The 144,179-nt window shown below is 44.4% G+C and overlaps 1 protein-coding gene across 1 annotated transcript; it reads right to left on the reverse strand.

Annotated features, from left to right (window-relative positions):
* Positions 1-15,182: 15,182 nt before the first annotated feature.
* Positions 15,183-73,669, reverse strand: LOC128946106 (protein fem-1 homolog C-like). Its single transcript, XM_054290010.1, is given in 2 exon segments — positions 15,183-16,492; positions 73,126-73,669. Coding segments are annotated over 2 exon segments (1,854 nt in total).
* Between the last annotated feature and the right edge of the window lie 70,510 nt (positions 73,670-144,179).

The following is a 144,179-nucleotide window of genomic DNA, read 5'->3' on the forward strand; positions in this document are numbered from 1 at the left end:
AATTCCCTGGTTGAATTCTCCGGTTGAATTCACAGCAATTGTCGTCGGCCTAAGAACAGGATGTTGGTCCGTTCCAGGCGGGTCTGAACGAACGAGACTAGCTTGTTCAGCAGGCATGGTCCGAAGGTGACTGTTAGAAACAGCATCGCCAATGGACCTATCAGGACAAAAATCAGAGTGGTTAGCCAAGGTGATTGATTGAACCAGGACTCGTACCAGCCCTGTTGGGCCTCCCTGTCTTTCTGTCTCTGAGCCAGTCGGTTCCGGAGTTCTGCCATGGAGTCTCTCACGACTCCCGTGTGGTCTGCGTAGAAACAGCACTCCTCCTTCAAGGCGGCACACAGGCCCCCTTGCTGCATGAACAGGAGGTCCAGGCCTCGCCTGTTTTGCAAGACCACTTCTGAGAGTGAGGAGATCGACTTCTCTAGAAAGGAGATGGATTTCTCGATCCTTTGCAGGTCCTCGTCAATCGTTGCCTGCAGCTGTGACAGTCCTTTGTGCTGGGTCGCTAGGGCTGAGACTCCTGTGGCCGTTCCGGCTGCTCCCAGGCCGAGCAGCATTGCTATAGTTATACCTGTCAATATTTCTCTTTTGTGGATCCGGCTGTGTCCCTCAAGAAGATGGTACATTTCTTCGTCTGAGTGGTACAGGACCCTAGGAACAATCAGAACTTGGACACAGAAGTCGTTAGAGTCATTGAATTTGGGAAGGAACACACAAGGACTCACTCCGGATCGCTGGCAAACCCACATCCCTGATGCGGATGGGACTGCCCACTTATTGTTTTTCCTGTTAGGCTTGACAATTTTGATGCAGACGTTGCCTTTCCGCCTAGCTAGGGTTGCATTGCCAAAGCATCTGCCTCGGCCTGTGACTTGACTCAGGGTGATTCCTTTGCGAGGGGTGTCCCATCTGCACTGGTGAGGGGCGTCGGCTGAGGAATAACTGAAGGGAGTGTTTAAGGCGACTCCTTCGAAAAAGGGGGGTTTGACATCATAACAAAGCCAGCAGGATTCGGTTAGGTTAGGGTTGGATTCGTTCAGGGATACAAAGGTAGCTTCTAACATGCGAAGGATTGGGTCTGAGTCTGACTCGGTTAAGCGGCTCATCTGAAAGGTTTCCGCTTGACCGGTCGGGACTTTGCTGACCCCTGTGGGTAAGGTTTTGGGGTAGGTTACATTTCTCCCTTTCGGCACGCTTTTAATCGCTTTGTTGGGTCCGACTGCTTGGGGTGCTGACGGTTGAAGCCTGATAATTTGCACGTTTGCCCTCTCTTTTGACCCTTGAAGGACCACTGTCCACGTTCTGCCTGTGGCCCAGCTAGGGTGATCTGGCTGCAAGACCGTCATGTTGTAATCTGTGCATGCCCGAAATCTAGGGATTTTATGTTGGTTTCGATGGAAGTTCCCGTGAGAGAAGAAGGGTATTCTGCAACCGATGGGTGCCCAGGTGAACTGTGAGAATTTGCCTGGCTCTTGTGGATCCCACCCAGGCCCCGATGGCCTGGCATCTGTAACTATGGTTTCGCAGCCCCAGTGCCCACAGTATCCCCACCCTGGGTGATTGCAGTAGCTTTTCCCAGGGTTTGAAGCTGGGCACCAGTAGGATAGGTACGAGTGTGTGACGTGTGGGGAATAGGGGTGTACCTTTGGCCGTCCTGGAAACAGGTCGGTGATGCGGAGCACGAAGGATGGGGTGTTTGGTGTGGTGATTTCTCTGAGTGCTTTGCCACTACTAAGGTGTCGCATGACCCACCTGAAGGGCCGATGGGGGTAGTGGTCTGGGCTGGCTTGCCCCCTGGCAACAAGCCCCCTGGCTTGCCCCCTGGCAACAAGTCCCAACAGCAAAATCACACAGAAACACCCTTGGTGCTTGGGTCTCACCCGTGCGGGTCTCTCGGGTGCTGCCTGGCGGCTTGGTGGTCTGTCGCTTTCGTCCGGAACCGGGAAGTACGCGTCACGAGGACGTCCCACGAGCAGGTCCTGTAAACAAATACTCGCAATTCTCGTCAGTCTCATTCTGCTCGTCCTGAAGGTCCGGTTTAATCGACTTAAGTGGACACCACCTGATTTTGCCGTCCTTTTTGACCGCTGCGTACCCTCGCCCCGTGAGCATCAGCCTCCAATCCCGTTCCCACTCGCCTAGCTCGTTTCTGATTACCACCTGTGGGCCCTCTTCTAGCGTTCGAGTGGCCCAGTGTTTTTGGACGGGACTGTTTGTTTCATCTCCCCTAGGGAATTGGTTCAGTGCTAGCAAGGCGGTTGCCAGTATACGTGCCTGATCTCCTGGGGGAATGGCATTGGCAAAGCCCTCTGCTTTTGCCAACACTTCTATCTTGGTTTTCAGGGTCTGGTTTGCTCTCTCTACTATGGCCTGTCCGGTACTGTTATGTGGGATTCCATGCACTAGCGTGATACCCCATTTCGAGGCGAATTCCTGTACTTGTTTGGATTTGAAGTTGGAGCCGTTGTCCGTTTTGATCTGCTTGGGGATACCAAGCCAAGCCATGGCTGTCAGCCAGTGCTGAATTGTGGTTTTGGAGTTGGTTTTGGGGTGCTGTGTAGCTACGATCGTTCCGCTATACGTGTCTACTGTCACTGCAAGCCATGCTCGGGGCTTCAGTATTTCGCACCAGGTGAAGTCCAACTGCCAGATTTCTGAGGGCTTGAGACCTCTCGGGTTGACTCCGTAGGACCAAAGGGGTGACTTCTGGCAATGAGGGCAGGTGGCTACCACATGTTTGGCGTCCGCCGTCGAGATTCCGCATCTCTTCGCCAGTGCTTTGACTCCAATGTGGAGCGACTCATGCAGTTGACGAGCTCTTTGCAAAGTCCAAACGCCTTTCGCTGCGGCATCCGCTTTGTCGTTGCCGATCTGGAAGTAACCTTTGACTGGGTCATGGCTGTTGATGTGGATGACTGACACAGTGCCCTGTCGCGAGGAGAGTGCTTCTTCCAGCATTAGGGCTGCTGCTGATGTTGACACACCTGGTCCAGCCATGGCTAGGCAGAGCCTTGCCACGAATATAGAGTCCGTTACGATGTTGAGGTGTTCGTCTTGGAAGAGTCTGCACGCCAAAACCACTGCTGCTGCCTCCAGTTGTTGCACTGACAGTGTGGGGTCACACGCTTTGACGCAGTGCCATTGCTCTCCTGCCTGCCACACTGCTGCTGCGGTTGAAGTCGTGGAGGAAGCGTCTGTGAAGACCGTTGGTCCCGGCTGCGGTCTGTCCTTGACCTTCGGTGGCATGTCCATGTCGACTATGGTCAGCAGCTTAGTCCAGGGTGGCTTGGAGGAGTAGGAGATTTCTCCTCTGAAGCCGGAGAGAGCAAGGGCCAGGTACTCCGATATTGCGGCTGACGCTATGGTCGGTTGCTTGCGAAACGGAAGGTGGATGCTTGTCGGCTCTGTCCCTAGGTGTTTCAAGGCGAGTCTCCTGCCTTTCATGATGAGGTTGGCGATGCACTCGATTCCTGGGGAAAATGCACGAGCGGGTCTTCCGAGGACCACCCATTGGATCGGTTGGGCCTTTTCTGCAAGTCCTTGGGCCAGTGCTCCCACTCCCCCCTTCGGTGTAAAGTGGACGTACAGGTCCAGTGGCATGGCTGGGTTCCACCTGGCAAGCGTGCCAGTGGCCATTTGGTTTTCGATGAAGTCGAGGGAGCTCGTTGCTTGCGGTGTCAGCTCCTTGGGATCCCAGGGGTGCTTTCCTTTCAGGAGGTCGTACAGATTGTCCATGACCTCGGGAGGAATCAGGACGATGTTGCGAAGCCACTGCAGCGATCCCACCAGGCGTTGCACGTCGTGGAGCGTCTCGATGTCTCGGTTGATCTTCATCTCGGGGGGTGTCACGTGGGAGCTTGTGATGCCTACTCCCAGGAAGGTCACGCAGGGTCCTCTCTTGATCTTTGCACTCACGATCTCGAAGCCGTTGGCTTGAAGGGTTTCTGTGACTGTGGACACCAGGTGATCCACTTGGCTTGTCGATGGTGCTGCGACCAGAATGTCGTCCATGTACTGGATGATGGTTGCGGTGGGGTAGGAGTGTCGGACTGGCATCAGTGCTTTGTCCACGGTGATTTGGCATATGGTCGGGCTGTCAACCAGGCTTTGCGGAAGTACTCTCCATTGGAAGCGAAGGTTGGGCCGCTCGCCGTTCCGAAATGCCACGGAAAAGGCGAATCGCTCTCTGTCCTCAGGGTGCAGAGGTATTGAAAAGAAGCAGTCCTTGATGTCCAGTACTGCACATGGCTGTCCTGTGGGGATGGCTGAGTTCGTGGGAAGCAGTGTCTGGACTGGACCCATGGGTCTGATCGTCTTGTGCACTTCTCTCAGGTCGTGGACGAGACGATAGCCTTGTCCAGACCTTTTGGGGACCACGAATACCGGGGTGTTCCATGGGCTGGTGGAGGGTTCTATGTGACCCTTTTGCAGTTCTCGATCGACCAGTTCCAGCAAGGCTGCCATTCGAGGCTCTGTCAGGGGCCACTGCTCAACCCATACATGGTCTGATGATTTCCAAGTCAATTTGATTGGCAGAGAAGGGTGTACGGCAGTGGCCCTCATGATAAATTTGTGATCCGAAATCCTAGCAAGGAGAGAACATCCCTTCCTAACAGGGGTGGAGAATTCTGCAAAATGTAGGGGTAGATTGCTGTCTGTTCTGCTCCCTTTTTCGTGTGAAGTGTTATAGCCACCAGCTGGGTGCTTTTCCATGCCCGGGACAGCCCCCCCACTCCGTTCACTGGGGGGACTTCTTTGAATTGCCAATTTCTGGGCCAATGCGTTTGGGGAATAATCGTGCAGTCTGATCCCGTGTCCGCCCAGAACTGAAACCCTATGACGTGGGGATCCTGGCTGCCGTAAAGGCGGCATGTCCCCCACACCATCAAGGGCTCCTTCCCTATTTTCATGACCAAGGCCATCCAGGGATCCCGCTCTGGGGCGTCCCCTGCTGTTCCTGTGACTCCGGCGCGGGTTGTGGCGGTGGGGGTGCGAAGGTATTGAGGGTGCTGCACAACTCTGCCATTGTATTGCTGGGGGGGATGCAAAGGTGACTGCTCCCTGTGGGGGCATAGGGTATGAGAGTCCCCTGCCCCACTGGGGGTTGCTGTAGCTGGGCCGCTGCATATTCCAGGTGGGAGGGGGCTGAACACGGCCCGGCCACCCCCTCCCTCTCCCGTTTCCCTGGGGCCTGGATCTGCATTCCTTAGCTAAGTGCCCCTTCCTTCCACACCCCCAGCACGGTCCCCTGCCTCCCGCTTGGCGTGGTGGAGCAGCTGCTGATAGGCGCCTTGGCTGGGGGCAGTTTACTGCCAAGTGGCCTGCCTGGCCACACTTAAGGCACGCCATCACGCTGGTTATTGCAGTTTGAACTGCTGCTTGGATGGGAGCTAGGTGTTCCTCCTTTGCAACGTGTCTGATCATGGCAGCTATATTAGACCCCTGTGGCAGTGATCTTAAAATGTCCTTAGTGGCTGAGTTGCATTGCTGGCGTAAGCACTCTGCTAGCACGGGACCCTTCGCCTCTGAGGGTAACGTAGAGGAATCTAATGCGGCCTGGAGCTTGTCCACAAATTGAGTGAAACTCTCACTCTCACCCTGTTTTATGGAAGACCATGGAGAGGGTTTGGCTACCACTTTAGAAGCGTCACGGATGGCTTCTCGGGCAGCTCGGGTCGTTGTCATGACCTCATGGGCCCGCAAGCCCTCAGCCTGTTGCTGGGGGGTGATCATGGTGGGGTCTGTGCCCATTAGCCTCTGTATGCTGGAGCCGTGCAGTGGATGGTCTGCCCCTGTTACCAAGGCTAGCTGTTTCATGCAATTATCCTCCCATTCTTGTTTGAAAACGATCATCCCTGCACCATCAAATATCATTCTACACGTCTGCTTAATATCGAAGGGAAGCATATCGTCCCCACCAAAAAGGCCATCAATAAGTGTGCAAACCATGGCAGAATTAATTCCCTTATCCGCAATCGCTTTAACAATTGCCTGCACATCTTTCGGATTGACTGGTGAATAAGTCCTTTGGTTTCTGCCTGCCCCCCCCACACGGACCGGGAACACTAGAGTGGCAGACAGAGCCCATTCCGCGCAAGCCATTTTTATTTTCCGCCAGTTTGTAAGTGGGGTTTGGTTTTTCTCTGGTAACCCCTTCACCCACGCGGGAGCGCTGTGGCTAGTGACCTTACGTGCCGCTTCTCTCTCTCTGTTAAAGCCGGAATCCAAATCGGAATCCTCCGATCCTATCTCGGGCTCGGAGCTCGAGCCCGAGTCCGAGCCGGAAGTTGAATAAAGAGACGCTTCCGGGCTGCTCTGCCTTCTCCTCGGGCTCCGACCCCGCCCCTTCTTGCGGGGGTCGGGCCGTTCCCTCCCCCTGGGGTCCCCCCGCCTCCTTCTGGGGGAGGTCCTTGCCCTATAAGGACCTAATTTGAACTGAGCGCTCTGATTGGTCTTAAGCGTCTCCGCGGGGGCCGCCCCGTCTCCCCGCTCGCCCGTGCATGCGTTGTTAAGCGGGCTGACCGCGCTTCCGCCCCCCGCCTCCTCCTTTCCGCCCTGACCATGCGGTTCGGCGCCATTTTCAAACGCATATGGCGGGGGGGCGTTTTTATCAATCCCTACGGGGTCCGCCGATTCGGCCGCGTTCCGCGCCTCCTCCGCGAGCCCCCGCCAGAACGCCCGCGGGCGTTCTCCCCCCTCCGATGGTGAATCCGCTCGCTGAGGGGGATCTGGCGTTCGCGCCTCCGCGCTCCCTCCCGGGTCAGGCCCCTCCGCGGTTTGTGTCACCGCGCCCACCCCCAACTGCGGCACGGCTAATAAACAAGTTCGCGCGGCTATCCAGGTTTCTTGCTCTTGTCGAGCCTTTTGCAGAGCCTGGACAACCCTGCCCCACGATTTTAGGGCTTTCCCTGAGCCAGAGGACATGGTGTCCTCCGCCAGGGCTTTTATACAATTATCCCACACATCCGAATGTAGGACGTCCACGGGGCTTTCAATAGCCCCAAGCTTAATCAGTCTCAGCAATGCGAGAGATAAATCCCTAAGTTTACATTCTATACCCCATTGTGCATGCATCTCTGTTACGACCTTCGCAATGGCTTCCATGGTCCACGCTGGTCCGGAGGCGTCCCTCCCGCTGTGGTCAGACCTGCTGCCAGCAGCCGCTGATCTCTGTCCAGGAGAATTCCCGAACCCCGGGCGCTGCAGCAGTCCCGGGTTTCGGCACCAGTATGTTGCCTTCTGGAGCAAGGCAGGCGACCTGGTTCAGACGAACAGCACAGCGGCCCACTCACCAGGGCCACTCGGGCCAATGACACATGCAGACATCAATGTGATGGACGGTCAAAAGGTGTTTATTATCTCGTCTCTTGGGTTTTTATAGTCTAAGGGGTCTCTACGTCAGCGTGGGTCTGTCTTTACCATCTATGGTTAGTAAGGGATGGACAGTTACTGGGTAGGGGATGGAAAGTTACTGGAATTCGGTTAGGGAGGTTACATTCCTATGTTAATTCCTTGTCTATGGGGAAGGGTCTTATCTAAGGGGATCAGAGGGTTCTGGCTTTCCGTGACATCGCGAGATCTTCCGCAGCGCCTTTCCCTATCTACCACAAACATCGAATGGGTTTAAAGGTTTCTAAGTTAAATGGGCTAAGTTAATGCTAAGTGTTTTATGTTGAATTGGATATTGTACTAAATCCTTTGCCAAAGTTCTTTGATTTTCTATATTTTGCCAGTAAACTTTTGATCTCTTGAGAATATCTGGTCAGTATGTCTCCTGTGCATCAACCCAGAGTAAAGGAACCTCATACAACCTCCTTGCATTTAAATGTTTTGGGGTGTTACACCGAGGGGTGGACTTAACCACAGAAACCATAGCTCAGGTAATCCATTATTGTGAGATGTGCACTGTGATCAAGTAGGCTAAGCAGGTAAAGCCCTTGTGGTATGGGGAGGCCTGGCATATCGATTACATCACACTGTCACAAACCCTCTAAGGCAAGCATTACGTGCTCACAGTGGTAGAAGCAACCACTGGATGGCTAGAGATGAGCCCTGTGCCTCACGCCACTGCCTGGATCACCATCCTGGGTCTTGAAAAACAAGTCTTGTGGCAGCATGGCACCCATGAGAGAATTGAGTCAGACAACAGGACTCATTTCAAGAATAGCCTTATAAACACCTGGGCTAGAGAACATGGTATTGAGTGGATGTATAATATTCTTTATCATGCACCAGCTGCCAGGAAAGTTGAGCAGTGCAGTGGACTGTTAAAAACAACACTGAAGGCAATGAATGGTGGGACCTTCAAGCAGTAGGATCTGCATTTAGCCAAGGTTACATGGTTAGTCAACATCAGAGGTTCCACTAATCGAGCTGGCCCTGCCTAATCTGAACCCCTGCATACAGCAGACAAAGTCCCTGTGGTGCATATGAGAGGTATGTTAGCAAAGACTGTTTGGATTTATTCTGCCTTGAGCAAAGGAAAACTCATCCATGGGATTGTTTTTGCTCAAGGACCCGGTTACCCTTAGTGGGTAATGCAGAGGGACGGGGTACACGTTATGTGCCTCAGGGGGATTTGATTTTGGGCGAGAAAAGGCTGTAATATTGGAATGCCTATGTACCACTGTTTGCTGAATGTTACTGCCACTACATGTTGTAATTATCATGGACAATGAGAATGGACTGCTCCTTGTTTTACCAGTCACGGAGCAAATGAACTCAATTCATATCCTAGGGGGTAGTCAGAGGCTACTGAAATAATTGTATTTGTATATAGTTGTATGTATAGATATATGCGTTTACAGTTGAAATATATTATTTTGGGCACGATTCGATGATATGGAATAAGGGGTAGAAATGTCCTGGGGTGATTCATGTTATTGTGTTCCATATCCATCTGCACCCAAAAACTGTTACTGTATCTTTATACCCTACAAACAGAACTTTGTGGGGAGGGGACGTTATCATGGGCACTTTTAAAATCATCTGTCACAGGCAGTTTCCGGGTCTTTGAAACATGGTATTTTGCTTTACTGGCTATTTGGTCGTTGCTTGGCATAGGCTTTATCTTTTTGGGTTCTCTTTTTAATCTTTCTTTCTTCTTTTTTCTCATCTCAGAGAGGGTGCCTTGGGGTGAATTCCACAGGCTCCTTCCTGTTGCCACCAAGTGGGGCAGGCCTCGCTCCAGCCCAAACTGCTCCTGTGGTATTCACATTCTCGGAACAGAGAGAGATTCTCTCTCACAGGATTTTTCCTGGAGAAGCACAGAGATAAGCAGAGAAAACAATTCTTATCTCTACTTGCTGCTCCTGTAGTTTTTGCACATGTGGAATGTGTTAGGAAGATTGTTTATCTGAAGTGATTTGGTTAATTGGACACCAGTGAAGGTTGTTTTGATTCCTTGGCCAATCAGGTTAAAGCTGTGTCCTGGCTGTCTCAGACAGTCATAGGTTTTCTTTAATATGTATCTTTTGTATAGTATAGTTTCTCTTAATTATAGTATAGTATAATGTAATATAATATAGTCTTAATAAAGCAATTGTTCAGCCTTCTGAATCATGAAGTCAGATGCCAATCATTCCCAGATGTTGGGGTTGCCCTAAATTCGATATGCTCCAACTCTCCAATGGCACTTGGCCAAGGAGAGAAGACCATGAGTTGCCCCAGCCCAGCCGCCTTGCCTTGCCTGTCCTGTTGTTTCCTGCCACAAGGAAGGTAAAGTCCCTCCACGAGTTCTAGCCCTTGATCTGAAGAATATCAGTTGGAGTGCCAGCTATCAGGGAGATAACCAGAGCAGTGGGGAGGCAGGGGGAAGACTGACTCCACCTTTCACTTTGTCCTTCACACCACATGCTCAGCTGTGGAGTGCCATTTTGAGGTGGGGGGCTGTCACTGGCATTTTTGGGTCTCTGTTCTGGGGAGTCCACAAGATTTAGCAATTTTGTATCTAGCAGTTATTTGCTGTTATTTTTTGCCTGTTGCTGCTCCACATAATAGTAAACTGTTATTTTTTTCTCTTATATCTACTCATATTCATTCCTTATTGGTGGAAAGGGATTGTTTGAACCTATAAAGGGAGGCAACTCATTCCAGTGTTTTACTTTAAATTATCTCAAACCAAGACAAAGTGCAATGCAAGGGCAGATTGGATAGGCAGAGTGGACAGCTGAGTTCAGTGGGGGTGAAGGCAAATGAAGTAAATTTCTTCCTTGGCAGGGAGAAAAATCTAATTTTTTTGAAGGCTCTGCAAAGGGATCTGGACAGGTTGGATCAATGGGCCGAGGCCAAGAGTATGAGGTTCAATAAGGCAAAGCGCCGTGTCCTGCACTTGGGTCACAACAACCCCATGCAACGCTACAGGCTGGGGGCAGAGTGGCTGGAAAGCTGCCCATTGGAAAAGGAACTGGAGGTGTTGGTTGACAGCCATCTGAACATGAGCTAGCAGTGTGCCCAGATGGCCAAGAAGGCCAATGGCATCCTGGCTTGTATCAGAAATAGTGTGACCAGCAGGACCAGGGCAGTGATTCTTTCCCTGTACTCGGCACTGCTGATGCCACACCTCAAATCTCATGTTCAGTTTTGGGCACAAGTCTTATGAGGAGCAGCTGAGAGAGCTGGAGGTTTTCAGTCTGGAGAAAAGGAAGGGCTGAGGGGAGACCTTACCACTCTCTACAACTACTTTAAACAAGGTTGTAGTGAAATGAGTGTTGGTCTCTTCTCCCTAGTAACAAACAGTAGGACAAGAGGAAATGGTCTTAACTTGTGCCAGGGGAGGTTTAGATTGGATATTAGGAAAAATGGTTTTACTGCAAGAGTTGTCAAGCATTTAACAGGCTGCCCAGGGACATGGTTGAGTCACCAGCCCTAGAGGTATTCAAAAGATGCGTTGATGTGGCACTTAGGAACATGGTTTAGTGATAGACTTCACAGTGCTAGATTAACAGTTGGACTGAGTGATCTTAAAGGTGGATCTGGATGATCTTTTCCAACCTACACAATTCTATGATTATAAGTCATCACAGCTGGAGCAGCACTTCTGCACAAAGAGAATCAGAGAGAGTTGGAAAATTCAGAAAAACAGATTTTGCATAGGCATAGTTTAGATAGTCGCTCAGACACTTCCAGACTAAACATCCATCATCATCTGCAACTACAGAGAGATGAATAATGATGTAATTCCAATTCTTTACTTCTGAATTAAGATAATCTATACTTGATTCTGTAAGTTATCTATGTAACAATTATTTTGCCGTGAAAGTTCTGGACCAGTTTTCCTCATCCAGTGCCTCAGCTCGATGCTGTTTGTTACCAATTAAGAATCAATCTAAATAAACTCTGAAATGAAGTGTACACTGCCTTTTAAGTATGACTACTGTGCATAACTATAACAATCTCAAAATTCTGATGCTGATGTTCTACAGAACAGAAGACATTTTAAGACCTCTTTAATAAGAATCTTAACATAATTCTCTCATCCTGGAAGTATTTTTTTCTCTTTTTACATAATGGAAGCAATAGGTAAGAGACTTGAAAAGCTATTAAATAAAGCTATTAAATAAAAGCTATTAAATTAAATTGTGCCACTTTCTTGGAAAAGTGTTTATTGCTTATTTATTACAAGATCTTGCTAGTTTTATTTATGCTATAAACAAACACAATTATGTTTTGACAGAGCTAATAGCATGTCCAAATACATTTTCTAGAAAAACTGAAAGTCTCTTGTATCTTCTAGTTTAAGACTTTTCCTTACTGCTGCCCATCACCAGAATTCAAAGGTTTAGTTGGAGCATAGTACGAGAATGAAACACGATAGTATGTTTAAGGTATAATAATGAACAAGAAGATCAAAGCCTAAATCTGCAACATTCACATTTAACTATTCACACTCAACTGAAAAAGAGGTTCAGCAACCAGTAACCCTGAGGAAAACAGGTATATGGACTCAGACAGATGTCATCCAGAGCATATTTTTAATGTAATCTGCATTTAGAGCCAAAAAAGAGTAAGAGTAGAGAAATATATTTGTTTTTGGTTTTTTTTTACATTATCATTGAAGCTAATTTTAAAAAGAAATTGCAATATTTCAATACATGAAATTGATATATTTGAGTTTATAATTCAAATATTTCAATCACGTGGAATTTGTCTGCACAGCAAGTCTGTGGTACAATGGAACACAAAGAGTTAGTTAAAACCAAATGAACAATAACTTTTCATTCTGCTTACTGAGTGTTCAACAGTAACTTTCATCCTCATAACAAAAAAATTTAAACAATGTAAAAGAAACTATATTTAAGTCTAGCACGTCTCCATCATATTCTTCAGTTACTTTGAAACATGAAATACCACTTCATTGTAGTCATAGAACACAGAAATTAGTGTTAAGTCTTTGTACTCACATTTGTCAATATTTGAGAGTATAAAAGGCATTCCACTCCATAATTCAAAGCACAAGGAAGCTATTTCCAGAGTAGTCATATCCTGCCACTACTAACTTGCAGTTGATGTAAAACTGAGAACAGGCATATGTCTTTTCTATTAAGGTTTTTATTCTTTTTTTAATATCTCAGTAAGAATTTTGCTATAGCATTCCATTCCTTCTATAAGATAGTGTTTTATAAAAGTGAAAAGACACTAATTTCAACCAGTTTCAAAAGAATTGGTAAAAGAGATTTGTTTATATTTAGGTAATATATAAAAATACCTCCTATCCAAGGACTGTTGCAGAGTATGCATGGGAAAAGTAACCACACTCTTGCCTTGCATTTTAAAATGTGCTTTCTACCATGTGCTTAACAATCAGAACCTCAGAGATACTACAAACAGCTGGAATCTTGTTACTGACATAAGCAATATAAAAATAGGAATATAATTTTAGAATTTGACAATAACAGCTTTTTCATTTTTTATTTTTAACCACAATAATTTTCTTCTTCCTGGCTGAAGTATTTCAGTGGAACCCCAGGAAGAATGCTTTGAGTATTTATTTAAAAAAAAATAAATCTAATTTCAGATGTTTCAACAAGCAATGGGCTATCAATATCCTTGTCTTTAAAAATACATACCTGCAAATTATTTAATAAATTCTTATATCTATATTTCACCCCTATAGAGCATACCATTTTTTCCTCAACCTTCTGAATATCTTTATGGGTTAACAACTTGAGTGCAATGTAGTTTAATCATCACAAATCAGAAAAAAAAAATCAGCCAATTTAATACAAGATTACTGCTGCAGATTTGCAAGAGAAGCAAATAGGATTTTCTTATACACAGAATTTCATACAGTATAGGTATACCATGGAACAAACACATTAAAGTGGTTTCAAAATAAGAGTTTAAAAGTGGCAATATACAAATAGCATTACTTTCAACATATCTTTATTTAAAAGTATTACAATATTCTCCCCAAGAATGGCTAAACTTGTTGGCTCCACACTGAATATTAAGAGAAAACACAAAACAGCCAAGAAGTGAGGATGAATTTTTATGTATACTCTTTTATGCTCTCAAGACATTCTTCGTCAACTTAAATCACAAAAGAAAAATATTCCACCATCAAATTTTAGAAAACTCTCCTAAATAATTTTTCTTTTCATCTACTTATTTTGGCTTTTAAATACCTCTATCACCAATGAAAGCCTAAATCAACTTGTTGAGTTTCTGGAGCAAGAAACCCATTTACTGCCCATCACTGAAATGAAACACCAAGTCAACAATATTCAATATGCTGGAATACTAAATTTGGAAGTAAACTATATTCTACTCAACACAAATTAATTTCACTTAGACATTTGCACGGCTAATGTGCCATAATAAATTCTACTACTGATCAACAGTAAAGTGCTGAATTATATTAAATACCTGAATCTCACTCTCCTTTATGAAATTATTTTATAGATTCTCATTGAGTCAAAAGACCCCTTCCTGTTGTAAAACTTAAGCTATTATGCAAATATTATAAAAATAGGTAAGTTTAATTAGGAATTATATATTCACACAAAAAACTGCTTTTTCTGAAATACAGCTGACATAATAAGAGATAGAAAAAACATGCATTTATAAAGATATTTAAAATTAAGAAGAGGAGAAATTGCTATAGAATTTCTATTACTCTGCCATACAGCCATTTACTATGTTATAATGATACTGGTGATGCCAATATTTCTGGACTGATAAGCATCACACCACCAATGTGCTTTAGTTTCTTTTGTAGCTAAAGAAGTTATTTTGTAAATTTAAACTATGGCATACACTCTAATGAGAAATAGATGAAATGTATAATTAAGTTTCTGGTTCAACTTTGAACAAGCTTTTTATCTACTCACATAACCAACACAAGCAAGACATTAGTGCAAAAGGGAAGCTGTCATTTCTACATGATCACTACTCTTTCCCTAACTGCATGATGTGAGAAAACAATTATCAGATTAAAAGTTCAAGTGGATTAACACGAGAACAAGAGATATTTTTTTTCTCCCAAATTTAGCACTGACTTCCAGAGGATCAGCAGGAAAGCAACATCAGTTACAGCTAGAATAAAAAAGTTAAACCCCAGTTCAGAAAGGTGTTATGTAGGTCCAAAATTTGTAATGCTATGAAGGCAGCATGCTCAGAAACAGCTCCAAACAAAACTGCAAATCAAAATGGGCATTTAAGTTGAAATTGTCCAACTGCTGCATAGAATTGTTCATCACAAACAGTCACATTCAAGTCAGTGCATAGAGAAGATAAAAAGCACTTATGGTAGTTGCAAATGTTAACAAGTCCATAGAAAAAGAACAGAGTCAAAGTAGAAATGCTCAAGCTAAACCAACAAAAGACGACCCTCCAACTGTATAAAATCCACACAACAGTTGTAGTAAAAAGAAATCAGTGGAAAATATACAACTCAGTCCTAAACACCTGACAGGAAAAAAGGACCAGAATAGAAAAACCTATGGCAAACAATTATAAGTCTAAATATAGCACTATATTTCTAAATAATCCACAAACTATAACATATGGCATATTCAAATACTGGTTAACCAACTCTGCAGATGCAATTCTAACATCACTTCAGAAAATGAGAGCAAGATGGAGCAAACTAAAGGAATACTGATATGTTGCAACAGTGCACCAGAAAAACATTGTCACCAAATCATGCTTCAACAACAGCACTCTAAGCCTGCACACTACTATCTATGAAGCAAAACAAATTTCTCTAGCTTTTGAGGGATGTGCCCTGCATAGCATATGTTATGATTCACTATAACACGAGCAGCAAGACACTGCAATGTAGTATGATTTATAGGATGGATTAAGTTTTTTGCTATTTTTTTCTCATCCAGTAGATCACTAGCAGTTTGTTTATGCAAGTTTGTGGCATCAAAGTGTGAACCTGACTGGATAAGAAAATTCATGATGCCTGGATGGTTGTTCAGTGCAGCAATATGTAAAGGACTGTTGTTATCAGAGTCTCTGACATTTATATTAGCACCACATTCCACCAAGATAACAGTAACTTGTAGAGAGGGGAATTTACAAACTGGGTAGCAACCCACACATGTAGTATTCTTGTCAACAGCAAGGTGAAGTGGACTGAAGTTATTCTTCCCTCTAGGTCGAAGCTTAAGAAACTAATATATAGTCTGTTTCTTAAAATGCTCCTGTTCTGAGGTGCAAGGTACTTTTTCCAACAAGCAAATTAAATGCAAAATGATCGGAAGTGCTTTGTTTAGCTGTATTGGATCAGGAGGACACTGGATTTGTTTCACAGCCCGCTCTATTTCGAGAACACTTTTGCATAGTATACCCATTAGATCATCAAATGTGACAGTAGCGCCTAGCAGGCCTTTTGCCTTGTCCTGCAGCATGAAGGAGAAGAGTTCAGCAAATGATAGTAAACTGCTGGCTGTCATAGGGCTCAGTGGATCTAGATTGCTCTGCTGCATGTCCAAAGCATATTTCCATAAGTTGATGCATCGTTTAAAGTTTCCAGAGTCTGCATAGACAGCACCTCTGTACCTAATATAGTAGGATGTATCTGGGTGAGAAGGACCAAGAATACGTTCTCTAATTAATAGTGCTTGCATTCTCATCTCATCAGGATCTGCAATAAGATTTTCTAGCTCTTCTAAGCTGTTTACTTCTTTAGCATAATCATAGGTCATAATTAGTGTTTGTGGTACAGGTCTGTTCAGGATACTAATCCTATCATTGTATCTCATTTCCATAGCTCGCTTCCAGTATTTCAAAGCACCAAGCAGGTCTCTCTTTTTGTCCACAAATGTTGCTCCTAGAAGTTCCAGAGCATTTATACATTCTATCTTACTAGTCTGTTCATGTTGGGTCAGGAAGTCCACAATATTTGTGTGGCCTGTCACACTGGCTGACAGAAGAGGAGTCATTCCATAGCCATCCTTTTCCATCTTCGCACAATACTTGAGAAGCATCTTCATGATCTCTAAACTTCCAGATTCTGCACAGTCATGTAATGCAGTGTTTCCTAGCAAAAGAGGAAAAACAATTACATAAATTATAATTAAATTATAGTCTAGATATCACTCCATTAATAGGTAAAAAAAAAAATAAAATTTGACATCTACAAACTATGAAAGGCTTACATGACAAGTTAAAAAAATTCAAGATCTGATTAAAACATCACGGCTACCCCACAGTTAAATAAACCAAAATGCTTGACATTGTTACCCAAAAGAATTAAACAGATTTTAAGGACATGTCTCATTTTTCAAAACTTAAACTAGAATTCTCTACCACATGAGAAATTTTATATCTGCTTTCAAGTATAAAACAGAAACCTAAGCTTGCCACCTTACGTGGTTATATTTTCTCTTCTTCCCTTGTCAAATTTCCTTCATCCCTATCTCTATTCATAATTAAAAAAAATAATAAGATCTGTATAAAAATTAAAGCTGTGCTAACTCAACACTGGCCTTGCTCGCTGCTGTACTGTACCTCTTCCTCTCTCTTTCATCCAAAGCCTTTAATTAAAGTGTTCCAAGGTAATAATTGTACATAAAGGCAAATACAGCTCATCACAACAGGCCCTTCATATCAGCTGGGGCCTCAGAGACTGTCAGAATATTCTGAGGGACCAACTTATTTTGTCAAGCCTATGTATACACACAGACAAACTATTTCTAGTACTTTATTAGGTCTTTATTCTGAAGTCCCACATAAACCCCCCCTCTGCTCAGGATTCCCAAAAGTTAAAAAAAACCCCAAGCCCCCAAACTCAAACAGTGCCTTCAACACACAGCATCCAGCCATTTGTCTTATAAGTCTTATAATTTACAATAAGATTATTTCTTATGAAGAGAACATGCAATATCATGCTAAAGGCATTCAGGTGGCACTCATACTATGTGGTGAAATTTCTAGCAAGCAGTAATGGCAACTGACTGCAAAACATTAGTAGCGAACTAAAAAGAAATCATTGAACACCACAATTAAATATCAAATTACTATGCTTTAAGTAGGAGAAAGTTTTGCTTAAGACCATACATGAGTAGTTCACTGGGGGAGACAGGAAGATGGACAAACAATAACTGTCTCCGTCCTCACCACCATAATAAAGTTTCTTGGGGGTTTTATTGCTTTTAAAATTACACAATTTAAACCTAGCTTCTTTTTCATATATGCTACAGATTCAGGCATACCAACTCCCACTACATTAACATGAAAATAATTAACAGCACACCCATGTAAGAATCCCACCCTCCCACTCCCCAATTAGAATATCTTGTACCACCAGCCTTGCAAATTCTGGTTAACTGGCTTCCAGATCATCATTATCTGTTATATCATCAGCAAGTTTCCACATCCTCAAATCAGAGAACCCTTTTCCAAGGATTCTGTACATTCACAGTCATCTGATTTGGCTTTTAAAAAAATCTCAGAGACAGATTTTCATAAACTTTCTCATTTGCATTTTTGGCAGGCTTTTTTCTATGACGCTGACGTGGCTTGAGAGGAAGTAAGTTTTCTGGGATATGCTGTGGTCACACCAATGGGGTTCAGATTTGAATATTGGCACCTGGTGTGGCCACTGAGGACCTTGGATACGCCTCTGAGAACACAGGGGTTAAAAAGCAGAGCACTCCCCTGGGCAGTTCTCTTGGGTTTCCGGCAGGAAAGAGTTCGGATCTCTCTCCCCCGTCCAGTTGCTGCTGCTGGGCGGGGGAGGGGCAGTCATGCGGCTGGGTGAGGTAGGCCCGGGGCTTGGACAGAGATGGGAGGTGAAGAGGCCCTTGAGGGTGGAAGGGTGGAAGGGTGGAGGAACACCAAGAGGCATCGGGCAGTCCTGTCCCCCCTCCCAGGAGAGAGAGAGGATGTCTGAATTTGGTAGCAGCCGGCTGAGAAGGAGAAGGGGGGGTGCAGCGAGAAGGTGCCCCCAGGGCAGTGTGGGAGCTCTGAACAGGCAGAGACTGAGATTTTTAACCCTTTTCTTGCATGATGGAAACCTTAGAAATGCTAATCCTCCTGGAGCTGAATGAGAAGAGAGATAAGAGATGAGATAAGAGGAAATGGGCCTCGAGGGAAGTGGAGAAGACTCTTAGGTGGGTGGAGATGATGGAGTGGCCTTTTGGCTGGACTTTTCTTGTATAGCCATGGACAGAACCGTTTTTTTTTTTTCCTTGTGACACAGAGACTGCATTTAGGGGGAGGCAATGGCTCGGAGCCAAGGGAGTGCAGTGATGTTATGTGTAAGAGTGCATGAACAGAGACAACAGGTGAGGAGGGTGGTTGGTGCCCTCGCTCTTCAGTGGAAGAGAAGATCTCTGTTTTTGAGACCCCTCGGCCTCAGGGGGTGAAATTTGGGGGGGACAGGTGTCCCGAAAGTGATAGACTGTGCTCTTTTTTGGAACTGGACAAAGCATCCTTAAAAGGAAAACCCTAGAAGCAGCCCTGGTCCATGCACAGTGGTGAGAGCACTGGGCATGGAAGGAAGATGTCACGATGGCAGATGTTCTCCGGGCAGTGCCACGTGTGACAGGAAACACAAGAGGTCTCAGCTGTGTTTCCAGGGGAAGCCTATGGCACAAGAGGGACTCCTCACTCCTTGATGAACTGAGAATTGATTATCTAAAGGTGATGATGGACTGAGAGTTGGTGATCTGAGGGATGGATGCATTGGAAATTTGGTGTGAGGAGGAGGAAATGTTTTTGGAAGGTTTTCATTTCCCCCGTGTGTTTCTTTTTACTTATAGTTGCAGTTTAGTTAATAAAGTTTTCTTTTCTTTATTTCTAAGTGAGAGCCTGCTTTGCTTATTCCTGGTCACATCTCACAGCAGACACCAGGGAGAGTGTATTTTCATGGGGACACTGGCATTGTGCCAGCATCAAACCATGACAGACACCAAGACACTGAATTGCAGTAGCCTTTTCTTTGGCTTTTTAGATGTATAAACAAAACTGAAGTAGGTAGGGAAAGAAATCAATAGGGCTGAAATCTTCAGCTGATGTTTGGGAAAAGTGCATTTTGTGGGTATACAGTCTCCTAATTTCAGCAACTTAGCTTAGACTTACCTTAGTACATTTACCTTAATGTACTCCCCTCCTCCCCCAGGCTGTTATCTGTAGAATGTGCAATTTACCTTTTACATTAGAGTGTTTAGCCAGTAAAACTTAATTTGGTCCCTAAAGTGTGCCTGTGATTTGACTTAAAAGCTAAACAGGGCATCAAAATAAACTGAAAAACTGAGGAAGACACTCCACACAAAGCAGCATCCAAAATTATCTGTTAGATCAATACTCATGAAACTAAAATCAGGTCTTAATAGGAAGTGATTTTCAGTCTCAAATACCCTAGGCAAACTTTGTCACTAATGGAGAATTAAATCAGTGACAGGAGCTTGATCAACACATGGGTCTGGTCACACTACAGTTTCTACAGAGACCAACAAATTCTCCAATCACAGGAACGGATATTTTTTCCCAAATTTAGGTGTATTAAAAGTTTGGTTTGTCAACTGCAGTTTATTAACTAAAATTCCTTTTTTTTTTTTTTTTGATTACGCAAAACTGTTCATACCTCCAGACTGACAAGCATGAGATCATTAAATTCCTAAGATGAAAAGAGAGCAAAAGCAGACAAATAGACATAACTACCTTACCAATATACAGACACATTACAAAAGTAATCTTGCTGTGCTGGAAAAAGCCTAGTAAAAACTTTTCTATAGCTGTCAACCCAGAAGCAAATACTGACTGGCTCCTCAGGCCATCTACACTTCTAAAACACTTACTGATAAAGCCAAAACCATATCCATCTGGGTGTGGCCAAGCCACGAGTTACTGTAGCCAGTTTAGGGTATATTCAAGTCCATGCTACCTCACTCACAGCAGAGCTATGAAACACTAGAAAGGTCTTTTGGGGGCTGCCAATTCCAATGCCACTCTAGACATGGCCTGGGGTGAAAAAGATTCAGAACTACAAATGTTTTTACCAATACATGTCAGAATGCTGTGTTAGCTGGGCAAATTAAACATTTAAATTTCAAAATATTCATATACATGTTTTAAGTTGTATTTGAGGTGCCAGTTGATTTTTAAAAAAATACAACCTCACAAAAATGTTTTATTGCAGACCATATTGTACCATATTGTACTTGTTGAAATATTATAGTCATCCTTAAGTCACAACTATTTCATCTTTGCATATTATCATTCACAATCCTTTATTTCTACCTTCAAGTCAATATTTTTACAATATTAAAAGTCATAACAAATGCATATTACAGACAAACATATCAAAATGCACTAGTACCACCAAAGTTCTTACAATTATTTTACAACTATTGATATACATATTGCTATATTTGACAATAGGATCAATGGCAACTATTCATATTACACATTGTAGATCCATCACCACATACCTATGACCTTTATGCTCTTTTATCAGTTACCATAAATATATGCCATGACACACTAATAGTGCAAAAAAGTCATACAAATTAGGCTTAGCCAGTGCCTCCATTATCCAAGAACACACCAACAATTTATACGGCATTAATTTACAATGAAGCTATGCATAACACATGGAAATATTCCCACATCACCAAGGATTTTCAGTATTCTCCCCATCTGGATTTCCTTTATTAAAAGACTTGCTTTTTTCTTACTATCATAGTTATTTACTCAAAGAGTGGTTACTGAAAACATATCAGGAATAGGGTAATTTCTAGTTACTTATAATGTAGTAGGCCTTGGAGACCACAATTACTTCAAGCAATGCACAAATTAATAAATGTCCTAGGGTGACATTATGATGCTTGTATCCCCATTCGTGTGTTCTGTTTATGCTGGATATTATGTTCTGTGCCTTCAAGACTGGCTCTGAAGAGCAAAGTTTTGTTTTGTTTTGTTATCAGCCTGCTCCCCCACAACTGGCAGGACACAGAGACAGGGCAGTACATAATGCAACTTTTGCTTTATTTTGCGCTTGCTTTCGCTTTGCTCTTGCTTCTGCTTTGCTCCTGCTTTGCTCTTGCTTTTGCTTCTGCTTGTTAATTAGTTTAGCTAGGCATTCCAAATTTTCCCTGGACTGTTTTTCTTTCCCTTTTTTGGAACCACTCGAGCCTGCTCCGGACTGGGACCTGGGAAACACCTAGACTTTGCACTTTGTGGCCTGCAGCAGCTACCCTCAGTGCCGGAGGGACCGATAACAGAGCGACCACTCCCAGGAGAGACTTTCTGAATTTGTCATCTTATTCAGAGCAGTGAAAGAGTGCTGTCATCTGGTATTGTTCATTTTGTGTGCTGAGGGGGGTGCTTTGCCTGTTAAATAACAGGTTCTTTCCACTTCTCTCCGAGGAATCCTTCCCAAACTGGTTGGGGGGAGGGGCCGTGTGGGATTGCTTTCTGGAGGGGCCCCCTTTGGAGGATTTCTCCCAAATTTGCCCTAAACCAGAACAATTAATGAAAGTGATCACCACTAATTTTTAGCCGCTGCACTTCAGTTTGACTGGATGCAACGGCAGCAGGAAGGAAATATAAGAATACAAGCTTCAATAAACCAAAAGCAGACATGGGCAGATAGATGGGTATAGAATTGCCAAGTTAAACAAACACACACAGACACACGCCCCTCAACCTTAAGAATTAACAATAATTCCAGACATCTACATAGTAATTATGAAGTGTTACATTTGTGAGGACATTGCAGTTAGCCTTGATATCTAAGTCAAGGTCTATGTTCCGCAATTTACCCATTTCAAAAATATTGCATCATCTATAGTGACAGGAATAAACAGTGCCTGAACATATCTATGCAATTCTGCAGTTAAGGCAATCCAATTTTCGTACCAATTTCTTTAGTAAAAATTTTAAATCAACATTATATCTATTGCTGTATGAAAGAGCAAATAGTTTCACGTTTCTTTCTAGCCCTACTTAAACAGGGATAATATGAACTTTACACAAATGCTTGGTGTATCACAGAACTAATTCCCCAACTATCCAGTATTGCAACAAAAAGACAAGCAAACAACCCAAACCAAAACAGTCCAAAAAAAAAAAAAAAACACCAAAAAACCCCCCAACAGGAAGCTCATCAAGGGAGGTGTGTCTAATGAGATTGTGTCAGAAGCTAATTAGTCTCAAAATAGGCTGATAGCTTGTGACATGGGAAGGAAACTGATTTGGCTTGATTTGCAACCAATATTAACTATATCTACTAAAGTTTGCAAAATTCTTAATCAAAATTCTGGTAAACAAAATAAACAAAACTTTTTAAATAAAAATACTTTTTTTTTTAAAGTATGACAGCAATGTGGTACCAAACTAAAGATCTCTTACTGAAAATACACACTCAGCTGCTGAACTTTACACACTGGTCGATCTTTCAAATGAAATAATTTTTTCTTCATATGTTTAAAAGGAACTGAATGTATATTTTTGCAACCTCATAGATGAAATTAATCACCTTCAGAAAATAAAATTGTTCATAAAACAATTTTTTCATTTTTTTAAGCAGACCACTTGAAGGAAATAAGTCCTCTAGTAACTTTGACTTCTGAAGAGAAAATTATTGATACTTACATGCATACAAACATAGGCAATGCAAAAGAAAACTGGTTTACATGTCTATACTCAGTATACTTGACAAAGGAAAATTAAAGGTCTGTCTTTCTTTTTAAAAAGTAAAAATTGCAAAGAGCTATTAACCTCAACAAGTTGTTCTATGTTCTGTAATAGAATAACCGTTCTCTCGTTCACAAAAGTACTTAATGATAACTCATATTACCAAGGTTAATAATACAAAGTGGAAGTAAGGTATAAAATGTTGCAAATCATTGACTTTCAACAGAAACGATTTTTTTGCATCTGAAATATGCTTCCTCGAGCTTCAGGAATAGAAAGTGAATTGCTAAACTTACAGCTGCAATTTTTAAATTCAAAAATAGAATGCTCATCTGAAAGCCTAAATGGGAAGTGAAAACAGCTCATTTCCAAACATGATTCTGGCACACTGATGTTGTGTGCCTCTTTTTTTTTTTAAGCTTCTTATGTCCATACAAGTTCAAATCTAAGGAAACAAATTTTATTTCATGAAAAAACCCCATCTTTCAGTTTATGCACATCATCTCACTTTCAGTGAGGTTGGTTTTACTCTTTTATTGCAGGCTACTTGTACTTCCTTATCTCATGCAATAGCTTACTAGTGCTAATCAACTCTTCCCTACATTCTTGAATTGCAAACAGCAAGTCAGAATGAGAAACAGATTCAAACATTAAGTGAACTCCAGAAACATACAGTAATTAAAAGGATACTAATGTCCCTTGTAAAACACTGATTAAGTGAAAATTTCAGCACCCGCATAGTCAATTCAAACATCACATATAAGTGTGGTTATGAAACGGTACCACCTAGCATTCCCCTTCAGAGTTTAGCATATTCAACCCCTTTGTGAAAGAGCTTAATATACAGTAAAAAGTAATAAACATCCTATCAATCACTGCAGGACTGTTGAAAGCAGAACAAAAAAAACCACAAAAAAAATCTGGGAAAGCCTGTCTCAACTGACAACAGAACTAAATAAACATGGCCCTTTTCCAAAGTCAAGAGACTCCATGTTTACATCAAGGGTTGAAGCTTTATCATGAAGAAAGTAATTTAAGTGTAGATCAGAAAGTCCTCATGATGTGTCAGAGAGCTCCAACTGATGATCACAGTAGGTTTGTCCTAGGATCTCTTATATTTGAGAAAAGACATTTCTGTTTATGCGACTTTTATGATTAACCTTTGATGGGAAGAGTCGTAGCTTCTACCACTACCAATACTCCTTCCCTTTCAGGGTTCATATGCATTCTTCTGGGTCCTAAGCATGGGTTCCGATTATACTGAATCACTGAAGCAGCTATATAAAAAGCCTGTCACAAAGACTGTTTATCCTGATTCTAAACTTGATGGTTTGAGTTTTGATTTACGTACCTGTGCTGGTTTAAAAGCACAGCTGAAAAATTAACCCCCACTTAAACTGCTCTCTTCGTGTCCCTCCCGTTGTCCCCCCTCTGGTGAAAGGGAGACTAAAAGCAGAGATTCCATGTTAAAAACCGTTTACTTAAAAAAAAAAAAACAAAACAAAACGGCAATGAAATAAGAAAAATGAACAGTAACTGTAACAATGTATTTGCACAGTTTAGGCCACAGTGTATTCTTATCAGAGCCCTCTGGGATTCGACGAGACATAAATTGTGCTAAATTAAGAAAAAAGAGGCTGAGAAAAAAAATGCCAAGACCACAAGAACTAAATAAAGGAGGGCTGTGAAGCACCTGGATTGTAACCAATCACATATCCTGAAAAGTGCATGCAGAGCCCGTGGACAAGATAGAGGCACCAATCAAGGAATGCGTGATAGACGTGTGCAGTAGTGTTAGAATGTATAACTAGAAAATAATGTAAACAATAAAGTGGCTTCTGCTTAATCACATTGGTTAGTTGTCCAGGAGTCCTGATCTCCCGCAAGCTGGTGACTCGACAACGTGATGCTGCAGACCAGACGCTTTGTTTTCTGAAGGGGGTCTCCTGAGCTGAAAAGGCAGGAGGCCCTGTGCAGCGGTGCGGCGGTGGTGTTAATGTCAATCGCCCAGGCTAGCCGGCCAGCAACCGCTAGCAGCACGGGGGGGCACTTGTCCTGATAGCTTGGCTTCAGGAGAGCGCCTCAAGCAGGCACCTTGCGCTACAGCTGTAGGTGCTGCCAGGTGCGGACGAGACCCGGAATCGCTGCGATGAACAGGAATAAAGAGCGCTCTCCGTTTTGGGGCAAAGTCCAGCTTTAATGATATCCAGGGAAGCCAACAAAACGAAGAGAGTTTGACGGTTGATGCATGTGGTTATAAAGGGAGTGGGTGGTAGGGGTGGAACTGGCACAGAGACCAATGGGAATCCAGGGGGGAAAGGGGTACAAGAGATTGACATACACAGGAGACCAATGGGTACAGCAAAAAAGGGGGGGGCCCAGTCCCTGACCCAATCACTTCAAACCCTGGAGAGAAGCTTCTGGAGAAAAGGGAGTGAGCAAGGAGTGACTGGCAGGGCCCTGGGGAGGAGTAGGAGAAAGGATACATTGAGTTGTCAGGGTAACCGGGGAGGAGTACAACTGGATACATTGGGTGCTATGGGGACCAGAGAGATTGACACTTAACTGGCAGAGGAGGGAGAAACTGGGGAGAACCATTACAACATGGGAGGAAACAGAGCATTCCAACTTCAAACAAAGGGAGAACAGATCAAGCAAAAGGAGAGTAAAACAAACACACCACAACAGCCCTGGTCAGAGACCGCCTTAGCGAGACCGCGGTGGGGGGAGTCGGAGGATGGATCTGGGAAAAGTGTGCTTACGCTGCAGCGGACACCGGAAAAGGTGAGCGATCGGGGGCTGGTAGGATGGGAAAGGCACTGTCAAAAGAAGAGCAGGCCACGCTAACTCTCCTCCAGCTTATTCTCTCTAAGAGAGCAATTATGACCCAGAGGTCCTGAAAAGACTATTGAGATGGGGACAGGAGAGGATTTTTGCCACCCCCAAGAGCGTATTTGACACCCCTGAGTGGGAAAGGCTAGGAGTTGCTTTCTGCAAGGCCGTAAGTGACTGGTCAAAGGAAACCAAGGGACTTAGCACAGCATGGAAGTTAATGATAACAGTGCTAAAGCAGTTAAAAGCAGAAAGCTGCAGCAGGGGTAGCAGCTGCCCTAGAGCCAGATGACCCCACAGTGGCCTTCCCAGCGTTTGTGTAAGAATATTTTTGGGGGGATTGAACCAATTATATTGTCCCTACCTTCTGCACCGCCGGAGTTACAGGCTCCACAGGCCGTCTAAGACAGTAACAACACAGTGCTACAGCCCACTCTGGCTCCACAACACGCACCGGAACCAGAGAAAATGGACATGAATGCGCTGCTCCCTCCACCGGCACTGGGATTACCCACTACCCACGGGTGCCCCATGGTGTCCCCTGAGGAGTTAACAATAGCATCAAGGGGGCTAGTATTTTCTGTTACCACCTTTGCTGCCTGACTCACTGCTGCTTAGCCATTGCAGCGGATATTCAGATGCATCATTCAAATGCAATGTAGATATACTGCGGGTATACAAATGCAGAACGCTTGTGCTGCTTTGAGGAGGAGGAATGCCGGTGGCAGGAGAGAGAGGTAGCTGAACTCAGAGCTTTAATATATCTACAAATAGGGGAAAGAGAAAAGACCAGATCCTTGCTGATGGCAATGGGAAGAATGGGAGATGGATCAATTGTGAGATTTGCTTATTGCCTTATCGATTCTCCGAACTGTAAGGGCAGTAAGGATCGCCGAGCCCGGCTCTCCAAAGAAGGTAGCCCTGATAGAAGGTTTGCCTGCCCTACGATTTATGATGATGAAACAGATTGGTGGGCGGAGGAGAAGAGGAAGCAGCGTAGAGCGAGAAGCTGAAGGGGAGAGAGTATGGCAGGAGCAAGATTTCAACTGGTACCATGGAATGCGAAGAATGTCAGATCCCCCCCACTCCACAGGACAACCAGGAGCTTATGCAACAGCGGAAGGAGGGGAGAAGCCCCAAATGAAGGAGAGAGAGTCCTGAATGGAGATTTACTAGCCGTTCTGTGTCCGACGATGATTGTAACCCAGCTCGGCGGTGGCAAGGTATTATCAGAGGAGCCCTCATCGAGGGTGAGATTATCCCACAAGCGCTTCCGGTAATCTCTGTCCCCGGTAACCCAAATCAACATCAGTGGGTGGGGCTGGAGTGGAAGCTCGTCCGAGAGGGGCAGAAAGCCATAATGCAGTATGGGCTAACTAATCCATATGTGCAGACCTTGCTGGACCACATTTTTACTAGCAGTTTAATGGCCCCGCTTGATTGTAAAAAGATGGCAGAAACCTTTTTAAAACCCACACAGAGACTGCTGTGACAAGCGGACTGGGAAAGGTGGGTAGACGCTGCTGTGGTTGAAAATCTCAGGCTCCCTCAGGGGGACCCTAGGCAGTTCGCCACCCCAGACACAATGTTGGGGAAAGGGCCTTTTGCTGACCCACAAACTCAGGCACGTTTACATACAGCAATTTTGCAACAGTCTCAGAAGCTGGCAGGGGAAGCATTCCATGCTGTCCCAGACATGGGACTTCCACCACCATCCTATACAACCATTAAGCAAGAGGCAAAAGAGACTTTTATGAGTTTCCTAGATCGCCTTAGAGATGCAATTGATCGAGTTCTGGGAATAGTCTTCAGATGTAAAAGGCACGCTGGGGATGCAACTGGTAGTGGATAACGCAAACTCTACCTGTAAGAGGATCTTGCAGACCTTGCCTCGAACCGCCACCTTGGTGGACATGATAGAAGCTTGTTCTAGGGTGGGAACTCCAGAGGAAAAAGTCACTTACCTAGCAGAAGTGATGGCAGTTGCCCTTAAACCACTGGTACAGCAAGGAAAAGGCGACTCTAGCCTGAAATGTTTCAGCTGTGGTAGACCTGGACACTATAAAGCCCAGTGCCGAGCTAAAGCTGTGAAGAAAAGTAAGGCAACATCGACATTTACTGGTTTCACGGGAAACTGCAATAGACGTGATAAATTTGGTCATCGAACCAGAATTTCAGTTGAAATGCAAGAAAGATGGAACACCGTAGGGAAATGGGGAACAGAGCGTGAAGGGGGGACGTGCAATGACACAAATGCTCCCCCACAACCAGGCAGCTGCCTGGACATCCTCCACTCAGCAACAGCAGGATTTGCAGGAGTGGACTTGGATACAGCAATAGAAGCAACCCTGGAAAGCACTGATGCACAGGTAATCCCATCAACAGCGAACGGACCCTTGGGGCATGGACTTAGGGCCCTGCTGATAGGGAGATCATCCACATCAAAGCAAGGCATTTTTATTTGGCCTGGACTAATTGATGCAGATTATTTAGGCAATATTGGGATAATGGTGCAAATGTTGAAGCCACCCATCCACATTCCAAAAGGCACAGGGTTGGCACAGTTAGTTCCTTTTAAGGCCAAGGTTCCTAGACAAGGGGTCATGCTGAGGGGGAATGGAGGTTTTCGGTTAATGGGAACCCCTCAGGTCATGTTTATGTTACCATTATCTGGAGCAAAACCAGTTATACCTATTACTTTTCAGCATCCCAATGGAGGAACTCTCATGACAAAAGCCGCATTTCTGGACATGGGTTCAGATGTCACCATTGTTCCCTTGTTTGCATGGCCTGCAACATGGCCTCTGAACACCCTAGGAACACCAGTTAAGGGGGTGGGATGCATGCAAATGACTCGAATTAGTAAAACATTCTTAACTGTGGGTTGATGAAGATGCACATCTGTGTTCAGGTGAGACCTTATGTGATGTGCTGAATACAACAATCTGGCTGCTGGGACGGGACGCATTGAGCCAGATGGGTTTCTGTCTCACCAATGAGGGTTTTTAGCGGTGGCCATTGAAGGGCAGCCAATCCTAAAATTAAAATGGTTAACAGAGACACCAATCTGAGTTGATCAAATGACCACTATCTAAGGAAAAGCTTGTCCATGTTAATGAATTGGTTGATGAGCAATTGAAAAAGGGAGGAATGTCATACCCTCCATGAGCCCCTGGAACACACCCATCTTTACAATCCCTAAAAAATCAGGAACATGGAGGTTATTACATGACCTTTGAGCCATTAATTCCATAATGCAGGATATGGGACCCCTGCAGCCCGGCCTACCCTTGCTGTCAACGTTACCTGTCAATTGGCAACTGTTAATTATCAACATCAAAGATTGCTTTTTCGCAATCCCCCAGCATGAGGACGACAGTGAGAAGTTTGTCTTCTCAGTGCCATCCATTAACAAGGCAGAAGTGAGGCAAAGTGAAAATTTTCCAGGATAGAAATCCATTTTAATTTAGATGAAATGTACATTTTTGAGTTGAGTCTGTGTTTAGAAACCATAGTTATTTAGCCAGACTGCAAGGCCTAAGCTCAGTGAAGTTACTTCAGTGAAGGACAGAGATAAAGGGGGGGAGACAGAAGATGATAGAGAGAGACAGAGACTGCTGTAAGGGCAAGTCAACCTGACCTCGGAATTTTTTCTGATAAAAAGGAACTAGTGGTAAATGTCACACAAAACCCATAAAAATTAATATGTATGAACCTATTGTGAAACTGTCTGCATATGTATTTGAGAGAGAGATAAAAAGAGACCTGAAGTTCTCAAAGGTACGCATGCCTTTTTTGAGGAGAGCAATCTCCGCATGCGTCCAGACCTGTAATAAACATACCAGCTTTACAACTTTTACAAAGTTGTGGGGTTTTCTTCTTTTCTCCGCAAAACAGAAGCAGCAAAGAGGTATCAATGGGTTGTATTGCTACAAGGGATGCAAAATTCTCCCATGATGGGCCAACTGTATGTTGCCTGGGTGCAAGCCCTGCTGAGAAAACGATACCCACAGTATCTTATCTATCATTACATGGATGATATTCTTATAGCAGGAGAACAGCAAGATACAGCAACAATTACAAGAGGCAGGCCTTCAAATTGCCCTTGAAAAACTTCAACAACAGGTCCCATGGAAATATTTGGGTGTGTGTGTCACCGAAGCCCAAATTCGGCCCCAAAAATTAACTATTTGTCCATAAATTCGGACTTTATCAGATGTTCAAAAATTAATTGGGGACATACAGTGGATTCGTAGTTCTTGTGGCATAACTAATGAAGACCTTGAGCCCCTAATGCCATTATTAAAGGGGGGAAATCAGGCCAACGTGCTGCAAGAACTGACTGAAAAACAACAGAAGGCTCTGACTCAAATTGCCACAAAATTGGGTAATTCCTTTTCAGATCGTTGGTCCTCTACTTTGCCATTGTCCGTGGCTGTGCTGAATAAAGAAAAACACGCAATGGCTATACTAATGCAGTGGGATGGCCAGGCTAAACAGCCACTACAAATCTTGGAATGGGTGTTTTTACCATTTAATTTGAAAAAATCCTTGACCGCACAAATGGAGGCTAGAGCAAAAATTGTGATCAAGGCACAGAAGTGGACATTGGAAATTGCAGGAAGGGAACCCCAAAATATTCTTCTCCCATTAACAAAGGACTATTTGCAATGGTCATTACAGAATTTAGATACCTTGCAATGGGCATTGTTAAACTTTCCAGGTCTCATTAGCACTCATTTTCCCCCTCATAAGCTTTTTTCTTTGCATCAACAAGTGGAAGAACTACCTTGGCTATCAAGGCAACCTGTAGAAGGCCTCACGGTTTTTACTGATGCCACTCGAAAGACTTCTAAAGCAGGTCTTACTTGGCAGTACAAAGGCAAATGGCTCAGTGAAATCCTTGAAGGACCAGGAGACTCTTTACAGGTTCTTGAGTTACTTGCTGTTATCAGTTATCAGGGTGCTTAAAAAATGGCCAAATGATCCCGTTAACATTGTTTCTGATTCTCTCTACCTAGTAGGTGTTGTTGAGCGCATGGAGCGAGCATTACTGAAGGAAATTCAGAACCAGTGGCTGTGGCAAGTCTTTTTGCAACTGTGGCAGTTACTTAATTTTCGCAAGCAGGATTATTTTATTACCCATATATGGAGTCACTCTGGATTGACGGGAGGCCTGGCCTTAAGAAACGAGAAGGCTGACCAATTGGGGGCACCACTCTGGGCCTCTGCTTCTCCTAACATTGATAAGTTTGGCCAGGCCAGAAGGGCTCACGAGTTTTTTCACCAAAGCACAAAAGTTTTACACGAACAACTTGGAATATCACCACAGGATGCTCAAGGAATTGTCACAACAGGTCCACAATGCCAGGGCATGATTGGCGGATTGGTTCCTGGGGTCAGCCCTCGTGGCCTGGGGCCCTTGCAGTTATGGCAGACTGATATAACTATCTATGCCCCGATTGGTCACTTTAAATGCATTCATGTAACCATAGACACCTTTTCTGCCATGGTTTGGGCCACTCCTATGACAAGCAAAGGATCTCGTTTTGTCATTCGACACCTGTGAGGCTGCTTTGCTGTAATGGACTTGCTGCAGGAAATCAAGACGGACAATGGACCAGGATATATAGCCCGATGGACCCAAGATTTCTCAGCTCGTTGGGGAGTGAAGCATAGCACAGGTATTCCAGGTAACTCCGCAGGACAAGCTATCATTGAAAGGACACATCAGGTACTGAAAGGGCTGCTTGATAAACAAGAAACAGGGGACGATGGGCTGACACGGCAGGACGGAGTGCTGAAAGCAGTTTATGTTATGAATCATCTATGGTTACTAGGTATTCGCAGTAACCCACCAGCATTAACACATTACTCAGGTTTGCAGCAAGATTCTGAATTGATACAGCACCGACCGAAAATTCGTTTTAAAAATCCTATGGCAGGGTTATGGGAAGGACCTGCAGATTTATTAATGTGGGGTAAGGGTTATGCTTGTGTCATTACAGGCAAAGGACCCTGAAGGATACCAATGAAATGGGTTCGCCCCAGGCTTGAGAAGGACACTGATCCCTAGTACCACCAATGAACCAACAACCAGCGCTACCTGAAAACATCAATTGCCCTCAGAACTGTGAACACTTTTGCTATCCTTGGGTGAGATTTGAATGTGTGGGGTGTGGATTAGATAGGTGGTGTCACTACAGAGGAGGAAGCTTCCAGAGGTGTATTGAGTGCAGATATTGGCACTCCCAAGAATTCAATACCTGAGTGGTGTTATCCCAAACGACAGGAACAATGGTTAATTCCCCTGAAACCTGTTGAGAAGGGCTGCATTTATTTGAGTTTCAGGAGCAATTGGGGCAGGCTATTTGGTGGTTTCATAACTAACGCCAAAAGCCCAAGCAAAAAGAGAGAGAATAAGATCAAGGCTATTGAATGTGGGAAAGGAATACTTATCCCTGGGACTTGGGGATTTAGACCGGATCAGTGGGAACAAACAAAGCAAAGGTGGGAAGAGAAGAAACAGAGAAGACAGAATAGGAGAAGGGTGCAAAGAGCAAGAAGCACTGTCAGTTTGGATTTTATCCCTGATCTCATAGGGGAAGGGTTTTTTACCAGTGATCAGGATGAAAAATAGTCTTAAATTAGATGTGCGGGGTTTTGGGGGTCTCCCTCTGTTACTTGTAATATGTGGCAACATCTGTAGTACAGAAGAAATTAACCCACCAGGATGGCATCAACAGAATATGTGGCTTACTTGGGCCAATGCTACTGGGGTGGGCTGTCACAGACATCTTTTAAATTAAAATCCCTTCGTTAGGATTTTTCCTGCTGAAGCTGAGAAGTTTCAGCAACAAAATATAAACAATGGTTATCTGCTGCTGTGGAATGCAACAGATGGATCCGTGATTGGTCTCGGGTGGATGTTTGGATTTACTGACCACTCATGGCAGAGCTGGGTCTCACTCTCTGCTGAGACACAGCCCTTTGTTTTTCATTCCTTTTCTATTCTTAGCTTAGCTAGCTTCTGAGAACTTTCCTTCTATTCTTTTTTGTATAGTTATAATGTAGTATATATATCATAAAATAATAAATCAAGCCTTCTGAACATGGATTCAGCATTCTTGCCTCTCCCTTCATCCTGCAACCCTTGCAAGCCCTGTGACAGTGGACTCCTTTTGTTTATCCTTAGCCATGCCAGGAGATCCTTTCTGCACATGTTTAATTGGTATCCCAATTGTAGTAATTACAGATCCTCTTATTATGGCAGGGGTTTTGGGGGTCTCTCTGACCCCGACTGACATAGGCGTCCAGATAGCTAAGTCTTGCTAAGCACAACCTGTCCAGGTCCCTCAGGCAGGCTCCCAGCCGCAGGAAATCTTAGCAAGCAGCTCAGCTCTTAAGTGAGATCAGCTCTTTGGTGAATTCAGCTCTTTAGTGATTTCCGCTCTTTGCTTGCTAAGTGTCTCAGCAGACGCAGGGAGAAAGAGGAGAATGCTGTATGAGGTTCCACAGAGGTGTCTTTATTGGCAGCTTCTGCGAAGGGCAGAACTGGGCAGAAGTGGATGTTTATATAGGGTATAGGGGCTTTGGGAAACAGTCCAATGGTAAGGGTCAAGGCCAATAGGACCTATCATCTTACAGAGAGATTACGAGGGTCTGAAGGCAGAAGAGGGGCTTCTTTGGTCCAGTCATCGTGAGTAGGCATTTCCTATCTTAGGCAACTCACCGCTAGGGAGGCCTTGCAGGCCTTGTGGCTGCTACATCCTCTGAACAGAGATAGACATGGTTCTCCCAAGAAAATCCTGGGAAATTGTGTAGAAGCTGTGGGAAATTTAGAGGAAAGAATTTTAAAAATTATTATCTCTCTGTCTGTAACCATTATTGGTAGATATGGTTCTCCAGAGTGTGCTGTTCATAGTTCACCAATAGTGTGAGAGGTTTTCACTTTGAGACCAATCAGGTATCAGCTTAGCGAGTCAGACTATAAAAGTTGCAACTTCTTCCTAATAAACAAATTCTATTTCGCCTTCCGATGACTGGAGCCATTCATTCCGTCCCTGACTCAACAGCGTCATCCCAATTAGTACTTTTACTGGTTTTACAAAATGGGTATGAGCCGGAGGAAAGCCATATGTGGGAGAAAATAGATCAAGTGCGGAGAATCGCTGGTGTAACATAACCAGAGGTGGTACAAAATTGGACATGTGCAAAAGGTTGGGGATTAGGCCAAATGGCGAGGGCTTCCAAGCAGGTATGATAACACAATCACTGAATGAAAGTGGACTAGAGCCTCAAGAACTAGACCTGTTAGGATCAGTACCTGGGAATTATTGTTTGTTTTTTAACTACTTTTTAAACCCAAAATCAACTGATATGAGCAATGTCCTAGTCCCATGACCCAAAAATAATAGTGCCATCCTTAATCCCAATTCTCCATGGCGTCAGAACATGATCAAATATTGCCACAATTGGACTTATCCTGGAAGTGCTGGTGCAAATGTGATTGTAAGAAAGCTTCCATCAGGTGTCTTTTTAATCTGTGGGGATAGGACATGGCCCGCAATTCCAAGTAATTAGTTTGGAGGTCTTTGTTACTCAGGAAAGCTAACCATGATTGCACCCAGCACGCGCAAAATGCTGAATCAGACTATTTGGAGAGCGGGACATAACAAGAGAACTAAAAGAGCAATCACAACTTTGGGACCTGATTGTGAAAATCACATAGAGTTTTGGGGCGCTTCAGGATGAATAATAGCATCATTCCTTACTCCGGGTGTTGCTGCTGCTCAAGCTTTGCCTACGCGTAACAAGCGGGAATGCTGGACAGCCAAACAATTAAACATAACTTCAGCTATTTACAATCAGATACTCACTGATGTAGATAGTATTAGACACGGCACACTGCAAAATAGAGCCGTTATAGATTTTTTGCTATCAACACATGGGTGCGGGAGTGACGATATTGAAGGAACGTGTTGTATGAAACTCTCTGACCATTCTGCATCCATTCACAGGAAACTCAAACAACTACAAGATAACATGAAGAAACTGACTGTGAATGACTGGGGTTTGGATGAGTGGTTTGAGGGATGGGGAATAACTGGATGGTTGAAAGATATCGTAAAGGGAGCTTTATTATTACTATTAGTCATTATTATACTGCTTTGTATTATTCTATGCATAATAAAATAGGTGACTTGCTTGACAGAAAATATAGTAAAAAAGGTTTGGCAGGTTCAAGAAGAAGAAGAAGAAGAGGGAATTGTAGCAATGTAATTGCACAGCTTAGGCCACAGTGTGCTCCAGCCAAACCGCTTTTAGTTATTCTTATCAGCACCCTCTAGAATTCGACAAGGTTACTAAGACATAAATTGTGCTAAAATAAGAAAGAAGAGACTGAGAAAAAAAATACCAAGACCACAAGAACTAGATAAAGGAGGGTGGTGAAGCACCTAGACTGTAACCAATCACATATCCTGAAAAGTGTGTGCAGAGCGCGTGGACAAGATAGAGGCACCAATCAAGCAATGCGTGATAGACGTGTGCAGTAGTGTTAGAATGTATAACTAGAATATAATGTAAAAAATAAAGTGGCTTCTGCTTAATCACATTGGTTAGTTGTCCAGGATTCCTGATCTCCAGCACAGTAACAGTAACAAGATTAATAGACAAGCACACAAAAAAAGAGGATGATTAACATACTAAAAGACGATCACCGACCAAGGCCTTGTGGGCCAAAACAAAAGAGAACCATGGCGCCTGCCCCCCCCCCCCACCCCCCCCCCCTCCAACCCCGCCCCCGCAGCGGATTACACAGTACCTGGAAACCTAGTTAGTCCGAAGAGGAGCTATGCTGCCAAAACAGCGGCTCTCTCGGTTGCAGCAGTGGTCCCGATGCAGGGGGCTCCCTCCCCCCAGGGTGGTGGTGGTCCTGGCGGCAGCCCTGGTGGGCACTGTGTCTTGTGGCGGGGCTCTCGGCGGCTGCAGCAGTAGCAGCAGTTGCATCATTCTGTGGCTGCAGCAGCGGTTACCCCTTTTTGCAGCTTCAGCAACAGTTACCACTTGCCACATGTTTAAGGAACCAGTCTACTGTAATGGGTTAAAACTTTAGGTTTGTTCATCAAAGCTGACAAAGTTATTCCGGTAAGACTGTTGCACCACCTCTAGTTGTTTGCTTAAGTAAATTTCCAGACTTAAAAGGATAAGGAAGGTGAAACCAAAGACAATAGGTTTCACAAACATTTGTTTATCTGTTTAGTAAACTGTTAATATGGGTGGGGGGTTTGCTATGATTGATAGCACAGTATCAGCTTATCCACTCAGTAAACCTAAGATTCCAGGAACTCAGCAGATTGAGCCTAAAAATTCCAGGAATCAGACAAAGGAAAATACCAGTCTTCATCTTCAGACCTCCGGGGGGTGGACTATGACCACCTAGACACAAAAGAAGAATACGCAGAGTGTCATGAACAAAAATTCAGTTAATTTTTTTTGTGAGAAAAACTTACAAAAAGGTAGCCAGATCACTGTCGCTGCCAAAGTTCTGCGTGTTTTGTTATTGTAATCACGGGTCGTTGTGGCTAATTGCTCCTTTTGTATTAGCAGAGCCTTGCCCGAGGCTGAGGTGTACTTTTCCCAGAATAGTGAAGACACCTGAGAGGGTGAGGGGGGGCTATGCAAAGTGACTCCAAGACCAGCATGCTGTGTGGGACCCCTACTCCAAACGTGCAGGAAGAACCCCAAAAACAACGAGCCACCTAAGAGTTGAGAGACTGGAGTGATGTCTAGACGTGAGGAGCCAAGTGCTGAGCCTGCAGAGATGCGTAACACCTTCGGAGCCCCTCTCGCCCTGAGCATGGGAGTCGTCCCGAAACCGGGAGCGGGCAGGAGGGAACAGAGGAAACTAACATCGGACGGGGATCAGCACACCCTAAAGGCTCCCACGAGGACGTGATTCCCCAGCTCTGCCCCTAATGGACAGAGCTGTGCTTATCCTCCTCCTCTGAGTCGCCCTGGGAGAGACGACGGGAGACTGCAGACCCGTCCGAGCTGCCCAATCCTGAGCTGATCACTTTTAATAAAGGCATTATAAAGGAGAAGAAGTCTCCTGGCCCTGTTTATTTCACAGAGTACTGCACATCAACCCAGAAACAGGACTGTATAAGAACTCCACGAAATATCAGAAGAGTGCGGCAGTGGTAGAGCGGAGACTCTCCTGTCGCCCAGCGTGCCCGGGGCGCTGACTTTGCCTATTATCGCTTGCTGTATCAATTAATAAATTTCATTTTATTTGGACTTATTAGTCGGTGATTAATTCCCCACCGCAACTAACCTATAACATCTACCCCTTTCCCCAATGGAGGTAAACCTGCACGAACTTCCGGCAGCTCATCGTTTTCTGCTGAAACCATGCTTCCACCATGATGTAGGTGGTATGGTTTTAAACAGTGCTAGAAACTCCCCCCCTCCTTTATTCTGCATCCACAGCAAAAGAGAAAACCCCAGATAACAGTCGGTTTAACCCATGACGGGAATCAGTCAGTGAGTGATCTCTACCCATCCTTATCTCTGTGCGAGAACCTTTCTCATATTTCCCCTCCCCTGTCCAGCTGAGGAGGGGAGTGGCCAAATGGCTTTGGTGGATGCCTGGCATCCAGACAGGGTCAAACCACCACACACAGTACTGTCCATACTATTCCTTCTTTTTAGAGGAAAACCAACAAAAAACCCAATTTAAAAAAAAATTCCACACAAACTAATCTGCTGTTCATGACCTCTGATTCATATCAGTGAAACCTATCAAGCCCAGATAGTTGCAACCTGCAGCTTCTCAAACTAAGAGCAATGTACTGGAAAAGTCTCTGAATTAGGACGACAATGCCGAATTAACTCACATTGTAAGCATTGCTTTAACTACTTTCTGCTTTTCTAAAAAGGTCTTGAATTCTACAGGTATCTATGCTATTTTCCACAATTCTGAACAAAAAACAAAAGAGTTTTCTTATCCTGTTTAACATCACCACTACCACCACCACCCCGCCCCATACTGTTCAGGTTAAGAAAATCCTTTGTTTCCATTTCTGTGGCACATATGTTCTTCATAAAAGTTTGGGGAAACTGTAAAAGTCAGATCAGTAAAACAGCAGCAAGAAGAAAGACAACTAAATGCTCATATTTTAAATTCAAAACTATTGACCATCTGTTGCAGATTAGCACTTGTCTAACCCCAAACATCTTGTTACCTCTGAGATGGGAAACGTGTATGTTTATGAAAATTCAGAGTTTTAGAATCATATAATGTACTTGGGCGGGTGGAGGAAAACAAAAAAAATATATATAGCTTATTTAGCGAGTTTGCAAAAGTACAGAACACAGTTTGTAACAGGAATGTAATTTGCTAGGTAGAAGCAACTTGTAACAGAACACATAAGAATTTAGTTGCTAGGTGAAGGCCATAAAGATAAGAAAACTCAGCAAAGCAAGACTCAGGTGTTATTGAAACCCATAAAGCAGAACCTTTTGCTTAAGGAGCCAGCAAGAACCAGGCTCCTAGTTTTGGCCAGGGCAAACTGACCTGAGAGAAAGCCAAACCTCCATCGCACCTGCCCAGAGACAAGGTCAAGCAGCGAACACCTGAGGAAGACCTCTTACTTCATCAAGAAGACCCCCGCCCACGACCCCCAGGGGGCATGGCACCACAGAAGACTAATTATAATGTGAAGTGCAAGGAGGCAGAGAGTGGGCAGGGAATGGGTGGGTGTAGAAATGTATCTGCACAACTTAGGCCTCAGTGTGCTCCAGCCATACCGCTTGTAACTGTTCTTATCAGAATTTTCTCAGGGCACTGGGGAATTCATCAAGGTTACTAAGACACCAACTGTGCTAAAATAAGAACGAAGAAGCTGAGAAACGGCATACCAGGATCGCAAGAACTAGATAACAGAGGACTGCAGAACACCTGCCACAGACGCTGAGAAATGGAGGCAGAGAACGAGAGAACAAGACAAATGTTATGAACAAAACTTCTGCCAAGTTTTTTTTGTGAGAAAAAGCTTACCACGGTTGCTGCTGGGGTGCTGCTTGTGTTATGGTAATTACGGGTCCTTGTCGTTAATAGTTGTTTTTGTATCAGTAAAAGCCAAGCTGGGGCCGAGTTAATGGCCCTTCTCTGAGACAGTGAAGGGTGGGGACCTCCCGAACAGTGAGGAGAAGAGACTTTGGGGGGGGGGGGGGGAATATGCAAAATAACCCAAGGACCAGAATGCCATGAGAAGCTACTGCTTCTAGCTTGCTAAAAAAGACCCCAAAACAACGAGCCACCTAAGAGTTGAGAGATTGGCGTGATGTCTGGACGTCAGGAACGGAGTGCTGAGCCTGCAGAGATGCGGAAGACCTTCGTAGTCCCTCTCGCCCTGAGCACGGGAGTCGTCCCGACGACCGGGAGCGGGCCAAGAGAGGCGGCAGCTGTAACATCTGAAGGGGTCTCCACGCTCTAAAGGCTCCCACGAGGACCAGACCCCCAGCTCTGCTCCTGGTGGACAAAGCTGCGCATATCCTCCTCCTCCTTGTCGCCCTGGGAGAGACGACGGGAGACTGCAGACCCGTCCGAGCTGCCCAATCCTGAGCTGATCACTTTTAATAAAGGCATTAAAAGGAGAAAAAGTCTCCTGCCCTGTTTATTTCAACAAAGGCACCAATCAAGAAGTGTGATCTTAGTAGTTTGTAGAATCTATAAAAGTGTGTGTAATGTAAACAATGAACGGCTTCTACTTGATCATATTGGTCAGTTGTTCAGGAGTCCTGGTTTACCTGCAATATAGTGGTGACGCATGATGTGATAGTGAACGTGTTAATGAAGTAGATCGAAACTTTTAGACTCTAAAAGAGGAGTTCTTAGACCCTTTGGACCCTGAAGGCGATCCTACTGAGTGAAAAGGCAGGGGCCCTGTTCAGAGACCACCGTGGCTGGACTGCAGGGGCGGGGGGAATCAGACGACGACTCCAACAGAGCAAGGAGAATGCGCCAGGAAAAGAGCTCCGGAAAGAATTTGTTCAAGCTGCAGCTGTTACACCAGCACAGGTGAGCGACTGGGGGCTGGAGGATGGGAAAGGTGCTGTCAAAGGAAGAGCAGGCTGCTCTAACAGTCCTCCAGCATATTCTCTCTAGGAGAGAGGTAAACATGACCCTGAAGTTTTGAAAAAATTGCTAAAGTGGAGTCAGGAGAAAGGGTTTTTTACTAACCCTGAAAGCATATTCGATACTTCTGAGTGGGAAAAGCTCGGGATGGCCCTTTGGGATGCAATCAGCGACGGGTTCAAAGACACTAAGGGATTGAGTACAACATGGAAATTAATGATAACATTTTTAAAACAATTAAAAGTGGAGAGGACAGCTGCAGCCGGAGCAGCAGCAGCCCTAGAGGCAGACGATCCCGCGATGACTTTTCCAGCATATGCCCCAGAGTTTTTTGCGGGGGAGTGTTATGAACAAAATTCGGTTAATATTTTTTTTGAGAAAAAAAGTTACAAAAAAAGGCAGCCAGATCACTGTAGCTGCCGAAGCTCTTCGTGTTTTGTTATTGTAATCACGGGTCGTTGTCGTTAATGGTTGTTTTTGTATTAGTAAAAGCCCTGGCTGGGGCGAGTTAATGGCCCTCCTCAGACACAGTGAAGGGTGGGGACCTTCCCAAACTGTGAGGAGAAGGGACCTGGGGGGGGGGGTTATGCAAAGTGTCTCCAAGGACCAGGATGCTTTGTGAGACCCCCGACTCCAAACCCACGGAAAAACCCCTAAAACAACGAGCCAAATAAGAGTTGAGAGACTGGAGTGATGTCTGGACGTGAGGAGCCGAGTGCTGAGCCTGCAGAGATGCGGAACACCTTCGGAGCCTCTCGCCCTGACCAAGGGAGTCGACCCCGGCGGTGAGACCAGGCCGACTGAGTGGGAGGGGCACCATCTGACGGGGATCAGCAGGCCCCAAAGGCTCCCACGAGGATCTGATCCCCAGCTCTGCCCCTTGTGGATAGAGCTGTGCATATCCTCCTCCTCTGAGTCGCCCTGGGAGAGACGACGGATGCTGCAGACCCGTCGAGCCGCCCAATCCTGAGCTGATCACTTTAATAAAGGCGTTAAAAAGGAGAAGAAGTCTCCTGGCCCTTGTTTATTTCAGGGAGGACCCAGTAATACCCCCTTCTGCACCCGCGGAGCCGGAGCTGCAGGCCCAACAGGCAGTCTCAGCCAATAACAACGCGGTCCTACATGCCGCACTGGGTCCGCAGTCTGCATTGGAACCGGAGGGGGTGGAGGTGGATCTGCCGCTCCTTCCTCCGGCACCGGGTTTACGCACGGGGTGTCCCGTGGTATGCCCTGAAGAGTTAACAACAGCGATGGGAGGGCGAATCTCTCCCCCGCTACCCCCTTCGCCCTCTGACTCACTGCCGCCCAGCCACCGCGGCGGGTTGTCGAATGCAAATCGCAGATATACAAATGCAAAAGCTTGTGCCGCTTTGAGAAGGAGAGAGTGCGGCGGGAGCGAGAGGCAGCCCGCGCTGGCTCCACAGCCCGGCTAGCTCAGGCACGGCTTGAGATGTGTCAGAACAAAGGGGCGTTTATACTAAACTAAAGACTCTGATAAGATGAAATTCTCGATTCGAAGATTTACTACTCCGGGCAATTAAGAACTTCTCTGAACTCTGGGACTCTGTTCATATTCGGCTTTTTTCATATTCTTACTAAGAAAGATAAGGCTGCAGCTGCTTTGTTTTCAATGTGCCCTGTAATTAATGAGATTTCGTTAAACAGCAAAGCTAGCAAAGCTATCTCTGGAATTTCTCCTGCGTAACAGCAGGTGCCATCTTTGACCCCGACTACCTAGCTAACACCGCCTTTGGCCGCTTGTAATATTACACCGGAGGAGAGGGAGGGATCCCTGAGAGGGGAGGATGACTCCCTCGACTTTATGCGTGAATATAACAGCGTCGGGAATAAGAGTCCTGAAAAAGGCAGCAGCCTCCCTGAACTTTTCACTGAAAATTCGGGCGAAAAACCGGGTGTCCCGGTCCTGTAAAAAACGCTAATCACTTCTTTTTAAAATTTTTAACAGTTTAATAGTAATAAAATAGTTAAAAAGAATAGTAACACAATTAGAGTAATAACAATTTGGACAAATTAAATTAGGACAATATGAGACAATAAAAACAAAGAGTTACGGACGTCTGAGTACCTTTTTCTGGGCATCACGAGCTTGAAAAAAGGACACTCGTTAACAAAGGATTAACTTTTAAGAACAATAGCCTGTTGCATATTCATACACTTCATACATGATGCATAAATTCTATTCAAATACAGGATTCTGTCTGGTTAGTGTCAACTTCTTCTTTCTAATCTTAACAGCGCCTCCAAGCCGGGAAGAAGTTCGTTTCTTCTGATAAGAAGGCAATAAATTCCCTTCCTCTGAAAGATCTAGGTGTCCTGTGGCTGCTATCTCGTTGCAAGCCCTTTCTGTTAAACAAAGCGTCTTACATAGCATCGTTTCTATTTTAACAATTTTTATAACCTAAAACTATATTTAACACAGTACTGAAGAAAATTAATACAGCATTATTTTCTAACACAACACATATAATATTCATTTTAATATTTGCGAAAAGCCAATCATAAAATACAAGCATTTTTCACAATCCCCACTCTTATTCTTTGTAAATTATTTGGCTTGAGCAATATTTTTTTTTCTACTTGTATCTTCTGGACTATGCTGGTAAAATAAAACAGGGGATTACACAAGTAAGAAATATAAAAACAGTTGTAACACAAAATGAAAGATCTTAATTTCTTCTAATACATTACCCCACCAGCTAGATTTTAACATTGTTTTCTAATTTTTGGATTGGTACTTGGGTTATTATATGCATATATATTTTTCTTTTTGATTTCTTTTGCTTTTGCTAGAATGGCTTTTCTGTGGTCATCAATTTTCAACGATCTGATATATTGAACTTTCCACAAACACTCCCTTCTTTGGCTAATAAACAGTCTAAAGCTAAGTTATTCTAATACTCTACAATTTTTGTTTGGCTTAGCTGGCTTAATATTAACTCTAATGCCTGGGCAGCTTTATTTGCTATCATTTCTATAACTGCTTGGAGTCTCATAATACAATTCAACAGATAATTTGGAGTCAATACAGAGTTAGATTGTTGTGCTGGTTTTACTTTTTTCGTTTATTATTTGTTTTTTTTTTTTTCTTAAATCTTGAACTGTATCTTCAAGATTAAATTTAAAACAAATCCATCTCTCTCCTTTTGGACATTCAGTTCTAAATCTATTGTCATTTTTTTTTCTTAAGTTTCTTGTAATCTAATAATTTACTCTATTTTGCTAACAAGTTTTTAATTTGGATGGGTTATAACAGTGGTTGTTGACATAGGTGTGTGAGTAATAAAAGAGGAACTTTGGTTTCTTTTTATGTGATGCTTTCTGTAGCATTTTTGACATGATTTTGCTGGTATCTTGAAAGGGAAAGGACAACAAATGAGTGCTAGAAACAGGAATAATAGAGGTCTAGTATGGCTTATACTCCCACCTCCCATGCCTGTGAGGTTGCAACTTACAGCAGGTTTATTTGATCTTCTCGGTGGCGAAATACAGAGGCTAATCTGGTCTTGCCCTCTATTTCCTTGTCACTTTCTCTTAACTAATTTCTAGGCAAATTGTGTTTGACACTCTTTAACTGTGGTCTCTTACTGTTCTTCAGGTATCTCTCATTCAACAGGCACTAATAATTCTCATCTACACAACTAAGTTATTACTTTAACACTTTTTTGCAATAAGAGCATAAATTTTGCAAATCACAACACTAATTACTCTCACAATTTAAGCATTTACTTATAACCCAGTTAGCATGTCTGGTATTGGAATGAATCAAATAAAGTTACTGATGGAAATGGTAATTCCCCTTCTCCCCTGTACAACTCTCAGGCTAAGGTCAGAATACAAAAACTGTCTTGATCTTTTTATCTGAAGTATTCTTCTCTCAAGGAGATGTTTTATTCAGGCAGTGCTCAAAACTAGTGATATAAGCGTTGTCTTACTTCTTAATTCAGTGTTATTCTTTGTACATTTCTTGGATCATTTGTCTTTTTTTCTAAACTATTACCACTCAGTCCCCACTGGAAAGTCAATTTGGTATCACCCGGTTTAAATGTGATAGTCTATTCTTTAGGTTCTTTGACAAGTCTTTTGGTTCTGCTGGCATGAATTCACCCTCTTTCTACGATTCTGATCGTTGCTTTAGTAGTACTTGGAAAGGACTTTTTAATAGCATAGTAATAAAAGAAATATAATACTGTTAACTTCTACTATTTGCTTGTCTTCTAAACTTTTTGGGTTGAGCTAAAAGCTTTCTCCACAGCAGCCTCTTCTTGTATCTAGCTGTGCTAATAGCTGCAGAGGCAAATTCTTCTTTCTGTGAGTTACAGTTAATTAAATAAGAAAAGCTAGACTAATTTTAATACGAGATGTATCACGTCTATTGCTTTTTACTTTTTTGCAGTATTTAATTGTTTTAGCTTTACAAACTCATTCTTTAAGAAAAAACTTAAACAAACAATTTCTTTTTAACAGCAAACAAAACACACAAAAGAAAAAAACCCAAAAAACTTCTTACTTAAGAAAAACAAACCACTTTGTGAGGTTTAGAGAGTCAGCAATCTCTGCTTTGATTCTATCTTTTAGTGCTAGCCCCTTCTCCCTCTTTTCACAGCTTTGCTGTCAATACTGTTCTTGGCCCTTCCCCCGGTGCTGCCATTTCGCTGCAGGGCCGGAGCAGGGGAGAACAGCCATGGGCATGGGGCCCTGGGGGCATGCCTTGGATCTCTTTTGCCCCGTCTCTCTCTCTTCTTCTCTCTCTTTCTCTTTCCTTCTCTCTCTCGGCCCACTTACCAGGGCTAACGCTGCTGTCTTGGACTGGGGACTCTGACAGTCTGGGAGCCCCCCCAGCAGTTCTGCTACGGAGCCAGCCCGCTCCTGGCCGCAAACCTGTGTCCTCTGCTGCCAGCACCGCCGCGGGTCACCTCTATGGATCGGTTTCTGCCGCAGCCCCCGAGACCCAGCCGCTCGTAGGGAGCGGTCAGACACTTCTTAACTTTGACAACTTCAAACTTGGCGTGCCCAGGTGCTCCTGACATTCTTTTTCTTTTTCTAGTCAACTTATCCTCTTTTTCTTTCAAGCAGGGCTTGTTCTGCTAAGGCTTTTCTGGACCCCAGTGTGGCATTGAATAACTTCTTAACAGCTATGTGTTAAGATAGTTCTTTGCTTTTCATGTAAAAACTTTCATTTACACTTCTACTCTCTTCTAGCACCAAGATGTCATCACTTCACATTCTAACATCTCAGAGTTTCTCAACTACTTCTCTACTTCAACTTCTCTCTTTCTCCTCTCTCAATTGTAACCCTTATGGGGTCGATATTTAATCTTCCCCTATTTCTTTCTTCTGCCCAAACTTCTTTGTTGTTTTTTTTTTTTCTTTCATCTTCTTGGCCTAATTTCAAAACTCTACCTGTCATTTTCTTATTTTCTGATATAACTCTTATTCTTAATTGCACTTGTAAGACTCTTCTCAATAAATTGCTACTTACTTCTGGGACCAATAACACATCTCCCACTTAAATTTTAGTTTCTTCTTTCAATTACTACATCTTTAATGACTAGAAATGTAAAACTTTGTCTTTTTGCCCTTGTTACTTTCACTATATGTTTGCTTACACTATAACTTTCTGGAACATTTAACAGGCAGGTTCTCTTTGCCCCTGTGTCTATTACAAATTCTAATTCTCCCACTTGTAAAGTTATCACAGGCTCTAGATGGTATTTGTCTCCAAAAAATTTAGAACTTATGACTTTATTTCTTTTATGTGCTCATTTCTTTAAACATTTTCAGATCTTCTGCTTACTTAGGACTATTTTCCTTTTTCTCTCAGGTTTGTTTATCTATTTAGTTGGAGTTTCTTCTTTCTCCTTTAAAAGCTGCCCTTCAAAAACTTTTTGTTTTGGCATTTCGCCTTTGATATGTTGTCTCATTCATTCTCTTGGTTATGTAATTACGATAACAATTCATGTGTTTACTCCCCTCCTCATTATTTTAACCCCACTCAGGAGGTACAGTTGGCATTTTGTCTTCTCTGGGGGTCTCCGCAGATTATCTTTTTCTTAAGCTTTTATTTCAGTTGCTCTGATTAATTGCTTTTCTTCTTGAGAAAAATATTATTTTCGTTACTAACCGCATATCTTCTCAAGTATAAATGTTTGGACTTAAAAGTTGGTCTAATTGTTCAGCTATGCCTATGGGATTTTCTAAATATCTCATTTATTTTTTAAAATTTCAGACCTCAGACGAAGTCAAAGGAGCGTTTACAAACTATGATCTATCTCCTCCTATGAGAACCTCTCTTAATGGAAATAGACTAATCTCTTTATCTCATTCTTTTTGGATTTTTATCTTCTATAGCCTTTCTCCTGTATTTTTAGGAAGAATCGGGAGACGGCTTTCTTCTAACTGAACTTTTAGTGTTTCGATAAGGTGATTCTTTTAGAAAGTTCTCCTAAGCAGCCGGAGCTGTGGTTACCAAGGGAACGGAGCATCAGGGCAGGACGGGGAGACTCGGCACAGCTCAAGAGTCTCGGTCTTCTAAAGGCGGGGTCTGCAGCCGGGATCGCCCGAGGGGCTGTTCCGGTGCAGACCGAGCTGGAGGGTGGATAGCCCCCACATGGCTTATGGTGGCTGATCTGGCAGAGACAGAGCAGCCGACTGACCCCGGCTGCAGCGGCGGGAGCCGACAGAATCAAGGCAGCCGGGGATGGGACAGACGGGATCTCCCTCCGTGCGATCAGCGCGGTAACCACGGTCTACACGGTAGGACAGACCCCCACCCCCTGGCACGAACTGCGGAGCGGCCGCGGGCCAGGCGGCCGGGACTGAGGCTGATGGACTGTGCCGGAGCCGGCACAGGGGCTGGGAGGGCTGGTGCGAACGAGTGGGGGAACGAACGGGAATGGATGAGGTAATTTGTTCTCAGCTCTATACTTTCCCCGTTTTGCTTTTATTGCCTTTCAAAAATGTTATTTTCTTACAGCCTCCCCCCTCCCCAGCATTTCTTCTGGATTAAACGGTTTTTACAAATAAATCTAGAGTTTAACAAATCTAAACTTCTGCTTGGATACTTTGAAATGGTCGACGAGCTAACTCACGACCTTCTCATATTGTTTTTCTCATCACCCTTTTATTTATCTTTTGGCAAATTATACATGTTTCAGGTACTTGTTTTTCTACTCTAAAAGTCTCAGTGCACTCATAGTTCTTTTAAAAAAATGATCACACAAAGCCTGAGTATCCCACCGGGCTTTTTTTTTTTTTTTGTTTTGATACATGTCTTCTGCTATTCTCTAGTAAGCGTTTTATTATCTAATTGTCTTCCATCAAGATGTTTCAATTTCTCCGATTTATCTTATTCACCACCTATCTTGTTTTAATTCTCTTTTTTTTTTGCTTCTCTAAACTATGGAATTTCTAATTTTTCTTCATTTGGAGTTAATATTAACTCTTTCAGCTCTATTTTCTGCTGCATCTTTAGATTCTTGATCTGCCAATTATTTCTTCTTATTTCTGGGTCTTTACCTTTTGGTGTCCTTTAATATGTATTATTGCTATCTCTCTTAGGTAGTTTTAATGCCTCTAAAACCTCGAAAATAAGTTTCTCATGTACTAATCTTTTTCTTCTTTAATTAGGTAATCTCCCTTTTTAAATTTCTCTTAAGGTATGTGCTACTCTAAAGGCATACTTTGAATCAATATATAACTCCTTTCTTTTGTGTTAAATTTTCTAATGCTCTTTTTAAGTATATAATTCAAAAGTTTGCCCGTTTGTTTTTTTTTTTTTTCCTCATCAACTTCTGCATACCTTATATTTTGCAAGGAGTTGTATTTCTGTTTGTTAACATAACCCCCAAAGTGCTATCTTGGGGTATTTCTGTTGGTAATTTTTTTCTGCTTTTCTTGTATCTACCTTACTGGATTTCTGTCTCATTTTTCAATTTTCTATCTATTCGTCTCCTGCTTCCCTTTTTCACTTTTTACTAACAACTTAAATGCTACTTTGCTTTCAACTACTTACACCCGAAAAAAAGCTCCTTTTTTTCACACTGCTTTTCAATACAATCCACCTCCCTCCAAGGAGATATGGTAAGGCTTAAAATGCACAATCTACATTACTTATACTTTCATTCGTCTACATTCACTCACTTTTATTTCTTATTCACTTTCACACATTCTTTCACACTCTCAAGACACAAAGTGGATCCTTATTGCTAGGAAATCACAGGTCCTTGTGGCCCCCTCTTTCGCTTTGGGGTTTACCTCCAGGTCTCAGTGTCACCAGGCCCCCTAGAAGGGCCCTGACTCTGGCTGCTTCTGGTGTCAGTTCACCTGTGAGGCTGTCTGCATGTCTTTCACACTCTTCAGCTACGGCCCCTCACACACCCAGGGAACACTAGCTTGGTTCTCAGGTCACTCACTCCTCTTCAGCCGAGAAGCCCCCACCTACCCGGGAGCTGCAGCCTGGTGCGTAGATCACTCATACCCTTCGGCCCAGAAGCCCTCACCTACTCGGGAGCTACAGCCTGGTGCGTAGGTAACTCATACCCTTCGGCCCAGAAGCCCCCACCTACCCGGGAGCTGCAGCCTAGTGCGTAGGTCACTCATACCCTTCGGCCCAGAAGCCCCCACCTACCCGGGAGCTGCAGCCTAGTGCGTAGGTCACTCATACCCTTCGGCCCAGAAGCCCCCACCTACCCGGGAGCTACAGCCTGGTGCGTAGTGAAATAAACAAAGGGCCAGGAGACTTCTTCTCCTTTTTAATGCCTTTATTAAAAGTGATCAGCTCAGGATTGGGTGGCTCAACGGGTCTGCAGTCTCCGTCGTCTTCCCGGGCGACTCAGAGGAGGAGGATATGCGCAGCTCTGTCCACAAGGGGCAGAGCTGGGGATCACGTCCTCGTGGGAGCCTTTAGGGCCTGCTGATCCCGTCAGATGGTACTTTTGCCGGCTCAGTCGGCCTAGTCTCACCGCCGGGGTCGTCTCTCATGGTCAGGGCGAGAGGGTCCGAAGGTGTTCTGCATCTCTGCAGGCTCAGCACTCGGCTCCTCACGTCCAGACATCACTCCAGTCTCTCAACTCTTAGGTGGCTCGTCGTTTTGGGGTCTTCTCTGTACACCGGGGGACCCATGCTGCATTGTGGTCTTGGAGTCACTTTGCATAGCCCCCCCCACCTTCTCAGGTCTCTTCTACTGTTCGGGAAGGTTCCCACCCTTCTGGGAAAGGTACAACTTAGCCTCGGGCGAGGCTCTGCTGATAAAAAAGGAGCGATTAGCCACAACGACTCGTGATTACAATAACAAAACACGAAGAACTTCAGCAGCTACCCGTGGTCTGGCTGCCTTTTTGTAACTTTTTCTCACAAAAAAATATTACCCGAATTTTGTTCATAACAGTCCCCCCTCTTTTTCTTTGATCGAGCTTAAATTCTAAGCTCGCATCAACTCACAATTTTTTTGTTTTGAATCTACTATAAATCTCTTGTGCACTTTGGTAATCATGGTTACTTAACCTTGTTACTTTCCTTGGTTTCTTCAGGTTGGTCTGCCCGGCAAGTACTATTCTACTAAGACAGATAACTAAGCATAGTAAAAAAAGCAATCTTCTAAGTACACACACAGTGAGAAAAACTACCTTTTCCCATACATCCTTTTTGAAAATCTCCAGGTTCTCCCACCCACTGGAATCAAGTGTAGGAGTTTGTTCTTCATTATTTACACATGCTAATCTTTTTATTTCGTTTGAAATGTTCTTAATAATTGAATTCTTTATTTTTAATACTGCTTGGAGCCGGATTAATTTGTTTAACATAGATATTGGAATCTCAATTTGGCTTTTACAATTTTGGATTTTCTCAATTTCTATTTCACTTTCCCGGTTCTGTTTATTTTCTCCCAAATCATTATATATAGGAACTCCCAAACTTGATCCAGTTTCTTTGGGTAATAAGAGAATTGGTTTTATCACTCTAGCAATGCAGTTGCCAGATGAAATCAAACTTAGGGATTTTGGGCTCCCCTGAAATGTGTTTCAAAAGGGGTTGATCTCCTTTCCAGTACACTTATATAAATACTTGTAACAAACAATTTTTCTTACCATTTTCACCATTTCTTTGCTTTTTACTAGTTCTGCTGAGTTCGTTTCAGCAGCATCACATTCAAAGCACAACCAGGCTTCCCCTATAGTACACTCTCTTAGGAGTGGCTGCCTAAAAGTGGCAGTATTGTATGCTCTCCAATACACTCTCTTATTTTTCTGATAAAGGACCAATTGGGAGAGGTTAACACGATCAGGGTCAGAACTGATGTGGACTCTCAACAAGGAGCTCACTTCCTCCTCATAGAGGGGTTGGTAGCATTCATTGCGCCGCTCAGCTGGGCTTCTCAGAGCACCACCAGCAATCAGAGCTATCAGTACTACCCTTCCCAAGAGTCCGGTATGGGTCATCTTGCACAGCCTGCCCACCCGGCCTTGCCTCTTGGGGAATTTTACTGAGGAGAAGCTTCCAAGCTCTTTAGAGTCCCCTCTACCCGCTTTTCTGGTTAAACCCCTCTTGGTCTGTTCCCTACCAATTTTGGTTTCCCCTCCCAGGGGAGTGCTCTGTAGAGGATTAACTTGGAGTCTTTAGAAATAAATTGGGGAACTTAACTAGAATTACTTATTTACAGTTTTAAACTTTTTACCAACATAGTTTACACAGAACAGTTCTGAAACATTTTAAGCAATACTAGAACTCTTGATACCAATTTTCCCCACACAGTTCAGTCTTTTTGACTCTTCCTTCTGAGAGTCAACTTTAAATCCTTTGGTCCTTTTACCACAGTATACTCAGGTGATTTAGCTTGTGAAGCAGATGAATCTTTATCCAGTGCCCGGAGGTGAGAGTGGTGTGGACTCTGGCCCAATGCCAGAGGGAAAAAATGGGAGTCTGGCCCAATGCCAGAAGGAGAATGGGGTGCAGTCCGGTCCAATGCCAGAATGCCAGAGGGAGAAAAAAACTGGTGTTGAATCCTGGTCCAATGCCAGGACGTGAGTGATGTGAGTCCAACCTTTTTCTTTTGGTCTGCACAGTCGAATTAGTAATGAAGAGTACCTGAAACGGGCTTTCAAACACAGGCATTAATGGTCTGCAATGTTATGATTCTATCAAAACTCAGTTTCTCTGTCTAATGTTATTGCTTAACTTCTCTTTTTCTATAGCTTGCATGTGTCTCTCATCAACTTCTACATACTCTGTATTTTGCAAGGAGTTGTATTTCTCAGCTAACTTAACTCCCAAAGTATTTTTATTCTCTTATATCTCTGTGTATTTAATTCACTGGTTTTCTGTTCTATTTTCAAGATCTTATTTATCTCTTGCTTCTGTTTCTTACTTTCACTTAGAGCCTAAATATTTCTTTCAACCCCTTACACTTAAATTTTTGGGGTTTTTTTTCTTACACCATTCTTCTACACAATACACTTCCCTCTAAGGAAATGTGGTAAAACTTATAATGCACAATCTACATTACTTCTATTCTAATTTGTCTATATTCACTCTCACACATTCCTTCACACTCAAGACACAAACTGGATCCTTATTGCTAGAAAATCACGGGTCCCTGTAGCCCCCCCTCACCCTGGGGTTGGCCCACAGGTCTCAGTATCCCTGGGCCTCTTGGAAGGGCCCTTACTCTGGTTGCCTCTGGTGCACATTTACCTGTGAGGCTGTCTGTGTGTCACTCACGCTCTTACAGCTATGGCTCCCTCCCACACCTGAGGAGCACTAGTCTGGTTTGCAGGTCACACACACTCTTTGGCCACAGCCCCCACCCGCCCGGGGGACACAAGCCTGGTTTGCAGGTCACACATACACACACTTGCACTGCCCCCTTCCCACCTGCCCAGGAAGTTGAGGCTGACTTCGTGACTCACTCTCACACACACAAGACAACAATAAGGTACCTTTTACTTTCACATCACTTATTACAAGTTAAGTATTACTGGCCAGTTTTGGTGCTACTGGATATCTTTTCTACCTAGCTGTTTTTTTGTCAAACTTCAGATGTTTTTCACTATTCTATACTATACTTCTTAGTACTTTGTTGAGACAGGACTTATCTGCTCCTGTATCTACTCAAAAATTCAAATTCTTCATTTAGGGGTCCCACTTCAAAGTTTACCAAGGGGCTCTTCTCGGTGTTGCATCGGGTCCCCTATAGTGTAAAGCCCCTGACCCTCTAATCATCATCTCTAAGGATCTTCCCTAAATTCTCTTGTTCCCTGGCTATTGCCGCATCGAGACTAAGCTTTCTACAAAACCTCCTGACGTGTCCTGGCTCTCCACAGTAATAGCAATGTCGCTCTCTCAAAGGGCCTTGAGGTGTCTCCATCCCTCTTGCACCTGACAGTACCGGCCTATCCTTGCCTCCTCCTGGTGGTGGACCCGCCCACCCTGCACTTTCTCTAGCTACAGCAACCATGATCTTAGCCTTGGCCTTTGCTTTTTCTTCCTCCCTCCTTAAATACACCTTCAATGCTTCTCTTAATAACTCATTAATGTCCTTCTCTTGCCAATCTTCTATCTTTTCCAGTTTTCTCCTTATATCAGGCCAAGATTTGGTAACAAATTGGACTTTTAACAGCATTTGACCTTCCGGGGTGCCTGAGTCTATTCTAGAGTACAACTGGAAGTTCCGCCTTAGGCGATTAAGCCAGGCAGCAGGAGCTTCATCCTTCTCTTGTGCACCCTCAAATGCCAATTGGGTATTAGTTCCTTTGGGAACTGACTCTTTGATCCCCCGTATCATCAAAGACCTATATTCCCTCATGGCCTTCCTCCCCTCTTCCTGGTTAGGGTTCCAGCTGGGATCTGTTAGTGGCAATTTCTGTTCACCTGTTGGCACCTGGGGTCCTGGACTGTTATCTTTCTCCCATATTCTTATGCCAGCTGCCCTTATCATCTGGACTTCTTCTGGGGAAAATAATATACTCAGGATGGAATTCATCTCCCCCCAAGTGTAGATATTTGGACCTAGAAATTGTTCCACTTGGTTGGCTACGCCCACTGGGTCCTCCACTAAATGCCCCAACTCTTTCTTGAATCCTCTCACCTCAGAAGCAGTTAGGGGAGCATTCACAAAGCCAACACCTCCCGCTATTCCTCCCATAGGAACTTCTCTGAGGGGAAAGAGTCTCTCTGCCTTGGAGGTCTTGGATCTGGTGCTGCAGTATGGCCCATCTTCAGATGCCAAACTACTTTGCGGGATATCTGGGTTACCCTGAACTTCCTACCCATCAGCAGGTGTATTTGCTGATAGCTGTTTATCAGGCGAGGAGGCATTTGTGTCCCAACTAGTAGGAGGTAAAGGGACAGCAATAGGAGGGGGAGAAGAGCCTGAGTGAATATTCAGCGGAGCTGGAGAAGGGGTGAAGAATGCAGCAGGTGGAGTAGGCGCTTGCGGTGATGCAGAAGGAACTGGAGGAGATACTGGGTTCATCATAGCGGAAGCTGAAGAGGTAGAAGGAGGAGTTTGAGCAGGGGGTAATGAGATGGCAGCCGGGGGAGGAACCGGACCTGCCCTTTGAGGTGCTTGAAGAAGAGGATTATAAAGTGGAGGGGCAGAAGGAGGCAAATAATCCAGGGGGTCCCATCTTTTACTAGTTCTATCATCCCCTCCTTCATTCCCTTCTTTCTTCCTCTGTACCTTACAAATTCGCACCCCTTCATCCTCAACAGCGCTCTTTACCCAGCAAGCCACATACAATAATTGCTCAGGATCAGTATCTCCTCGAGCTGTCAGATAATTATTTAATAGTTGGCACATCCACTTATCCTTTGTCCCACACCAAGGCCATCCCTCTTGCAGTTCTAATTCTGGCCAGACTTCCATACAATAATGGATCATTTTCGCTTTATCTAATCCCTCCGTGGCCTCTATAGAATCCCATTTTTCTAACAGTTCTCCTAAGGGACTATTGGGATGTACATACCTCAGTCTCTTGCCGGTCTTTTTACTACTACAACATCCCATTTTTCAGGTCTCAATAACAAAGTCTCAAAGGTGCCTCAACTGACCGGTAATTTCAAAAAAACCTTGTTTGAGGAGCTTCAGCCTCCTCCACTGAACTTCAAATTTCTGCCTGATGCTCAGGACTTTATACTGAAACAACTGCCCAATCTCTTGATTGCCCAACTTTCGTCAGGTCTTATATCTATCGGGACTTGAACACACGATGCCTCGGCCAAGAATCCGGGTCGTGCCTGACTCCCTCAGTCAGGAAAAACAACTGCCTGATTTTTAGTTTGCCTAACTCGCCAATTTTTAGGCTTCACCGTATCAGGACTTAAAAGCAAACCACAGCCTCCTTCGCTGGGGTTTGTGCCTGACTCCCTTTGTCAGGACTTACTTTGCCTGCAGGGCTTGCGAAAACACCCGAATCCTTCTCGGGACTGACAAATCTTACGCGAATCTTTCTCGAGACTTACAAAAGTGCCTGACCTTCCTCTGTCAGGACTTACTTTGGGTGCGTGCCACTCATACACAGTAATTCACTCCGCACGCCCGGAGTGGGGGGGCCCTTTATTCCCCCTTGGGAGACGACTTCACTCACAATAAGTCCACTCGCTTCCCCCTGTTCCTGGCCGGGTTTCTCGCGAAAAACCGGAAACGCAGTACTGAGGGGTCCCACTCGCTTCGAAGGTCCGGCTGCCGGCCCTCGTCTCACTCACACACACATGCGCACGTCTCCCACTCCCGCCACCGGAGTTCTCACCAGTCCGGTGCTCCTCTGCGTCGCTGTCCTGAGCCGATCCCTCTTGGTCCTGGTAGCCAGCTGTCCTCTGAAGATCCAAGATGGCCAGTCCTGAGTCTTCTTGCGGCGTGGCTATTCCGGACGAGCGCCCCCAGCTGAAATAAACAAAGGGCCAGGAGACTTCTTCTCCTTTTTAATGCCTTTATTAAAAGTGATCAGCTCAGGATTGGGTGGCTCAACGGGTCTGCAGTCTCCGTCGTCTTCCCGGGCGACTCAGAGGAGGAGGATATGCGCAGCTCTGTCCACAAGGGGCAGAGCTGGGGATCACGTCCTCGTGGGAGCCTTTAGGGCCTGCTGATCCTGTCAGATGGTACTTTTGCCGGCTCAGTCGGCCTAGTCTCACCGCCGGGGTCGTCTCTCATGGTCAGGGCGAGAGGGTCCGAAGGTGTTCTGCATCTCTGCAGGCTCAGCACTCGGCTCCTCACGTCCAGACATCACTCCAGTCTCTCAACTCTTAGGTGGCTCGTCGTTTTGGGGTCTTCTCTGTACACCGGGGGACCCATGCTGCATTGTGGTCTTGGAGTCACTTTGCATAGCCCCCCCCACCTTCTCAGGTCTCTTCTACTGTTCGGGAAGGTTCCCACCCTTCTGGGAAAGGTACAGCCCCCCCCACCTTCTCAGGTCTCTTCTACTGTTCGGGAAGGTTCCCACCCTTCTGGGAAAGGTACAACTTAGCCTCGGGCGAGGCTCTGCTGATACAAAAGGAGCGATTAGCCACAACGACTCGTGATTACAATAACAAAACACGAAGAACTTCAGCAGCTACCCGTGGTCTGGCTGCCTTTTTGTAACTTTTTCTCACAAAAAAATATTACCCGAATTTTGTTCATAACACGTAGGTCACTCGTACCCTTCGGCCCAGAAGCCCCCACCTACCCGGGAGCAACAGTCTACGGTGAGTGTGCAGGTCACTCACTCCTCTTTCCACTGCCTCCCCCTTCCCACCTGCCCGGGAAGTTGAGGCTGACTTTGTGTGTGTCTCACTCTCACACACCACAAAACAACAATAAGGTACCTTTTACTTTCACATCACCTATTACAAGTTTAGGTGTTACTGGCCAGTCCCGGTGCTATTGGATATCCCTCAATCCAGCTGTGCTGTTCAACCCCAAATGCTCTTGGGCAATTTTTTCCCTCAGTCCTGCCGTGTTGTCCAACCCCAGATGCTCTTGGGTATTTTTCCCTCAATCCAGCTGTGCTGTTCAACCCCAGATGCTCTTGGGCATTTTCTGTCCCTCAACCCAGCGGTGTGGTACAACTACAGATGCTCTTGGGCATTTAATTTGTTTTGCTGTGTTGTCCAACCCTGGATGTTCTTGGGCATTTTTTATCCCTCAATCCGGCTGTGTTGTTCAACCCTGGATCTTGTTGGGCAAAAATTTTTCCCTCAATCTAGCTGTGTTGTCCAACCCTGGATACTGTTAGGTAAAATTTTCATCCCTCAATCTAGCTGTGTTGTCCAACCCCGGATACTGTTGGGCAAAATGTTCATCTCCCAATCTAGCTGTGTTGTCCCACCCTGAGTTTTCTTGGGCATATCCTCACTCCGACAGAATTCTGCTCAACCCTGCTCTTGGATGCTCTTGGAATATAAATCCGTCAACCCAGCAGGTTTTAGGGGCCCCTCCTGTCTCGTTTCCTAGTGGATTGGGCTAGGAAACCTTGCTCCCTACCTCTGAGGGGTCCAACCCCTCCCTGAGACCCAGTCCCAGTTACCCCAGGGGATTCTTTCACTCTCTTATCACTCGCTTCGTCTCTTTACTGGCTGCTTTTCTCGTGAAAAGACGGGGGACAACCAGTCCGCACTCACTTGGCAGGTCTGGGACAACCAGCCCTCCTCTCATTCACACACATTCATCTCCCCATACCTGCCCCCCCGCCCCCCCCCCCCGAGAAGTACTTACCAATCCTTTTTCCTTCCCGGGTTCTTCGTGCGCACTACTAGTTTTAGGGGGCCGATTACCGCGGTTGTGGGGAGCCTTTTTCCCTTCTCTTTGTTTTATTGTCTCCTTTTGTCCACAGATCGTAACCTGCGTCTGTCGGTCACTTCAGGGGAAATAGAGCGAGGCTGCCAAAGAGGGCAGGGCGCGCCTTCCCCACTCTGACTCTCCTAAAGCACCGGCAGCGAGGTGTTAGCAGCCATCCTCTGCTACCAAATTGTGAAAAACACCAATCACTTGTTTTTAAAATTTTTAAAAGTTTAATAGTAATAAAATAGTTAAAAAGAATAGTAACACAATTAGAGTAATAACAATTTGGACAAATTAAATTAGGACAATATGAGACAATAAAAACAAAGAGTTACGGACGTCTGAGTACCTTTTTCTGGGCATCACGAGCCCGTTAACAAAGGATTAACCCTTAAGAACAATAGTCTGTTGCATATTCATACACCTCATACATGATGCATAAATTCTATTCAAATACAGGATTCTGTCTGGTCAGTGTCAACTTCTTTCTAATCCTGACAGCGCCTCCAAGCCGGGAAGAAGTTCGTTTCTTCTGATAAGAAGGCAATAAATTCCCTTCCTCTGAAAGATCTAGGTGTCCTGTGGCTGCTATCTCGCTGCATGCCCTTTCTGTTAAACAAAGCATCTTACATAGCATCGTTTCTATTTTAACAATTTTTATAACCTAAAACTATATTTAACACAGTACTGAAGAAAATTAATGCAGCATTATTTTCTAACACAACACATATAATATTCATTTTAATATTTGCGAAAAGCCAATCATAAAATACAAGCATTTTTCACAGGTCCCAAAACCTCTCCCGGTCCCAAAACCCGAAAGGCTGTGCCAAGATCTCTTATATCACTATTGGGCATGTGAAGCAGATGTATTCAAGTCATTTTGGCTTGACAATTTGACCATATATGACAGGCATGCTCCATTGGGACAAAATGGCGGCGCCTTATAGGGAGTTGCCGTACAAGAAAATGGCGGCCCCCTACAGAAAAGTGACATACAAGAGGGCGGCCCCCTGTGCCGAGCATGCGCAGTGCGGTAGACGCCATTTTATAACCATCGAGACTACCGACTTCCAACTACAGCACCACCTCTGGCCGCTTCTATTATTGCAAGAAAAAGGGACGACAAAAAGTTCTCTACAGGAGCACCGACAGAAGAAACAAATCTATAGAATGCAGCTCAACCATATCTAAAGAAACCATTTTATGTCCTCCAGATACCAGAGACTTTTCGAATTTTAAATCAAGTGCTCATTCAGAAAAAAGCAATTCTGCAAACCCAACCAGCAGGAAACCCAGAAGGCACATATACAAAAATAGTACAAGGGATATCTGAGTCATTACTTTCATCCATAGACCACCTCACGCAAACCATTGCCACAATGCAAACAGAAGCCATCAAAACATGCTTCAGAGATGAAGAAGACTGGCAAATATCGCTCAGAGCCCACAAAAAATATAAAGTAACCTAATCAATGTCTTAGATGCAAAAAGGGAAAACACCATGCAAAACAGTGCTGTTCTAAATATGACATAGATGGAAATCTTCTACTGGGAAAAGTATTTTCCAATGACAACCATCTGAAATTTCTCCAAAGACAGAACACTTAGGGAACTTTAATGTTTATAGATAATAACTTTCAATAAGTTAAGTGTTGATAAGATCAAGCAAAGTTAAGTTTCACTACATTTAAGTCTAAGTACTCTTAAGTTACATCTTGCCACTTTGATATTCTGTTAAAATTAAGTTTATTATTTCTTGCTATCAGAATTCATTCATTCCAAGTTTAAGTGTTGTTTAATATAACTTATCCTAGGTTTTGTTAAAAGTTATTTGTCTAAATTCTAAGATATGTAGTTTTTTTTCTAGAGAGATAAGACAGCTCTGATTGAAACAGCTGAGATGAGATGCTAACAAACACCTGTTTGAGTGGAAGAAGATGCAGTTTGTTACATCATCAATTTCATCGAAATTTCTATTCTTCATTACAGTCTCTGCTGTTTTTGTCTTTTATAGGTGATTTTGATAAATAGCAACTGTTATTAATATTACATGAATGTTTAAAAAATGTTGTCTTAACTTCTTCAAACATTTGCTGCTGTTATACTGATTGCATAATGTGAATTCACTGATTTTTTTTTTTATAAGAATTATTTACAAGGTACTGTTATAGTATTTACAGCCAGCTTCCATCAGCCAGCCAGCTTTGCCATCTCTTTTCGTGATCACCTATAAGACACGTGTCGTTTCAGGATCCTACCTTTTTTGTTATTGTTGTTCTCTAGCTGTTAATGCATCTCTTAGACCAGGTAAACTCTCTGGCTGGTCCCTACACTAACCTTATGGTTTGATCTAATGTTGTCTCATAATTTTAAGTATTTTTCAGAGTTCTAAGAAAAGATATTTGAGCTTAATTGAAAGCCTCCTCCAGAGTGCTAGTCTTGTAGCTTTCCTCAGTTATGACAAAAGCACTTTATAGAGTCCAGCTGCAACATTAATTTTTTTTTTCTGGGTTTCATACTGGGTAATCAGTCTCTCATGCATCTGCATTTCCTCCACCTTCCCACTCTCGGTGTCTAGAGCCAGGCTCACAATCCTGTCTGTGACCACTTTCAGATCTTTGAAGAAGAGGTTTGCTGTGTTTGAAGCATCTTTATCCTGAAGGAAACTGCAGAGGGATTCAATTAATGTCTTTACTCATGACTGTTATTCTTAAGAGCCTTGTTTTAAAATGTGTTAAAAGACAACCACCAATTAGAGTTTGGGCTGTGGCCGGGCCCTAATTCTACTTGGATGGGATGTTTAACAACAAACCCAGGTGTTTTCTGCATCAAAACTAGATTTAAGTCGCTTTGACTTGACAATTTGACCTTGCTAATATGATAGCTGAACCTACTTAAAAGTGAGCTTGGGGAATCGTTATCCAGACATGATTTTCCAATTCTCCATTGATTTGAGATTTATCAGCTGTTGCAGACTCTGGGATATTGGTTCAGTGTTATAATGCTTATTAATTATATAATTTCACATGTGTTATTGATTAGGTGTATTGTCTGATTAATTCATAATTGCTGTCAGTTTCTTCTTCATTACGTGCATTGTTTTGCTCTAGTGTTTCCTCATGCTAATAATCAAAGGGTGTTAGTGGTGACAACTTATGTCGTTATCTTATCTATCTCTATATAATTTTGCAAAGCAGAACTAATCAATATTTTGTTTCTTGTATTAGAGCCCATTTTTCACTTCTAAGATTTTAAGAAAATCCTCCAGTCCCTGCGGGGGTGTGAGTTTGCTTGTGTTTCTGCAAGTATGGAGTCTGGGTAAATTTCCACAAAGAGCATGAGACCCTATCAAATGCAAGAAAATGCTGACCACTCCATAAGCAGAGAGGAGGACACACGGATGTGAATTGCATGGAGATTCCGACTTGCACCTGACGTCTTGTGCTTCAACCACAGAAAATTGTGGCCTTTATAAGTGTGAGAATCAGTAGGGTTGTAGAATTTTTGTTAGCTGATAGCTTAAGGGAAATATGGGGTTTGATCAAATGTTATACTTCTGCTTTTTGGCCTCATTTGCTCTTAGTAGTGCAACTTTACTGGTTAGCCTACCTAGAACAAATGTTTGGGTGACTTTAGTTAATGTTTTAGGTTTGGATACTTTGTGTTTATCTACTGCTACTCCAGAAAATCCATTCTCTACTTGCTTGGGCAGTGTACCAGAAGAAATGTGGCCTATACCAGAAAAGATCATCAAAGCTATGTAAGACACCTTGCAATGGGCATTGTTGAACTTTCCAGGTCATATTAGCACTCATTTTCCCCCTCATAAGCCTTTTTATTCGCATCAACGGGTGGAAGAACTGCCTTGGCTATTAAAGCAACCTGTAGAAGGCCTCATGGTTTTTACTGATGCCCGTCGATAAAACTTTTAAAGCAGGTCTTACTTGGCAGGGCAAAAGCAAATGGCTCAGTGAAATCCTTGAGGTGAAGGGACACAGCAGGTACTGAAAGGATTGCTTGATAAACAAGAAATGAGGGAGGATGGGTGTAGGAGCGATGGTGGGTAGGACGGTTGAGACGGACAGAGACGAGAGATCTCTGAAGCCACGTCTTGGAACTTGCGGTTTATTGCAAAGGGCGTGGGTGCAGGGGCCCTGCTTGGAGCTGCCAGCCGCAGCTCAGAGCAGGCCCCAAAGAGGAGCCCGAAAGAGAGAGAGAGAGAGAGAGAGAGAGAGAGCAAAGAATAAGAGAGAAAGAGAGGACAGAAGAAGAGTAAAACAGGACGAAGTTCCCGTTACAATACAATAAATCTTCCTCTGTGCTGAATATTCTAATTTTCACTAACCAATCTAGTACAAGATACAAATCCTATAGCATTTACATACAGCCTATAAGAATCATTACATTACCATACTGTGTTACATTTTAAACCCTAAAAACTACTCTTTGGACTCCTTCTGCCAAGCTAGTAGGGTCTGCTCTGACTCTTGGACCTCTCTGCAAGCAGAGGGTATTGTTTAATCAAAAGGAGATTACCTTCAGCCAGCCATACCATTGTTTTCCAGTTGTTCAGTAACTAAGGCTTGGTATCTCAAAGCTTGCTTTCATTTCAATCTCGCTTATAGTTTCCATATTCTCAAAATCTTTTGCCAGGCAATCATATTTTTAAGGCTTTCCTGTTTCATCTTCTCCAACAGATGGGCTGAGCCCACAGAACAGAGTGCTGAAAGCAGTTCATGTTATGAATCATCTATGGTTAGTAGGTAATTGTAGTGAACTAATCAATCAGCACCACCTGAAAACATCCATTGCCCTCAGAACTGTGGACACTTTTGCTATCCTTGGGTGAGATTAGAATATGTGGAGCATGCATTAGATAGCTGTGAGTTTAGAGGAGGAAGTTTCCCAAGTTGTGAAGTGTGCAGACCTCGGCACACCCAAAAGTTCAATACCTGGGTGGTGTTATTCCAAGTAACAGGAATAAAAGTTAATTCCCCATAAACCTCAAGAAGCGCTGGGCTTGTTTCCTTTTCATGCATCCTGGTGCCCATGGGTTGTGGCCATGCAGGCTGTGTGGGAGGCAGGGTTGTTTGGGCTTTTTGGTGTTTTCTAGGGGTCCGTGTTCTGGATGGTGGATGAACTCTCTGGCCTTTTTCTTCGTGGAGTGTTGTTGTCTATCCTTGTTGTGGGGTGCTGTGCTTCTTCTCAGCTTTGGATTGGGTTTGTCAGTGCTCTTTTTGCTTCCATCTTGTTTTTCAGACTCCGGCTCATTTGGTGGAGGAGCTTGTGGTTTTGCCTCCTTGCTGGGGCTGATCTTTTCACACTGGTTGGCTGTGGGGGTCGGAGTGCTGGCTGCTTCTCTAAATTAACCCACCAGGATGGCATTGACAGAATATGCAGCTTACTTGGGCCAATGCTACCGGGGTAGATTCCTTTTGTTTATCCTTAGCCATGCCAGGAGATCCTTTCCATACATTTTTAAATTGGTATCCCAATAAGTGACTTTACTAAGTTTGCAAAATGGGTAGGAGCTGGAGGAAAACCATACGTGGAAGCCAGTAGGCCGAACACGGAGGATTGATGGTGTAACATAACCAGTGGTGGTACAAAATTGGACGTGTGCAAAAGGCTGGGGATTAAGCCAAATGGCGAGGGCTTCCAAGCAGGTATGACAACACAGTTACTGAGTGAAAGTGGACTAGAGCCTCAAGAACTAGACTTGCTAGGCTCGGTACCTGGAAATTATTACTTGTTTTTTAACTACTTTTTAAACCCAAAATCAACTAATATGAGCAATGTCCTAGTCCCACGTCCCAAAAATAATAGCGTCATTCTTAATCCCAATTCTCCATGGTATAAGAATGTGACAGAATACTCCCACAATTGGACTTATCCTGGCAGTACTGGTGCAAATGTGACTGTAAGAAAGCTTCCATCAGCTATCTTTTTAATCTGTGAGGAGTTTGAAGGAATGTGTTGTATGAACCTCTCTGACCATTCTGCATCCATTCACAAGAAACTCAAACAACTACAAGATAACATGAAGAAATTGACTGTGAATGACTGGGGTTTGGATGAACGGTTTAAGGGATGGGGAATAACCGGATGGTTGAAAGATATGGTAAAGGGAACTTTGTTGGTATTAGTAGTCATTATTTTATTGCTTTGTGTTATTCCATGCATAATTAAGTTGGTGACCTGCTTAGTAGAGAATACAGTAAAGAGGGTCTGGCTGGTGCAAGAAGAAGAAGGGGGAATTGTAGCAATGTATCTGAACAACTTAGGCCTCAGTGTGCTCCAGCCATACCGCTTGTAACTGTTCTTATCAGAATTTTCTCAGGGCACTGGGGAATTCATCAAGGTTACTAAGACATCAGCTGTGCTAAAATAAGAACGAAGAAGCTGAGAAACGGCATACCAGGATCGCAAGAACTAGATAACAGAGTACTGTAGGACACCTGCACGGTAACCAATCACGGACACTGAGAAATGGAGGCAGAGAACGAGAGAACAAGACAAAGGCACCAATCAAGAAGTGTGATCTTAGCAGTTTGTAGAATCTATAAAAGTGTGTGTAATGTAAACAATGAACGGCTTCTGCTTGATCATATTGGTCAGTTGTTCAGGAGTCCTGGTTTACCTGCAATAGGCAGGCAGGGAGGTGTGAGCTTGGAGGATCAATGTGTATTTAAACCTGAAACCTCTCTTAGCCAGGTACGCACGTCTTTGGTGGAAATATCCCCCATGTGTCCCAGCTGGAATAAAACATACCTGCTTTACAATTTTTAATTGTAAAGTCCTTATGCCGCAACTCACCTCCTCCTTCACCATCATGTCCTGTTAGATGGTCCTAAACCTATATTTTACCTCAGTGTGCTATCCTACCTGAATCAGACTCAGAAATCATATATCCTAGCTTTTGAAAGGAGTTAAACAAAGAATTTTGTATTTTTGCCTAGTTTGGTAGCTTGTTTTTACTTGTTTTTGTAGTTTGCCTAAACATTGTAACTTTCATTTTATAATTTAGTTTTACTTCCTTGATTTTGCTTAAACTTTGTAACTTTCAATCTATAGCTTAGTTTTACCATATAACTGCCATTCGTATCTTTGTTTTAATTGCTATTTAGACTATTAGCTCATAGTAGAACGCTGATAACAAGGGACTGAGAAGATGAGCAAACCTCCCCAGCTGTGGCTTGATTACAGTGCCCTAAGACCTTCAGAACACTAAATAAGTAGAAACCTGTCAAGATGAAAGACTCATGAGTTTTGCCTTGCTGAGGCTAATTGCATGAGTCTCACGTTACCAAGATAAGAGGTGAACAAGTCAGTACAGATGGACAGCGCATGCACAAGCATGGAAGTTCAAGCAGAGGACATGATGAGGAAGACGCTGGAATCATATAAAACACCCCAAAATAAAGAATGCAGTTCTGACCAAGAGACAGTAGATGACAATCTTGCTCCACGAAAACATAAAGGACCAAAAATCCAAGGAATTTTTAATTACGTACCTATTACGTGCCAAGGGGGACAGACTTTGAGCGCGGCTTGGGGAATTCTTTGACTATTAAAATGTATAAAACCCCGAGGGAACAATGCCCAAGCAGGTGTGTTTATGGAAAAGGACACCTCCAGCACGTTCCAGTACTGAATAAAGGAATGCTTTCTTAACAGGTTATGCCGTTAAGTGATTTTCTTTGAATCGCTGTACTTTTGCACTTCCACAACTTTACTTCCAAAACATCTGCATTCTGAATATTAGTAGTCCAAACCACAGGTGGATTATGTCTGTATTGTAGAAGCAGGAGTTAATTGCATGCTTTTAAACTACTCTTTTATCTCCCTGTCTCAATTGTCATCCTGGCTTTTGGACCTCTGTGACTTACCTATCTTGTCATCTCCAAGTATTTGAAGTTTTCCTTAGAAGTGTCAACACTTGTGTAATATATAATGTAAAGTAATTCATGCTTAAATAGAAAATGTATGAAATAAAAATTGTAAAATAAACTAAACATGCAACCAGCCTCTGACCACTGACTACCCAGAGGCAGATTTCCACACCAAAGTTGCGAAACTCCTGGTGGCAGCAGGAATGAATGCCTCATTTACAAGTAAAAAGGATGTGGCTGGTGTGGAGATGGGCTTCTGGGAACACCCAAGAACGACCAGCACTCGATAAGTATCATCAATCAAGATAATAGAAGTCCTCAAAAACCTACATCCTAAACACGACTTCTCCTGACATTATCAGAGCTCACTGCCACCCGAGAAACAGCAATTGTCCAGCCCTGTACAGTAAAAAGAAGCTTCATACATATGCGGGGTGACAAAAGAAATTAGGGCACCTCTGCCTCAGGCGGAACAAACTGTGTAAAACAGCCCTGCCGGAGTCGGAGTCGGCATTTGTGAACAGAAGGAGGTCCGATGCGATAGAGGTCAGATCTAGGTTCACCCTGTGCTGATCCCGGGTTCGACACTGTCTCTTTGACTGTAGCTTTCAAGGACCGTATTTTTGGTCGTGAAAATAAAATCTTTTGCATTTATTAATTTGGCTTTCTTGTTGATCAATTATAACAATCCTGGTGACCCCAGCATGATCTTATTTGGGAGTTCGGGGACCCCCTCTCCGGTCAGGAGGTGCCCCGCTGATTTTAGCGGCCTGACGGGATTGGGGACCTTTGGAACCAATCAGATTCCGAATCAAAGCCAGAGCCACAATCAAAGAGGGGATAAAAACAGGCCCAGAGCTCTCGGGAAATTCGGAGCGATCTAGAGAGGGATCTCCAAAGCCACGGTGCCTTCTCACTCTAATAAGTCTACGTGCATGAAGAATCCACGTGAAAAAGGAACCGTATCGCATGGTTGAGTGGAGTGTGATCAAGCGTGTGTGTGAGACGTGATATTACCACAAAGCGAGTGTGGACTCCAAGATTGCAGTTCCACTCTCCCGTGAGGAAAGTGGTTGGTCGTGGAGGAAGCAGACTCCTTGACTCATTGCACATGTGAAGCCTGAAACTAGGGGAGAGTTCAGGGGTGGAGTCACGGAATTGGATCAGAAGGGAAGGGATGTTCCTAGGGATTTGGGAGCTGGTAAACCTTCTGGTCCGGGATTCAGGTAAGAGAGCTCGTTACCAGGCGAAAAGCCCACGGAACGGTTCTCTGAGAGGCTAAGTAAGCTGGTAGGTTTTTTTTAACAGACGTCAAGTATAAAACCGGTACCGGATAGAGACCCAGGATTCTTTCCAAGAATCCCAGCAGAAAACTTAAAGTAAGAAAGGTTGGGAAAAATCGTTTTCCAGAAAATGGGACCGAACAAGAGTAAGGCTCAGGAAAAACCCCAGGAAAAACCTTCAAGGGCCCAAGAAAAAGTTCTGCCTGAAATCCCAAGGGATAGTCCATTGGGGCAGATGTTGGAACATTGGGAAGACAACCCCGAGAGGAGGGGAAAAATCTAAGCAGAGAATGGTTCATTTTTGCATTGAGAAATGGGGAGGCAGAGAGATCAGGAGGTACTCGGTCTGGCCTGTTTTTGGCATGTTTGAGAGGTGGACTTGCCAAACTTTATATGATCATGTGGCTGGCAAGCACCCGTAGGACTTGGAGGAAATAGAGTACGCCAGACTGTGGGGGAACACTAGTTCAGGGTTATTCCCGATAAGAACACGCAGGGATGCTGCGACCCGGGACAAGGAATGGGAACCTTTGGATAACCTCCCACCTTCCTATCTGATTCCTCTGCCCCAGCCCATGCAAGCCAAGGTCCCTGTGCCCGCAGTCACAGGTCCTCTGCAAGGCCAGGCACCTCTGGTGCCTGTACCACCTCCAGAAGCCTCGCTCTCACAAGAGCAGGCTTCAGCACCTCAGCTCCCACAGGAGCAGTCCCAGCCCCCGCCACCACCAAAAACAGAAGAGAAATGAACCCACACCCCACGGGGAGAACCAGCTCTCCCCCAGCTCACTGAACACAACGAAGAACGAGGAAGGTAAATACTGACGATAGTGAGGATGAGGAAGAGAAACCCAACCTCTTCCCTTTACGGGAAGTACCAACTGCTCCAGGAATTATCGGCTTCATAAACCTGCTGATCAATACTGGAGACATCAGGGCTTTCAATAAAGAGATGGGGAAGCTGATGGATGATCCGTTGGGGGTGGCAGAAAGATTAGATGAATTTCTAGTGTCCCGTTCTCGGCTGTTTTGATAGCCTGGAAAGGCTCGGGGAGGCCTTGGGACAGCTCGCGCTCCAAAGGATGAGAAGAGTCTTCAGGTTTTTTCTCGGTCTTCAGTGTTTATTAGCTTTTATCTACAAGATTTTCTCTCGGCCCGACAGAGGTCCACACAGCACGTCAGCCATGGACACACTGACTGCCTTCGAGGCGGTCACTTATCTTTATACTCAAAACTACATATAAGATATTTACCTATTTTCCCCAATGCTTTTCACCCTTATTGATAAGTGCACTTTTAGTAAGAACCAATCCCAAAGTGCCACCACCACCACAGAAGATGGAGGCCAAGAAGAAGAAGAAGAAGGACAGGACAAGCCCCAATTCCTCCATCTTACTTCTCTAGACCCCCCTGTACCAAAATTCTAAAACCTGTGTTTCGCACTATAATTAACCTATCCCTTCACCATTTATCCCAGTGTGATCCTCCCATCCTCATACAGGTGTCGTCTCCTGTGCAGGATCAAAGTCCAGCCACCAGACACTTCTGGCAACATTCCAGGACTTCCAAGCCCCCCAAGGGTGGTCTCGGTGACTCTGCACCTCAGTCCTGAGGCGCTGAGATCCCACATTCTAGGAACCAGCATCTATACCTATGATGACCTGAATGCCATATTATGGTCGTTGTTTAATAACGAGGAGAGGGAAATGATAAGACAAGCTTTGATCTGAGATTGGGAACATAGGAACCCCCCGGGAGAGCGAGGGGACCAGAGGTGGCCTGACCAGAAACCATCATGGAGCGCTCAGACGGAGGAAGGCAGGCAGAACCTGCCAAACCTCAGAAATATGTTGATACAAGGTATACGGGAGGCGGTACCAAAAGGGCAAAATATGAGTAAAGTACTCGAGGAATGCCAGGGAAAGGGTGAGACACCCACCAAATGGTTGGAAAGGCTGAGAAAGAGCCTTCAAATGTATTCGGGAACAGACCCTGAATCCTCAATTGGGGCTGTCCTACTGAAAATGCAATTTGTGGCAAAATCATGGGAAGATATAAGGAAGAAACTAGAGAAAATAGAGGGCTGACAGGATAGAGAATTGCAGGATTTGCTTAGAGAAGCACAAAGGTTTACATGAGAAGAGACAAAGAAAAACAGAAAATCCAAGAAAAGGTGCTAGTGGCTGCAGTAAGGGAGGCACAAAAACAGGTACAGGTCTGAGAATCGGCAAAACCAGCACAAAGCCAACCACCACTGAGGAAACAGAACCCCTCCCAAGGTGAGGACCCAAACAACCAGAAAAAACATAGAGTGCTTTTACAGCAAACAAAAAGGCCACATTTGAAGAGATTGTCCGAAGAGAATCAAGGATGAGAAAATTTTTCAGGAAGATTAGAGGTGTCAGGGGCTTTTTAATTTGGGGTCCAGAAGATCCAAGGAGCCCTTGATAAAGTTGACAATAGGACCCCACAAGCAAGAAGTATTATTTCTAGTAGATTTTTAGAGCAGAGCGAAGCACTGTGCAGCGGTTACCACTTGGATGCTCTATACACAAAGATACTATGATGGTAATCAGGGCAAAGGGGGAACCTTTTAAGGTTCCGGTTACTAAAAATGTTGAAATAGAATCAGAAAACAAGCTTTGCATCGGAAACATGCTACTGGTTGAAGAAGCAGATTATAACCTGCTGGGAAGGGATTTATTGATAACATTAGAAATCCGCTTAGTGGTACAGGAATCCCAGCTCAAGGTGAGTTTGTACCAACTCACTACCAAAGACAAAGGGAAAATAGATCCAAAGGTCTAGTACACACAAGGGGAAGCAGGGAGGTTAGACATAGAACCAATCCACATCGAAATTGAGAGGCCTGAAACCCGATTAGGGTAAAGCAGTATCCCATTCCCATGGAAGGGAGGAGGGGGTTGAAACCAGTGATAGAAGAACTGGTAAAGAAAAAATCATTGGAGCCTTGCATGTCCAGACATAATACCCCAATACTGGCAGTGCGGAAAACAGATGGCAGTTACAGATTGGTGCAAGATTTAATGGCTGTGAACGAAAAGACTAAGACACTGTTCCCCACGGTTTTGAATCCTTTCAATTTGTTAAATAATGTCTCTCCCAACGACATGTGTTATAGCATAATTGATTTGAAAGATGCCTTTTAGACTTGTCCTTTAGCCAAGGACAGCAGAGATAAACCTGCATTTCAATGGGAAGACCGGGAGACCAACCGAAAGCAGCAGTTCAGATGGATATCTTTGCCTCAGGGGTTCATGGACTCACCAAACCTGTTTGGCCAAGCACTTGAACAAGTGCTGAGTCACTTTGTACCAGTGGAAGGGACAAAATTGTTGCAGTATGTAGATGACATTGATTGCTGGTCCAAGGGAAGAGGACTGTAAGGATGAGTACTATAGTGTTATTGAATTTCTTGGGGCACAAAGGGCTGAAAGTGTCCAAGTTGAAACTTCAGTTCACAGAGCCCGAAGTGTAGCAGACTCCATAGAATTGGCTAAGGCTCCGTGGAGGGCTGAGACTTAACAGTAGGAACTGCTGAGTCATGATGAGACCGCAAAATAAGCTCCTGTCTTCTGCCCGGCGACCCATAGCTTATCTTTTTAACCCCATAGGTCACTTTTCCCCTAACCCTTACTATTGGACAAGTTTGGATCCCCCTATATCCTACAAAAAGGGGCTGTTTTAGCCCATTCGGCAGAAGAAGAGCTGTCCTTTGAACCCTTCACAGACCCCTCAATAAACCATCGCTGTGGAATGCCAGGACCTCTCCTTCTCCTCTCTGGCCGTCTGCTTCTACCCCCTAGCCCTATGGCGCTTTTGGCAAGCATGAGCTGAAATCCTAAGAGAGCTGATAATCACTAATGAGCTGAAAATCACTTAGCTTGCCAAAGGTAGCCACGGCTTCCAGCGGCATGGGTATTCGGGCACTCCGTCTCCCAGAGGGACTGAGTTATCCGGATAAGGACTGCCTTGATCAGGGTTAAGCCCAATCTGAGGGCTGCGGGAGCTTGGAGGGAGACCAACCCCCCCCCCCCCCCCCCTCCGCCTTTTTCACCGAAGTGAAATATTTAGGACATTGGTTAGCCAAAGCCAAAAATAAGTTAGATCCCGAAAGGGTGGCAGGGATTATTGCCCTGCCCCCTCCACAGACAAAGAGAGAGGTGAGACAATTATTGGGAATTTAAAGATAGTGCAGGCAGTGGATTGAAAGGTACAGCGAAAAGGTAAAATTTCTGTACGAAAAGCTCACCACTGACAAGTTAAAACAGATGAAACAAGATGAAGATAGATTTAAGGAATTAAAAGAAACACTCATGGCAGCACCAGTGCTGAGCCTCCCTGATGTGAAAAGGCCATTCCAGTTGTTTGTAGATGTCAGCAGTCATACTGCCCATGGCATATTAACGCAGGATTGGGCCGGGGCCAGGAAACCAGTAAAATACTTATCTAAGCTTCTGGACTGTTATGAACAAAAATTCGGTTAATATTTTTTTTGTGAGAAAAAGTTACAATCTTGCTCCACGAAAACATAAAGGACCAAAAATCCAAGGAATTTTTAATTACGTACCTATTACGTACCAAGGGGGACAGACTTTGAGCGCGGCTTGGGGAATTCTTTGACTATTAAAATGTATAAAACCCCGAGGGAACAATGCCCAAGCAGGTGTGTTTATGGAAAAGGACACCTCCAGCACGTTCCAGTACTGAATAAAGGAATGCTTTCTTAACAGGTTATGCCGTTAAGTGATTTTCTTTGAATCGCTGTACTTTTGCACTTCCACAACTTTACTTCCAAAACATCTGCATTCTGAATATTAGTAGTCCAAACCACAGGTGGATTATGTCTGTATTGTAGAAGCAGGAGTTAATTGCATGCTTTTAAACTACTCTTTCATCTCCCTGTCTCAATTGTCATCCTGGCTTTTGGACCTCTGTGACTTACCTATCTTGTCATCTCCAAGTATTTGAAGTTTTCCTTAGAAGTGTCAACACTTGAAAACATATTTTCACATTTTTCTCAGCTCTAGAATTGTCCCTGGTTTTTAAATGTGAATAATATCCTGTCTTACAATAAGAAAACCTACTGGAAAAGCCTAAGGGATAGTTCGAGTAATTTTACCTGCTCACTTTCCCTGCTGCAACGACGAAAGATGATTGGGTCTTCTTGGGTATTCTCCGCACCCCCACACCCTCCCCCTACCGTCTCTGTTTGGCAGTGCGATTTGTCCTAAGAACACCAGGTGTGAATTGTAGGAGGAACTGTCTGAATGCTTGCTCAATTAATGCATTCCAGAGATGGGGGAGCTGTGATGATTGTGACTGACTTTGGCACACATCGGGCTGCAAAAGAGTTTAAAATGCTGCTGGAGAACGGACCAACTGGTCCCCCGCGATTGCAGGCAGCTTCCGGGTGGATCCCTCCCCCCTCCCCGGCAGGGACAGCTGCAAGGTACATTCAGCCCAAAAGATGGGAAACACTCACTTTTGGATGGGTAAGTAAAAGCACTAAGATCTGGTCACATATGTATATAAAATCCTAAAGTAGCTCCATAGATGCTTTATTATTGTGCATTCTGCAAGGCCAAAGACTGTAAACCTGTGTGTTTCTAGCCGAACCTGCTGAGATTTTAACCCTTTACACCTGCTTATACTGCATTGGCAATATTTAGATACTGTATTAGCAATAAATCTAATCATAATCAGCCACATAATCAATGTCGTACTTCTTGCACCCGACCGAGAGTCTTCTCTCTACTACTCCGCCACACCTGGTTTCAAAAATACCAGGAAGAGAACCTCTAGTAATCTCCCATAACAGCATTTTATATTTAGCTCATTATTCCAAGAGCCCAGTCTAAAAACATGACATTTTTATCCCACCACAAGTCCGTGATTTATAGGCAGCCTTAAATCCTTCCAAAGAAAAATTTATTTTGCTCTGCCCACCTCTATGACAAATTTTTTGTTTAGCTTTCTTTATATAAAACCCACATAACTCCATGACTTGCAGAAAAAAGGCATATTTAATGGAACAGCTTTTCAAAGCGATTACTCTTATATTTGGTATTTAATATTTTAAAATATTGTGCAGTAACCAAGGACCTACAGGTATTTCTGTCAAAATATACTTGAAGTATATGATACTGTTAAAATTGTAATTAGCCGGAAGAGGGCAACTGAAGTAATATACTACAGAACATTTTATTAGGAGATATATTATTAATAAACATATTTGTTAAAAAAAAAGCTGCTGAGACACAATCCTGGCTCAATGAGCTAAAAAAGTTAACCATAACCGGCAGTAATCAACATGCTTTTTAGGCCAATATCATAGTCACATATAAGTTTCAGATGTAACAAAAGCCAGCAATTAGAATAAGAGGTCCACATAAATATAATCACAGCAAAAAGACATAAGTCTTCACTTTGAACAGTGTGTCAGGATAATTGTATACCAATGCAAAGATATTCTTTGTGATCTGTGCACCACTGTAAGTCATTCTGTTGCAATCAGTCACAGGAAGCTTCATCTCTTTAATCCTAAATCACATTTTTGTCTACTAACACTGAAAAAAGGTCCAAAGGGATTCAGGAGTTTGAGGGAGAGGAGGAGTAAAGAGCAAAGTGATTATTCATTTCCAATGTAGAAAATAATTATTCTCCTTTATGCATCTTTCCCTCTTCTAGTCTTAGTGGCACAGGTAAATTTGACATACAGCATATTTGGTTTATTAAGAAACAGTATGAAAAACATCCTAAATTTTACACAATATATGCTCACATTATTATTACTGTACAAACCTGCTAGAAATAGTTCTCAGCAAAAGTCAATTAACTCTGCACCTGCATAAACGCAAAGTCTTTAGGTTAAAGTATATCAATTTAGAATTACATTTTATAGCCACTATTAAATGAGTACGCTAAAAAAATTGTAAAAACAGCTAAATATACTTCATCTCTTACTGGAAAATACATTCACATTGTGAGACTAGAGGAATATTTTTGGATGTCATCCTCCTCAAGAATATGAGTAACTTCACTCCTATTTATTACAAAAAAAAAAAAAAAATAAAACAAACTTACCTTTAACACTTTTTCTGTTAACATCAGCTCCTTTTTCAAGTAAATACTGAGCAATTTCTTTGTGGCCTTTGTAACATGAGATCATCAAGCATGTACGCCCATGACGGTTTGATACTTCCAAGTCTGCTTTGTGCTCCACAAGGTATTTTACTATTTCCAAGTGACCATCAAAACAGGCTGCTCTAAGCGGAGTTGAATTTGTTAGAGTTGTGTTGTTGACAGATGCACCATGATCCAAGAGACACTGAACCACCTTCAAGTGTCCAGCAGCTGATGCTGCCCATAATGGTGGAGCGCCTTCAATGATCTCACCATCAAAATTAACCGAACCACCAATCTCTATAGAAGCAGAGCAATAATCCAACAAGTATTCCACCATGTCAATGTGCCCATAACGAGCTGCTATCAAAAGTGGTGTGGCACCGTTGGTTTTTTCTGACATTAGTAAGGCCACCTCTTCTCTGGTTTTGCTTGCCAGTAACTTGGAAAGGAGACACAGCTTGCCATCACGAGATGCGTTGAACACTGCTGTCTTTAGATCCATTTATCTGTACCTCTATTTCTTGAAGGATACACACCTGCCCTTTTCAGAGTCACATACAAAAGCTTATTGGAAACACACAACCCCAACTTTTTCTCAGATCAGACAGATGGGAAAACATGGAGATGCTGAACAAGGTCCTGACAAAGCAGAGGCTTCACTTGATAACTCTGAAAAAGAAAAAATTCTGGATGTTTTTACCTTCTACTTCTCAAACAAGTATGTACAATTACATTTTTCTACAGCTATACTTAAACAAACCACTGACTGTGGTGCACCAACATCCAGCTGCCGTTCATGGGACTTCCCTGGACTGCACAGTATCTCTTAAAGGAAGATATCGATCAGGAGGCCAGATCCTAGCAGTGAGCTATGCATACCATTTGCAGGAAAACACTTTCCCCTCACAACATAACAAACCGTACACTTGTATCAACTTCTGCTTTTAAACACAGCCTAAGTAAAAAACCACGAGCCCCACCCCCTCAGGTCCTCTGAGGAGCCCCATGCTCACAAACACACGCGTCCCCGTGCTACCTCCATCCTACTGGCGAGGGAGCAATTTCAGAGCCTGATGGGAAAACAAAACACGTCCTTGCCACAGTCGTGTGATTTAGTATCAGACACCACCGAAACCCCGAACTTGCCCTTCCATCACAAACACCCTCGGCCTGCCCAAAATCCCCCGCCTCCAAACCTCCTCCTTCAAGACGACGCTATATTTGCCTCTCACCCCAACCCTCCCTATCCCCCGCCCCGCCCCGGATTACCCCGTGCCTCGCTTCAGATAGCCCCTCTATTTTCTATCTCTAGTCAAACAATCACCCGCCTCCCAAACCACCCTAGAATCCCCAAAAGCCTCTTCCCAGTTCCCTCAGAATCGCTCCTCACATGACCGCTGGAACAGGACAGCCTCCACCGCCTGCGCGCAGAGGCGGCAGCAGTGGCACCGCCGCGCCGCCCACAACAGGTGGGGAAGGACCCAAGGGTGCGGGCTACCTTCCCAGGACGCCACCGGCTCTCTCCCACCTAAGCCACCTTCACACGGAAGCGCCCGCCGTCTCCCCCACTCCATCCAGCTCCTCCACGAACGACCAGTCCCCACAGCGACGAGCGTCTACCGCCAACCCTACACTCCGAAACAGAGGAACCAACCAAGCACATCCCGGCCACCGCTGAGCCCAATGAGAAACACCCCTGAGCGCCGCCAGCCACTCGGAGCAGGGCGGGAGGTGGGACTACGCCGTCGCTCAATCTACGCTTAAGAGTGGGGCGGTGCTGGCGGACGGTGGTGATGCGGTAGCTGTCCTCTAGGGGGGGCGGTGCTGGCCCCTCGCACCGCCCTCCACTAAAGCGCGTGCGGGCTGGCAGAACGCAGCGGAAAGGAAGTAGGTTTTGATTAGCTGTGGTATGTGGGGATCAGGTATGGGGAGTTGTTTTTCCCCAGCCCGTGTTTTCTTTTCCTTTCTCTAGAATAAAACAAAAGGCAAAGCAGCGCTAGAGCGGAGCGTGCACCGGCGGGGAGGAATGTCACAGTGGTGAGGGAACAGCGAGGGCGCACGATACCTGGAGAGGGGCGCTTCCATGGAGAGTAGCAAAAACCCGCAGGGCTGTAGGAGGAAATCCCTCACGGCTGACCATGTGTGGATCTGATCAGCAGTTCCGGGCAATAAACCCATCCCTTGCAGCGGGATGCAAAACCTGCCCTGTCTGGAGAAAGAAAAATGTGTGTTTCCTGTTAAAAATAGGTTAGAAACTGTTGTAAAATAGTTAATAGATCGTTAAGCATGTACTGTTAGTTTGGTTATTATATTGTAAAAGGGGTTAAAGGGGTAGTTATAAGACATATGGTACTCAACGTACCATAATACACCTAAGTAAAGTGCACCACCCCCCAAGCGAAATGAGCCAGCCTGGACAGAACTGTAATGGGCCAATCAAGTGCCTTAAATATTCATGCAAACGAAGGATCCAAAATGAAACCAATCCAAAGGGACAAAAACAGGATAAAAAGGGGGCTTCTGACCCACTGAAGTTGTGCCGCTCCATCTGGGACATCGGGGACATTGCTACATCGCTGCTGAAAACAAGACCCAGCGCCGGCGCTGCAGCACCCTCGACGGGAACGCTCCTGCTCGGCCCGCGGCCCCCCTTGCTTTAGGCCTTTCTTTTTCTTATAATAAAAGCTGAAATCACTCTAGACCGGGAGCTTGCTCTCGTTTTTATAGTTTCCTCTTCAGAAATAGATCAGTTTTGTCGCAGACATCTCTTGTGAAAAATCCTTTCTTAGGATTTTTCCTGCTGGAGCTGAGAAGTTTCAGCAACAAATATAAACAATTATTATCTGCTGCTGTGGAATGCAACAGGTCCACCTGTGATTGGCCCCTCTTAGATGTTTATAGTTAATGGCCAATCAAGACGGAGCTATCTCAGAGTCTGAGAGAGCTCCTTTGTGATCATTCTTTGTGTTCTCTTCTTAGCTAGCTTTCTGAGAACTTTTCTTTCTATTCCTTTTAGTATAGTTATAATGTAGTATATGTATCATAAAATAATAAATCAAGCCTTCTGATCATGGAGTCAACATTCTCATCTCTCTCTCATCCTGAAAACCCCTGTGACCACCGTCACAGGTTTACTGCTGAATTGGAAAGGGGGGGGGGGGGAATTCGATGCTCCATTTTGTGGGAGAGGCAGCCATGAAGGTCTGTAGAGCCTGCAGTTTGTAGGCAGACCTTCCCTGCCCACCCGTGCTGAAGGCCAGGGTGAGAGGCTGGTGTGGGGACTTCAGTGCTCTGCTGTGCCTGTGGGGAGGGATGGGAGCCCAAATGCCCTCATCACAAAAATTTGCAACTGGCCCGTGCTGACTAAGACAGGACACAAAGTATAGAATTACAAGGATAAATATTTCTTCCTGTGCATGAGGTGTCCCAGACAAATTTGAGCACTCCAAATATGGTTTTACACAGGGGTCCTATACCTTTCAAACATTCAGATACAACACAATTTGACAAATCGCTAACATGCACACATACTACCCATTAATAATCATAGTAAAATTTTGTAAAGAAACTATATTTTTGCAACATTCTCGTTGCTTGTGTCTTGACTCAAATGTCCTTGGAGTCAGTCTTGCTAGTTACTTAGCTATGATGCCACACAGTGCTGGGAGAGTTTCAGACACACATTAGATGGGCTAGGATTCTGGCATTATCTTGATCGTCCAGGGGTATTCTTTATCCTTCATGCACAGCTCTAAGCTTCCAAAAAGCAGTGTCTTTATTTCCTGGGCCGGGCTGTCCTTAAGTATGTTTTATTTAAGCACGAACAATACTGAAGTCTCCAGTAAAATTCCTTTGTAGTAATAAAGTCTTATGTCTGTTAGCTTTCTGTCTATTAAATAAATAATTCATTCTATATTAGACCAAATCAGACATTATTGAAGAACTTGCAAACGAGAGTGGGTTTTGAGGTGCTGGCCACCTTAATAAAGTGACTTGTTGCCTTCTGGTGCAAGGCAAGGCAACCTGGCTCTGAGGATCAGCACGGCGACCCAAAACTCTCCAGGGTCGCTCGGGCCAATGAAACACGCGGACACCAATGTGGTGGACGGTCAAAGGTGTTTATTACTTCTTCTCGTGGGGTTTTATAGTCTAAGGGGTTCTCTACATCAAAAGGGGGTCTGTCCTTATTATCTATGGTTAGTAAGGAATGGAGAATTACTGGGTAAGGAATGGAAAGTTACTAGCACTTCTGTTAGTGGGGCCACACTCCTAGGGTAATCTCTTATCTTAGGGGAACAGGGGGTCCTGCCTTTCCGTGACATCGCGTAATCTTCCGGAGTGCCTGTCCCTATCTACCACATCTCCCCCCCCTTTTTCACAAATGAATGAGGTAGTCATATACATAGGTACTAAAATGAGGTATAAGGTTGTAACTTGACAAGGGAAAGGGGTTTTGGAAAACCTGAGTAAGCTTTTGCCAGACAAGTTCGGAAAATCTTGTGACTGGCAGTGTTCCCTGGTTGAATTCACAGCAATTGTCGTCGGCCTAAGAACAGGATGTTGGTCCGTTCCAGGTGGCTCTGAACGAGCGAGACCAGCTTGTTCAGCAGGCATGGTCCGAAGGTAACTGTTAGAAGCAGCATCGCCAATGGACCTATCAGGGCAGAAATCAGAGTGGTTAGCCAAGGTGATTGATTGAACCAGGACTCGTACCAGCCCTGTTGGGCTTCCCTGTCTTTCTGTCTCTGAGCCAGTCGGTTCTGGAGTTCTGCCATGGAGTCTCTCACTACTCCAGTGTGGTCTGCATAGAAACAACACTCCTCTTTCAAGGCGGCACACAGGCCCCCTTGCTGCATGAACAGGAGGTCCAGGCCTCGCCTGTTCTGCAAGACCACTTCTGAGAGTGAGGAGACCGACTTCTCTAGAAAGGAGATGGATTTCTCGATCCTTTGCAGGTCCTCATCAATGGTCTGTAGCACCTGGGACAGTCCTTGGTGCTGGGTCGCTAGGGCTGAGACACTCGTGGCCGTTCCGGCTGCTCCCAGGCCAAGCAGCATTGCGATAGTTATACCTGTCATTATTTCTCTTTTGTGGAGCCGGCTGGGTTCCTCAAGAAGATGGTACACTTCTTCGTCTGAGTGGTACAGGACCCTAGGAACAATCAGAACTTGGACACAGAAGTCATTAGAGTCATTGAATTTGGGAAGGAACACACAAGGACTCACTCCGGATCGCTGGCAAACCCACATCCCTGATGCGGATGGGACTGCCCACTTATTGTTTTTCCTGTTAGGCTTGACAATTTTGCTGCAGATGTTGCCTCCCCGCTTAGCTAGGGTTGCATTGCCAAAGCATCTGCCTCGGCCTGTGACTTGACTCAGGGTGATTCCTTTGCGAGGGGTATCCCATCTGCACTGGTGAGGGGCATCGGCTGAGGAATAACTGAAGGGAGTGTTTAGAGCGACTCCTTCGTAAAAGGGGGGTTTGACATCATAACAAAGCCAGCAGGATTCGGTTAGGTTAGGGTTGGATTCGTTCAGGGATACAAAGGTAACTTCTAACATACGAAGGATTGGGTCTGAGTCTGACTCGGTTAAGCGGCTCATCTGAAAGGTTTCCGCTTGACCGGTCGGGACATTGCTGACCCCTGTGGGTAAGGTTTTGGGGTAGGTTGTGTTTCTTCCTTTCGGCACACTTTTAATCGCTTTGTTGGGTCCGACCGCTCGGGGTGCCCACGGTTGGAGCCTGATAATTCGCACGTTCACCCTCTCTTTTGACCCTTGAAGGACTACCGTCCATGTTTTGCCTGTGGCCCAGCTAGGGTGATCTGGCTGCAAGACCGTCATGTTGTAATCAGTGCATGCCCGAAATCTAGGGATTTTATGTCGGTTTCGATGGAAGTTTCCGTGAAAGAAGAAGGGTGTTTTGCAGCCGATGGGTGCCCAGGTGAACTTTAAGAATTTGTCTGGCTCTTGTGGATCCCACCCAGACCCCGACGGTCTGGCATCTGTAACTATGGTTTCGCAGCCCCAGTGCCCACAATATCCCCACCCTGGGTGATTGCAGTAGCTTTTCCCAGGGTTTGAAGCTGGGCACCAGTAGGATAGGTACGAGTGTGTGACGTGTGGGGAATAGGGGTGTACCTTTGGCTGTCCTGGAAACAGGTCGGTGATGCGGAGCACGAAGGATGGGGTGTTTGGTGTGGTGATTTCTTTGAGTGCTTTGCCACTACTAAGGTGTCGCATGACCCACCTGAAGGGCCGATGGGGGTAGTGGTCTGGGCTGGCTTGCCCTCCGGCGACAAGCCCCAACAGCAAAATCACACAGAAACACCCTTGGTGCTTGGGTCTCACCCGTGCGGGTCTCTCGGGCGCTGCCTGACAGCTTGGTGGTCTGTCACTTTCGTCTGGAACCGGGATGTACGCGTCACGAGGACATCCCACGAGCATGTCCTGTAAACAAAGACTCGCAATTCTCGTCAGTCTCATTCTGCTCGCTATGAAGGTCTGGTTTAATCGACTTAAGTGGACACCACCTGATTTTGCCGTCCTTTTTGACCGCTGCGTACCCTCGCCCCGTGAGCATCAGCCTCCAACCCCGTTCCCACTCGCCTAGCTCGTTTCTGATTACCACCTGTGGGCCCTCTTCTAGCGTTCGAGTGGTCCAGTGTTTTTGGACAGGACTGTTTGTTTCATCTCCCCTAGGGAATTGATTCAGTGCCAGCAAAGCGGTTGCCAGCATACGTGCCTGATCTCCTGGGGGAATGGAATTGGCAAAGCCCTCTGCTTTTGCCAACACTTCTAGCTTGGTTTTCAGGGTCTGGTTTGCTCTCTCAACTATGGCCTGTCCGGTACTGTTATATGGGATGCCTTGCACTAACGTGATGCCCCATTTCGAGGCGAATTCCTATACTGGTTTGGAGGTGAAATTGGAGCCATTGTCCCTTTTGATCTGCTTGGGGATACCAAGCCAAGCCATGGCTGTCAGCCAGTGCTGAACTGTGGCTTTGGAGTTAGTTTTGGGGCGCTGTGTGGCTGTGATCGTTCCGCTATAAGTGTCCACTGTCACTGCAAGCCATGCTCGGGGCTTCAGCAGTTGACATACGGTGGAGTCCGACTGCCAGATTTCTGAGGGCTTGAGACCTCTCGGGTTGACCCCGCAGGTCCAAAGGGGTGACTTATGGCAATGAGGGCAGGTGGCTACCACGTTTTGCGTCCGCTGTCGAGATTTCGCATCTCTTCGCCAGTGCTTTGGCTCCGATGTGGAGCGACTCGTGCAGTTGACGAGCTCTTTGCAAGGTCCAAACGCCTTTTGCTGCGGCGTCCGCTTTGTCGTTGCCGATCTGGAAGTAACCTTTGACTGGGTCATGGCTGTTGATGTGGATGACTGACACGGTGCCCTGTCGCGAGGAGAGTGCTTCTTCCAGCATTAGGGCTGCTGCTGATGTTGACACACCTGGTCCAGCCATGGCTAGGCAGAGCCTTGCCACGAATATAGAGTCCGTTACGATGTTGAGGTGTTCGTCTTGGAAGAGTCTGCACGCCAAAACCACTGCTGCTGCCTCCAGTTGTTGCACTGACAGTGTGGGGTCACACGCTTTGACGCAGTGCCATTGCTCTCCTGCCTGCCACACTGCTGTTGCGGTTGAAGTCGTGGAGGAAGCGTCTGTGAAGACCGTTGGTCCTGGCTGCGGTCTGTCCTTGACCTTCGGTGGGATGTCCATGTCGACAATGGTCAGCAGCTGAGTCCAGGGTGGTCTGGAGGAGTAGGAGATTTCTCCTCCGAAGCCGGAGAGAGCAAGGGCCAGGTACTCCGATATTGTGGCTGACTCCGTGGTTGGCTGCTTGCGAAACGGAAGGTGGATGCTTGTCGGCTCGGTCCCTAGGTGTTTCAAGGTGAGTCTCCTGCCTTTCATGATGAGGCTGGCGATGCATTCGATTCCTGGGGAAAATGCACGAGTGGGTCTTCCGAGGACCACCCATTGGATGGGTCGGGCCTTTTCAGCAAGTCCTTGGGCCAGTGCTCCCACTCCCCCCTTCGGTGTAAAGTGGACGTACAGGTCCAGTGGCACGGCTGGGTTCCACCTGGCAAGTGTGCCAGTGGACATCTGGCTCTCGATGAAGTCGAGGGAGCTCGTTGCTTGCGGTGTCAGCTCCTTGGGTTCCCAGGGGTGCTTTCCTTTCAGGAGGTAGTACAGAGGGTCCATGATCTCGGGAGGAATCAGGACAATGTTGCGAAGCCACTGCAGCGATCCCACCAGGCGATGCACGTCGTGGAGCATCTTGACGTCTCGGTTGACCTTCATCTCGGGGGGTGTCACGTAGGAGCTTGTAATTCCTACTCCCAGGAAGGTCACGCAGGGTCCTCTCTTGATCTTTGCGCTCGCGATCTCGAAGCCGTTGGCCTGAAGGGTCTCCATGATTGTGGACACCAGGTGATCTACTTGGCTTGCCAATGGTGCTGCGACCAGGATGTCGTCCATGTACTGGATGATGGTTGCGGTGGGGTAGGAGTGTTGGACCGGCATTAGTGCTTTGTCCACGGTGATTTGGCATATGGTCGGGCTGTCGACAAGGCCTTGTGGAAGTACTCTCCATTGGAAGCGAAGGTTGGGCCGCTCGCCGTTTCGAAACGCCACGGAAAAGGCGAATTGTTCTCTGTCCTCAGGGTGCGGGGGTATTGAAAAGAAGCAGTCCTTGATGTCCAGTACTGCGCACGGCTGCCCTGCGGGGATGGCTGAGTTCATGGGTAGCAGTGTCTGGACTGGACCCATGGGTCGGACCGTCTTGTTCACTTCTCTCAGGTCGTGGATGAGACGATAGCCTTCTCCGGACCTTTTGGGGACCACAAATACAGGGGTGTTCCATAGGCTGGTGGAGGGTTCTATGTGACCCTTTTGCAGTTCACGGTCGACCAGTTCCAGCAAAGCTGCCATTCGAGGCTCTGTCAGGGGCCACTGCTCAACCCATACAGGGTCTGATGATTTCCAAGTCAATTTGATTGGCAGCGGGGGGTGTACGGCAGTGGCCCTCATGATAAATTTGTGATCCGGAATCCTAGCAAGGAAAGAACATCCCTTCCCAACAAGGGTGGAGAATTTTGCAAAATGTAGGGGTAGATTGCTACTGTCTGTTCTGCTCCCTTTTTCGTGTGAAGTGTTATAGCTACCAGCTGGGTGCTTTTCCATGCCCGGGACTGCCCCCCCACTCCGTTCACTGGAGGGACTTCTTTGAATTGCCAATGCCCGGGCCAATGTGCTTGGGGAAAAATCGTGCAGTCTGATCCCGTGTCCGCCCAAAACTGACACCCTATGACGTGGGGATCCTGGCTGCCGTAAAGGCAGCATGTCCCCCACACCATCAGGGGCTCCTTCCCTATTTTCATGACCAAGGCCACCCAGGGATCCCACTCTGGGGCGTCCCCTGCTGTTCCTGTGACTCCGGCGCGGCTTGTGGCGGTGGGGGGTGATCATAGTGGGGTCTGTGCCCATTAGCCTCTGTATGCTGGAGCCGTGCAGTGGATGGTCTGCCCCTGTTACCAAGGCTAGCTGTTTGACGCAATTATCCTCCCATTCTTGTTTGAAAACGATCATCCCTGCACCATCAAATATCATTCTACACGTCTGCTTAATATCGAAGGGAAGCATATCGTCCCCACCAAAAAGGCCGTCAATGAGTGTGCAAACCATGGCAGAATTAATTCCCTTATCCGCAATCGCTTTAACAATTGCCTGCACATCTTTCGGATTGACTGGTGAATAAGTCCTTTGGTTTCTGCCTGCCCCCCCCACACGGACCGGGAACACCAGTGTGGCAGACGGAGCCCATTCCGCGCAAGCCATTTTTATTTTCCGCCAGTTTGTAAGCGGGGTTCAGTCTTTCTCTGGTAACCCCTTCACCCATGTGGGAGCGCTGTGGCTAGTGACCTTACATGCCGCTGCTCTCTCTCTGTTAAAGCTAGAATCTGAGTTGGAATCCTCCGATCCCCTCTCGAGCTCAGAGCTCGAGTCCGAGTCCGAGCCGGAAGTCGAGTAACTAGACGCTTCTGGGCTGCTCTGCCTTTTCCTCGGGCTCCGACCCCGCCCTTTCCTGCGGGGGTCGGGCCGTTCCCTCCCCCTGGGGTCCCCCCGCCTCCTGCTGGGGGAGGTCCTTGCCCTATAAGGACTTAATTTGAATAGAGTGCTCTGATTGGTCTTACGCGCCTCTGCGGGGGCCGCCCCGTCTCCCCGCTCGCCCGCGCATGCATTGTTAAGCAGCCTGACTGCATTTCCGCCCCCCGCCTCCTCCTTTCCGCCCTGACCACGCGGTTCGGCGCCATTTTCAAACGCATATGGTGGGGGGGCGTTTTTATCGATCCCTATTGGGTCCGACAATCCAGCCGCGCTCCGCGCCTCCTCCGCAAGTCCCTGCCAGAAGCATCGCGCGCGCTGCTCTGCCTCCTGCGCCGGATCGGCGACCAGCGGGGAAGAGACAGATAGAGAAACCGCGGATTTTTCGAATGGTTCCGTGGGGGGGATAGGACCCGGCGGGCTCCGCGGGAAGGTCGGGGGGTCCCCTGGGGGTTCCGGGGGGTCTCCTGGGGGCTCCGGGGGGTCTGGGCTCAGGCTCAGGAAGGGGTGGAATGCGCTCGGCCCCTGCATATTCCCACCTTCAATCCGATCGCTCTCAGAGATGGTCTGCATCGCGGCCCCCACCCCCAGCTTTGGTGTAGCTAATAAACGTGTACGCGCGGCTTCCCGCGTCTCCTGTTCTTCTAACGTCTCGCGTAGGGCCTCTTCTACTTTCCCCCGCGTTCTGAGGTTTTTACCACTGCCTGCGGACTTAGAGTCCTCTGCTGAGGCGTCAGTGCACTTCCCCCGCGCTTCCGAATATAATATATTTACTGGACATTCGATCGTCCCCCGCTCTAGGAGCCTTGCAATAGCAAGATTAGAGTTCCTGAGCTCACATTTAATTCTCCATTGCTCATGAGCCTGACTTACGACCTTCGCTGTGGATTCTATGGTCCACGCTGGTCGGGAGGCGTCCCTCCTGCTGTGGTCAGGCCTGCTGCCACAGCCGCCGTCCTCTGTCCAGGAGAATCCCCGTTCCCGGGGCGCCGATCGGCTCCCGGGTTTCGGGCACCAGATGTTGCCTTCTGGTGCAAGGCAAGGCGACCTGGCTCTGAGGATCAGCACGGCGACCCAAAACTCTCCAGGGTCGCTCGGGCCAATGAAACACGCGGACACCAATGTGGTGGACGGTCAAAGGTGTTTATTACTTCTTCTCGTGGGGTTTTATAGTCTAAGGGGTTCTCTACATCAAAAGGGGGTCTGTCCTTATTATCTATGGTTAGTAAGGAATGGAGAATTACTGGGTAAGGAATGGAAAGTTACTAGCACTTCTGTTAGTGGGGCCAAACTCCTAGGGTAATCTCTTATCTTAGGGGAACAGGGGGTCCTGCCTTTCCGTGACATCGCGTAATCTTCCGGAGTGCCTGTCCCTATCTACCAATCTACCACAGTGACTGCCTGCTGCTGGAGGCCTGGGCAAAAGGTAAGGGCTTATCTAAACCCCCACATCCATTTGTAACAACTACAATGCGACAGGAACCATCGGTGAAGAGAACATAGTGTGTTCCTTCTTGTGGCAGTTGGTTGTACAGTGGAGCTTCCTCGGCACGGGTCACCTGCTCCTGTTCTTCCGTCAGTCAGACCAAAATTTTTACATTTGGGCCAATTTATAATTACTTCCAAGATCCCAGGGCGATTCGGTTTCCAATATGGGCACACTGTGTGATGAGGGCAATCCACTTACTCCATGTGGCATCAGTGGCGTGGTGGGTAGAGGGAACCTTTCCTATAAACATCCACCCTAGCACTGGTAGTCAGGGTGCCAGGAGAAGTTGTGCTTCTGTGCCAATCACCTCTGAGAGGTGGCTTGAACTTCTTCAAAGGCTGCCAGGATTTCCTTCTCTGTTGGAGGGTAGTTGGCTTTGGACCCTCTGTAACTTTGGCTCCAGAATCCGAGTGATCAACCCCAAGTCTCGCCAGGCACCTTCTGCCAAAGGCTCCAGGACAGACCATTGCTGCCAGCTGCAAAGTAAAGCGCATTCTTCACCTCTGGCCCTGTCTTGACTGTGCCAAGGGCTACTACATGAGCAATCTCCTGCTTGATCTGGGTGAAGACTTGTTGCTATTCAGGGCTCCAGTGGAAATTGTTCTTCTTATGGGTTACCAGGTAGAGAGCACACAGTCTGGTTGTACTCAGGGATGTGCATCCTCCAGAAACCTATGGCACCTAGGAAAGTGTGTGTTTCCTTCTTGCTGGTCACTGGAGATATGGCTGTGATCTTAGTGATGACCCCAGTGAGTATCTCACGCCGTCCGTCATGCCACTTCACTCCTAGGAACTGGATCTCTAGGACAGGTCTCTTGACTTTGCTCTTTTTGATGGCAAAGCTGATTTCCAGGACCTACATGTATTTCTGTCAAAATATACTTGACGTTGTCTTGGGGATAGTTTTTTAATCTCATATCCATTTTCATTTTTGTTTTGTGTCCAGGGTGGTTGGACAACAGGACTCATTCCGAGAACAGCCTTATAAACACCTGGGCTAGAGAACATGATACTGAGTGGGTGTAGCATATTCCTTACCATGAACCAGCTGCTCGGAAACTTTAGTGGTGCAACGTATTGCTTAAAACCACCTTGAAGGCACTGAGCAGGGGGACTTTCAAAAATTGGGAGTGGCATTTAGTAAAGGCTATGTGGTTAGTTAACACCTGAAGCTCCACCAACCTAGCTGGCCCTGCCCAATCTGAACCCCTGCATACAAAAGACAGGGATAAGGTTCTGGTGATATGCATGAGTGATATGCTAGGAAAAACTGTTTGGATTAATTCTGCCTCGAGCAAAGACAAACCGATCAGTGGGGTTGTCTTTGCTCAGGGAGCAGGTTGCACCTAGTGGGTTGTAAGAGCCGAAATGAGGGATGTGGGACTCCAGGCGGCTCTTCAAAATGCAGTTTATTGCATCCAAGATGTTACAGCAGTCCAGGGTCATGAGTGACAGAGCCTGTGCCTACAGCTGTCAGCTCCAGCTGCAGGTAGGCCTAGAGACCCTTAGTTTAGGTTACAAATGCATTATATACTTTTCTTTGCTGAGCATCTTAATACAGTAGAACCAATCTATGCCTCAACTTTTATCTATAGTCTATCATAACTACTATAATTACCATATTAATGTTATTATTCTCCAGTCACTAAAAATTAGCATGTTACAGTTTAAGCTAGAAGTTGTTTTTCAGTTTTCTTGCAGTGGAAAATTCTGAGACTTTTTTCTACTTGCAGCATCTTCTGACTTGCTTGCCTGTGCTATCTTTCTGCTTGGTAAGAACATCTTGTTTGAGGTGGGTTTATCCATTGCTCTAAGTCATAAAAACCCCCTTCTTACTAACACACCCTTTGCCTCCTTGGTTATCCAGTAAGACTGGCTCAGCAATTCTTTTCTTCCATATCAAAACTTGCTTCCATCTCTATTCCTTCTTCAGATTCTACATTCAAAAATCTTTCTGCCAAGCATACATATCTGTGAGACTTTCTTGTCAAACTTTCATCCTTCCCAACAGTGGATGATGCAGAAGGATGAAGAGACAACACATACCTCAAGGTGACCTTGTTTTGGGGTTAACTGTTCGTCACACTGCCTGTATCTAGATGTATATATGTATATAATTAGGATAATGCATGTGTGAAAAACACCAATCACTTGTTTTTAAAATTTTAAAAGTAATAAAATGAATACAAAAAAATAGTAATAAAATTAGAGTAATAAAAATTTGGACAATTAGGGTTAGGACGATACGAGACAATAAAAGCAAAGAGTTACTGACAGTCCAGGTACCTCTTTCTGGGCAAAATAAGCCCGAAAAAGGACACACATTAACAGAGGATTAATCCTTAAAAGCAATAGCCTGTTGCATATTCATAAATCTCATACATGATGCATAAATTCCATTCAAACAAAGGATTCTTCCTGGTCAGTGTCAACTTCTTCCTCTTAATCCTGAGGCATCTTCAGGGCTGAGTGAGGCAGGAAGAAGTTAGTTTCTTCTGAAAAGAGAGCAATAAATAATACATTCTATTATCAATGTCTTGCTAAAGCTACCTTTCACCTCTAAGAATTTTTTGCAAGGAGAAGAGGGACTCTTGGGACTCTAGCTGGTCAGAGTGACCCTGAGATATGTTAAAAAGTCTCCTTTCCCAGCCCAGCAGTCGAAGGAGTCAGAGCTCTTCAGTTCTCGGTCTCAAGGTTGTGTATTTTATATTATCTATAAAATTCTTTCTTCTGCCCACCCGAGATCCACTCAGCAAGACAGTCTGAGGCACTCTGCCTGCCCCTGGGGCAGTGTTATCTTTTTATACTAAAAACTATGTGTACAATATTTACAATTACTTTCCAATACCGATCACCTATGTTAGACAGTGAGCTTCTACTGTAAACCAATTTAAAAGTGCCAACGTCACAGCAGAAGATGGAGGCCAAGAAGAAGGAGAAAGGCTGGACATGCCCAGATTCCTCCATCTTGCCCCCTGAACTCCCATTCTAAAAACATCAAAAATCTATTTTCACCCTGTGATAAATTGACTATCATTCTACTTAAACTTTCGTGGCTTGTAATTCTTCATATAAGGTTGGTAATTGTTTTTTCCAAGGGCTAAGTCAAAGGCACAGGGGTCTTGGGCTCTGTGCCAAGGTCTCTGAGGCCCCTGGCAGGGGCTCGAGTCCTCCAGGGCATCCAGAGGAATTTCCCGGGTTCCAACAAGGGACCTATTCAGACCTCCTCGGTGTCCTGTTCTCTTTGTGGTACTTCTTGGTATATCCTGTAAACTATTTTATCACTCTTTAATTGTTTCTCAAATTTTGCTAGGACTTCTGCTGCTCTACTTTCCTGTTCACCTTCTTCCAAGTTCATTATTTTGGATACTTTGCTGTTTTTGGAAGCCCACTCAGGGTCCATAGGCATGGCTGCTATTTGCATGCCTTTTACCACAGAGTGTATCAGCCTAATAAAACATGGTATTAGGCATGGTAAGAATATGACCCTGGCTACTGAACACATTACAAAAAATACTATCTTTTTTCACCAGGCCTCTTCGAATAGTCGATCTCACCAAGATGCCTGCAGGATAGAGTTCCATTTTTGAACTGGCACATAAACTACTTTCTTGATTTCTGCTGCCAGGCCCCTGATGGTTTCTCCATAGTCATCAATTTCAATACAACATTCGGACTCATTAAACTTCCCACAAACTCCCCCTTCTTCGGCTAACAAATAGTCTAATGCTATTCTGTTTTGATATACAAAAGCCTGCATTTGAGAATGCTGTCAGCTCAATAACTCAAGGGCCTCTGAGGTGTGGCTTGAGACTATTTCTACAACTGCTTGTAACTTAATTAACTTGTTCAGTAGATAAATTGGGGTCCTGTATCTTCAGCTTCTGTCTTGGGCCCATGTAGCAGGGCTATAATATTCTATTATTCTTTTAGCTGGCCATTTCTCCTCTCCCCATGTTTGGCTGCTGCCTATGGCAGGAAGTTTCTTTTTCAGACTTCTCTTTTCCTTATTCAGGGTCTCATACAGGGGAGCCCCTAACAGGCTGCTCTTAGTTCTGGGGAGAGTGAAGAATACAGGCTGAATCATCTCTAAAGTGCATGATCTTTTCTAATTTGGGGGTAGTTCACTCTACACTTTCTTTCCACAAATCTAATAAATTCCATCTGGGGCTTTCCACTTGATATTTGTATTTCTCGGTTCTTTACAATATCTTCTCAATTCTCCCAAGGATTGGTAAGGATTAGCTCCAGAGCTTTTAACTCAACAAAGTCTAATTTTGTCATGCCATTCACAATTTGTTTCTTTTTCCTGACTCTAATATCCTGTAGGAAGCTCTGGTTGCCAGACTCTGCTCCTACTGCTTGAATTTACCACTAAAGTGGATATACATGGGGTATATCCGACCACTTCGGTATATTCTTTTCCCTCTCGGCTGATACAGATCGTTCCAATTACTCTCTGATCTAATACTCAACTCTCAGGTCTCTGTGCTGTCTTGGAGACCTGAGTGTTATCTCATTCCAAAAGCTGCTCCCGAATTAAACTCTCACCTTTCCAAGACCACTTCTCAGCAGATTTCAGCCCCCCACAAATCCAGAAGTTCAACAGTCTTATCTCTGTAGCAATTTCTTGGATAAGATCAATGAATAGATTTCGGTTTGGGGCAGGTAATCTCCAGTCGGCATACTGCCTCTTGAGTTGCTCGTATTGTTCACTTAAGATCTTTAATCTTTCTTGCTCTACCCTCCTTTTTCTCATTTCTGATGGCTGTCTCTTCAATTCTTGGGCTACTTGTTTCATTTTACTTTCGGGATCTATTCTTTCCTTGTTTTTCAGGAAACAGAAAGTTCTATCATATTGCAAACAGACCCTGTCATCACTTGCCTCAAGGAGGTCCAGGATGACAGGCTTGTTACCAAGGGAGAGCTTATTTTCATATTTTGAATTCTTTCTGACCTAATACGTCTTTCTGTCACATGTCCCGGCTAGATGGTGACAGTGGGGGGGGCAACAGTCCCCCTCTTTCGGGGTTCTGCAGAATCCCAGCTACCGGCGGAGGCGCAGCACGGAACAAAATGGCCACAGCAGCACGGGCCTGGGTGGCACTAGGTTACTTTATTTGATGTTACACTCCCCGAGTCTCGGGGTCCCAGGCAACGGACTAGGGGCAAACAACAGCTTATACAGGGGGGCAGGTCTCAAGGGAAGATACAATGTTCAGCTAATCAGGAGAACTGGGGATGGAACACAAGGTAGGGAATAGAAGGAAGGAAAACTGCTTGGGATAGGAGGGGTTAACAACTGAATGTGGGAAGAAGGGGTTTGAAACTTGGCAGGAAAGTCTAAGTAACAACAGATAAGACACCTGGCTCAATTAAATAATAAAGGCAAGTCTGTGTCACTCTAAAAGCAGGGGGAGGAAAAGCCCAAAAACTACCAAACAACAAATCAAACAATAACCTGCAAAATAAAAACACACTGCAATATCTTTCCATCTATTGCACACATTTCTAGCTGAGTATTATCATAACACAATTGGTTAATCTGGTAGTACGCCACAAAAATAGATTCCATTTTTTTTCTGACTCACACAGTGTGATTACATTGGTTACAGACAGGAACCAATATCCGTCTTATGTCCCTTTTGTGCATTTTGTGTTCGAACGCATCTGACAGCCCGTCCTTAATTCTCGCTTTCGGATCAAAACATAATGTTTCTCCGTCCAGTTTGCATAATTTGAGTGCCATTTAAAGTGCAGTACCTGCTTTGCTCTGTGATGCAGTTTTCCAGGGCCGGGTATGCTGAGATTCCCTCTCCTCCTTGTCCTTCCTGGAAAATCTGAGTGCATCGCCTGCACTCATCAACAGGGCTCTGTCCTTTTGTGCAAGATGGGATCTCAGTGTGCAGACTGGCTGTCTTGCACATGACTAGACTCAGGCCCATCAGGATTCCTCATAGGCGTACTCCTCTGCCTTTGCCTGCGCCCCCTGGGGTGCCACCAGTGGCAAGGAAGACCATCTTCTCGGCAGCAAGAGTATTCTTCTGGGGTCCCGCTCCTGGACCGAGCTGCATACTTCTTTTTAAAGGAGCCCTACCTTGATATCTTGACTGCATTTGCACTGCAAGGTACTTTGCTTGACTTCCGGCACTCGATCTCTAAGATCTCAGCCTTAGAGTCTAGTTTCCCCCTTATCGCGTTTTTATATAATGTAATACCAATCTTGAGAGTCCAATTCTAGTATGCCCAAATTTGTAGCAAGAATTAAGATGCGGTTAGTCAGATTGAGTTCATCCTCTAAACACTTGGTACACAATCTCTTAGGCCACTGTCTCTTTCTGCAATGTATAACGGTAAACTTCAAGACAGTATTCACATTTGAAGTACACAAACAGATAACATTCACAGCCAGGCAGTATGCAACTTATCTGATCTCCATCAGTCATTTACTTGGTTGGTGTAGTTTTATCTTTAAGTCCCCAGGGGAAGAGGTGATCCTCCCCTCAGGAGTCTCTTCCCGATTCTCTGATGCTCTACCTTTTTCACCTGTGACGCGTGTGTCCAGCCTTTTTCCGCTGTTTGAATGGCCGTGTCTGTTGTCAAAAGGACAAGAGAGGGACCTTCCCAGTGAGGGGAGAGGGGAACTTCTTTCTAAACTTTTATAAGTACTTTGTCTCCTGGTTGTATTTTGTGGATAGCAAACCCTAGAGGAGCACTCTGTGTTACTATCCTATGTTTCCTTAGTTCTTGTAGATTCTTATTTATAGCTATTAAGTAGGGTTGAATTTGACTGTCCTCTAACCTGGGGTGTCCCACCAGCATACCATGTTCATATGGCATTCTGTATAGCATTTCAAAAGGTGAGAGCCCTGTCTCAGAGTGTGGCATAGTCCTGATATTAAGCAAGGCTAGAGGGAGGCACTTCAGCCAGGACATCTGAGTTTCTAATATTAATTTTGATAACTGAGCTTTTAGTGTCTGATCCATCTTTTCAACCTGTCCCGAGCTCTGGGAATGCCACAGGGTATGGTATTCCCATCGGATGCGTAAAGCCTCTGCCAATTGCTTAATAATTTTGAAGTAAAATGCATTCCTTGGTGTGAATCTATGTAATTCACTACCCCATATCAGGGCACAATTTCTTCCAAAAGTATTTTGGATACTGTTTGAGCTGTTGTCCTTGAGCTCGGGAAAGCTTCCACCCAATGGGTCAGTTTATCTACTATTACTAACAAGAATTTGTACCTCCCAACCTTAGGTAATTCCGTAAAATCAGCTTGAATTCTTTCAAAAGGTCAGTATGCTATGATTCAGCTTTCCAAGATTGCCTGTTGTGCCCTGGCTCGGTTAACTTTCTGGCAGATCAGGCACCCTTGTACTTCTGTTTAGGCAATTCATAAATTCTTCTACACTTGAAAAACTTCAAAAACTGTTCCACAAGGGCCTGGGCCCCCCAGTAGGTTTGTTGATGCAATCTCTTTAGGATTCTTCTGGTATAACTTTTTGACACTAATTCCTTCTTGTCCAGTAATTTCTACTCACCTTCTTCTAATTTTCCCCCAGTTTTCTCGTAACCTTCGATTTCTTTCTGGGAAGGTTGTGGAGGATATTCTGGGACTTCGTTTTCTTCGACCTCCGGGGTACTTACCATTAGTAGGGCTGCATTCTTGGCTTCGTCTGCTAAATTGTTCTTCCGGATCTGAAACTGTATTCTTGCTTGTTGCCCTTTCACGTGTACTATTGAAATTTCTTCTGGCTCCCTCACTGCTTCCAAAATCTGTTTTATTAATTCCCCATGCACCAATCTCCATCCTCTAGTGTTGATTAGCCTTCTTTCTTCTCAAATTTTTCCAAATGTGTGGACTACCCTAAAAGCATACTTTGAGTCCATAAAGATTGTCTTTCTTTTCTCTTTCAACCTTTTCAAGGCTCTTAAATCTGCGTATTGTTCACATGCTTGAGCCGACCATCCCGCATTCAGAGGACCCGATTCTATTACCTCTCCTGATCTGCCATCCACAAGTGCATATCGTGATTTTCTTTTCCCTTTTATCACCTTTGCTGACTTATCCACAAACCATTTTTCTCCTTCTTCCAATTCTTCCTCTTCTAAATCCGGTCTTATCTTGGTCTGCACCTCTACCACTTCTGCACAGTCATGAATGGGTTTCTCTGAGACCTCCCCGAACAAAAATTGGACCGGATTTTGTGCGGTTGTTGTTCGTAATTCCAAATCAGGCGAATGAATCAAAATGGCTTCATATTTCAATTGCCTAGTGTCTGTGAGCCATTTGTCCACCTTTTGTTGTAGTATACTTTGCACGTTATGAGGTGCGTACACTACCAACAGAGCCCCAAAGGTTACATTCTTAGCTTCTTCCACCAACAATACTACTGCCACAATTGTCTGCAAACAAGTGGGCCAACCCCTGCTTACATGGTCCATGAAATAAACAGGGCCAGGAGACTTCTTCTCCTTTTTAATGCCTTTATTAAAAGTGATCAGCTCAGGATTGGGCAGCTCGACGGGGCTGCAGTCTCCCGCCGTGTCTCCCCGGGCGACTCAGAGGAGGAGGATATGCGCAGCTTTGTCCACTAGGGGCAGAGCTGGGGATCAGGTCCTCGCGGGAGCCTTTAGGGCATGGTGATCCCTTCCAGTTGGTTCGATCCGGGTCTCGCTTCTTCCCAGACCTAGCCCGGGGGCTCTCGAAGACAGGGTGAGGAACAATGAAGCTTTCCAGCATCTCTGCAGGCCTAGCACTCCGCTCCTCGCATCTAGACATCACTCCAGTCTCTCAACACTTATTTGGCTCGTTGTTTTTGGGGTTTTCTCCGTGGGTTTGGAGTCGGGGTCCCACAAAGAATGCTGGTCTTGGAGTCACTTTGCATAACCCCCCCACCTTCTCAGGTGTCTTCACTATTCTGGGAAAGGTACAACTTAGCCTCGGGCAAGGCTCTGCTAATACAAAAGGAGCGATTAGCCTCAACGACCCGTGATTACAATAACAAAACACGCAGAACTTGGGCAGGGACAGTGATCTGGCTGCCTTTTTGTAACTTTTTCTCACAAAAAAAAATATTAACCGAATTTTTGTTCATAACAGTCTCCCCTCTTTTTCTTTGATCGAGCTTAAATTTTAAGCTCGCATCAACTCACAATTTTTTTTGTTTTGAATCTACTATAAATCTCTTGTGCACTTTGGTAATCATGGTTACTTAACCTTGTTACTTTTCTTGGTTTTTTCAGGTTGGTCTGCACGGCCAGTACTATTTTACTAAAACAGATAAAAAAGCATAGTAAAAAGAGCAATCTTCTAAGTACACACACAGCGAGAAAAACTACTTTTTCTCATAGATCTTTTCTGAAAATCTCTAGGTTCTCCCACTCACTGGGATCAAGTGTAGGAGTTTGTTCTTCATTATTTACACATGCTAATCTTTTTATTTCATTTGAAATGTTCTTAATAAAAGAATTTTTTTTTTAATACTGCCTGGAGCCGGATGACTTTGTTTAACATAGATATTGGGATCCGAACTTGGCTTTTACAATTTTGGATTTTCTCCATTTCTATTTCACTTTGCCTGTTCTGTTGAATTTCTTTCAAATCATTATATATAGGAACTCTCAAACTTGATCTAGTTTCTTTGGGTAATAAGAAGAAAATTGGTTTTATCACTCTAGCAATGCAGCTGCCAGACGAGATCAAACCTAGGGGTTTAGAGCTCCCCTGAAATGTGTTCCAAAAGGGGTTTATCTCTTTTCTAGTACACTCATATAAATACTTGTAACAAACAATTTTTTCTTACTATTTTTACCATTTCTTTGCTTTTTACTAGATCTGCTGAGCCTGTTTCAGCAGCATCACATTCAAAACACAACCAGGCTTCCCCTATAGGGCACTCTCCTAGGAGTGGCTGCCTAAAAGTGGCAGTATTGTGTGCTATCCAATACACTCTCTTATTTTTCTGATAAAGGACTAATTGGGAGAGGTTAACACAATCAGGGTTAGAACTGATGTGGACTCTTGACAAGGAGTTCACTTCTTCTTCATAGCGGGATTGGTAGCATTCACTGCACGGCTCAGCTGGGCTCCCTCGAGCACTACCAGCAATCAGAGCTATCATTACTACTCTTCTTAAGAGTCTGGTATGGGTCATCTTGCACAGCCTGCCCACCCGGCCTTGCCTCTTGGGAAATTTTACTGAGGAGAAGCTTCTAAGCTCTTTAGAGTCTCTTCTACTTGCTTCTCTGGTTAAACCTCTCTTGGTCTGTTCCTTACTAATTTTGGTTTCTCCCAGAGAAGTGCTCTGTAGAGGATTAACTTGGAGTCTTTAGAATTAAATTAGGGAACTTAACTAGAATTACTTATTTACGGTCTTAAACTTTTTACCAACATAGTTTACACAGAACAGTCTTGAAACATTTTAAGCAATATTAGAACTCTTGATACCAATTTTTTTCCCACACAGTTCAGTCTTTTTGACTCTTCTTTCTGAGAGTCAACTTTAAATCTTTTGGTCCTTTTATCACAGTATACTCAGGTGAATTAACTTGTGATGTGGATGAATCTTTATTTAGTGCCCGGAGGTGAGAGTGGTGTAGACTCCGGCCCAATGCCAGAGGGAAAAACTGGGAGTCTGGCCCAATGCCAGAAGGAGAAAGGGGTGGAGTCTGGTCTAATGCTCGAGGGAGAATGGGGTGCCGTCTGGTCTAATGCCAGAATGCCAGAGGGAAAAAAACCTGATGTTGAATCTTGGTCTAATGGCAGGGGGTGAGAGTGATGTGAGTCGAACATTTTTCTTTTGGTCGGCACAGTCGAATTAGTAATGAAGAGTACCTGAAACGGGCTTTCAAACACAGGCATTAATGGTCTGGTATTTAATGATTTTATCAAAACTCAGTTTCTCTGTTTAATGTTATTGGTTAATTTCTCTTTTTCCATAGCTTGCATGTTTCTCTCATTAACTTCTACATACTCTGTATTTTGCAAGGAGTTGTATTTCTCAGCTAACTTAACTCTTAAAGTATTTTTATTCTTCTATTTTTCTGTGTATTTAATTCACTGGTTTTCTGTTCTATTTTCAAGATCTTATTTATCTCTTGCTTCTGTTTCTTACTTTCACTTAGAGCCTAAATAGTTTTTTCAACCCCTTACACTTAAATTTTTTTCTTACACCATTTTTCTACACAATACACTTCTCTCTAAGGAGATGTGGTAAAACTTATAATGCACAATCTACATTACTTCTATTCTAATTTGTCTATATTCACTCTCACACATTCTTTCACACTCTCAAGACACAAACTGGATCTTTATTGCTAGATAATCACGGGTCTCTGTAGCCCCCCCTCACCCTGGGGTTGGCCCACAGGTCTCAGTATCCCTGGGCCTCTTGGAAGGGCCCTGGCTCTGGTTGCCTCTGGTGCACATTTACCTGTGAGGCTGTCTGCGTGTCACTCACGCTCTTACAGCTACAGCTCCCTCACACATCTGGGGAGCACTCGTCTCGTTTGCAGGTCACACACACACTTTGGCCACAGCCACCCACTCGCCTGGGGGACACAAGCTTGGTTTGCAGGTCACACATACACACACTTCCACTGCTCCCTTCCCACCTGCTCGGGAAGTTGAGGCTGACTTTGCTTGTGACTCACTCTCACACACACAACAAGACAACAATAAGGTACTTTTTGCTTTCACATCACTTATTACAAGTTTAGTTTTACTGGCTAGTTTTGGTGCTATTGGACATCTTTTCTACTTAGCTGTTTTTCTCTAACTTCAGATGTTTTTTTACTATACTATACTTTTTAGTACTTTGTTGAGACAGGACTTACCTGTTCTTGTATCTACTCAAAAATTCTAATTCTTCATTTTGGGGTCTCACCTCAAAGTTTACCAAGGGCTCTTCTAGATGTTGCATTGGGTCTCCTATTTTGTGAAGCCCCTGACCCTCTAATCGTCACTTTTAAGGATCTTCTCTAAATTATCTTGTTCTCTGGCTATTGCCGCATTGAGACTGAACTTTCTACAAAACCTCCTGACGTGTCCTGGCTCTCCACAGTAATAGCAATGTCGCTCTCTCAAAGGGCCTTGAGGTGTCTCCATCCCTCTTGCTCCTGACAGTACTGGCCTATCCTTGCCTCCTCCTGGTGGTGGACCTGCCCCCTCTGCACTTTCTCTAGCTACAGCAACCATGATCTTAGCCTTGGCCTTTGTTTTTTCTTCTTCTCTCTTTAAATACACTTTCAAAGCTTCTTTTAATAACTCATTAATGTCTTTCTCTTGCTAATCTTCTATCTTTTCTAGTTTTATCCTTTTATCAGGCCAAGATTTGGTAACAAATTGGACTTTCAGCAGTATTTGACTTTCTGGGCTGACTGGGTCTAGAGTACAACTGGAAGTTCTGCTTTAGGCGATTAAGCCAGGCAGCAGGAGCTTCATCTTTCTCTTGTGTACCTTCAAATGCTAATTGGGTGTTAGTTCCTTTGGGAACTGACTCTTTAATCTCCCATATCATCAAAGACTTATATTCTCTCATGACCTTCCTCCTCTCCTCTTGGTTAGTGTTCTAGCTGGGATCAGTTAGTGGCAATTTCTGTTCACCTGATGGCACATGGGGTCCTGGATGGTTATCTTTGTCTCAAATTCTTATGCCAGCCGCCCTAATCATCTGGACTTCTTCTGGGGAAAATAATATATTCAGGATGGAATTCATCTCCCCCCAAGTGTAGATATTTGGACTTAGAAATTGATCTACTTGTTTGGCTATGCTCACTGAGTCCTCAACTAAATGCCCCAACTCTTTCTTGAATCCTCTCAACTCAGAAGCAGTTAGGGGAGCATTCACAAAGCCAACACCTCCTGCTACTCCTCCCATAGGAACCTCTCTGAGGGGAAACAGTCTCTCTGCCTTGGTGGTCTTGCATCTGGTGCTGCAGTACGGCCCATCTTCAGATGCCAAACTACTTTGAGGGATATCTGGGTTACCCTGAACTTTCTGCCCATCAGCAGGTGTATTTGCTGATAGCTGTTTATCGGGTGAGGAGGCATTTGTGTCCCAACTAGGAGGAGGTAAAGGGACAGCAATAGGAGGGGGAGAAGAGCCTGAGTGGATATTAAGCGGAGCTGGAGAACGGGTGGAGAATGCAGCAGGTGGAGTAGGCGCTTGTGGTGGTGCAGAAGGCACTGGAGGAGCTGAAGGGGGTTGTGAGGGAGTGGTTACTGGAGGAGATACTGGATTTATCATAGCGGAAGCTGAAGAGGTTGAAGGAGGAGTTTGAGCAGGTGGTAATGAGATGGCAGCCGGGGGAAGAACCGGACCTGCCACTTGAGGTGCTTGAAGAAGAGGATTATAAGGTGGAAGGGCAGAAGGAGGCAAATAATCCAGGGGGGTCCCATCTTTTACTAGTCCTATCATCCCCTCCTTCATTCTCCTCTTTCTTCCTCTGTACTTTACAAATTCGCACCCCTTCATCTTTAACAGCGCTCTTTACCCAGCAAGCCACATACAATAATTGCTCAGGATCAGTATCTCTTCGAGCTGTCAGATAATTATTTAATAGTTGGCACATCTACTTATCTTTTGTCTTACACCAAGGCTATCTTCCTTGCAACTCTAATTCTGGCTACACTTCCATACAATAATGGATTATTTTCACTTTATCTAATCTCTCCGTGGCCTCTATAGAATCCCATTTTACTAACAGTTCTCTTAAGGGACTACTGGGAGGTATATCCCTCAGTCTCTTGCCGGTCTTTTTACTATTACAACCTCCCATTTTTCAGGTTTCAATAAAAAGGTCCCAAAGGTGCCTCTACTGACTGGGAATTTCAAAAAAACTTTGTTTGAGGAGCTTCAGCCTCCTCTACTGAACTTCAAATTTCTGCCTGATGCTCAGGACTTTATACTGAAACAACTTCCCGATCTCTTGATTGCCCAACTTTCCCAACGTCAGGTCTTACATCTATCGGGACTTGAACACACGAAGCCTCGGCCTTAAGAAACCGGGTCGTGCCTGACTCCCTCAGTCAGGAAAAATAACTGCCTGATTTTTAGTTTGCCTAACCCGCCAATTTTTAGGCTTCACCGTATCAGGACTTAAAAGCAAACCACAGCCTCCTTCGCTGGGGTTTGTGCCTGACTCCCTTTGTCAGGACTTACTTTGCCTGCAGGGCTTGTGTGCTACCCGAATCCTTCTTGGGACTGACAAATCTTACTCGAATCTTTCTCGAGACTTACAAATCTGCCTGACTTCTCTCTGTCAGGACTTACTTTACGTGCGTGCCATTCATACACAGTAATTCTCTCTGCACGCCCGGAGGGGGGGGGCCCTTTATTCCCCCTTGGGACACGACTCACTCACACTAATTCCAAGCACCGCCCTCTGTTTCCAGCCGGCCCCTTCGCAGGAGTCTGGAAACGCGGTACTAAGGGGTCCATTCTCAGGTCGAGGGTCCAGCTGCCGGCTTCGTCTCACTCACACACACATGCGCACGTCTCCCACTCCCGCCACCGGCTTCGTCTCACTCACACACACATGCGCACGTCTCCCACTCCCGCCACCGGATTTCTCACCAGTCCAGTGCTCCGGTGCTCTTCTGCGTCGCTGCTCTTGAGCCGATCCCTCTGGTCCTGATAGCCAGCTGTCCTCTGAGGATCTAAGATGGCCAGTCTTGAGTCTTGCGGCGTGGCTATTCCAGATGAGCGCCCCAGCTGAAATAAACAGGGCCAGGGGACTTCTTCTCCTTTTTAATGCCTTTATTAAAAGTGATCAGCTCAGGATTGGGCAGCTCGGCGGGGCTGCAGTTTTTGGGGTTTTCTCCGTGGGTTTAGAGTCGGGGTCCCACAAAGAATGCTGGTCTTGGAGTCACTTTGCATAACCCCCCCCACCTTCTCAAGTGTCTTTACTATTCTGGGAAAGGTACAACTTAGCCTCGGGCAAGGCTCTGCTAATACAAAAAGAGCGATTAGCCTCAACGACCTGTGATTACAATAACAAAACACGCAAAACTTAGGCAGATACAGTGATCTAGGTGCCTTTTTGTAACTTTTTCTCACAAAAAAAATATTAACCGAATTTTTGTTCATAACAGTCCAGAAGCTTAGATAAGTATTTTACTGGTTTCCTGGCCCCGGCCCAATCCTGCGTTAATATGCCATGGGCAGTATGACTGCTGACATCTACAAACAACTGGAATGGCCTTTTCACATCAGGGAGGCTCAGCACTGGTGCTGCCATGAGTGTTTCTTTTAATTCCTTAAATCTATCTTCATCTTGTTTCATCTGTTTTAACTTGTCAGTGGTGAGCTTTTCGTACAGAAATTTTACCTTTTCGCTGTACCTTTCAATCCACTGCCTGCACTATCTTTAAATTCCCAATAATTGTCTCACCTCTCTCTTTGTCTGTGGAGGGGGCAGGGCAATAATCCCTGCCACCCTTTCGGGATCTAACTTATTTTTGGCTTTGGCTAACCAATGTCCTAAATATTTCACTTCGGTGAAAAAGGCGGAGGGGGGGGGGGGGGGGGGTTGGTCTCCCTCCAAGCTCCCGCAGCCCTCAGATTGGGCTTAACCCTGATCAAGGCAGTCCTTATCCGGATAACTCAGTCCCTCTGGGAGACGGAGTGCCCGAATACCCATGCCGCTGGAAGCCGTGGCTACCTTTGGCAAGCTAAGTGATTTTCAGCTCATTAGTGATTATCAGCTCTCTTAGGATTTCAGCTCATGCTTGCCAAAAGCGCCATAGGGCTAGGGGGTAGAAGCAGACGGCCAGAGAGGAGAAGGAGAGGTCCTGGCATTCCACAGCGATGGTTTATTGAGGGGTCTGTGAAGGGTTCAAAGGACAGCTCTTCTTCTGCCGAATGGGCTAAAACAGCCCCTTTTTGTAGGATATAGGGGGATCCAAACTTGTCCAATAGTAAGGGTTAGGGGAAAAGTGACCTATGGGGTTAAAAAGATAAGCTATGGGTCGCCGGGCAGAAGACAGGAGCTTATTTTGCGGTCTCATCATGACTCAGCAGTTCCTACTGTTAAGTCTCAGCCCTCCACGGAGCCTTAGCCAATTCTATGGAGTCTGCTACACTTCGGGCTCTGTGAACTGAAGTTTCAACTTGGACACTTTCAGCCCTTTGTGCCCCAAGAAATTCAATAACACTATAGTACTCATCCTTACAGTCCTCTTCCCTTGGACCAGCAATCAATGTCATCTACATACTGCAACAATTTTGTCCCTTCCACTGGTACAAAGTGACTCAGCACTTGTTCAAGTGCTTGGCCAAACAGGTTTGGTGAGTCCATGAACCCCTGAGGCAAAGATATCCATCTGAACTGCTGCTTTCGGTTGGTCTCCCGGTCTTCCCATTGAAATGCAGGTTTATCTCTGCTGTCCTTGGCTAAAGGACAAGTCTAAAAGGCATCTTTCAAATCAATTATGCTATAACACATGTCGTTGGGAGAGACATTATTTAACAAATTGAAAGGATTCAAAACCGTGGGGAACAGTGTCTTAGTCTTTTCGTTCACAGCCATTAAATCTTGCACCAATCTGTAACTGCCATCTGTTTTCCGCACTGCCAGTATTGGGGTATTATGTCTGGACATGCAAGGCTCCAATGATTTTTTCTTTACCAGTTCTTCTATCACTGGTTTCAACCCCCTCCTCCCTTCCATGGGAATGGGATACTGCTTTACCCTAATCGGGTTTCAGGCCTCTCAATTTCGATGTGGATTGGTTCTATGTCTAACCTCCCTGCTTCCCCTTGTGTGTACTAGACCTTTGGATCTATTTTCCCTTTGTCTTTGGTAGTGAGTTGGTACAAACTCACCTTGAGCTGGGATTCCTGTACCACTAAGCGGATTTCTAATGTTATCAATAAATCCCTTCCCAGCAGGTTATAATCTGCTTCTTCAACCAGTAGCATGTTTCCGATGCAAAGCTTGTTTTCTGATTCTATTTCAACATTTTTAGTAACCGGAACCTTAAAAGGTTCCCCCTTTGCCCTGATTACCATCATAGTATCTTTGTGTATAGAGCATCCAAGTGGTAACCGCTGCACAGTGCTTCGCTCTGCTCTAAAAATCTACTAGAAATAATACTTCTTGCTTGTGGGGTCCTATTGTCAACTTTATCAAGGGCTCCTTGGATCTTCTGGACCCCAAATTAAAAAGCCCCTGACACCTCTAATCTTCCTGAAAAATTTTCTCATCCTTGATTCTCTTCGGACAATCTCTTCAAATGTGGCCTTTTTGTTTGCTGTAAAAGCACTCTATGTTTTTTCTGGTTGTTTGGGTCCTCACCTTGGGAGGGGTTCTGTTTCCTCAGTGGTGGTTGGCTTTGTGCTGGTTTTGCCGATTCTCAGACCTGTACCTGTTTTTGTGCCTCCCTTACTGCAGCCACTAGCACCTTTTCTTGGATTTTCTGTTTTTCTTTGTCTCTTCTCATGTAAACCTTTGTGCTTCTCTAAGCAAATCCTGCAATTCTCTATCCTGTCAGCCCTCTATTTTCTCTAGTTTCTTCCTTATATCTTCCCATGATTTTGCCACAAATTGCATTTTCAGTAGGACAGCCCCAATTGAGGATTCAGGGTCTGTTCCCGAATACATTTGAAGGCTCTTTCTCAGCCTTTCCAACCATTTGGTGGGTGTCTCACCCTTTCCCTGGCATTCCTCGAGTACTTTACTCATATTTTGCCCTTTTGGTACCGCCTCCCGTATACCTTGTATCAACATATTTCTGAGGTTTGGCAGGTTCTGCCTGCCTTCCTCCGTCTGAGCGCTCCATGATGGTTTCTGGTCAGGCCACCTCTGGTCCCCTCGCTCTCCCGGGGGGTTCCTATGTTCCCAATCTCAGATCAAAGCTTGTCTTATCATTTCCCTCTCCTCGTTATTAAACAACGACCATAATATGGCATTCAGGTCATCATAGGTATAGATGCTGGTTCCTAGAATGTGGGATCTCAGCGCCTCAGGACTGAGGTGCAGAGTCACCGAGACCACCCTTGGGGGGCTTGGAAGTCCTGGAATGTTGCCAGAAGTGTCTGGTGGCTGGACTTTGATCCTGCACAGGAGACGACACCTGTATGAGGATGGGAGGATCACACTGGGATAAATGGTGAAGGGATAGGTTAATTATAGTGCGAAACACAGGTTTTAGAATTTTGGTACAGGGGGGTCTAGAGAAGTAAGATGGAGGAATTGGGGCTTGTCCTGTCCTTCTTCTTCTTCTTCTTGGCCTCCATCTTCTGTGGTGGTGGTGGCACTTTGGGATTGGTTCTTACTAAAAGTGCACTTATCAATAAGGGTGAAAAGCATTGGGGAAAATAGGTAAATATCTTATATGTAGTTTTGAGTATAAAGATAAGTGACCGCCTCGAAGGCAGTCAGTGTGTCCATGGCTGACGTGCTGTGTGGACCTCTGTCGGGCCGAGAGAAAATCTTGTAGATAAAAGCTAATAAACACTGAAGACCGAGAAAAAACCTGAAGACTCTTCTCATCCTTTGGAGCGCGAGCTGTCCCAAGGCCTCCCCGAGCCTTTCCAGGCTATCAAAACAGCCGAGAACGGGACACTAGAAATTCATCTAATCTTTCTGCCACCCCCAACGGATCATCCATCAGCTTCCCCATCTCTTTATTGAAAGCCCTGATGTCTCCAGTATTGATCAGCAGGTTTATGAAGCCGATAATTCCTGGAGCAGTTGGTACTTCCCGTAAAGGGAAGAGGTTGGGTTTCTCTTCCTCATCCTCACTATCGTCAGTATTTACCTTCCTCGTTCTTCGTTGTGTTCAGTGAGCTGGGGGAGAGCTGGTTCTCCCCGTGGGGTGTGGGTTCATTTCTCTTCTGTTTTTGGTGGTGGCGGGGGCTGGGACTGCTCCTGTGGGAGCTGAGGTGCTGAAGCCTGCTCTTGTGAGAGCGAGGCTTCTGGAGGTGGTACAGGCACCAGAGGTGCCTGGCCTTGCAGAGGACCTGTGACTGCGGGCACAGGGACCTTGGCTTGCATGGGCTGGGGCAGAGGAATCAGATAGGAAGGTGGGAGGTTATCCAAAGGTTCCCATTCCTTGTCCCGGGTCGCAGCATCCCTGCGTGTTCTTATCGGGAATAACCCTGAACTAGTGTTCCCCCACAGTCTGGCGTACTCTATTTCCTCCAAGTCCTACGGGTGCTTGCCAGCCACATGATCATATAAAGTTTGGCAAGTCCACCTCTCAAACATGCCAAAAACAGGCCAGACCGAGTACCTCCTGATCTCTCTGCCTCCCCATTTCTCAATGCAAAAATGAACCATTCTCTGCTTAGATTTTTCCCCTCCTCTCGGGGTTGTCTTCCCAATGTTCCAACATCTGCCCCAATGGACTATCCCTTGGGATTTCAGGCAGAACTTTTTCTTGGGCCCTTGAAGGTTTTTCCTGGGGTTTTTCCTGAGCCTTACTCTTGTTCGGTCCCATTTTCTGGAAAACGATTTTTCCCAACCTTTCTTACTTTAAGTTTTCTGCTGGGATTCTTGGAAAGAATCCTGGGTCTCTATCCGGTACCGGTTTTATACTTGACGTCTGTTAAAAAAAACCTACCAGCTTACTTAGCCTCTCAGAGAACCGTTCCGTGGGCTTTTCGCCTGGTAACGAGCTCTCTTACCTGAATCCCGGACCAGAAGGTTTACCAGCTCCCAAATCCCTAGGAACATCCCTTCCCTTCTGATCCAATTCCGTGACTCCACCCCTGAACTCTCCCCTAGTTTCAGGCTTCACATGTGCAATGAGTCAAGGAGTCTGCTTCCTCCACGACCAACCACTTTCCTCACGGGAGAGTGGAACTGCAATCTTGGAGTCCACACTCGCTTTGTGGTAATATCACGTCTCACACACACGCTTGATCACACTCCACTCAACCATGCGATACGGTTCCTTTTTCACGTGGATTCTTCATGCACGTAGACTTATTAGAGTGAGAAGGCACCGTGGCTTTGGAGATCCCTCTCTAGATCGCTCCGAATTTCCCGAGAGCTCTGGGCCTGTTTTTATCCCCTCTTTGATTGTGGCTCTGGCTTTGATTCGGAATCTGATTGGTTCCAAAGGTCCCCAATCCCGTCAGGCCGCTAAAATCAGCGGGGCACCTCCTGACCGGAGAGGGGGTCCCCGAACTCCCAAATAAGATCATGCTGGGGTCACCAGGATTGTTATAATTGATCAACAAGAAAGCCAAATTAATAAATGCAAAAGATTTTATTTTCACGACCAAAAATACGGTCCTTGAAAGCTACAGTCAAAGAGACAGTGTCGAACCCGGGATCAGCACAGGGTGAACCTAGATCTGACCTCTATCGCATCGGACCTCCTTCTGTTCACAAATGCCGACTCCGACTCCGGCAGGGCTGTTTTACACAGTTTGTTCCGCCTGAGGCAGAGGTGCCCTAATTTCTTTTGTCACCCCGCATATGTATGAAGCTTCTTTTTACTGTACAGGGCTGGACAATTGCTGTTTCTCGGGTGGCAGTGAGCTCTGATAATGTCAGGAGAAGTCGTGTTTAGGATGTAGGTTTTTGAGGACTTCTATTATCTTGATTGATGATACTTATCGAGTGCTGGTCGTTCTTGGGTGTTCCCAGAAGCCCATCTCCACACCAGCCACATCCTTTTTACTTGTAAATGAGGCATTCATTCCTGCTGCCACCAGGAGTTTCGCAACTTTGGTGTGGAAATCTGCCTCTGGGTAGTCAGTGGTCAGAGGCTGGTTGCATGTTTAGTTTATTTTACAATTTTTATTTCATACATTTTCTATTTAAGCATGAATTACTTTACATTATATATTACACAAGTGTTGACACTTCTAAGGAAAACTTCAAATACTTGGAGATGACAAGATAGGTAAGTCACAGAGGTCCAAAAGCCAGGATGACAATTGAGACAGGGAGATAAAAGAGTAGTTTAAAAGCATGCAATTAACTCCTGCTTCTACAATACAGACATAATCCACCTGTGGTTTGGACTACTAATATTCAGAATGCAGATGTTTTGGAAGTAAAGTTGTGGAAGTGCAAAAGTACAGCGATTCAAAGAAAATCACTTAACGGCATAACCTGTTAAGAAAGCATTCCTTTATTCAGTACTGGAACGTGCTGGAGGTGTCCTTTTCCATAAACACACCTGCTTGGGCATTGTTCCCTCGGGGTTTTATACATTTTAATAGTCAAAGAATTCCCCAAGCCGCGCTCAAAGTCTGTCCCCCTTGGCACGTAATAGGTACGTAATTAAAAATTCCTTGGATTTTTGGTCCTTTATGTTTTCGTGGAGCAAGATTGTCATCTACTGTCTCTTGGTCAGAACTGCATTCTTTATTTTGGGGTGTTTTATATGATTCCAGCGTCTTCCTCATCATGTCCTCTGCTTGAACTTCCATGCTTGTGCATGCGCTGTCCATCTGTACTGACTTGTTCACCTCTTATCTTGGTAACGTGAGACTCATGCAATTAGCCTCAGCAAGGCAAAACTCATGAGTCTTTCATCTTGACAGGTTTCTACTTATTTAGTGTTCTGAAGGTCTTAGGGCACTGTAATCAAGCCACAGCTGGGGAGGTTTGCTCATCTTCTCAGTCCCTTGTTATCAGCGTTCTACTATGAGCTAATAGTCTAAATAGCAATTAAAACAAAGATACGAATGGCAGTTATATGGTAAAACTAAGCTATAGATTGAAAGTTACAAAGTTTAAGCAAAATCAAGGAAGTAAAACTAAATTATAAAATGAAAGTTACAATGTTTAGGCAAACTACAAAAACAAGTAAAAACAAGCTACCAAACTAGGCAAAAATACAAAATTCTTTGTTTAACTCCTTTCAAAAGCTAGGATATATGATTTCTGAGTCTGATTCAGGTAGGATAGCACACTGAGGTAAAATATAGGTTTAGGACCATCTAACAGGACATGATGGTGAAGGAGGAGGTGAGTTGCGGCATAAGGACTTTACAATTAAAAATTGTAAAGCAGGTATGTTTTATTCCAGCTGGGACACATGGGGGATATTTCCACCAAAGACGTGCGTACCTGGCTAAGAGAGGTTTCAGGTTTAAATACACATTGATCCTCCAAGCTCACACCTCCCTGCCTGCCTATTGCAGGTAAACCAGGACTCCTGAACAACTGACCAATATGATCAAGCAGAAGCCGTTCATTGTTTACATTACACACACTTTTATAGATTCTACAAACTGCTAAGATCACACTTCTTGATTGGTGCCTTTGTCTTGTTCTCTCGTTCTCTGCCTCCATTTCTCAGTGTCCGTGATTGGTTACCGTGCAGGTGTCCTACAGTACTCTGTTATCTAGTTCTTGCGATCCTGGTATGCCGTTTCTCAGCTTCTTCGTTCTTATTTTAGCACAGCTGATGTCTTAGTAACCTTGATGAATTCCCCAGTGCCCTGAGAAAATTCTGATAAGAACAGTTACAAGCGGTATGGCTGGAGCACACTGAGGCCTAAGTTGTTCAGATACATTGCTACAATTCCCCCTTCTTCTTCTTGCACCAGCCAGACCCTCTTTACTGTATTCTCTACTAAGCAGGTCACCAACTTAATTATGCATGGAATAACACAAAGCAATAAAATAATGACTACTAATACCAACAAAGTTCCCTTTACCATATCTTTCAACCATCCGGTTATTCCCCATCCCTTAAACCGTTCATCCAAACCCCAGTCATTCACAGTCAATTTCTTCATGTTATCTTGTAGTTGTTTGAGTTTCTTGTGAATGGATGCAGAATGGTCAGAGAGGTTCATACAACACATTCCTTCAAACTCCTCACAGATTAAAAAGATAGCTGATGGAAGCTTTCTTACAGTCACATTTGCACCAGTACTGCCAGGATAAGTCCAATTGTGGGAGTATTCTGTCACATTCTTATACCATGGAGAATTGGGATTAAGAATGACGCTATTATTTTTGGGACGTGGGACTAGGACATTGCTCATATTAGTTGATTTTGGGTTTAAAAAGTAGTTAAAAAACAAGTAATAATTTCCAGGTACCGAGCCTAGCAAGTCTAGTTCTTGAGGCTCTAGTCCACTTTCACTCAGTAACTGTGTTGTCATACCTGCTTGGAAGCCCTCGCCATTTGGCTTAATCCCCAGCCTTTTGCACACGTCCAATTTTGTACCACCACTGGTTATGTTACACCATCAATCCTCCGTGTTCGGCCTACTGGCTTCCACGTATGGTTTTCCTCCAGCTCCTACCCATTTTGCAAACTTAGTAAAGTCACTTATTGGGATACCAATTTAAAAATGTATGGAAAGGATCTCCTGGCATGGCTAAGGATAAACAAAAGGAATCTACCCCGGTAGCATTGGCCCAAGTAAGCTGCATATTCTGTCAATGCCATCCTGGTGGGTTAATTTAGAGAAGCAGCCAGCACTCCGACCCCCACAGCCAACCAGTGTGAAAAGATCAGCCCCAGCAAGGAGGCAAAACCACAAGCTCCTCCACCAAATGAGCCGGAGTCTGAAAAACAAGATGGAAGCAAAAAGAGCACTGACAAACCCAATCCAAAGCTGAGAAGAAGCACAGCACCCCACAACAAGGATAGACAACAACACTCCACGAAGAAAAAGGCCAGAGAGTTCATCCACCATCCAGAACACGGACCCCTAGAAAACACTAAAAAGCCCAAACAACCCTGCCTCCCACACAGCCTGCATGGCCACAACCCATGGGCACCAGGATGCATGAAAAGGAAACAAGCCCAGCGCTTCTTGAGGTTTATGGGGAATTAACTTTTATTCCTGTTACTTGGAATAACACCACCCAGGTATTGAACTTTTGGGTGTGCCGAGGTCTGCACACTTCACAACTTGGGAAACTTCCTCCTCTAAACTCACAGCTATCTAATGCATGCTCCACATATTCTAATCTCACCCAAGGATAGCAAAAGTGTCCACAGTTCTGAGGGCAATGGATGTTTTCAGGTGGTGCTGATTGATTAGTTCACTACAATTACCTACTAACCATAGATGATTCATAACATGAACTGCTTTCAGCACTCTGTTCTGTGGGCTCAGCCCATCTGTTGGAGAAGATGAAACAGGAAAGCCTTAAAAATATGATTGCCTGGCAAAAGATTTTGAGAATATGGAAACTATAAGCGAGATTGAAATGAAAGCAAGCTTTGAGATACCAAGCCTTAGTTACTGAACAACTGGAAAACAATGGTATGGCTGGCTGAAGGTAATCTCCTTTTGATTAAACAATACCCTCTGCTTGCAGAGAGGTCCAAGAGTCAGAGCAGACCCTACTAGCTTGGCAGAAGGAGTCCAAAGAGTAGTTTTTAGGGTTTAAAATGTAACACAGTATGGTAATGTAATGATTCTTATAGGCTGTATGTAAATGCTATAGGATTTGTATCTTGTACTAGATTGGTTAGTGAAAATTAGAATATTCAGCACAGAGGAAGATTTATTGTATTGTAACGGGAACTTCGTCCTGTTTTACTCTTCTTCTGTCCTCTCTTTCTCTCTTATTCTTTGCTCTCTCTCTCTCTCTCTCTCTCTCTCTCTTTCGGGCTCCTCTTTGGGGCCTGCTCTGAGCTGCGGCTGGCAGCTCCAAGCAGGGCCCCTGCACCCACGCCCTTTGCAATAAACCGCAAGTTCCAAGACGTGGCTTCAGAGATCTCTCGTCTCTGTCCGTCTCAACCGTCCTACCCACCATCGCTCCTACACCCATCCTCCCTCATTTCTTGTTTATCAAGCAATCCTTTCAGTACCTGCTGTGTCCCTTCACCTCAAGGATTTCACTGAGCCATTTGCTTTTGCCCTGCCAAGTAAGACCTGCTTTAAAAGTTTTATCGACGGGCATCAGTAAAAACCATGAGGCCTTCTACAGGTTGCTTTATTGGCCAAGGCAGTTCTTCCACCCGTTGATGCGAATAAAAAGGCTTATGAGGGGGAAAATGAGTGCTAATATGACCTGGAAAGTTCAACAATGCCCATTGCAAGGTGTCTTACATAGCTTTGATGATCTTTTCTGGTATAGGCCACATTTCTTCTGGTACACTGCCCAAGCAAGTAGAGAATGGATTTTCTGGAGTAGCAGTAGATAAACACAAAGTATCCAAACCTAAAACATTAACTAAAGTCACCCAAACATTTGTTCTAGGTAGGCTAACCAGTAAAGTTGCACTACTAAGAGCAAATGAGGCCAAAAAGCAGAAGTATAACATTTGATCAAACCCCATATTTCCCTTAAGCTATCAGCTAACAAAAATTCTACAACCCTACTGATTCTCACACTTATAAAGGCCACAATTTTCTGTGGTTGAAGCACAAGACGTCAGGTGCAAGTCGGAATCTCCATGCAATTCACATCCGTGTGTCCTCCTCTCTGCTTATGGAGTGGTCAGCATTTTCTTGCATTTGATAGGGTCTCATGCTCTTTGTGGAAATTTACCCAGACTCCATACTTGCAGAAACACAAGCAAACTCACACCCCCGCAGGGACTGGAGGATTTTCTTAAAATCTTAGAAGTGAAAAATGGGCTCTAATACAAGAAACAAAATATTGATTAGTTCTGCTTTGCAAAATTATATAGAGATAGATAAGATAACGACATAAGTTGTCACCACTAACACCCTTTGATTATTAGCATGAGGAAACACTAGAGCAAAACAATGCACGTAATGAAGAAGAAACTGACAGCAATTATGAATTAATCAGACAATACACCTAATCAATAACACATGTGAAATTATATAATTAATAAGCATTATAACACTGAACCAATATCCCAGAGTCTGCAACAGCTGATAAATCTCAAATCAATGGAGAATTGGAAAATCATGTCTGGATAACGATTCCCCAAGCTCACTTTTAAGTAGGTTCAGCTATCATATTAGCAAGGTCAAATTGTCAAGTCAAAGCGACTTAAATCTAGTTTTGATGCAGAAAACACCTGGGTTTGTTGTTAAACATCCCATCCAAGTAGAATTAGGGCCCGGCCACAGCCCAAACTCTAATTGGTGGTTGTCTTTTAACACATTTTAAAACAAGGCTCTTAAGAATAACAGTCATGAGTAAAGACATTAATTGAATCCCTCTGCAGTTTCCTTCAGGATAAAGATGCTTCAAACACAGCAAACCTCTTCTTCAAAGATCTGAAAGTGGTCACAGACAGGATTGTGAGCCTGGCTCTAGACACCGAGAGTGGGAAGGTGGAGGAAATGCAGATGCATGAGAGACTGATTACCCAGTATGAAACCCAGAAAAAAAAAATTAATGTTGCAGCTGGACTCTATAAAGTGCTTTTGTCATAACTGAGGAAAGCTACAAGACTAGCACTCTGGAGGAGGCTTTCAATTAAGCTCAAATATCTTTTCTTAGAACTCTGAAAAATACTTAAAATTATGAGACAACATTAGATCAAACCATAAGGTTAGTGTAGGGACCAGCCAGAGAGTTTACCTGGTCTAAGAGATGCATTAACAGCTAGAGAACAACAATAACAAAAAAGGTAGGATCCTGAAACGACACGTGTCTTATAGGTGATCACGAAAAGAGATGGCAAAGCTGGCTGGCTGATGGAAGCTGGCTGTAAATACTATAACAGTACCTTGTAAATAATTCTTATAAAAAAAAAAATCAGTGAATTCACATTATGCAATCAGTATAACAGCAGCAAATGTTTGAAGAAGTTAAGACAACATTTTTTAAACATTCATGTAATATTAATAACAGTTGCTATTTATCAAAATCACCTATAAAAGACAAAAACAGCAGAGACTGTAATGAAGAATAGAAATTTCGATGAAATTGATGATGTAACAAACTGCATCTTCTTCCACTCAAACAGGTGTTTGTTAGCATCTCATCTCAGCTGTTTCAATCAGAGCTGTCTTATCTCTCTAGAAAAAAAACTACATATCTTAGAATTTAGACAAATAACTTTTAACAAAACCTAGGATAAGTTATATTAAACAACACTTAAACTTGGAATGAATGAATTCTGATAGCAAGAAATAATAAACTTAATTTTAACAGAATATCAAAGTGGCAAGATGTAACTTAAGAGTACTTAGACTTAAATGTAGTGAAACTTAACTTTGCTTGATCTTATCAACACTTAACTTATTGAAAGTTATTATCTATAAACATTAAAGTTCCCTAAGTGTTCTGTCTTTGGAGAAATTTCAGATGGTTGTCATTGGAAAATACTTTTCCCAGTAGAAGATTTCCATCTATGTCATATTTAGAACAGCACTGTTTTGCATGGTGTTTTCCCTTTTTGCATCTAAGACATTGATTAGGTTACTTTATATTTTTTGTGGGCTCTGAGCGATATTTGCCAGTCTTCTTCATCTCTGAAGCATGTTTTGATGGCTTCTGTTTGCATTGTGGCAATGGTTTGCGTGAGGTGGTCTATGGATGAAAGTAATGACTCAGATATCCCTTGTACTATTTTTGTATATGTGCCTTCTGGGTTTCCTGCTGGTTGGGTTTGCAGAATTGCTTTTTTCTGAATGAGCACTTGATTTAAAATTCGAAAAGTCTCTGGTATCTGGAGGACATAAAATGGTTTCTTTAGATATGGTTGAGCTGCATTCTATAGATTTGTTTCTTCTGTCGGTGCTCCTGTAGAGAACTTTTTGTCGTCCCTTTTTCTTGCAATAATAGAAGCGGCCAGAGGTGGTGCTGTAGTTGGAAGTCGGTAGTCTCGATGGTTATAAAATGGCGTCTACCGCACTGCGCATGCTCGGCACAGGGGGCCGCCCTCTTGTATGTCACTTTTCTGTAGGGGGCCGCCATTTTCTTGTACGGCAACTCCCTATAAGGCGCCGCCATTTTGTCCCAATGGAGCATGCCTGTCATATATGGTCAAATTGTCAAGCCAAAATGACTTGAATACATCTGCTTCACATGCCCAATAGTGATATAAGAGATCTTGGCACAGCCTTTCGGGTTTTGGGACCGGGAGAGGTTTTGGGACCTGTGAAAAATGCTTGTATTTTATGATTGGCTTTTCGCAAATATTAAAATGAATATTATATGTGTTGTGTTAGAAAATAATGCTGCATTAATTTTCTTCAGTACTGTGTTAAATATAGTTTTAGGTTATAAAAATTGTTAAAATAGAAACGATGCTATGTAAGATGCTTTGTTTAACAGAAAGGGCATGCAGCGAGATAGCAGCCACAGGACACCTAGATCTTTCAGAGGAAGGGAATTTATTGCCTTCTTATCAGAAGAAACGAACTTCTTCCCGGCTTGGAGGCGCTGTCAGGATTAGAAAGAAGTTGACACTGACCAGACAGAATCCTGTATTTGAATAGAATTTATGCATCATGTATGAGGTGTATGAATATGCAACAGACTATTGTTCTTAAGGGTTAATCCTTTGTTAACGGGCTCGTGATGCCCAGAAAAAGGTACTCAGACGTCCGTAACTCTTTGTTTTTATTGTCTCATATTGTCCTAATTTAATTTGTCCAAATTGTTATTACTCTAATTGTGTTACTATTCTTTTTAACTATTTTATTACTATTAAACTTTTAAAAATTTTAAAAACAAGTGATTGGTGTTTTTCACAATTTGGTAGCAGAGGATGGCTGCTAACACCTCGCTGCCGGTGCTTTAGGAGAGTCAGAGTGGGGAAGGCGCGCCCTGCCCTCTTTGGCAGCCTCGCTCTATTTCCCCTGAAGTGACCGACAGACGCAGGTTACGATCTGTGGACAAAAGGAGACAATAAAACAAAGAGAAGGGAAAAAGGCTCCCCACAACCGCGGTAATCGGCCCCCTAAAACTAGTAGTGCGCACGAAGAACCCGGGAAGGAAAAAGGATTGGTAAGTACTTCTCGGGGGGGGGGGGGCGGGGGGGCAGGTATGGGGAGATGAATGTGTGTGAATGAGAGGAGGGCTGGTTGTCCCAGACCTGCCAAGTGAGTGCGGACTGGTTGTCCCCCGTCTTTTCACGAGAAAAGCAGCCAGTAAAGAGACGAAGCGAGTGATAAGAGAGTGAAAGAATCCCCTGGGGTAACTGGGACTGGGTCTCAGGGAGGGGTTGGACCCCTCAGAGGTAGGGAGCAAGGTTTCCTAGCCCAATCCACTAGGAAACGAGACAGGAGGGGCCCCTAAAACCTGCTGGGTTGACGGATTTATATTCCAAGAGCATCCAAGAGCAGGGTTGAGCAGAATTCTGTCGGAGTGAGGATATGCCCAAGAAAACTCAGGGTGGGACAACACAGCTAGATTGGGAGATGAACATTTTGCCCAACAGTATCCGGGGTTGGACAACACAGCTAGATTGAGGGATGAAAATTTTACCTAACAGTATCCAGGGTTGGACAACACAGCTAGATTGAGGGAAAAATTTTTGCCCAACAAGATCCAGGGTTGAACAACACAGCCGGATTGAGGGATAAAAAATGCCCAAGAACATCCAGGGTTGGACAACACAGCAAAACAAATTAAATGCCCAAGAGCATCTGTAGTTGTACCACACCGCTGGGTTGAGGGACAGAAAATGCCCAAGAGCATCTGGGGTTGAACAGCACAGCTGGATTGAGGGAAAAATACCCAAGAGCATCTGGGGTTGGACAACACGGCAGGACTGAGGGAAAAAATTGCCCAAGAGCATTTGGGGTTGAACAGCACAGCTGGATTGAGGGATATCCAATAGCACCGGGACTGGCCAGTAACACCTAAACTTGTAATAGGTGATGTGAAAGTAAAAGGTACCTTATTGTTGTTTTGTGGTGTGTGAGAGTGAGACACACACAAAGTCAGCCTCAACTTCCCGGGCAGGTGGGAAGGGGGAGGCAGTGGAAAGAGGAGTGAGTGACCTGCACACTCACCGTAGACTGTTGCTCCCGGGTAGGTGGGGGCTTCTGGGCCGAAGGGTACGAGTGACCTACGTGTTATGAACAAAATTCGGGTAATATTTTTTTGTGAGAAAAAGTTACAAAAAGGCAGCCAGACCACGGGTAGCTGCTGAAGTTCTTCGTGTTTTGTTATTGTAATCACGAGTCGTTGTGGCTAATCGCTCCTTTTGTATCAGCAGAGCCTCGCCCGAGGCTAAGTTGTACCTTTCCCAGAAGGGTGGGAACCTTCCCGAACAGTAGAAGAGACCTGAGAAGGTGGGGGGGGCTATGCAAAGTGACTCCAAGACCACAATGCAGCATGGGTCCCCCGGTGTACAGAGAAGACCCCAAAACGACGAGCCACCTAAGAGTTGAGAGACTGGAGTGATGTCTGGACGTGAGGAGCCGAGTGCTGAGCCTGCAGAGATGCAGAACACCTTCGGACCCTCTCGCCCTGACCATGAGAGACGACCCCGGCGGTGAGACTAGGCCGACTGAGCCGGCAAAAGTACCATCTGACGGGATCAGCAGGCCCTAAAGGCTCCCACGAGGACGTGATCCCCAGCTCTGCCCCTTGTGGACAGAGCTGCGCATATCCTCCTCCTCTGAGTCGCCCGGGAAGACGACGGAGACTGCAGACCCGTTGAGCCACCCAATCCTGAGCTGATCACTTTTAATAAAGGCATTAAAAAGGAGAAGAAGTCTCCTGGCCCTTTGTTTATTTCACTACGCACCAGGCTGTAGCTCCCGGGTAGGTGGGGGCTTCTGGGCCGAAGGGTATGAGTGACCTACGCACTAGGCTGCAGCTCCCGGGTAGGTGGGGGCTTCTGGGCCGAAGGGTATGAGTGACCTACGCACTAGGCTGCAGCTCCCGGGTAGGTGGGGGCTTCTGGGCCGAAGGGTATGAGTTACCTACGCACCAGGCTGTAGCTCCCGAGTAGGTGAGGGCTTCTGGGCCGAAGGGTATGAGTGATCTACGCACCAGGCTGCAGCTCCCGGGTAGGTGGGGGCTTCTCGGCTGAAGAGGAGTGAGTGACCTGAGAACCAAGCTAGTGTTCCCTGGGTGTGTGAGGGGCCGTAGCTGAAGAGTGTGAAAGACATGCAGACAGCCTCACAGGTGAACTGACACCAGAAGCAGCCAGAGTCAGGGCCCTTCTAGGGGGCCTGGTGACACTGAGACCTGGAGGTAAACCCCAAAGCGAAAGAGGGGGCCACAAGGACCTGTGATTTCCTAGCAATAAGGATCCACTTTGTGTCTTGAGAGTGTGAAAGAATGTGTGAAAGTGAATAAGAAATAAAAGTGAGTGAATGTAGACGAATGAAAGTATAAGTAATGTAGATTGTGCATTTTAAGCCTTACCATATCTCCTTGGAGGGAGGTGGATTGTATTGAAAAGCAGTGTGAAAAAAAGGAGCTTTTTTTCGGGTGTAAGTAGTTGAAAGCAAAGTAGCATTTAAGTTGTTAGTAAAAAGTGAAAAAGGGAAGCAGGAGACGAATAGATAGAAAATTGAAAAATGAGACAGAAATCCAGTAAGGTAGATACAAGAAAAGCAGAAAAAAATTACCAACAGAAATACCCCAAGATAGCACTTTGGGGGTTATGTTAACAAACAGAAATACAACTCCTTGCAAAATATAAGGTATGCAGAAGTTGATGAGGAAAAAAAAAAAAAACAAACGGGCAAACTTTTGAATTATATACTTAAAAAGAGCATTAGAAAATTTAACACAAAAGAAAGGAGTTATATATTGATTCAAAGTATGCCTTTAGAGTAGCACATACCTTAAGAGAAATTTAAAAAGGGAGATTACCTAATTAAAGAAGAAAAAGATTAGTACATGAGAAACTTATTTTCGAGGTTTTAGAGGCATTAAAACTACCTAAGAGAGATAGCAATAATACATATTAAAGGACACCAAAAGGTAAAGACCCAGAAATAAGAAGAAATAATTGGCAGATCAAGAATCTAAAGATGCAGCAGAAAATAGAGCTGAAAGAGTTAATATTAACTCCAAATGAAGAAAAATTAGAAATTCCATAGTTTAGAGAAGCAAAAAAAAAAGAGAATTAAAACAAGATAGGTGGTGAATAAGATAAATCGGAGAAATTGAAACATCTTGATGGAAGACAATTAGATAATAAAACGCTTACTAGAGAATAGCAGAAGACATGTATCAAAACAAAAAAAAAAAAAAAGCCCGGTGGGATACTCAGGCTTTGTGTGATCATTTTTTTAAAAGAACTATGAGTGCACTGAGACTTTTAGAGTAGAAAAACAAGTACCTGAAACATGTATAATTTGCCAAAAGATAAATAAAAGGGTGATGAGAAAAACAATATGAGAAGGTCGTGAGTTAGCTCGTCGACCATTTCAAAGTATCCAAGCAGAAGTTTAGATTTGTTAAACTCTAGATTTATTTGTAAAAACCGTTTAATCCAGAAGAAATGCTGGGGAGGGGGGAGGCTGTAAGAAAATAACATTTTTGAAAGGCAATAAAAGCAAAACGGGGAAAGTATAGAGCTGAGAACAAATTACCTCATCCATTCCCGTTCGTTCCCCCACTCGTTCGCACCAGCCCTCCCAGCCCCTGTGCCGGCTCCGGCACAGTCCATCAGCCTCAGTCCCGGCCGCCTGGCCCGCGGCCGCTCCGCAGTTCGTGCCAGGGGGTGGGGGTCTGTCCTACCGTGTAGACCGTGGTTACCGCGCTGATCGCACGGAGGGAGATCCCGTCTGTCCCATCCCCGGCTGCCTTGATTCTGTCGGCTCCCGCCGCTGCAGCCGGGGTCAGTCGGCTGCTCTGTCTCTGCCAGATCAGCCACCATAAGCCATGTGGGGGCTATCCACCCTCCAGCTCGGTCTGCACCGGAACAGCCCCTCGGGCGATCCCGGCTGCAGACCCCGCCTTTAGAAGACCGAGACTCTTGAGCTGTGCCGAGTCTCCCCGTCCTGCCCTGATGCTCCGTTCCCTTGGTAACCACAGCTCCGGCTGCTTAGGAGAACTTTCTAAAAGAATCACCTTATCGAAACACTAAAAGTTCAGTTAGAAGAAAGCCGTCTCCCGATTCTTCCTAAAAATACAGGAGAAAGGCTATAGAAGATAAAAATCCAAAAAGAATGAGATAAAGAGATTAGTCTATTTCCATTAAGAGAGGTTCTCATAGGAGGAGATAGATCATAGTTTGTAAACGCTCCTTTGACTTCGTCTGAGGTCTGAAATTTTAAAAAATAAATGAGATATTTAGAAAATCCCATAGGCATAGCTGAACAATTAGACCAACTTTTAAGTCCAAACATTTATACTTGAGAAGATATGCGGTTAGTAACGAAAATAATATTTTTCTCAAGAAGAAAAGCAATTAATCAGAGCAACTGAAATAAAAGCTTAAGAAAAAGATAATCTGCGGAGACCCCCAGAGAAGACAAAATGCCAACTGTACCTCCTGAGTGGGGTTAAAATAATGAGGAGGGGAGTAAACACATGAATTGTTATCGTAATTACATAACCAAGAGAATGAATGAGACAACATATCAAAGGCGAAATGCCAAAACAAAAAGTTTTTGAAGGGCAGCTTTTAAAGGAGAAAGAAGAAACTCCAACTAAATAGATAAACAAACCTGAGAGAAAAAGGAAAATAGTCCTAAGTAAGCAGAAGATCTGAAAATGTTTAAAGAAATGAGCACATAAAAGAAATAAAGTCATAAGTTCTAAATTTTTTGGAGACAAATACCATCTAGAGCCTGTGATAACTTTACAAGTGGGAGAATTAGAATTTGTAATAGACACAGGGGCAAAGAGAACCTGCCTGTTAAATGTTCCAGAAAGTTATAGTGTAAGCAAACATATAGTGAAAGTAACAAGGGCAAAAAGACAAAGTTTTACATTTCTAGTCATTAAAGATGTAGTAATTGAAAGAAGAAACTAAAATTTAAGTGGGAGATGTGTTATTGGTCCCAGAAGTAAGTAGCAATTTATTGAGAAGAGTCTTACAAGTGCAATTAAGAATAAGAGTTATATCAGAAAATAAGAAAATGACAGGTAGAGTTTTGAAATTAGGCCAAGAAGATGAAAGAAAAAAAAAAAACAACAAAGAAGTTTGGGCAGAAGAAAGAAATAGGGGAAGATTAAATATCGACCCCATAAGGGTTACAATTGAGAGAGGAGAAAGAGAGAAGTTGAAGTAGAGAAGTAGTTGAGAAACTCTGAGATGTTAGAATGTGAAGTGATGACATCTTGGTGCTAGAAGAGAGTAGAAGTGTAAATGAAAGTTTTTACATGAAAAGCAAAGAACTATCTTAACACATAGCTGTTAAGAAGTTATTCAATGCCACACTGGGGTCCAGAAAAGCCTTAGCAGAACAAGCCCTGCTTGAAAGAAAAAGAGGATAAGTTGACTAGAAAAAGAAAAAGAATGTCAGGAGCACCTGGGCACGCCAAGTTTGAAGTTGTCAAAGTTAAGAAGTGTCTGACCGCTCCCTACGAGCGGCTGGGTCTCGGGGGCTGCGGCAGAAACCGATCCATAGAGGTGACCCGCGGCGGTGCTGGCAGCAGAGGACACAGGTTTGCGGCCAGGAGCGGGCTGGCTCCGTAGCAGAACTGCTGGGGGGGCTCCCAGACTGTCAGAGTCCCCAGTCCAAGACAGCAGCGTTAGCCCTGGTAAGTGGGCCGAGAGAGAGAAGGAAAGAGAAAGAGAGAGAAGAAGAGAGAGAGACGGGGCAAAAGAGATCCAAGGCATGCCCCCAGGGCCCCATGCCCATGGCTGTTCTCCCCTGCTCCGGCCCTGCAGCGAAATGGCAGCACCGGGGGAAGGGCCAAGAACAGTATTGACAGCAAAGCTGTGAAAAGAGGGAGAAGGGGCTAGCACTAAAAGATAGAATCAAAGCAGAGATTGCTGACTCTCTAAACCTCACAAAGTGGTTTGTTTTTCTTAAGTAAGAAGTTTTTTGGGTTTTTTTCTTTTGTGTGTTTTGTTTGCTGTTAAAAAGAAATTGTTTGTTTAAGTTTTTTCTTAAAGAATGAGTTTGTAAAGCTAAAACAATTAAATACTGCAAAAAAGTAAAAAGCAATAGACGTGATACATCTCGTATTAAAATTAGTCTAGCTTTTCTTATTTAATTAACTGTAACTCACAGAAAGAAGAATTTGCCTCTGCAGCTATTAGCACAGCTAGATACAAGAAGAGGCTGCTGTGGAGAAAGCTTTTAGCTCAACCCAAAAAGTTTAGAAGACAAGCAAATAGTAGAAGTTAACAGTATTATATTTCTTTTATTACTATGCTATTAAAAAGTCCTTTCCAAGTACTACTAAAGCAACGATCAGAATCGTAGAAAGAGGGTGAATTCATGCCAGCAGAACCAAAAGACTTGTCAAAGAACCTAAAGAATAGACTATCACATTTAAACCGGGTGATACCAAATTGACTTTCCAGTGGGGACTGAGTGGTAATAGTTTAGAAAAAAAGACAAATGATCCAAGAAATGTACAAAGAATAACACTGAATTAAGAAGTAAGACAACGCTTATATCACTAGTTTTGAGCACTGCCTGAATAAAACATCTCCTTGAGAGAAGAATACTTCAGATAAAAAGATCAAGACAGTTTTTGTATTCTGACCTTAGCCTGAGAGTTGTACAGGGGAGAAGGGGAATTACCATTTCCATCAGTAACTTTATTTGATTCATTCCAATACCAGACATGCTAACTGGGTTATAAGTAAATGCTTAAATTGTGAGAGTAATTAGTGTTGTGATTTGCAAAATTTATGCTCTTATTGCAAAAAAGTGTTAAAGTAATAACTTAGTTGTGTAGATGAGAATTATTAGTGCCTGTTGAATGAGAGATACCTGAAGAACAGTAAGAGACCACAGTTAAAGAGTGTCAAACACAATTTGCCTAGAAATTAGTTAAGAGAAAGTGACAAGGAAATAGAGGGCAAGACCAGATTAGCCTCTGTATTTCGCCACCGAGAAGATCAAATAAACCTGCTGTAAGTTGCAACCTCACAGGCATGGGAGGTGGGAGTATAAGCCATACTAGACCTCTATTATTCCTGTTTCTAGCACTCATTTGTTGTCCTTTCCCTTTCAAGATACCAGCAAAATCATGTCAAAAATGCTACAGAAAGCATCACATAAAAAGAAACCAAAGTTCCTCTTTTATTACTCACACACCTATGTCAACAACCACTGTTATAACCCATCCAAATTAAAAACTTGTTAGCAAAATAGAGTAAATTATTAGATTACAAGAAACTTAAGAAAAAAAAATGACAATAGATTTAGAACTGAATGTCCAAAAGGAGAGAGATGGATTTGTTTTAAATTTAATCTTGAAGATACAGTTCAAGATTTAAGAAAAAAAAAAAAACAAATAATAAACGAAAAAAGTAAAACCAGCACAACAATCTAACTCTGTATTGACTCCAAATTATCTGTTGAATTGTATTATGAGACTCCAAGCAGTTATAGAAATGATAGCAAATAAAGCTGCCCAGGCATTAGAGTTAATATTAAGCCAGCTAAGCCAAACAAAAATTGTAGAGTATTAGAATAACTTAGCTTTAGACTGTTTATTAGCCAAAGAAGGGAGTGTTTGTGGAAAGTTCAATATATCAGATCGTTGAAAATTGATGACCACAGAAAAGCCATTCTAGCAAAAGCAAAAGAAATCAAAAAGAAAAATATATATGCATATAATAACCCAAGTACCAATCCAAAAATTAGAAAACAATGTTAAAATCTAGCTGGTGGGGTAATGTATTAGAAGAAATTAAGATCTTTCATTTTGTGTTACAACTGTTTTTATATTTCTTACTTGTGTAATCCCCTGTTTTATTTTACCAGCATAGTCCAGAAGATACAAGTAGAAAAAAAAATATTGCTCAAGCCAAATAATTTACAAAGAATAAGAGTGGGGATTGTGAAAAATGCTTGTATTTTATGATTGGCTTTTCGCAAATATTAAAATGAATATTATATGTGTTGTGTTAGAAAATAATGCTGTATTAATTTTCTTCAGTACTGTGTTAAATATAGTTTTAGGTTATAAAAATTGTTAAAATAGAAACGATGCTATGTAAGACGCTTTGTTTAACAGAAAGGGCTTGCAACGAGATAGCAGCCACAGGACACCTAGATCTTTCAGAGGAAGGGAATTTATTGCCTTCTTATCAGAAGAAACGAACTTCTTCCCGGCTTGGAGGCGCTGTTAAGATTAGAAAGAAGAAGTTGACACTAACCAGACAGAATCCTGTATTTGAATAGAATTTATGCATCATGTATGAAGTGTATGAATATGCAACAGGCTATTGTTCTTAAAAGTTAATCCTTTGTTAACGAGTGTCCTTTTTTCAAGCTCGTGATGCCCAGAAAAAGGTACTCAGACGTCCGTAACTCTTTGTTTTTATTGTCTCATATTGTCCTAATTTAATTTGTCCAAATTGTTATTACTCTAATTGTGTTACTATTCTTTTTAACTATTTTATTACTATTAAACTGTTAAAAATTTTAAAAAGAAGTGATTAGCGTTTTTTACAGGACCGGGACACCCGGTTTTTCGCCCGAATTTTCAGTGAAAAGTTCAGGGAGGCTGCTGCCTTTTTCAGGACTCTTATTCCCGACGCTGTTATATTCACGCATAAAGTCGAGGGAGTCATCCTCCCCTCTCAGGGATCCCTCCCTCTCCTCCGGTGTAATATTACAAGCGGCCAAAGGCGGTGTTAGCTAGGTAGTCGGGGTCAAAGATGGCACCTGCTGTTACGCAGGAGAAATTCCAGAGATAGCTTTGCTAGCTTTGCTGTTTAACGAAATCTCATTAATTACAGGGCACATTGAAAACAAAGCAGCTGCAGCCTTATCTTTCTTAGTAAGAATATGAAAAAAGCCGAATATGAACAGAGTCCCAGAGTTCAGAGAAGTTCTTAATTGCCCGGAGTAGTAAATCTTCGAATCGAGAATTTCATCTTATCAGAGTCTTTAGTTTAGTATAAACGCCCCTTTGTTCTGACACATCTCAAGCCGTGCCTGAGCTAGCCGGGCTGTGGAGCCAGCGCGGGCTGCCTCTCGCTCCCGCCGCACTCTCTCCTTCTCAAAGCGGCACAAGCTTTTGCATTTGTATATCTGCGATTTGCATTCGACAACCCGCCGCGGTGGCTGGGCGGCAGTGAGTCAGAGGGCGAAGGGGGTAGCGGGGGAGAGATTCGCCCTCCCATCGCTGTTGTTAACTCTTCAGGGCATACCACGGGACACCCCGTGCGTAAACCCGGTGCCGGAGGAAGGAGCGGCAGATCCACCTCCACCCCCTCCGGTTCCAATGCAGACTGCGGACCCAGTGCGGCATGTAGGACCGCGTTGTTATTGGCTGAGACTGCCTGTTGGGCCTGCAGCTCCGGCTCCGCGGGTGCAGAAGGGGGTATTACTGGGTCCTCCCTGAAATAAACAAGGGCCAGGAGACTTCTTCTCCTTTTTAACGCCTTTATTAAAGTGATCAGCTCAGGATTGGGCGGCTCGACGGGTCTGCAGCATCCGTCGTCTCTCCCAGGGCGACTCAGAGGAGGAGGATATGCACAGCTCTATCCACAAGGGGCAGAGCTGGGGATCAGATCCTCGTGGGAGCCTTTGGGGCCTGCTGATCCCCGTCAGATGGTGCCCCTCCCACTCAGTCGGCCTGGTCTCACCGCCGGGGTCGACTCCCTTGGTCAGGGCGAGAGGCTCCGAAGGTGTTCCGCATCTCTGCAGGCTCAGCACTCGGCTCCTCACGTCCAGACATCACTCCAGTCTCTCAACTCTTATTTGGCTCGTTGTTTTAGGGGTTTTTCCGTGGGTTTGGAGTCGGGGGTCTCACAAAGCATCCTGGTCCTTGGAGACACTTTGCATAACCCCCCCCCCCAGGTCCCTTCTCCTCACAGTTTGGGAAGGTCCCCACCCTTCACTGTGTCTGAGGAGGGCCATTAACTCGCCCCAGCCAGGGCTTTTACTAATACAAAAACAACCATTAACGACAACGACCCGTGATTACAATAACAAAACACGAAGAGCTTCGGCAGCTACAGTGATCTGGCTGCCTTTTTTTGTAACTTTTTTTCTCAAAAAAAATATTAACCGAATTTTGTTCATAACACTCCCCCGCAAAAAACTCTGGGGCATATGCTGGAAAAGTCATCGCGGGATCGTCTGCCTCTAGGGCTGCTGCTGCTCCGGCTGCAGCTGTCCTCTCCACTTTTAATTGTTTTAAAAATGTTATCATTAATTTCCATGTTGTACTCAATCCCTTAGTGTCTTTGAACCCGTCGCTGATTGCATCCCAAAGGGCCATCCCGAGCTTTTCCCACTCAGAAGTATCGAATATGCTTTCAGGGTTAGTAAAAAACCCTTTCTCCTGACTCCACTTTAGCAATTTTTTCAAAACTTCAGGGTCATGTTTACCTCTCTCCTAGAGAGAATATGCTGGAGGACTGTTAGAGCAGCCTGCTCTTCCTTTGACAGCACCTTTCCCATCCTCCAGCCCCCAGTCGCTCACCTGTGCTGGTGTAACAGCTGCAGCTTGAACAAATTCTTTCCGGAGCTCTTTTCCTGGCGCATTCTCCTTGCTCTGTTGGAGTCGTCGTCTGATTCCCCCCGCCCCTGCAGTCCAGCCACGGTGGTCTCTGAACAGGGCCCCTGCCTTTTCACTCAGTAGGATCGCCTTCAGGGTCCAAAGGGTCTAAGAACTCCTCTTTTAGAGTCTAAAAGTTTCGATCTACTTCATTAACACGTTCACTATCACATCATGCGTCACCACTATATTGCAGGTAAACCAGGACTCCTGAACAACTGACCAATATGATCAAGTAGAAGCCGTTCATTGTTTACATTACACACACTTTTATAGATTCTACAAACTACTAAGATCACACTTCTTGATTGGTGCCTTTGTTGAAATAAACAGGGCAGGAGACTTTTTCTCCTTTTAATGCCTTTATTAAAAGTGATCAGCTCAGGATTGGGCAGCTCGGACGGGTCTGCAGTCTCCCGTCGTCTCTCCCAGGGCGACAAGGAGGAGGAGGATATGCGCAGCTTTGTCCACCAGGAGCAGAGCTGGGGGTCTGGTCCTCGTGGGAGCCTTTAGAGCGTGGAGACCCCTTCAGATGTTACAGCTGCCGCCTCTCTTGGCCCGCTCCCGGTCGTCGGGACGACTCCCGTGCTCAGGGCGAGAGGGACTACGAAGGTCTTCCGCATCTCTGCAGGCTCAGCACTCCGTTCCTGACGTCCAGACATCACGCCAATCTCTCAACTCTTAGGTGGCTCGTTGTTTTGGGGTCTTTTTTAGCAAGCTAGAAGCAGTAGCTTCTCATGGCATTCTGGTCCTTGGGTTATTTTGCATATTCCCCCCCCCCCCCCCAAAGTCTCTTCTCCTCACTGTTCGGGAGGTCCCCACCCTTCACTGTCTCAGAGAAGGGCCATTAACTCGGCCCCAGCTTGGCTTTTACTGATACAAAAACAACTATTAACGACAAGGACCCGTAATTACCATAACACAAGCAGCACCCCAGCAGCAACCGTGGTAAGCTTTTTCTCACAAAAAAAACTTGGCAGAAGTTTTGTTCATAACATTTGTCTTGTTCTCTCGTTCTCTGCCTCCATTTCTCAGCGTCTGTGGCAGGTGTTCTGCAGTCCTCTGTTATCTAGTTCTTGCGATCCTGGTATGCCGTTTCTCAGCTTCTTCGTTCTTATTTTAGCACAGTTGGTGTCTTAGTAACCTTGATGAATTCCCCAGTGCCCTGAGAAAATTCTGATAAGAACAGTTACAAGCGGTATGGCTGGAGCACACTGAGGCCTAAGTTGTGCAGATACATTTCTACACCCACCCATTCCCTGCCCACTCTCTGCCTCCTTGCACTTCACATTATAATTAGTCTTCTGTGGTGCCATGCCCCCTGGGGGTCGTGGGCGGGGGTCTTCTTGATGAAGTAAGAGGTCTTCCTCAGGTGTTCGCTGCTTGACCTTGTCTCTGGGCAGGTGCGATGGAGGTTTGGCTTTCTCTCAGGTCAGTTTGCCCTGGCCAAAACTAGGAGCCTGGTTCTTGCTGGCTCCTTAAGCAAAAGGTTCTGCTTTATGGGTTTCAATAACACCTGAGTCTTGCTTTGCTGAGTTTTCTTATCTTTATGGCCTTCACCTAGCAACTAAATTCTTATGTGTTCTGTTACAAGTTGCTTCTACCTAGCAAATTACATTCCTGTTACAAACTGTGTTCTGTACTTTTGCAAACTCGCTAAATAAGCTATATATATTTTTTTTGTTTTCCTCCACCCGCCCAAGTACATTATATGATTCTAAAACTCTGAATTTTCATAAACATACACGTTTCCCATCTCAGAGGTAACAAGATGTTTGGGGTTAGACAAGTGCTAATCTGCAACAGATGGTCAATAGTTTTGAATTTAAAATATGAGCATTTAGTTGTCTTTCTTCTTGCTGCTGTTTTACTGATCTGACTTTTACAGTTTCCCCAAACTTTTATGAAGAACATATGTGCCACAGAAATGGAAACAAAGGATTTTCTTAACCTGAACAGTATGGGGCGGGGTGGTGGTGGTAGTGGTGATGTTAAACAGGATAAGAAAACTCTTTTGTTTTTTGTTCAGAATTGTGGAAAATAGCATAGATACCTGTAGAATTCAAGACCTTTTTAGAAAAGCAGAAAGTAGTTAAAGCAATGCTTACAATGTGAGTTAATTCGGCATTGTCGTCCTAATTCAGAGACTTTTCCAGTACATTGCTCTTAGTTTGAGAAGCTGCAGGTTGCAACTATCTGGGCTTGATAGGTTTCACTGATATGAATCAGAGGTCATGAACAGCAGATTAGTTTGTGTGGAATTTTTTTTTAAATTGGGTTTTTTGTTGGTTTTCCTCTAAAAAGAAGGAATAGTATGGACAGTACTGTGTGTGGTGGTTTGACCCTGTCTGGATGCCAGGCATCCACCAAAGCCATTTGGCCACTCCCCTCCTCAGCTGGACAGGGGAGGGGAAATATGAGAAAGGTTCTCGCACAGAGATAAGGATGGGTAGAGATCACTCACTGACTGATTCCCGTCATGGGTTAAACCGACTGTTATCTGGGGTTTTCTCTTTTGCTGTGGATGCAGAATAAAGGAGGGGGGGAGTTTCTAGCACTGTTTAAAACCATACCACCTACATCATGGTGGAAGCATGGTTTCAGCAGAAAACGATGAGCTGCCGGAAGTTCGTGCAGGTTTACCTCCATTGGGGAAAGGGGTAGATGTTATAGGTTAGTTGCGGTGGGGAATTAATCACCGACTAATAAGTCCAAATAAAATGAAATTTATTAATTGATACAGCAAGCGATAATAGGCAAAGTCAGCGCCCCGGGCACGCTGGGCGACAGGAGAGTCTCCGCTCTACCACTGCCGCACTCTTCTGATATTTCGTGGAGTTCTTATACAGTCCTGTTTCTGGGTTGATGTGCAGTACTCTGTGAAATAAACAGGGCCAGGAGACTTCTTCTCCTTTATAATGCCTTTATTAAAAGTGATCAGCTCAGGATTGGGCAGCTCGGACGGGTCTGCAGTCTCCCGTCGTCTCTCCCAGGGCGACTCAGAGGAGGAGGATAAGCACAGCTCTGTCCATTAGGGGCAGAGCTGGGGAATCACGTCCTCGTGGGAGCCTTTAGGGTGTGCTGATCCCCGTCCGATGTTAGTTTCCTCTGTTCCCTCCTGCCCGCTCCCGGTTTCGGGACGACTCCCATGCTCAGGGCGAGAGGGGCTCCGAAGGTGTTACGCATCTCTGCAGGCTCAGCACTTGGCTCCTCACGTCTAGACATCACTCCAGTCTCTCAACTCTTAGGTGGCTCGTTGTTTTTGGGGTTCTTCCTGCACGTTTGGAGTAGGGGTCCCACACAGCATGCTGGTCTTGGAGTCACTTTGCATAGCCCCCCCTCACCCTCTCAGGTGTCTTCACTATTCTGGGAAAAGTACACCTCAGCCTCGGGCAAGGCTCTGCTAATACAAAAGGAGCAATTAGCCACAACGACCCGTGATTACAATAACAAAACACGCAGAACTTTGGCAGCGACAGTGATCTGGCTACCTTTTTGTAAGTTTTTCTCACAAAAAAAATTAACTGAATTTTTGTTCATGACACTCTGCGTATTCTTCTTTTGTGTCTAGGTGGTCATAGTCCACCCCCCGGAGGTCTGAAGATGAAGACTGGTATTTTCCTTTGTCTGATTCCTGGAATTTTTAGGCTCAATCTGCTGAGTTCCTGGAATCTTAGGTTTACTGAGTGGATAAGCTGATACTGTGCTATCAATCATAGCAAACCCCCCACCCATATTAACAGTTTACTAAACAGATAAACAAATGTTTGTGAAACCTATTGTCTTTGGTTTCACCTTCCTTATCCTTTTAAGTCTGGAAATTTACTTAAGCAAACAACTAGAGGTGGTGCAACAGTCTTACCGGAATAACTTTGTCAGCTTTGATGAACAAACCTAAAGTTTTAACCCATTACAGTAGACTGGTTCCTTAAACATGTGGCAAGTGGTAACTGTTGCTGAAGCTGCAAAAAGGGGTAACCGCTGCTGCAGCCACAGAATGATGCAACTGCTGCTACTGCTGCAGCCGCCGAGAGCCCCGCCACAAGACACAGTGCCCACCAGGGCTGCCGCCAGGACCACCACCACCCTGGGGGGAGGGAGCCCCCTGCATCGGGACCACTGCTGCAACCGAGAGAGCCGCTGTTTTGGCAGCATAGCTCCTCTTCGGACTAACTAGGTTTCCAGGTACTGTGTAATCCGCTGCGGGGGCGGGGTTGGAGGGGGGGGGGTGGGGGGGGGGGGCAGGCGCCATGGTTCTCTTTTGTTTTGGCCCACAAGGCCTTGGTCGGTGATCGTCTTTTAGTATGTTAATCATCCTCTTTTTTTGTGTGCTTGTCTATTAATCTTGTTACTGTTACTGTGCTGGAGATCAGGAATCCTGGACAACTAACCAATGTGATTAAGCAGAAGCCACTTTATTTTTTACATTATATTCTAGTTATACATTCTAACACTACTGCACACGTCTATCACGCATTGCTTGATTGGTGCCTCTATCTTGTCCACGCGCTCTGCACACACTTTTCAGGATATGTGATTGGTTACAGTCTAGGTGCTTCACCACCCTCCTTTATCTAGTTCTTGTGGTCTTGGTATTTTTTTTCTCAGTCTCTTCTTTCTTATTTTAGCACAATTTATGTCTTAGTAACCTTGTCGAATTCTAGAGGGTGCTGATAAGAATAACTAAAAGCGGTTTGGCTGGAGCACACTGTGGCCTAAGCTGTGCAATTACATTGCTACAATTCCCTCTTCTTCTTCTTCTTCTTGAACCTGCCAAACCTTTTTTACTATATTTTCTGTCAAGCAAGTCACCTATTTTATTATGCATAGAATAATACAAAGCAGTATAATAATGACTAATAGTAATAATAAAGCTCCCTTTACGATATCTTTCAACCATCCAGTTATTCCCCATCCCTCAAACCACTCATCCAAACCCCAGTCATTCACAGTCAGTTTCTTCATGTTATCTTGTAGTTGTTTGAGTTTCCTGTGAATGGATGCAGAATGGTCAGAGAGTTTCATACAACACGTTCCTTCAATATCGTCACTCCCGCACCCATGTGTTGATAGCAAAAAATCTATAACGGCTCTATTTTGCAGTGTGCCGTGTCTAATACTATCTACATCAGTGAGTATCTGATTGTAAATAGCTGAAGTTATGTTTAATTGTTTGGCTGTCCAGCATTCCCGCTTGTTACGCGTAGGCAAAGCTTGAGCAGCAGCAACACCCGGAGTAAGGAATGATGCTATTATTCATCCTGAAGCGCCCCAAAACTCTATGTGATTTTCACAATCAGGTCCCAAAGTTGTGATTGCTCTTTTAGTTCTCTTGTTATGTCCCGCTCTCCAAATAGTCTGATTCAGCATTTTGCGCGTGCTGGGTGCAATCATGGTTAGCTTTCCTGAGTAACAAAGACCTCCAAACTAATTACTTGGAATTGCGGGCCATGTCCTATCCCCACAGATTAAAAAGACACCTGATGGAAGCTTTCTTACAATCACATTTGCACCAGCACTTCCAGGATAAGTCCAATTGTGGCAATATTTGATCATGTTCTGACGCCATGGAGAATTGGGATTAAGGATGGCACTATTATTTTTGGGTCATGGGACTAGGACATTGCTCATATCAGTTGATTTTGGGTTTAAAAAGTAGTTAAAAAACAAACAATAATTCCCAGGTACTGATCCTAACAGGTCTAGTTCTTGAGGCTCTAGTCCACTTTCATTCAGTGATTGTGTTATCATACCTGCTTGGAAGCCCTCGCCATTTGGCCTAATCCCCAACCTTTTGCACATGTCCAATTTTGTACCACCTCTGGTTATGTTACACCAGCGATTCTCCGCACTTGATCTATTTTCTCCCACATATGGCTTTCCTCCGGCTCATACCCATTTTGTAAAACCAGTAAAAGTACTAATTGGGATGACGCTGTTGAGTCAGGGACGGAATGAATGGCTCCAGTCATCGGAAGGCGAAATAGAATTTGTTTATTAGGAAGAAGTTGCAACTTTTATAGTCTGACTCGCTAAGCTGATACCTGATTGGTCTCAAAGTGAAAACCTCTCACACTATTGGTGAACTATGAACAGCACACTCTGGAGAACCATATCTACCAATAATGGTTACAGACAGAGAGATAATAATTTTTAAAATTCTTTCCTCTAAATTTCCCACAGCTTCTACACAATTTCCCAGGATTTTCTTGGGAGAACCATGTCTATCTCTGTTCAGAGGATGTAGCAGCCACAAGGCCTGCAAGGCCTCCCTAGCGGTGAGTTGCCTAAGATAGGAAATGCCTACTCACGATGACTGGACCAAAGAAGCCCCTCTTCTGCCTTCAGACCCTCGTAATCTCTCTGTAAGATGATAGGTCCTATTGGCCTTGACCCTTACCATTGGACTGTTTCCCAAAGCCCCTATACCCTATATAAACATCCACTTCTGCCCAGTTCTGCCCTTCGCAGAAGCTGCCAATAAAGACACCTCTGTGGAACCTCATACAGCATTCTCCTCTTTCTCCCTGCGTCTGCTGAGACACTTAGCAAGCAAAGAGCGGAAATCACTAAAGAGCTGAATTCACCAAAGAGCTGATCTCACTTAAGAGCTGAGCTGCTTGCTAAGATTTCCTGCGGCTGGGAGCCTGCCTGAGGGACCTGGACAGGTTGTGCTTAGCAAGACTTAGCTATCTGGACGCCTATGTCAGTCGGGGTCAGAGAGACCCCCAAAACCCCTGCCATAATAAGAGGATCTGTAATTACTACAATTGGGATACCAATTAAACATGTGCAGAAAGGATCTCCTGGCATGGCTAAGGATAAACAAAAGGAGTCCACTGTCACAGGGCTTGCAAGGGTTGCAGGATGAAGGGAGAGGCAAGAATGCTGAATCCATGTTCAGAAGGCTTGATTTATTATTTTATGATATATATACTACATTATAACTATACAAAAAAGAATAGAAGGAAAGTTCTCAGAAGCTAGCTAAGCTAAGAATAGAAAAGGAATGAAAAACAAAGGGCTGTGTCTCAGCAGAGAGTGAGACCCAGCTCTGCCATGAGTGGTCAGTAAATCCAAACATCCACCCGAGACCAATCACGGATCCATCTGTTGCATTCCACAGCAGCAGATAACCATTGTTTATATTTTGTTGCTGAAACTTCTCAGCTTCAGCAGGAAAAATCCTAACGAAGGGATTTTAATTTAAAAGATGTCTGTGACAGCCCACCCCAGTAGCATTGGCCCAAGTAAGCCACATATTCTGTTGATGCCATCCTGGTGGGTTAATTTCTTCTGTACTACAGATGTTGCCACATATTACAAGTAACAGAGGGAGACCCCCAAAACCCCGCACATCTAATTTAAGACTATTTTTCATCCTGATCACTGGTAAAAAACCCTTCCCCTATGAGATCAGGGATAAAATCCAAACTGACAGTGCTTCTTGCTCTTTGCACCCTTCTCCTATTCTGTCTTCTCTGTTTCTTCTCTTCCCACCTTTGCTTTGTTTGTTCCCACTGATCCGGTCTAAATCCCCAAGTCCCAGGGATAAGTATTCCTTTCCCACATTCAATAGCCTTGATCTTATTCTCTCTCTTTTTGCTTGGGCTTTTGGCGTTAGTTATGAAACCACCAAATAGCCTGCCCCAATTGCTCCTGAAACTCAAATAAATGCAGCCCTTCTCAACAGGTTTCAGGGGAATTAACCATTGTTCCTGTCGTTTGGGATAACACCACTCAGGTATTGAATTCTTGGGAGTGCCAATATCTGCACTCAATACACCTCTGGAAGCTTCCTCCTCTGTAGTGACACCACCTATCTAATCCACACCCCACACATTCAAATCTCACCCAAGGATAGCAAAAGTGTTCACAGTTCTGAGGGCAATTGATGTTTTCAGGTAGCGCTGGTTGTTGGTTCATTGGTGGTACTAGGGATCAGTGTCCTTCTCAAGCCTGGGGCGAACCCATTTCATTGGTATCCTTCAGGGTCCTTTGCCTGTAATGACACAAGCATAACCCTTACCCCACATTAATAAATCTGCAGGTCCTTCCCATAACCCTGCCATAGGATTTTTAAAACGAATTTTCGGTCGGTGCTGTATCAATTCAGAATCTTGCTGCAAACCTGAGTAATGTGTTAATGCTGGTGGGTTACTGCGAATACCTAGTAACCATAGATGATTCATAACATAAACTGCTTTCAGCACTCCGTCCTGCCGTGTCAGCCCATCGTCCCCTGTTTCTTGTTTATCAAGCAGCCCTTTCAGTACCTGATGTGTCCTTTCAATGATAGCTTGTCCTGCGGAGTTACCTGGAATACCTGTGCTATGCTTCACTCCCCAACGAGCTGAGAAATCTTGGGTCCATCGGGCTATATATCCTGGTCCATTGTCCGTCTTGATTTCCTGCAGCAAGTCCATTACAGCAAAGCAGCCTCACAGGTGTCGAATGACAAAACGAGATCCTTTGCTTGTCATAGGAGTGGCCCAAACCATGGCAGAAAAGGTGTCTATGGTTACATGAATGCATTTAAAGTGACCAATCGGGGCATAGATAGTTATATCAGTCTGCCATAACTGCAAGGGCCCCAGGCCACGAGGGCTGACCCCAGGAACCAATCCGCCAATCATGCCCTGGCATTGTGGACCTGTTGTGACAATTCCTTGAGCATCCTGTGGTGATATTCCAAGTTGTTCGTGTAAAACTTTTGTGCTTTGGTGAAAAAACTCGTGAGCCCTTCTGGCCTGGCCAAACTTATCAATGTTAGGAGAAGCAGAGGCCCAGAGTGGTGCCCCCAATTGGTCAGCCTTCTCGTTTCTTAAGGCCAGGCCTCCCGTCAATCCAGAGTGACTCCATATATGGGTAATAAAATAATCCTGCTTGCGAAAATTAAGTAACTGCCACAGTTGCAAAAAGACTTGCCACAGCCACTGGTTCTGAATTTCCTTCAGTAATGCTCGCTCCATGCGCTCAACAACACCTACTAGGTAGAGAGAATCAGAAACAATGTTAACGGGATCATTTGGCCATTTTTTAAGCACCCTGATAACTGATAACAGCAAGTAACTCAAGAACCTGTAAAGAGTCTCCTGGTCCTTCAAGGATTTCACTGAGCCATTTGCCTTTGTACTGCCAAGTAAGACCTGCTTTAGAAGTCTTTCGAGTGGCATCAGTAAAAACCGTGAGGCCTTCTACAGGTTGCCTTGATAGCCAAGGTAGTTCTTCCACTTGTTGATGCAAAGAAAAAAGCTTATGAGGGGGAAAATGAGTGCTAATGAGACCTGGAAAGTTTAACAATGCCCATTGCAAGGTATCTAAATTCTGTAATGACCATTGCAAATAGTCCTTTGTTAATGGGAGAAGAATATTTTGGGGTTCCCTTCCTGCAATTTCCAATGTCCACTTCTGTGCCTTGATCACAATTTTTGCTCTAGCCTCCATTTGTGCGGTCAAGGATTTTTTCAAATTAAATGGTAAAAACACCCATTCCAAGATTTGTAGTGGCTGTTTAGCCTGGCCATCCCACTGCATTAGTATAGCCATTGCGTGTTTTTCTTTATTCAGCACAGCCACGGACAATGGCAAAGTAGAGGACCAACGATCTGAAAAGGAATTACCCAATTTTGTGGCAATTTGAGTCAGAGCCTTCTGTTGTTTTTCAGTCAGTTCTTGCAGCACGTTGGCCTGATTTCCCCCCTTTAATAATGGCATTAGGGGCTCAAGGTCTTCATTAGTTATGCCACAAGAACTACGAATCCACTGTATGTCCCCAATTAATTTTTGAACATCTGATAAAGTCCGAATTTATGGACAAATAGTTAATTTTTGGGGCCGAATTTGGGCTTCGGTGACACACACACCCAAATATTTCCATGGGACCTGTTGTTGAAGTTTTTCAAGGGCAATTTGAAGGCCTGCCTCTTGTAATTGTTGCTGTATCTTGCTGTTCTCCTGCTATAAGAATATCATCCATGTAATGATAGATAAGATACTGTGGGTATCGTTTTCTCAGCAGGGCTTGCACCCAGGCAACATACAGTTGGCCCATCATGGGAGAATTTTGCATCCCTTGTAGCAATACAACCCATTGATACCTCTTTGCTGCTTCTGTTTTGCGGAGAAAAGAAGAAAACCCCACAACTTTGTAAAAGTTGTAAAGCTGGTATGTTTATTACAGGTCTGGACGCATGCGGAGATTGCTCTCCTCAAAAAAGGCATGCGTACCTTTGAGAACTTCAGGTCTCTTTTTATCTCTCTCTCAAATACATATGCAGACAGTTTCACAATAGGTTCATACATATTAATTTTTATGGGTTTTGTGTGACATTTACCACTAGTTCCTTTTTATCAGAAAAAATTCCGAGGTCAGGTTGACTTGCCCTTACAGCAGTCTCTGTCTCTCTCTATCATCTTCTGTCTCCCCCCCTTTATCTCTGTCCTTCACTGAAGTAACTTCACTGAGCTTAGGCCTTGCAGTCTGGCTAAATAACTATGGTTTCTAAACACAGACTCAACTCAAAAATGTACATTTCATCTAAATTAAAATGGATTTCTATCCTGGAAAATTTTCACTTTGCCTCACTTCTGCCTTGTTAATGGATGGCACTGAGAAGACAAACTTCTCACTGTCGTCCTCATGCTGGGGGATTGCGAAAAAGCAATCTTTGATGTTGATAATTAACAGTTGCCAATTGACAGGTAACGTTGACAGCAAGGGTAGGCCGGGCTGCAGGGGTCCCATATCCTGCATTATGGAATTAATGGCTCAAAGGTCATGTAATAACCTCCATGTTCCTGATTTTTTAGGGATTGTAAAGATGGGTGTGTTCCAGGGGCTCATGGAGGGTATGACATTCCTCCCTTTTTCAATTGCTCATCAACCAATTCATTAACATGGACAAGCTTTTCCTTAGATAGTGGTCATTTGATCAACTCAGATTGGTGTCTCTGTTAACCATTTTAATTTTAGGATTGGCTGCCCTTCAATGGCCACCGCTAAAAACCCTCATTGGTGAGACAGAAACCCATCTGGCTCAATGCGTCCCGTCCCAGCAGCCAGATTGTTGTATTCAGCACATCACATAAGGTCTCACCTGAACACAGATGTGCATCTTCATCAACCCACAGTTAAGAATGTTTTACTAATTCGAGTCATTTGCATGCATCCCACCCCCTTAACTGGTGTTCCTAGGGTGTTCAGAGGCCATGTTGCAGGCCATGCAAACAAGGGAACAATGGTGACATCTGAACCCATGTCCAGAAATGCGGCTTTTGTCATGAGAGTTCCTCCATTGGGATGCTGAAAAGTAATAGGTATAACTGGTTTTGCTCCAGATAATGGTAACATAAACATGACCTGAGGGGTTCCCATTAACCGAAAACCTCCATTCCCCCTCAGCATGACCCCTTGTCTAGGAACCTTGGCCTTAAAAGGAACTAACTGTGCCAACCCTGTGCCTTTTGGAATGTGGATGGGTGGCTTCAACATTTGCACCATTATCCCAATATTGCCTAAATAATCTGCATCAATTAGTCCAGGCCAAATAAAAATGCCTTGCTTTGATGTGGATGATCTCCCTATCAGCAGGGCCCTAAGTCCATGCCCCAAGGGTCCGTTCGCTGTTGATGGGATTACCTGTGCATCAGTGCTTTCCAGGGTTGCTTCTATTGCTGTATCCAAGTCCACTCCTGCAAATCCTGCTGTTGCTGAGTGGAGGATGTCCAGGCAGCTGCCTGGTTGTGGGGGAGCATTTGTGTCATTGCACGTCCCCCCTTCACGCTCTGTTCCCCATTTCCCTACGGTGTTCCATCTTTCTTGCATTTCAACTGAAATTCTGGTTCGATGACCAAATTTATCACGTCTATTGCAGTTTCCCGTGAAACCAGTAAATGTCGATGTTGCCTTACTTTTCTTCACAGCTTTAGCTCGGCACTGGGCTTTATAGTGTCCAGGTCTACCACAGCTGAAACATTTCAGGCTAGAGTCGCCTTTTCCTTGCTGTACCAGTGGTTTAAGGGCAACTGCCATCACTTCTGCTAGGTAAGTGACTTTTTCCTCTGGAGTTCCCACCCTAGAACAAGCTTCTATCATGTCCACCAAGGTGGCGGTTCGAGGCAAGGTCTGCAAGATCCTCTTACAGGTAGAGTTTGCGTTATCCACTACCAGTTGCATCCCCAGCGTGCCTTTTACATCTGAAGACTATTCCCAGAACTCGATCAATTGCATCTCTAAGGCGATCTAGGAAACTCATAAAAGTCTCTTTTGCCTCTTGCTTAATGGTTGTATAGGATGGTGGTGGAAGTCCCATGTCTGGGACAGCATGGAATGCTTCCCCTGCCAGCTTCTGAGACTGTTGCAAAATTGCTGTATGTAAACGTGCCTGAGTTTGTGGGTCAGCAAAAGGCCCTTTCCCCAACATTGTGTCTGGGGTGGCGAACTGCCTAGGGTCCCCCTGAGGGAGCCTGAGATTTTCAACCACAGCAGCGTCTACCCACCTTTCCCAGTCCGCTTGTCACAGCAGTCTCTGTGTGGGTTTTAAAAAGGTTTCTGCCATCTTTTTACAATCAAGCGGGGCCATTAAACTGCTAGTAAAAATGTGGTCCAGCAAGGTCTGCACATATGGATTAGTTAGCCCATACTGCATTATGGCTTTCTGCCCCTCTCGGACGAGCTTCCACTCCAGCCCCACCCACTGATGTTGATTTGGGTTACCGGGGACAGAGATTACCGGAAGCGCTTGTGGGATAATCTCACCCTCGATGAGGGCTCCTCTGATAATACCTTGCCACCGCCGAGCTGGGTTACAATCATCGTCGGACACAGAACGGCTAGTAAATCTCCATTCAGGACTCTCTCTCCTTCATTTGGGGCTTCTCCCCTCCTTCCGCTGTTGCATAAGCTCCTGGTTGTCCTGTGGAGTGGGGGGGATCTGACATTCTTCGCATTCCATGGTACCAGTTGAAATCTTGCTCCTGCCATACTCTCTCCCCTTCAGCTTCTCGCTCTACGCTGCTTCCTCTTCTCCTCCGCCCACCAATCTGTTTCATCATCATAAATCGTAGGGCAGGCAAACCTTCTATCAGGGCTACCTTCTTTGGAGAGCCGGGCTCGGCGATCCTTACTGCCCTTACAGTTCGGAGAATCGATAAGGCAATAAGCAAATCTCACAATTGATCCATCTCCCATTCTTCCCATTGCCATCAGCAAGGATCTGGTCTTTTCTCTTTCCCCTATTTGTAGATATATTAAAGCTCTGAGTTCAGCTACCTCTCTCTCCTGCCACCGGCATTCCTCCTCCTCAAAGCAGCACAAGCGTTCTGCATTTGTATACCCGCAGTATATCTACATTGCATTTGAATGATGCATCTGAATATCCGCTGCAATGGCTAAGCAGCAGTGAGTCAGGCAGCAAAGGTGGTAACAGAAAATACTAGCCCCCTTGATGCTATTGTTAACTCCTCAGGGGACACCATGGGGCACCCGTGGGTAGTGGGTAATCCCAGTGCCGGTGGAGGGAGCAGCGCATTCATGTCCATTTTCTCTGGTTCCGGTGCGTGTTGTGGAGCCAGAGTGGGCTGTAGCACTGTGTTGTTACTGTCTTAGACGGCCTGTGGAGCCTGTAACTCCGGCGGTGCAGAAGGTAGGGACAATATAATTGGTTCAATCCCCCCAAAAATATTCTTACACAAACGCTGGGAAGGCCACTGTGGGGTCATCTGGCTCTAGGGCAGCTGCTACCCCTGCTGCAGCTTTCTGCTTTTAACTGCTTTAGCACTGTTATCATTAACTTCCATGCTGTGCTAAGTCCCTTGGTTTCCTTTGACCAGTCACTTACGGCATTGCAGAAAGCAACTCCTAGCCTTTCCCACTCAGGGGTGTCAAATACGCTCTTGGGGGTGGCAAAAATCCTCTCCTGTCCCCATCTCAATAGTCTTTTCAGGACCTCTGGGTCATAATTGCTCTCTTAGAGAGAATAAGCTGGAGGAGAGTTAGCGTGGCCTGCTCTTCTTTTGACAGTGCCTTTCCCATCCTACCAGCCCCCGATCGCTCACCTTTTCCGGTGTCCGCTGCAGCGTAAGCACACTTTTCCCAGATCCATCCTCCGACTCCCCCCACCGCGGTCTCGCTAAGGCGGTCTCTGACCAGGGCTGTTGTGGTGTGTTTGTTTTACTCTCCTTTTGCTTGATCTGTTCTCCCTTTGTTTGAAGTTGGAATGCTCTGTTTCCTCCCATGTTGTAATGGTTCTCCCCAGTTTCTCCCTCCTCTGCCAGTTAAGTGTCAATCTCTCTGGTCCCCATAGCACCCAATGTATCCAGTTGTACTCCTCCCCGGTTACCCTGACAACTCAATGTATCCTTTCTCCTACTCCTCCCCAGGGCCCTGCCAGTCACTCCTTGCTCACTCCCTTTTCTCCAGAAGCTTCTCTCCAGGGTTTGAAGTGATTGGGTCAGGGACTGGGCCCCCCCCTTTTTTGCTGTACCCATTGGTCTCCTGTGTATGTCAATCTCTTGTACCCCTTTCCCCCCTGGATTCCCATTGGTCTCTGTGCCAGTTCCACCCCTACCACCCACTCCCTTTATAACCACATGCATCAACCGTCAAACTCTCTTCGTTTTGTTGGCTTCCCTGGATATCATTAAAGCTGGACTTTGCCCCAAAACGGAGAGCGCTCTTTATTCCTGTTCATCGCAGCGATTCCGGGTCTCGTCCGCACCTGGCAGCACCTACAGCTGTAGCGCAAGGTGCCTGCTTGAGGCGCTCTCCTGAAGCCAAGCTATCAGGACAAGTGCCCCCCCGTGCTGCTAGCGGTTGCTGGCCGGCTAGCCTGGGCGATTGACATTAACACCACCGCCGCACCGCTGCACAGGGCCTCCTGCCTTTTCAGCTCAGGAGACCCCCTTCAGAAAACAAAGCGTCTGGTCTGCAGCATCACGTTGTCGAGTCACCAGCTTGCGGGAGATCAGGACTCCTGGACAACTAACCAATGTGATTAAGCAGAAGCCACTTTATTGTTTACATTATTTTCTAGTTATACATTCTAACACTACTGCACACGTCTATCACGCATTCCTTGATTGGTGCCTCTATCTTGTCCACGGGCTCTGCATGCACTTTTCAGGATATGTGATTGGTTACAATCCAGGTGCTTCACAGCCCTCCTTTATTTAGTTCTTGTGGTCTTGGCATTTTTTTTCTCAGCCTCTTTTTTCTTAATTTAGCACAATTTATGTCTCGTCGAATCCCAGAGGGCTCTGATAAGAATACACTGTGGCCTAAACTGTGCAAATACATTGTTACAGTTACTGTTCATTTTTCTTATTTCATTGCCGTTTTGTTTTGTTTTGTTTTTTTTTTTTTAAGTAAACGGTTTTTAACATGGAATCTCTGCTTTTAGTCTCCCTTTCACCAGAGGGGGGACAACGGGAGGGACACGAAGAGAGCAGTTTAAGTGGGGGTTAATTTTTCAGCTGTGCTTTTAAACCAGCACAGGTACGTAAATCAAAACTCAAACCATCAAGTTTAGAATCAGGATAAACAGTCTTTGTGACAGGCTTTTTATATAGCTGCTTCAGTGATTCAGTATAATCGGAACCCATGCTTAGGACCCAGAAGAATGCATATGAACCCTGAAAGGGAAGGAGTATTGGTAGTGGTAGAAGCTACGACTCTTCCCATCAAAGGTTAATCATAAAAGTCGCATAAACAGAAATGTCTTTTCTCAAATATAAGAGATCCTAGGACAAACCTACTGTGATCATCAGTTGGAGCTCTCTGACACATCATGAGGACTTTCTGATCTACACTTAAATTACTTTCTTCATGATAAAGCTTCAACCCTTGATGTAAACATGGAGTCTCTTGACTTTGGAAAAGGGCCATGTTTATTTAGTTCTGTTGTCAGTTGAGACAGGCTTTCCCAGATTTTTTTTGTGGTTTTTTTTGTTCTGCTTTCAACAGTCCTGCAGTGATTGATAGGATGTTTATTACTTTTTACTGTATATTAAGCTCTTTCACAAAGGGGTTGAATATGCTAAACTCTGAAGGGGAATGCTAGGTGGTACCGTTTCATAACCACACTTATATGTGATGTTTGAATTGACTATGCGGGTGCTGAAATTTTCACTTAATCAGTGTTTTACAAGGGACATTAGTATCCTTTTAATTACTGTATGTTTCTGGAGTTCACTTAATGTTTGAATCTGTTTCTCATTCTGACTTGCTGTTTGCAATTCAAGAATGTAGGGAAGAGTTGATTAGCACTAGTAAGCTATTGCATGAGATAAGGAAGTACAAGTAGCCTGCAATAAAAGAGTAAAACCAACCTCACTGAAAGTGAGATGATGTGCATAAACTGAAAGATGGGGTTTTTTCATGAAATAAAATTTGTTTCCTTAGATTTGAACTTGTATGGACATAAGAAGCTTAAAAAAAAAAAGAGGCACACAACATCAGTGTGCCAGAATCATGTTTGGAAATGAGCTGTTTTCACTTCCCATTTAGGCTTTCAGATGAGCATTCTATTTTTGAATTTAAAAATTGCAGCTGTAAGTTTAGCAATTCACTTTCTATTCCTGAAGCTCGAGGAAGCATATTTCAGATGCAAAAAAATCGTTTCTGTTGAAAGTCAATGATTTGCAACATTTTATACCTTACTTCCACTTTGTATTATTAACCTTGGTAATATGAGTTATCATTAAGTACTTTTGTGAACGAGAGAACGGTTATTCTATTACAGAACATAGAACAACTTGTTGAGGTTAATAGCTCTTTGCAATTTTTACTTTTTAAAAAGAAAGACAGACCTTTAATTTTCCTTTGTCAAGTATACTGAGTATAGACATGTAAACCAGTTTTCTTTTGCATTGCCTATGTTTGTATGCATGTAAGTATCAATAATTTTCTCTTCAGAAGTCAAAGTTACTAGAGGACTTATTTCCTTCAAGTGGTCTGCTTAAAAAAATGAAAAAATTGTTTTATGAACAATTTTATTTTCTGAAGGTGATTAATTTCATCTATGAGGTTGCAAAAATATACATTCAGTTCCTTTTAAACATATGAAGAAAAAATTATTTCATTTGAAAGATCGACCAGTGTGTAAAGTTCAGCAGCTGAGTGTGTATTTTCAGTAAGAGATCTTTAGTTTGGTACCACATTGCTGTCATACTTTAAAAAAAAAAGTATTTTTATTTAAAAAGTTTTGTTTATTTTGTTTACCAGAATTTTGATTAAGAATTTTGCAAACTTTAGTAGATATAGTTAATATTGGTTGCAAATCAAGCCAAATCAGTTTCCTTCCCATGTCACAAGCTATCAGCCTATTTTGAGACTAATTAGCTTCTGACACAATCTCATTAGACACACCTCCCTTGATGAGCTTCCTGTTGGGGGGTTTTTTGGTGGTTTTTTTTTTTTTTTGGACTGTTTTGGTTTGGGTTGTTTGCTTGTCTTTTTGTTGCAATACTGGATAGTTGGGGAATTAGTTCTGTGATACACCAAGCATTTGTGTAAAGTTCATATTATCCCTGTTTAAGTAGGGCTAGAAAGAAACGTGAAACTATTTGCTCTTTCATACAGCAATAGATATAATGTTGATTTAAAATTTTTACTAAAGAAATTGGTACGAAAATTGGATTGCCTTAACTGCAGAATTGCATAGATATGTTCAGGCACTGTTTATTCCTGTCACTATAGATGATGCAATATTTTTGAAATGGGTAAATTGCGGAACATAGACCTTGACTTAGATATCAAGGCTAACTGCAATGTCCTCACAAATGTAACACTTCATAATTACTATGTAGATGTCTGGAATTATTGTTAATTCTTAAGGTTGAGGGGCGTGTGTCTGTGTGTGTTTGTTTAACTTGGCAATTCTATACCCATCTATCTGCCCATGTCTGCTTTTGGTTTATTGAAGCTTGTATTCTTATATTTCCTTCCTGCTGCCGTTGCATCCAGTCAAACTGAAGTGCAGCGGCTAAAAATTAGTGGTGATCACTTTCATTAATTGTTCTGGTTTAGGGCAAATTTGGGAGAAATCCTCCAAAGGGGGCCCCTCCAGAAAGCAATCCCACACGGCCCCTCCCCCCAACCAGTTTGGGAAGGATTCCTCGGAGAGAAGTGGAAAGAACCTGTTATTTAACAGGCAAAGCACCCCCCTCAGCACACAAAATGAACAATACCAGATGACAGCACTCTTTCACTGCTCTGAATAAGATGACAAATTCAGAAAGTCTCTCCTGGGAGTGGTCGCTCTGTTATCGGTCCCTCCGGCACTGAGGGTAGCTGCTGCAGGCCACAAAGTGCAAAGTCTAGGTGTTTCCCAGGTCCCAGTCCGGAGCAGGCTCGAGTGGTTCCAAAAAAGGGAAAGAAAAACAGTCCAGGGAAAATTTGGAATGCCTAGCTAAACTAATTAACAAGCAGAAGCAAAAGCAAGAGCAAAGCAGGAGCAAAGCAGAAGCAAGAGCAAAGCGAAAGCAAGCGCAAAATAAAGCAAAAGTTGCATTATGTACTGCCCTGTCTCTGTGTCCTGCCAGTTGTGGGGGAGCAGGCTGATAACAAAACAAAACAAAACTTTGCTCTTCAGAGCCAGTCTTGAAGGCACAGAACATAATATCCAGCATAAACAGAACACACGAATGGGGATACAAGCATCATAATGTCACCCTAGGACATTTATTAATTTGTGCATTGCTTGAAGTAATTGTGGTCTCCAAGGCCTACTACATTATAAGTAACTAGAAATTACCCTATTCCTGATATGTTTTCAGTAACCACTCTTTGAGTAAATAACTATGATAGTAAGAAAAAAGCAAGTCTTTTAATAAAGGAAATCCAGATGGGGAGAATACTGAAAATCCTTGGTGATGTGGGAATATTTCCATGTGTTATGCATAGCTTCATTGTAAATTAATGCCGTATAAATTGTTGGTGTGTTCTTGGATAATGGAGGCACTGGCTAAGCCTAATTTGTATGACTTTTTTGCACTATTAGTGTGTCATGGCATATATTTATGGTAACTGATAAAAGAGCATAAAGGTCATAGGTATGTGGTGATGGATCTACAATGTGTAATATGAATAGTTGCCATTGATCCTATTGTCAAATATAGCAATATGTATATCAATAGTTGTAAAATAATTGTAAGAACTTTGGTGGTACTAGTGCATTTTGATATGTTTGTCTGTAATATGCATTTGTTATGACTTTTAATATTGTAAAAATATTGACTTGAAGGTAGAAATAAAGGATTGTGAATGATAATATGCAAAGATGAAATAGTTGTGACTTAAGGATGACTATAATATTTCAACAAGTACAATATGGTCTGCAATAAAACATTTTTGTGAGGTTGTATTTTTTTAAAAATCAACTGGCACCTCAAATACAACTTAAAACATGTATATGAATATTTTGAAATTTAAATGTTTAATTTGCCCAGCTAACACAGCATTCTGACATGTATTGGTAAAAACATTTGTAGTTCTGAATCTTTTTCACCCCAGGCCATGTCTAGAGTGGCATTGGAATTGGCAGCCCCCAAAAGACCTTTCTAGTGTTTCATAGCTCTGCTGTGAGTGAGGTAGCATGGACTTGAATATACCCTAAACTGGCTACAGTAACTCGTGGCTTGGCCACACCCAGATGGATATGGTTTTGGCTTTATCAGTAAGTGTTTTAGAAGTGTAGATGGCCTGAGGAGCCAGTCAGTATTTGCTTCTGGGTTGACAGCTATAGAAAAGTTTTTACTAGGCTTTTTCCAGCACAGCAAGATTACTTTTGTAATGTGTCTGTATATTGGTAAGGTAGTTATGTCTATTTGTCTGCTTTTGCTCTCTTTTCATCTTAGGAATTTAATGATCTCATGCTTGTCAGTCTGGAGGTATGAACAGTTTTGCGTAATCAAAAAAAAAAAAAAAAGGAATTTTAGTTAATAAACTGCAGTTGACAAACCAAACTTTTAATACACCTAAATTT

The sequence above is a fragment of the Melozone crissalis genome, unplaced genomic scaffold (assembly GCF_028551555.1).
Source record: "Melozone crissalis strain CALT ecotype California unplaced genomic scaffold, PUWL_Pcris_2 ptg000074l_1, whole genome shotgun sequence".
Lineage (NCBI taxonomy): Eukaryota > Metazoa > Chordata > Aves > Passeriformes > Passerellidae > Melozone > Melozone crissalis.